The 144,179-nt window shown below is 38.2% G+C and overlaps 3 protein-coding genes across 6 annotated transcripts in view; 2 read left to right on the top strand and 1 right to left on the bottom strand.

Moving 5' to 3' along the window:
• The window catches only part of N4BP2L1 (NEDD4 binding protein 2 like 1), a 120,310-nt gene extending 91,690 nt beyond the window's left edge, over positions 1 to 28,620 (top strand). The window contains exons 2-8 of one of the 4 annotated variants that reach the window (XM_069080337.1): positions 646 to 900; positions 5,078 to 5,188; positions 5,940 to 6,031; positions 22,897 to 23,024; positions 23,334 to 23,422; positions 25,676 to 25,752; positions 27,009 to 28,620. In XM_069080337.1, the coding sequence (XP_068936438.1) occupies positions 646 to 900; positions 5,078 to 5,188; positions 5,940 to 6,031; positions 22,897 to 23,024; positions 23,334 to 23,422; positions 25,676 to 25,752; positions 27,009 to 27,264 (1,008 nt within the window). In that variant the 3' untranslated portion in view covers positions 27,265 to 28,620. Of the gene's footprint in view, positions 1 to 606; positions 901 to 5,077; positions 5,189 to 5,939; positions 6,032 to 22,896; positions 23,025 to 23,333; positions 23,423 to 25,675; positions 25,753 to 27,008 lie in introns of those variants that run through there. The other 3 variants (XM_069080338.1, XM_069080339.1, XM_069080340.1) reach the window with 3 other exon arrangements.
• Positions 28,621 to 41,241: 12,621 nt separating this feature from the next.
• Positions 41,242 to 132,558, bottom strand: BRCA2 (BRCA2 DNA repair associated). The gene is made up of 26 exons (XM_069080508.1): positions 131,608 to 132,558; positions 129,745 to 129,996; positions 114,952 to 115,066; positions 112,435 to 112,484; positions 112,296 to 112,336; positions 111,827 to 111,938; positions 109,425 to 109,474; positions 103,007 to 103,121; positions 100,334 to 101,440; positions 92,924 to 97,825; positions 77,648 to 77,743; positions 75,800 to 75,869; positions 74,017 to 74,450; positions 73,353 to 73,534; positions 69,772 to 69,959; positions 60,609 to 60,779; positions 59,736 to 60,093; positions 59,070 to 59,225; positions 57,966 to 58,110; positions 53,702 to 53,823; positions 51,106 to 51,304; positions 50,715 to 50,878; positions 50,479 to 50,617; positions 48,633 to 48,877; positions 47,370 to 47,510; positions 41,242 to 42,066 (listed from the first exon to the last, which is right to left on the bottom strand). The coding sequence occupies exons 1-26, from the start codon at positions 131,672 to 131,674 to the stop codon at positions 41,653 to 41,655; spliced, it is 10,035 nt and encodes a 3,344-aa protein (XP_068936609.1). The 5' UTR covers positions 131,675 to 132,558; the 3' UTR covers positions 41,242 to 41,652.
• Positions 132,559 to 136,247: 3,689 nt separating this feature from the next.
• ZAR1L (zygote arrest 1 like) overlaps positions 136,248 to 144,179 on the top strand; it is a 17,703-nt gene continuing 9,771 nt past the window's right edge. The window contains exons 1-2 of the mRNA XM_069080518.1: positions 136,248 to 136,262; positions 142,104 to 142,766. Coding sequence (XP_068936619.1) covers positions 142,119 to 142,766 — 648 coding nt within the window. The 5' untranslated portion in view covers positions 136,248 to 136,262; positions 142,104 to 142,118. The remainder of the gene's footprint in view (positions 136,263 to 142,103; positions 142,767 to 144,179) is intronic.

The following is a 144,179-nucleotide window of genomic DNA, read 5'->3' as shown; positions in this document are numbered from 1 at the left end:
TGGTTTAGCCGGTAAAATAGCGAATTCCCTTTTGCAGAATGACCTAATGACACCCAGGAGGCAGCTTAGCTATTGATGTAGGGGGTAGGGGAGGTTGTGGTATATTTTTCTGAGAGGTATCCCCACCTTATTCTGTTAAGCATTTGGGACATTCACTTACAGGGTCAGAACCAGATTGGGTTTAGAAGAAGTAGATTTGAGTCAGGAAAATCTAGATTAAACTCCACCTCAGACTCTGGGCAAGTCCTTTTAACTTTTCTGAGCCTCATTTTCCTCATCTATAAAATAGGAATAAAAATAACCCTTCCATCCCTCCTCTCTAGCTGTGCATCAAGAAAGCATTCAATCGATACCGGTAGGACTAAACGTCAGGGGAAAAAAAGAAAGGCCAAAGACAGTCCCTGCCCTCAAGGAGATTACAGTCTGTCTGCGGGATGAGGGGCCCAGGGTGTCCGTGGGAGGTAATCGAGGGAGCCGCTAAGTGTAAAGCGCCCCAGCCCAGGGGGGCTCCGAGGCACGCGCGCCGACCTCGGCGGGGGGGTCCTTTTTTCGGGGGCTGGGGGGGGGGGGGGGGGAGGAGGAGGAGCCGGGGCTGCAGCGCCCGCCCCCCGTCACATGGCCGAGAAGCCACAACAACAACAGCAGCAGCAGCGGCGGCCGCGGCGGCAGCAGCAACATCGGGCCCGCGGGGAGCGCGTCTCAGGAACAGGGGGCCCCCAAGGGCCCCATCTCCCCCCTCCCCATGGAGGAGAGTTTCCTTCACTCCTTCAGCAGCTTGAGCCTGCAGCCGCCGCCGCCCCCGCCGCCCCCGCGCCGCAGACCCCAGCGCCGGGGCAGCTTCAGGAAGCACCTCTACCTCCTGCGCGGCCTCCCGGGCTCGGGGAAGAGCACGCTGGCCAGGTAACGGGAGCTGCGGGGCCTGGCGAGCGGAGCGCCCCCGACCCCTCACGAGCCCCCTGTCACGCCGTCGCGCGCCCCCGCACCTCCGCTCGCGCGCGGGAGCTGGGGAGGGGGGCGTACTACGACGGCTGCGGGCCCGGCCCCCGCCTCACTTCCTGAGCTTCCCCCCGAAGCTGGGGGGCGGGGGCGCGGGGGACTGGTAAGGGGGGAGCCGGGGCTGCAGTTGCGCGCTCTTTTCCGAGCGTCCCGCGGGGGGGCGGGTCGGGGAGGAGGCCCAAGTGGGAGCGGGGGAAGGAGGAGGAAGATCACCCGCTGAGCGGGCACTGGGACGGAGCCTCCGGAGATGCCATGGGTGAGGGCAGGTGGATGTGGGATCACCGAAACGACGGTGGCCTTCCCTTCAGCGGCCCGCAGGTTTTCGGGCCAAGCCCCGCCGGGAAGGGGCGGCCAGTCAGCCGGGGTCCGAGGGGCTGCCCGGAGGCGCGCGTGAGCGCCGCAGCCCCAGGTGCTCCGCAGACGCGGCAGAAGTAGTCACGAAGTACCCACTGTGTGCCGTGGGGCCCGTGCTTGCCCCGAGGCGGTCACATAGCTTTTCTGGAGCCTGTTTTCTCATCTGCACAAGGGGGATAAGAACACTTGCACTGCCGACTTTTGCAGGGCTGCAGTGAGGACTGAATAATAATAATAATAATAAAAGTGCCAGAAAACACTTAGTGGAATTATTCTTTCTAAATCTGGTGACCCCTTACCCACACAAGGAGGCAAGCAGAAGTAGAAGCTGAGCGGAATTCTGGAGCTCACGGGTTTCCTTCCTTCCTCATCGCTCGGCTCTGTCCAGGGTCACCAGGAGTGACCAAATCCACCACCGGCCTCTCAAAACCCCTGTTTTTCCACTTGACCTTTGCAGCCTTTGATCCTGTTGCAAACACGAAGACCTTGATACCCCTTTCCTGGGCTTTCTCTTCCCTGTTATCTTATGATTCTTTTCCTATTTCCTGTGCCTCCGAGAAGGAGTCGAGGAATGCATCTCCTTCCCTTGTTCCCCTTTTTGCCCCACAAGGGCTCTTTCTGCATTCTCCTGGCAACTTCATCCTCTCTCAAGAATTATCACCTCTAAGCAAACGACTGGCAAGGCTCCATCCTCAGATCCTCATCTTAGCCCTCAGCTCTGGTCCTCATTTCTAATTGATTGCCAGTCTTCCACCTGGATGCCCCCCCTTCCCATACCTTCCCTTCCTTTTATATTTCCAGTTACTTGCCAGCTCTCTCCATCCATCTGGCACCTCAAAATCAACATATCCAGTACAGAACTTTAAAAAATCACGTCCTGACTTCCCCATTCCTGTTAATTACACAACCGATTTCCTCCTAATTACCCAGTCCTGAAATCTTGGAATCATTGTTGCCCCTTGCCCCCTCTTTTACATTGTGTCCAGTCAGTCATATCCAGTTGTTTCTGCTCTCCCACTCACAATATCCTTTTCCACTCCTACTGACCCCACTGCAGTTTAGGCATTTTATCTCCTTGTTTTTTATTTTACATTCTGTGCCCCCATACCAGGAGGCATGCCAAAAAAAAAAAAAAAGCAGATGTGCAGAAATTTTAAGTTTACTAATTTCCTTACTCATCTCTTTACTAAAACCACTCTTTCCAAGGTTACTAGTGACCAAATTTACTGGCCTCTTACAGTTCCCTCTTTCTTCCACTGCCAGAGTAATCCCTTAGGTGAACAGGGTCTGTCATGGCTCTCATTGGTTCTGCATTGCCCACTTAAATAAGTATGAACTCAACAGCCAGTGGATCCCCACTCAGACCCCAGTCTACCTTATCAGCCTTGTTTCACCCTTCTTTTCAGTCTATGTGCTCCAGCCACACCATACTACTTTCTCTCCTCTCATCCTCTGGCCCAAGTCCCATGTCCCTCCAAGAATATTCCCTTGATCACTTTTAAGAAAAGTAATTCTTCCCTCCCTGAATCTTAGACCTCTGTTTAACTTCTACCATGCCCTCTATGATTTCTGTACATGTCTCAATCCTACATTAGATTGTAATCCTTTTGAGGGCAAGAACCTGTGTGTGTGTGTGTGTGTGTGTGTGTGTGTTTGGGTCTTCTGCACCTAATTTAGCACCCTCTTGCACATAGAATATTCTAATAAACATTTGTTGAATATAAAGAGAAGACACTTATGAATGGAGTCCACTTCTACATTTATGTTTAGCTAGATAATAGTACAGGCCAGTACTGAATCTTGGTGAATAGAACAGTGTCATGGAGATTAAGCATCTGATGTCCTTTGGGCATCAGTGAACAGGAACTAGTTTGGGACTAAAACTGGATGGTGCCAATTTTTATTAAAATTTTTGGTTCCCCTAGAAGCCTTTAAAACAAAACATTATATTTTAACAGACCTAATGGTACTGGTGATTCAAATGTGGTCATTATGGCTTTATCCCAAGTACACTGGTCAGTTGGTTCTCTCTTGGCTGAGTGACCAACTGTGTGACTTTGAACATGTTTCTTCATTTGTAAAATGAGGGGTTTGTATTCAATGTTTTATCTATCCAGACTTTTCTGGCTCTAAATTTCCATTTTCTAAGAGACTGTGGTTCTGACAGTTTCTATAGGGGTGAGGGATTAGTCAGCTTCATTGTTACTTGGGATAAAGCTCAATTTGCCTAGGGTTGCAGAAAGAGGGCTAGGGGGCTCTTTTTGCACTTTGATGGCCTGGAGGAGCACCCTGGATTGTTTTCAGTCCTTATGAAATGTGGATTGGGGGAAGTAAGGGGAAAGAATCCCTTCTGAATTAGGCTCAAAGAATTTTAGTTGTGGAAATGGATCTCTAGCACAATATTTTTTTTTTCAACTCCCAACTATTTCATTTTACAAGACTGAGGCCCAGCTTTGATTTCTTATCCAAAGTCACAGCTAATTAGTGGCATAGCACAACAGGTACTAGAATGCAGTGTTCTTATTCATCAGAGGACATCTAATCCAACTCCCGTTTTACAGATCAGGAAACTGAGGTTTAGGGAATGTGTGCCTAAGAGCATATGAAGTGGCAGAGGTAAGATCTGAACCCAGGTCCTCTGGCTCCAGAGCTAGTACTTTTTCCATTGAGCCAAAAATTATTTACACCCCTCTGCCTCTTGGTGTATATAAGCCTAGAAGTAGGAAACTCTAGGAGCTATATATTTCAATAGAAAAGGCAGCTCAGCTAGAGAGAACTGGACACAAGATAATGCCTTGTGTTCATTCTTCTAGGTAGAATTGTAGGGGAAATCACTTTTTCCAAATTTGGTCATGTTTCGTTTCCCAGATCAGGGTAGTTATTTCTTCCTGGTGAGACTGGGAATGGAAACAAATTCTGGGACAGGAAAGAATACTGAGAAAGGAAGGGATCAGGACCAGGTCAGGTTCTCACCTTTTTTTTTTTTTTTTTTTTTAAGCAATCAGGGTTAAGTAACCTGCTCAAGGTTACACGGCCAGTTATTATTTCTGGGTGTGGTGCTGAGCATCTGAGCCTGGATTTGATACAGGTCATCCGGACACTGGAGCTGGCGCTCTTACTCGCTGAGCCACCTGGCCACCCCTAAGCAATTGGGGTTAAGTAACTTGCTTAAGGTTACATGGCCAGGTGTTTCTGGGTGGGTGCTAAGTGTCTGAGCCCGGGATTCGATCTCCAGGTCTTCTCAACACTGGAGCAGGTGCTCTTACTCGCTGTGCTACCTGGCCGCCCCTCTCACCTTTTTTTTTACACTACATTTTTATAGTCTGAAATGATTGAAAAATGGGGAAGACTTCTGTTTAAATTCTAGGGATGTTAAGTCAATTCGAGTAGAAACTTGTCAGAGAGAACATTGAAAATTCTTCCCATGGATTGAAAAGTATAAGTAACTCAGCCAGGGAGAGATTTTTAGAGAGGTATTGACAGGTCAGGAATGCTGCTGAAGGAAAAGGGAGGCCTGTGCTTAAATTTTGGGGTTATCTGCAACATGAAGTTGTGAAGATTACCTTCCCGAGATTTCAGCATCCATGGGGGGATACACTTGGAGTTTTTCCAATTGGTGAGAAAGAAAGTATGTAAAGCACTTTGCAAACCTTAAAGCTCTGTGTAAATGCTAGCTATTATGATGATAATTATTGTTATTCTTAATTCTCTTTTACAAACCTTTAAGTCTTTGTGCTGGAGCAGAAAGAAGGCTGGGCTTGGAGTCTGCACTCAGAGCTGGCTGAAGATAGTCCCCTGTGTTCTCCTGCCTAAAAGGAGGCCCTCCCTTAGAGCAGAGGTATCTAACATACAGCCCTACAACCATCCTGAGCTCTGCCTGAAACAGATTAAAACATAATTGGGAAATTCTTAACAAAATAAATATGTAATGAGTCACAGATCATATTATTGCATTTTGAAACGAAGTCAGTATGTGGCCTGCAGGGATACTTGTATGCAGTTTAGTGGCTTTCCTGTTTGAGTTTGATACCTCTGTCTTAGATTGTAGTTTTTGGATTTTTTTTCCCTCCTTACCACCCTTTAATCCCCTCTCAGGATCAGGAAATTTGTTTTGCTTGTCATTTCCCTCCCATGTATTTTTCTACACCAAACTCTGTGTGTGTGTGTGTCTGTCTGTTTGTGTCTGTCTCTGTATTTAATCTTCCTTTGTCCCTTTCTGATATGAATGAGTTTCATTTAATGCCTATTTCCCCCAGACCTCTCTGTCTATTCTCACTCCCCAGTGATGAGAAATAGAAAGTCCCCCATACCTCTTGTTTCTTCCTCCTTGCTACACTAATATATTTCTCCTTTTATGTTCCCTTCTTTTTTCTCTGTTTAAACATTCAAGCCAATCATTCCTCCCTAACCCTAGGACCTCTGTTTTTCTCATTTAACTCCATCAATAGCCTTTGAAAACATTAAGGTTTTGAAGGGACACATGCTTCTTCTCCTATTAGAATGTTAGCACGATATCATCATACATTTTCCAACTGCTCAAATAAATTTATCTTTCTGGGTTTCTCTGGACTCTTGTGTTTATATTTCAGAGTTTCTTCTCGACTCTGGTGTGGTCATCAGAAATACTTGAAAGTCTTCTATTCCATTTTTTCCCCTATAGGATTGTATTCAGCTGTGCAGGGTAAGTTTATTCTTGGTTGTAAGCCTATCTCTTTTGTCCTTTTGGAATATTGTATTTGAGATCTCTCATGTTTAGTAGACACTGCCAGGCCTTGTGTGATCTTGACTGTAGTTCTTGGTACTTGAACCACTTTATTTTGGAAATTGCAGCATTTATTTTTTTGACAGGGGATCTATGGATTTTGGTTATGACATTCCTGAGACTTTTACTTTTGGGATTCCTTTTGGGAGTTGATTGGTAGATTCTTTCATTGTTCTGCCCTCTGGTTCTAATAGAACTGGGCAGTTTTAACTTATGATTTTTTGTAATATAGAGTTCAGATTTTTGAAAAATCATGGCATTCAGGGATTCTGATTCTTAAATTATCTCTCCAGGTGTTCTTTCTTGCATTTTCTTCTATTTTTTAATCTTTTGATCTTGTTTTAATATTTCTTGTTATCTCATGGACTCATTGATATCTGTTCTATTCTGGTTTTCAGGAATTCCATTTCTTAGGTAAAGTTCACCATTTTTTCTTTTAAGTTACTGATTTTTTAAGTTCTTTCCTCTAGAAATTTTATTTCATTTATTTCTTGATATTCATGTACTTCTTATGAAAAATCCATTTTTTTCCATTTGAATCTATGCCTGCAGTTTTATCAAGTTAGATTTGCAATGGTGTTTATATTGATTGTTATATATTTTTGAAAATATTAATTTCTCCAATCTTCAGCCAGATTGGGGCTTTGAATAGTGCCGGGGCAGAGCTTTACTTTCTGCTTCAGTTTTGGGTTGGGGTGGTTTGTCCTGCTTGATTTTGACTTGGGTGTCCTGGGTTTTTGTGCTGACCTATACCTCCAGGAATTTAGTAACATTTCTACCTATCCCCTACCTCCTGGAGGTTCAAAGCATGGGAACTTGAGAGCCTTTCCCGGCATCTCAGAACCCCTGGACTTAGAACTGGTCTTTTTTTTGTAGTTCTGGGATGGAAGAAAGCTTTTTTTTTTTTTTTAAATAATTTCTCATTGGATTTCTTGATAATTATTCAGTCTGATTTGAAATTGCTAGAATAGGTATATGGGAGCTGCATGGTTGGCCTCTCTTCCTCTCCACCCCTTCCCTTTAGGCGGCTGTTCTTGCCATGGAAGGTAATTTCAATGGTTCATAGAACTTATGAGTCTGGAGCTGGGAGGGACTTTTAGAACCTCATAGCTTCATTTTACAGCTGGGGAAACTGAGGCCCAGACAGGTTAAGCAAGTTGTCACAGTTCACACAGGTTGGAAGCAACAGGAAACCCAGTTTCCCTGACATGAGTCAGAGCTTCTCTTAGGGGGAGGAAACAGATAAGGATTTTTGGAAACATTACAAGCCAGCCAGAGAGACAGGACATAATTGTGATGGGGTCACTTCAATTTTCCAGGACTTTCTGGGGTACTTTTTTCTTTCTCAATTTCTCTGTCTCTTTCTCTCCTCAGCTTTTATTTTGCTATTTTTTTGTTTCTGTCAAGGAGCATAATCTTTGGACCGTGAAGGATAGAAGTGGCTAATAGAGAAGTCAAATGATATATAAGTGAGGACATAATAAGAACACTCATGCCCTTGATGAGCTTATGTTACCTGGTCCACATGAACTCCATTCCAGGGGACTGAAAGAAGTTGATGGATGTAATTGCTGAGACACTATCAGTGAAGGTTGAAAAAATGTGGAAAATGGGAGAGGTACTGCAGGCTGAGGAAGGATACGTGTCTCTGAACATGGAGTCTACAAACCATAGGCCAGTGAGCTTGATTTTGATTCCTGGCAAAACTGTTGTGAGGCTCACATGAGAGCACGTATTTGAAAGAAAGAGCTTTGTAATGTGCTATATAAAGTCATCCACTGGAGAAGGAAATGGCAGACCACTCTCCTATCTTTGCAAAGAAAACCCCATGGGCAGTATGGTCCATGGGTTCATGAAGAGTTGGACACGATTGAACTACCTAACATATAAAGTCATGGGTTTGTTAGTGTTGTTATTAATCAACAAATACTCATTGTGCCCACCCATATGTGATCCTGGCAGTGGAGTGAGTCTGCTTTTCAGTGATCAGCATAGCTAAGTTTGGAGGAGCTTATCACCAGTAGGCTAGACCCTTGGTGGTGAATTCTTAAGCCATGGCAACCAGTGCAACAACAACAACAAAAATACAAAATGGTCTTCGATCCTGTGTGGCCCCCTCCACTTTCTGCAGTGATGATGGCAGAGGTAAAGGAGGCTGAGGATGCTAAGAATTGCTTCATTTTTAGATTGTCTTTAAACTTTAAATTAGATACTTGTTCTTTAAATGTGTTGCCTTGGGACTGTTAGACTGTAAGCCCTTTGAGGGTAGGCACTGACCTCCCTAGGCCTTAGTTTCCTCATCTGTAAAATAAGGGGGTTAATTAGATGGTTTCTCAGGTCCTTACCATCTCTAGATATAGGATCCCCGCATCCTAAACAGGATAGGTGATTAACAAGTCAAAACAACAAATATTATTAAGTAGTTACTATGACCCTGTGCTAAGTGATGGGGATACTTGCTACACTAATAAATTTCCCCTTTTATGTTCCCTTCTTTGCCTAAGGTAAAAGACGGTTTCTGATTTCAAAATGCTCACGGTATAATGGGGAGACAACATACAAACAACTGTGTAAACATCACAAAAATTATATTGAGAATCATATATTAGGAAATTTTACATAGAATATATTATATTAGAAAATGATTCACTAATACTGGAATCATTTCTGAATCAACTGCCTGTATAGTTAGACCAACTGTCTTGTTACAGCAAAGATAAAAATTTGTACAGAGCTAAGAGAAAGAATAAATATGAGAAAACAGTATGATACCTAATTTTTAAAACTCCAGCTTGACCTCTTTAGACAAGTTACTGGTAATCAAAAATTGGGATATGAGTGGAAGGAAGGAATAGACATTTGGGAAAATGCTTTCCTATAGAAGTTTAGTCATTTAAATAGCTATAATGAAGAGACCAAAAGTGCCTAAAAATGCTTTAGTTGGCAGATACTAAGTAGAGATCTATGGTAGCTAAGGCAAATACTGATTTTGTATATAAACTTGTTTGTGAAATCTTAGGGAGGATAGCAAAGGGTTATGAGCAGCATCACCTTGTACAACCAGTTTAGAGAGAGCTTACAAAGAGACCCAACTGGAGAAAATCATCCTGAGGGCATTTAAGCGTGACTCTGGAAGGAGGATAACAAAAGAAAAAGAAAGCTCTGCAAAGATTGTCAGTTTTTAATTTTTTTGTTTGTTTTTCTGAACTTGATAAATGCCAACAAATGTGAACATAATGCAAAGAACAGAAAAAAAAAAACTATTGTATATGAAACCACAAATCTCATTTTGCATGACTGGGTTTTGGGGGGGTATGTTGTTTTTGTGCTAACATTTTCTTTGCAAATTCTTTTGACCATCGATGACAATGGAGCTGGAACCAACATATTTGGATTCTAACACTATGTTTTTGGATGAACTTAGAGAGAAGGTAGAAATAGTACTAAAAAGCAAAGACAGTTAAAGCGGCTAGATTGGACCAAACGTACCTAGAGAAGATTGTGTTAGGCTCTGAGGACCAAATTTACAAGATGTAGAAAGGAAGAAAATATAAAAATTTTGGAATTTATTTATGCCACACACAAAAAAAAGACGACTAAGAGAACTACTATCAACCCGAAGGCTATTTTCCCACTAGAAGGAAATAAGTAGACTTCTATAATTGATATTCGATGTAGAGCACATCTATGCCATTATTTAGTTGACTGAAAGAAGACAAAATCTCACTATGCTTTCTGTTTTGTGTTTATTTAAAAAAAAACCCAAACCTTTAATACAGCAAAATTCTGTCTTAAAGACTCTTTTCTAATAAGTTATGTCCCATGCATACATCAAGATTATGCAAGATTCCTTGAAAGATACAATCAATAGAAAGGACATTTTTTTATGATTAATATCAGATGAAGTACATAAAACAAGGAGACATTTTCTCAAAAAAAAAAAGGTATGTGGCATTTTCATGGATATCCAACACAGATTTCAAGTTGAAGAAAAATTCCTTACAGAAGTCCCTCAAGATTCTCCTGTTCATGAATGATTGCATCAGACCTCAGGATGCTTCTACTACAGAGACTCTTGGATGAGATCCATAACCAAATCCATGCAAAACATCCCAAGTAGATTAAGGAATGTCTCTTTGCCAGATAGTACAAAGATTGTGTATGTGTATCTAGATCTATCTATCCTTTTTGACTGTCTGTCTATCTGTCTGTCTAATCTGTCTTTGACAGACTGCATTTAGACCTGAGGTTGGCCTGACATTAAATAGCAGAGTGAACTAGATTGCCTTTGGGAATGCAGAGCTCCCAGAATGACCGTAAAATTCTCTCTGAAACAAAGGCCCATCTTTTTAATACCAGTATTCTGTTGTTGGTGTTATATGGCTGCAAATCATGGAATTCTACAATCTCTAAAGAATTTAAAATGAGTATCTCAGAGGGCAATGTCAGCAGTGCAGTACACAATAAATAAGTGACTGAAGAAGAACCCACGTAAAGGATGGCTTGTCATCAAATTATTTAGAAAAAAGATGGGGCTGGTCATAAGATGAGAAAGCTCATGTTCTCCACTGGTAACTTTGTGATATCAAGAGAAAAAAAAGAAAGCTTTCAGCAATTTGGATGAATCTCCTGTGATGAACTTGGGGGACAGGGAGACGATTTACATAGGATGAACAGGCATGGATGAGTTGTTTTCTGCATCATTAGAGGAAAAATCCATATTGATGACTTCAGAGAACCATTTATAGTATTTGAATATTATTAAAGAATGGTTAGTGAACATCTAGAAAGGAAGGTACAGTTACAAAAACCAGTAAAGGCTTATTCAAGAATAAGTCACACAAGACTGATATTTCCTTTTTCTTTTCAATGTTACTAGAGTGCTAGACCAGTAAAGTACTATAGATTTAGTTTACCTAGATTTTTAGCAGAGCATTTGACAAAGTCTCTCATGTTATTCTGGTGGACAATGTGGAAATAAGTGGGTTAGAGTATACAGTTAAGTGGATTCACAAATGGTTGAATGCTGGAAGCCAGAGTGTTCATAAATGATTAGATATCTTCTTGGTTGCATTCTCCTAGAATGTCTCTGGGATCTGTGTTGGCCTTGCACTAACATTTTTGTTAGTGATTCAGATAAGAATAGGTGCATAGCATGCTCAGTAGATTTGCAGGTGATACAGTGCTAGGAAGGATAGCTAATACATAGGATGACATTCAGAATCCCAAAAGATAGACAGGCTTGAACATTGGGCCAAATCTAAGGGGCTGAAATTCAGTGGGGATAAAGGTAAAGCCTTATGTGCCTTGTGTAAGAAAATTAACTTTACTGGTTCAGAATGGGGAAGGCATTGTTTCAGCAATATTCTTAAAAAAGAACTAGGGTTTTAGGGGACCTCAAATTTAATAGTGAAAAGTGTGATATGGTAGCCAAAAAACTTTTCTAATATTTGACCACATTAGAAGAAGCATAATGTCCAAGATGGAAGGAGTTCAATATACTGCTCTAATCAGACTACATCTGGACTCTTCTGTTTAATTCTAATTGTTACATTTTACTTTGATAAACTGGACACCATCCGAAACAATAATGTCAAACTAAAATAGAAATTGGGCCACTAATCTACTAAGTCCTTCAGGCCACTATCAACTTAAACATGTTAAATTATTTATGTTTTATTGTATTTTTATTTATTTTTAAAAAATATTTCTCAATTATATCTTATTCTGGTTAGGGCCACATGAACTGCATCTTTGATACCTCTTATCTAAAGGTAGACATTTGGGAAGGACCTTGAGATCATGTCATACAAGAATCTTTTGAAGGAATTAAGGAATTTTTAGCCTACAAAAGACTTAGGAAAAACATAATATTTGTTGACATAAAGTCTAATAAAGACATGACAGCCCTGTAAATGCTTATGGATATCTAGATTTGTTCTGCTTGATCCCAGAGATTAGAACTAGGAGCAATGTGGGGAAGTTGCAGAGGCAGATTTCAGCTTGAGAGAATCATAAACTTCCTATTAGAGCTTTCTCAAAGTGGAATATGGACTATCTTGGGAGATTGAAGATTTCTACCTTACTAGAAGTTTTAAAGCTAGAGCTAGATGATTGCTTCTTGGACATATGGTTGGAGGAGTTCTTGTTTGGGTACAGGTCTTTGGAATAAGGGTCCCTTCCATGAACCAATGACTATTTTTATTGCATTATAGTCTATAAAGGATGTATTTACTATTTCTGCCTTTTACAGGTTTGCAAAATCTCTGTGGCCTAATACATGGCCAGTTTTTGTACAGTTCCATATAGTGCTGAGATATATGTATGTTATTTTGCAATTCCTTTTAGAAGATGCCTTAAGTCTTTTAGCTTTTGTTTTGCCAGCAATATGTTCATGTTTATTTAACTTTCTGTTAGACTTAGCCATGACTGAGAGAGGGATATTGAAATCTCCTGTCACTATTGTGTTTCTGTTTGTATATTCTTGTAGTCCAGTTGATGTCTCCTTTATAAGTTTACGTTCTAAGGCATTTTGAGTGTATAATTTTAATATTGATATTGATTTATTGCCTATAGTTCCTTTCAGCATAAAGTAGTTTTCTTATTTGTCACTTTTTATTTTTTGAATATTTGTTTTTGCTTTGTCAGATAGCATGATAGTAACTCCTACGTTTTTGGATTCACTTAAATTTTTTTTCCCAGCTCTTCAGTTCTGTTCTTTGTGTGTCTTTGTTTTTTAAATATGTCTCTTAAAAGCAACATATTGTGGAGTTTTATTTTCTTAACCAATCTGTCACTGTTTTTCATTTTATTGTATTATTTAATCCATTCACATTTAAAATTATGTTAGGTTTATATTTTCCTCCATTTGTCTCTAATGTTGTTTTTTCCCCCAAGCTATGATTTTTCCCCTTCTGCTGTAAACACTATATTATGTCTATTTAGTTGCTCTAGTTTAAATCATTTTTGAAGTACCCACATTCCTACTGGCTCCCTTTTTCCTCACCTCCCTGGTCCCCCTATTTGCTACCCCATTGTCTTTGGTATTTTGTTATAGTTCTTTTTTTTTTCCTGCTTTTATCTGGTTATTTTATTCTTAACCTTTTTTCCCTGTCAGTCAAGAACCCCCCACCCCCACCCGCTTCTTGAACTCTTCCTATTCTGTCAGTTTTTAAATTTCATTTTCTGCCCCCCCCTTTCTAGAGAGGATTTCTTTCCCTCCACCTCACTTTCTATCCTCCCTTTTCTGTCTACTCTAGACCCTCATTCTCCTGGTTCACAGCCCCTAAACTTATCTAGCTCCCATAGGCTTCATGGAGAAGGTGGTACTTGTTCTGGATCTCGAAGGAAATGAGATTCTAAGAGGAGGTGAGGAGGAAGTGCATCCCAGGCATGGGGGACAGCCAGTGCAAAGAGATGGGAAGTGGATTGCTGGATATGAGGAACAGTGAGAAGGTGAGTGTGATCTGTCTGATACTGGAGAGTAATCTGTAATATGGTTAGAAAGGTTGGTCAGTTGGTGAAAAGCTTTAAATGCAGAGGACTTTACCTTCCCTTCTAGAGGATACATTGGAGTTTGAGTAGGGAGTGAGATGCTTAAGGAAATTTGCTTTAGTATTGTATGGAGGATTGTATTGGAGTAGGGCAAGACTTGAGACAGAGACCATTTAGTCAAGTCAGCAAACATTTATTAAATGCATCTTATGTGCCAGGCATTGTGCTAAGCACTAGGGGTACAAAAAAAGGCAAAAGATAGGCCCTCACCTCAAAGAGCTCCCAAATAATTTACTATTTATTTGCATGTGGAAGGACTTGTTGGTAGTTCTACACTGGCCCCACTCATGAAGTTTACAGTGGAAGGCAGCAAATCACGTACTCTAGGGAAAACATAAAGATAAGTAGGTTAAGTGCTGTGGGGATGCTGAGAGACAGACAGCCCAATTAGGGTTTTAATATTGGACAGCTAGCTAACTTTTAGCTTGGTGACTGGACTAGACAAGCTAGATGAAAGGGCTTCCAGATTCCTTTCATGCCCCTGCTCTGCTCTCACCAACTTCCTGTTTATTTTTCATTCATTCCTCCTACCTTAGGCTTTGTGTGTCAGTCTGTGATGCTACCAAGATGTGTTTTGGTTAATAAGTATATTTCTGTCAGGGTGGGGCTTCATCCTGAGCTCCATTGGCATCTGTTACTCACCCTTGAATTTTGGGTGGTTTAGTTATCTTGCCTTCTCATTTCTTCCCTTCCTCCTCCTCTTCTCTTCCTCTTGCTTAAAGATCTTTGAATAATGGTAGGCTGTTTTGATGTATAGAGTACTAGTAAATTGTCAGCATTGAAGGCACGTGGTAAGACTCTTGTCACTGAACAATAGGAAAATTAATCTATGTAATCTGCTGCCATAAGGCCCAGTAGTAAGATAAAATTTAACCACTCCTGAGAATATATTAAGATTCCCTCAGAGATGTTCAGTTCTATCTTAATAGACAGATGCTGTAGCAAACATCCAACTCCCACGTGTTGTCCCAACTGGAGATTTAATTCAGTACTTCAGTCCCCCTCCTGTGATTTCAGTGAGACTTTCTTACAGGATTCAGGCATCTACCTCTTGCATTGTCTCTTTCTCTTCATTCCCATTGCCACCACTTTGATAGAGTTTTGCTTGGGCTGTCGCAGTTGCCTCCAATCTGTTCTTCACATTGGTGCCAGATTAATAATAAATCCATAATATTTAGAATTTGAAGAGAACAGAATTAAACTAATCCAACTCCCTCATACAAATGAGGAAACTGAGGTGAAGCAGCTTGCCCAGGATCAGAGCACTATTGTTCTGGGACCCTGCACAAGTCGCTTAACCTCTGTTTGCTTCAGTTTCCTCATCTCTAAAATGGGGATCATAGTAGCACCTCCATCCCAGGTTTGTTAGGACCAAAAGAGATAATAATTATAAAATGCTTAGCACAATGTCTGGCATATAGTAAGCACTATATAAATGTTAACTATTATTAACATAGGTATGTTCACATCCCCTCCTCAAACCCCTACAATGACTGGTATCTCTTAAAGTCCCAACTCCTTAGCCTTGTACTCAGGACCCCCCCACAATCTGTTGTTGTGCTATTTTTCTAGATGTACCTAGTATTTCTCTCACTTAGACCTGGTAGGAAAAGACAAAGACTGCAGTGGTGATACATGTGGGTGTTTTGGTATACAGAGAACTTATTTGTGATTCAAAGGAAAATCCTGGCTTGATTGGCCTGGTGGGGTTGGGAGGGGAATACCTCTGTAAGTGAAGCAGGGCTGAGAGGAGGCTAGCCTCCCATCCTCCATTCTCTTCCTTATTGCCTAGTCCTTGCAGGAAGATCCTGCACCATCCCAGGGATGAAGGGAGGGTGTGTGTTGGGGATGGAGGAGGAATTGCACCTAGAGGAAGCTGATCCTATGACTAAGTGGAGTTAAAATTCACTGCACTTACATAACCTATAGTATCTCTACATTACTTTCCCTACTTTTGGGCAAAAGTCTATCATTTTAGGGACAGCCTGAACTTTTTGTCAGTAGATATAATTATAATGAATTCTTTAGTGACTAGTTTAAGAAAAAAAAAGATTTTTACATTTAATAATTCACTTACACTCAGCTTTATTTTCTCCTTTCTCCTTCTGTCCTTTGAGAGGGGAAGTCACATTAATGATGACAGTCACTTCTTTCTCTGCCTCCGTTGATCTCTTCCCAGAAGCTGGAAGTCTGCCCACCTGGCTGGTCTGGACCAGCTCATTTTCTAATGCTTTGTTCATCTCTGGTAAACACTGTGTAAAAACATCATTAGCCTTTATCCTGCCTTCCTTCTTTTCTGTTTGGTTCCCAGTAGAAAGAGCCCTTTTCTTCAGGAGCCATCAGTGAGCCTCATCACCTGAGCAGAAGAAGGCGTGAGATCCAGCTGTGGTTTCACGTGATGAAGAGTTTGTGCACTCCCTGCATGGCTTGCTTTTCTCAATTAGCTATTTTAAACACTCCCCTCTCTTCCCCCATGGGTCACAGAAAAACAAATAGACTGGGCTGGCTCTGTAGTGCTCAATGCCAAACCTGCTTCTGTGTTTGGGAGACTTCTTAACTGTGTGTGAGTGTGTATATGTGTGTGTGTGTGTATATATATACACACACACACATACACATACACACATCTGCGTGTGTGTCTTACCTGATTGGGAATCTCTGTTTTTTCTTGTTTTTGCTTTGCTTTCAATTTGGCCACCTTTAAAGGGCCACTACACAGCAAATGGAGCAGTGAAAATACTTCTGTTTTATATAATTTTTTTTTCTGTTACTCTAGGTGTATTTGCAAGTAGACGATAACTAGATCATGTGGTAAACAGAATTTCCCCAAATTTAATGCATGTTTTGAAATGTAAAGCCTGCCTGAATAAAGGCTATTTATTAAACACTGATGGATAGGAAAAGCTCAAATTTGTATATATATAAATACATATATTGTGCAAAGAGAATTCAGCATTTTACTGTTACTGACTTTTGTTATGATAGCACCTAATCTTAATAAAGCTGAAAATAAAAAGCCTTATACTTCCATTTTTTGGACACAATATGCTTAATTTGAGCTTTATTCTTAAATTTACATATTATGTTACCTTAGGGTGACAGTGTTCTATTAATAGGCAATATTTAACCAAGCTAGGCAGCTGTAATAGATACCTCCTATTATCTTATAGTTTATAGTCTACCAAAACTTGTCAAGTTAAGAAAACGGCATACTCCTTAACAAATAAATATATTGCAGTAGACACTGCAGTTTTAGAAAGAGCCAGTTTGAAAAATTTCAGATCAAGTCTACCCAATCATAGTTTTTATTAGGTTGTATCAACATTGTACAAATGAAAAATAGACTTCCCTTAGCAAAATTTAGTAGCTAGGGCAGGCCTTAGGGTCTAATTTTATCTGGAATCAGCATACTTACCCCCATCTTAGCTAGGTGGCAGAAGTCAAGAAGACCTGAGTTCAAATCCAGCCTCAGATACTCTCTAGCTATGTGAACCTGGGCAAGTCACTTATTTGCCTGTTTCCTCAGCTATAAAATGGGAATAATACATCTACCTCCCAGGTTTGTTAGGAGGATCAAATGAGATAATATCTGTGAGGCACTAAGCATGGTTCTGGCATACAGTTACCTATATAAATGTTAACCACAATTAATGATCTCATTTAGTTTGGTATAGTAGTCATAGTGTACTATAGTGAGGAATTCTGACGTACTCTTGGAGAAGGTGTGAGCAGGGTGATCTGGCTTGCTTAAAAGTCTGAGTTGGTCCATTGTAGACATGACAGACACATGCACTCTACACTTCATACATGTAGCATCACAGAAGCAGGGAAACTTAAAGGTCATCTGGCCCAGCCTCAACATTTTATAGAGGAGGAAGCTAAGACCTTGGGAGGTAAGGAACACAACCAGCTAGAGGCAGAAAAGCTAGTGTTCCTTAAATAGGGTGGCTTTTGTCAGCAAGATGAGCCAGATTATTTTTAGTTTTAACTTTTAATGGATCTCATTTTTATCCTTTTGTTTAAATCTGACTAGATTGGGGGTGGGGTGGGCAGAGGGTGTCCAGAAAAATACTGGGGCAACTTTAAATTAATCTGTATTTACTAATGTCTTTATTCGTCTTGCTGACTACTCTCTTGTGAATCACAAGTTCATGAGAGATATTTACATTTAAACCAGTTCTAAAGTTGCTTTGAGTATCCAGATCACTTGGGATCAGGAACAAGGAGTTTAAGTACGAAATGCCTTGTCCCTTGGAACGTAGATCCGGAGCTGGAAGAGACAAAAGTCATCTACTTTAACTTCCAGATGAGGTTGTAGAGATCCCAGGCTATGGAGGGGAAGGGGGATGAGAATTGTTTGCCCAAGATCAGATAGATACATAAGTGAGAGAGCCAAAATTTGAACCTGTGTTCTCTGACTTTGTCAACAATCATTTATGAAGGATGTGCCAGACACTGGGCATACTAATAACAAAGGATGAAGCAAGCCTTACTAAGAGCTTACAGGTTAATAGACTCCAGAGGCAATGGTGTGTTTTGTTTTGTTTTTTTAAACCAAATTGCTTATGTTATCTTAGTTGTTTAATGATGATGTGTGAAATTTGGGGTATTTTGCACTTCTCTCTCCAGCCTTAGTCTCTACTTTCCACTATGACTCATCAGTTCTCTATGGTACAATGAAGAGAAGCTTTAGAGCCCGGCAACAATCTTTTTTCAGATTCCACTTTTGCAGTGACTTTGGGCAAGTCTCCTGCTCCAAGATGAGAGGGTTGGATTAGATGGCTCAGGAGGCTTCTGCCAGCTCCAAGATCTTGGTTTGCTCCTCTGGCCCCAGTCTCAATATCCTCCCCCTCCCACCCAACTCTCCTTCCCTTCACTGCTGCCTTGACCTGTTCAGCCTCATTCTCAGTCCTGTCCTTAAGAAGTTATGATGAAACAAAGATCCCCATGAGCAGTGACCAAACAGATGAGAACCTAATGAGGTAAAGGTTTTACAGGGCTCTGGGAAGAAATGAGTCTGAGAAACTTGAAATCAAATTTATGCCAATGATTCTGCTCAAAGGAACGAGAAAGAGGTTAGTGTACAGGTTATTGTTTTGGCCCGCATTGGTGAAAGAGCCCTAAGCTTAGAATCAAAAGACCTGGGTTCATATCAGCTTCAGTTTCTTCACATGTAAAATGATTGGGTTGAAGAAGATGATTTCTAGGTCTCTCCCACACACCTCTAAAACTCTCCTATTTTCTTGCATAAATATATACACTTATATTGTCTTCATTTTCCCTAACATGCTACTCCCCTTGAATATTTCCAGATTCAATGGGAACCAATCAATTTTTGAAGGAATGGTACTACCCGTGTTTCCCCAATAATAAGACCTATCCCCAAAATAAGCCCTCCCCTTACTGTGTAAGATTCCTCTAAAATAAGCCTTCCCCCGAAAATAAGCCCTATTGAGATTGCTACTATAGTGAAGGTGATCCCCTGCGCTACACGCTACATTACGATACCCTCTGTATGCACCGTTCCCCCCCGCCGCGCTCCGAGCTGAATCCAATCAGAGCTGCAGCAGTGAGCGTGTCATCCTGTTCTTCCCCAGTGATTTGCTTATTGAATAAAGGTACATTTTTTTGTTCACATTTACCTGTTTATTAAAATTGCTGTCAATGTTCATTAAAATAAGCCCTCCCCTGAAAATAAGCTCTCTGGTGTTTTTCTATCCAAAAAAAAATAATAAGACAGTGTCTTATTATTGGGGAAACACGGTAAAGGCAGGCCACACAATAGATCAGTTAATAAATAAACATGTATTAAGTGCCTACCATGTACCAGGCACTGAGTTAAGAAGGCCACCAACAAAGAAGGGTCCAGGAACTAAAGGTTCGCAGATACTTTGTAACTTGAGTCCGTTGTCTTTGTAGATAATAGAGAACATTCTCTCTCTGATCATTCATACAGATAAAATGTAAGTTAATAGGTCAGCCAAACTACATAAAGTTGTACAAGCAGATCTTTTATTCTCATCATAGAAATTTCTCTCTAAGAACAGTAGTTTTTTTCAAGAAATGAACTGGGCCACAAATCAAACAGAAATGTGCTTCGAACAGCCTTTTCCTGGGGGACCTTTCCTCTTTCCTTTTCCCCAGAGACAACAGAAGAGTTCATAAAGAATAAGAGCTCACCTATTTATAGAGATACATAGTTTACAAAGCACTTCCCTCACGAGTCTGTCAGGTGCCTATATTATTATTAACCCCATTAAAAAAACTAAAACAGGGGCGGCCAGGTGGCTCAGCGAGTAAGAGCACCAGCTCCAGTGTTGGGATGACCTGGATCAAATCCAGGCTCAGATACTCAGCACCACACCCAGAAATAACTGGCCGTGTAACCTTGAGCAAGTTACTTAACCCTGATTGCTTAAAAAAAAAAAAAAACTAAAACAGACTTAGGGAAAATCATGATTTGCCCAAAGTCACTTAGCTATTCAGTGGCAGCATTTGAACCCAGGTCCTTGACCAAGACAAGTGCTGTTAGTATGTATACCTGAAAAGAGCGAGGGCCAAAGTGAGTATTTTCATGAACAGAAAGTTAAGCTGTTAAGGACTGGTAAAAACAAAATCTGAGAATGAGCGATAAGCTCAATGATGAGAAAAACAGTCCAGATTAATCAACAGTTAGAGATGTCTAAGACATTTCAAAATTTAAACATTTTAAAGTTAGTTTTTAATGTTCTATTTATGCCTTTTTTTTTACACAAGTTGTTTCTCTGTACTCCCTCTAGTAACAAAAAGAACAGTTAAGTCAAACTAAAGACTAACTGCTTATACAGCCTTCCACACCCAGAGCCTCCCACCTTTCTAAGGGAAGGGAAGTGTGTTTTACCATCTGTTCACCAAAGATAACTTTTTAAAGATTCAGTAGCAAGTCAATGGTACTGATCCTACAGATCTCAGATCCAGGACTAAAAAGCAAATATGGTCATTGCCTGCCAAGGATGCTTCAAAAGTACATAGATAGGTAATAATTTAACAAATTATAGAATGAATAGATTGATCCATGAAGTCAATATGCCATTTACTACTGTGACACCACTGAATTTGATCTTTAGGCATAGGCAGCTTACTAATCGAGACTTAGAGACTTAGGAAATAAGCTTAGTTCCAAATTAAGGTTTTTTTTTTTTTTTAAGAATAAATCTCACGAACTCTGAAAAGGAGTCTAGAATAATTGTCAACAGTGGGAGACAGTTTGCTAATAGTTCAGGCTTACATTAAGTAAAATAATATTAAAATAGAAAGCAGAAGAACAAAGCCTAGTTTCAGCAACTCTCCTTGATGCATCTTCCCTTCCCTCTCACCCCCTCTTTAGTTTCAAAGAGTTCAGCTATGTGCTTGAGCTTCCTGGAGGGAAAGTCCTTGTAAAAAGGGCACAGGCTGCTTGCTGGCATTTCTCTCCTCATGTCCCATCCTCATTTGAGTTGTAGTAAGAGAAAAGTCTAAATATTTGTGGCACAGTCTGGAAGAACACATCAGTTTTCTTCAAGCAATTCGGTATATTTTCTCTTGCCACGTACAGGATCTCAAATAGTAATGTTCTCTTTCCTGCTTGTGTCTTAATTGGTCAGACAGGACAGAGCAGTCATGAGGAGCCCAGACTGAGGGGTGGGACTGTTCTGCTTCTGTGTGGCTTCCAGGCTTGTGTGCCACATGCCTTGTATCTCACTTGGCTTGTACTTTTTTGGGGCATGGGTCCAGTGTGTTATTCTAAATACGGCCAGCCCAAGGCTCTTGGTTGCAGATTTTCTAAGATGTAGGAAGTACACAGGTATTTCCAGTGGAAAATTCTGTACTTTAAAATACAGAAACTTTCTGTACTCCTTCCTTCCAGTAAGTGGGAGCAGTTAAGTGCTACATAGAATGAATTTAAAGAGAGATCTAGAAAAGCAACGTACCACAGTGGATAAGTGTTCCCAGAACTGCTAGCTATGTGATAGTGGGTGAGTCACTTAACCCTTGAATTTCAATTTCCCCACCCATAAAATAGGAATGAGAATTGTAGTTTCTATGCTCACAAAGTTGTGAGGCCTGTAGAAAATGTCTGTCAAACACTTCACAAACCTTAAATCACCCCATGACCAGTAGCTATTATGAATAAGCCAGTGTAGCTTTGAGAGGAGGGACAGAGAAAGGTGAGAGTGTGCCTGCCTCCTCTCCATCAGTGCTATACTCAATGGCTGTCAGGTCCATCACCCTGAGATCCTTGGGGCTACTGCTTGTCCACTAGCCAGCCACAGTGCCTGAAATTCCCCCATTACTCACACCATTCACCTTAAATTATTCTGTGCTATGGGCTGCATTATTATAGCATATTGAAAAGAGAGCTGCTGGACTTGGGTTTGAATTCTGATTTTGGGATCCTGGGCAAAGTCACTTTTAACTTCTTGGAACCTATTTCCTTGTCTGTACGATAGGGATAATGCTGCTTACAAATATCCACAGAATTACTGTGAGGAAAGATAGCCTTTTGTGAACCTTAACCCCTATATAAATTGCAGGGGTGAGGCATTACCTCATTATTAACATTAATACCTCAGCATGAAAGAATTGATCAGAGTAGCCCCAGGAGAGAGCAGGTCTCTTAAGAAGATGGGAGACAGGGAAGGTAAGTAAGTATTGATTGGGAATGGGGGAAGAGGGAGGTAAGGGTATGAAAAACAAATGATGCAGAGTCTGGGGCATATCCTAAGAAGGAAGATCCAAAGGAGAGCCATGGTGGAAGAAGGCTCTTAGGCAGATGAGGGTCAAGCAAGATACTGAGTGTCTTGTGGGGCAAGGAGAGGGGAGTGGTAGGAATCAACATACTAAAAAGAGAATGACCCAAAGAGGACTTTTCTTGACTCATAGCTTTGCTTAGGGCTAGCCTGACCTGCCCCAAGCAGCAGAAGGCTTCTGCCCTGGCTCTGTTACAAGGCCTGACAAGGCATATCCCAGGAACCCTCACCCTTTCTTGCCTCATTCTGGGATGCCAGGGACTTCTCCATTTAAACTAAATTTTAATCATTTAAAAACCTGAGGACTTCAGTCCTGTTATAGAATCATACTCTCCTATAATGTTCAGAAGTTGGAAGGGGACTTTAAGGGGCCATAAAGACCGCTACTTCCCCAGAGGGAAACTCATCCTATTGTGACTGTCTAGAATGAAAAGCAACACATGTACTCCCATTATTTTCCAGAAAACTGAAGCATGACTTTCCCAGGGCCCTGATCTTCAGCACGGATGATTTTTTCTTCAAGGAAGATGGTACTTATGAGTTCAACCCTGATGTTCTGGAGGAAGCTCATGACTGGAACCAGAAAAGAGGTGATGAAAGCCTTCCAAGGCTCCTGGGAGGTCCCCAAGTGTTTTGCATGCTGGGAAGAGTGCAGGGCAACAGGAGGAACATGTTCTAAGGAAGGGCAGAAGCTCCATTCACTATTTCCCCAAATGGCTCATCTGAGCCAACTTGTTTCTGTGGCCTCTAGGAAGAAGGGATCTCTAATACAGACCAAGGCTAGAAGCTGTGTAATGACAACGTCCAAGAGTAAACAAAAATGAACCCTGTGGATTTCACTCCCCCCTTCCACTGTTTGTTGCATGTTGTTTACTGTTGTGTAACATGTTGTGTTGCAGCAAGGAAAGCAATGAGGAATGGCATATCCCCAATTATTATTGATAATACCAACCTTCACGCCTGGGAGATGAAGCCCTATGCAGTCATGGTAGGAAGAAGTATCATTCTGAATTTTCAGTTATAGACATTGGTGGGAAAGTGGAAACATTCATTCTTTTCCTCTCTTCTTGATCTTCCGCTTCCATTTATTGACAGTAATGGTCCATCTCCTTCCTGGGAGCAAAGGGGCTGAGGCTTCACTCTACCACTCGCCTTGGCTGTTCTGTGGCTAAAGTTTTCCAAAAATGACACCTCCCTGATGTTACTCTGACCTTAGGAGATGACAATATGACAATTTGCAAATCCTTCCTTGTTCCTGCTCTAGGTCCTTGGCAGATTATCTGTTTGGGGCCAGTATCTTTGGAGGGCACTGAGGTTCTCCCAGAAACAGAGGTGGCTGGGTCAGATGGCTTAAAGGAGAGTTGTCTGTTAATGGTCTCTCTCATATTTCAATATTTAACAAGCCAATTTAATTCTTTAGTAAGCCAGGGCTTTGGGTCCTATGAATGACTGACTGCTTCTTTGCAAGCCCTAACTCCACGGAATTTTTGAGTCTTAAAATTAAGCTGGGACAAACATATTGTTATGTGTATATATGCATTTTGTAAACACACACAAATGCCTATAATTCAGTTCTCAGATATCCATATTAAGTATGGTGGGAAAGACTAACTTGAATAATTCCCAAATAATTTTTCTTTGACTCTGGAATGATTTTTTTTTTGGCTCATAGATTATCAGCCTAATTACATCTTTATACTGATACTAAAACAAGTTTTTTTCCTTTTCCCCCACACATCTACTGATAGTGGGGGAAGGCATTCAGAAAAGTTCATGGGGTACCAGGGAGAGGACAGACTGGCATATAACATTTGCTGCCAGTGTTCTCCACATGGGTAATCATTCATCGACTGTCTCCAAAAATGGGCTCATGCTGACCCATCTGATTACATAATTGATTCCCATCAGAAACATAAAACTCATCTACATCATTATTATTGTGTTGTTGTTTTTTTTTTTTTTTGGCAAAGCATTAGACCTAGGCCTGCTTGTTCCTTGCTTTCTTCTCTCATTGTTTTTCATGGGTTCAGGTTATACTGTTTGGTGGTTGGTGAGGGAGGGTAGTTTGTACTGGCTAGTTCTAGGATGAAGGAAGAATGAGCAAGGTATATAGGGCACATGGGGAAAAGCAGAACTCAGAATTAAGAATCAAGGAAGAACAAAGAAATGACTTTAGTGGAAGGAGTTTAATTGGTCTAATTTTTAAGCTTTCTGGATATGTTTGATTTTTTTTCCTTAGGGTTTATTCAGTGTTTATTCATGAATTTACAAGAATTAGGTGCTTTTAAGAGTATTTTATTTCAATAACCCAACAGTTAGGGAGAAAAAGATTACATTTGAGGAAGAGGAAAATGAAAATTTGTTGCTTTTATTAAATATTACACAAGGCCTAGAAGACAGGGAGGAAAGTAGACAAGACATAACACATGAGTGTGTATATGTGGACCTGTATGTTTGAAGGAATAAAGAAAATGTCTTGATTGAGGGAAAGGGGAAAAAGTTGCTCATGTTCCATTGTCTTGAATGGCAGGAGAGTTACTTCTAGGGAAGAATGTCCAGGTAGGTTAAGTGGAAATTACAGTACTGTTTTTTGGTAAATTTTGTTCCCAGATTGGGAATAGGATAACCTTTAGGCAGATCCTCTGAATTCATTCACTCCACTGAGGGTGGAAGCCTGGATATCTTTCTTGATTATCATTTCATAACTATCTAATAGAAAACTAAAATTGGTACTTTGTACTCAGATGTTATAGAAGAGTTTTTGTGTTTTCCCTAAACTTTGGAAAAGCCATAAAATCTCAACGATCAGAAACACCTAACATTCTCACTTCCTAACAGAATATCGTGCTAGGTTAAATTAGAGAAGTGAATTTAGAGATCATTTAGTAATTCCTGATGTTTTTAGACAGGACTACATTTGTCAAAATGAACCCAAAGAGAGCAGGTTTACATTTTCTCATTAAACATCTCCAGATAGGACTTCATGGTCTTTCTTCATAACATTTCTCTGAAATCACCTCTCAGCACCAATAAAACTTAAAAAAAAAATTAAAGTACTATGAATTAAAGGTACTATGGATTAAAGTCATTAGCTAAATAAAAAACATGACCAAGGTTGTGAATTACCAGCAACACAGAAGATTTTAAGAAAAGATACAGAATAAAGGTTAAATGGCAGAATAATTAATATTAAACACATGCCTCTGTCCTCAGTGGTTTTTGCATTTTCTTTTTAAATCAGGCACTTGAAAATAATTATGAAGTTATATTCCGAGAACCTGACACTTGTTGGAAGTTCAATGTTCCAGAGTTAGCAAGGTATTGGTCTCTTTCTTTAGTACTTCTTTTCATGTATATATCTTGCAGCTTTCACATATTTCAGAATGAACACAAGACTGTTTTCAGGCCACAAGTGATCCTTCTTGGAAGTGGCTCTCAAATGACAAGTGTTAGATTTTTCAGCCTGCTTTTAAAAACAATATTCGTGGTTAAGCTTTCCACTTTGTCTAGAACTGGGTACCTCAGCAAGGTCTTAATTCCTTTGATAAGAGTACTAATTTCATAGGTTTGTCATTGTGTACTGAAAGGTTTTACTTAAACTTGCTAAAGAACTAGAAAAAACCAGATGCCCATTGATTGGGGATTGGCTAAATAAATTGTAGTGGTGAATATAATGTTGTATTATTGCACTACAAGAAATGAGGTATATGGAGGGCATAGAGAGTCATGGGAAGACTTATGAATTGACAGAATCAGGGAACCCAAAATGGGAAAACACAATATATAAGTGGAAAGCACAAAAATAATTGGAATGGAGTGCTGTGGAATCTCATGACCAAGTTTAGCTCTGAAGAGATATGAGAACGCACCTCTCTCCATTCTTTGAAGAGGTGAGGGATTGTAGATGGTGAATGTAGCATATGCCGTCAATCAGTTGAAGTTTTAGATAGTTTTGTTGAATTGTATTCTCTCCCCCCACCCCCACCCCGTTCTTTGATTTTAGGAAAGGCTATCTGAGTGAGTTGGGGGGAAGGACATACTTGAAAACAAAAGTCATATAAAAATCAGTAACAAACTGAAAAAAAATCTTGCTAAAAAGGGGGTGTCAACTGAAGAAAATACAAAAGTGGGCCATTTTAATGTAGTGTTCTGGATGTGGGATTATACATTTATTACAGTTGAATTTAGTGTTTTAAAATATCCCTTAGGTTTAAAAAAGATACTTTTAGATGCCAACCTGGTACTAACTCCCATGGTAGGACTCCATCATACATGTTAATTTACTCTGATTATTATGTGAAGTGCCTGATGATTGTCCTTGGGTTTGAGAAGAGTTTTCACGTTGGTTCAGGTATCTGGTGCACTTTTTGTTCTTGCTTCCTTGCTTTGCTCATATGCTGGTGTGCACAGCAAGAGGAAGACAGGGTTCCATGGTAACTTAAGGGTCAGATTTCACATTTTCCCACTTAAGCTGTGGGGATAGGAATTGTGCAATGAATCTTCATGCTTTTTAGCATAAGAAAATGGTTTTGACATATTGCTGTAATTAAAATATTTCCATTTTTTCCATGCAGAAGAAACACACATGGGGTCCCAAAAGAAAAAATACATCGAATGAAAGAACAGTATGAGCATGATGTGACCTTTCACAGTGTACTTCATTCTGAAAAACCAAGCCGACTGAGCAGAAGCCAGGACAGGCACATGCCGCCTTTCAACAGTGCAGGATACTGGAATACCTACTCAGGGTTTCCAAACCGGAGAGCTCCCGGGGGCTTCTCAAATGACAGCTACTTTAACAGAAGGGGGGGTTACCATAATGGATATTAAGAGTTCTATATTTTGTCTTTACAGCTGTTTTAAATTTTCCTAAATCAGTTTTTACTTCAAATTTTTGTATTTTATTATCTGTTCAGTTTGTCAGAGTTCTAATGTAATTCCGAGGTAAATAAGTGAACTGGTGAAGTCTTTGTGCCTAAGTCATCATTATCACTAAAAGGAATTTATTAAGTGGCCATATGTGCTAAGGGTCTGTGCATAGTTGACTAAACAGGTACAGTCCCTTCCTCTGAGAATGAAATTGCTGTTGATGATGATAAGTATCTGCTCAGGTACAGGGGACATGTGGCCATGTGATAGAATAATATTGCACCAGTTCATAAAGTGTTTCTATTATACATATTTAAGCTTTAGTGTAACTGATTTTCTCTGTAATAGATAGGGATTTATTTTTTCACTTGATGTACTTGACCCTAGGACACTCATGCATGTCTTGTGTTGTGCAGTGGGGAGTCTCTGTCTCATTTTAGATTGTCCCATTGCATATCCTATTTTGGTTAAGATATCTGTACTAGGGAATGTATGAGTTGTGACCAAAAGGGGGATATTTTTGCTTTCTAAACAAATGTAGCGGAATTTATATATCCAAACAAATGTTCTTCTCTTGAAAGTAGTCACCTTAATGAGGAAGCCCAATCCGGGATTGCTGTCGTTGTCCACAATGTTTTGGAAAGGAAACCAATCACATTAAATAATGAAATCACAGTTATACCCCCTTTTTGATCACCCACTTCAGTCATTTGTTTCCAAGAGCTTTAGACCATACTCTACTGTAGCTAAGTCCACTTTTTAAAAAGATATTTAGATTTGTGTAGGAGCATTGTTTCTGGTTTGCCAGAAATAGACCAAATTTTGAGGAACTCAGTTAAGCGTCAGTCATAAATCAGGTGGCTGAAAGCCATAATATGAAGACTAACAGCATCATTAAATATGGTAGCAGTGAGACCATGCCCAATGTGCAAGAGGAGGGTCTCTTGGGAATGTCCTTTTCTCCAATTAGAACACGGGAAAGCATCTGTTAACAAGTACTGTATCCTTAGTGCAAATTAATTAGAAGGTTTTTTCCCCTTGTTACCTTTTCACTTAAGACAGTGATAAACCAACAGCACGTGTAGCTTTCCATTTGCTCTTGGCTAATGTAGCATTGTTCTCTATAGGCTCTATTTTCTAGTGTTTTGTAATCTCTCATTTTTAAAGTGTTTCAAACAATGGTGCTTTAAGTCATTCTTTAATGTATGTTGTATTTATATGAATTTAACAAAGCAAATACTGAATGTAAACTATGTTTTCTGGATATGACATTCTATTTTCTTACATGCTACCAATATACATTAGTACTTCAGAACACTCATGATTTTCTATTTCCTTCACTGCTAAAATGAAACAGATGAAACAGTCCTCATGAGTTGCTGTGGCAAAAAGCAAAACAACTCCCCCCCCCCCAACCCCCTAAATGTCATTGTTGGACCAGCCCTGTTGATGAGTCTCTCTAAAATCAGCTAGGTTGACCTTGAGGTGAAAGACATATAGTCTGTTGCCAGGCCCAGATTATGACTAGAAGGCCACTTTAATATGTTAGGAATTAAATGCTGTAAATACAATTCTTATTCTAGGTCATAAAATTTCATTACTTTATCTTTTTAGCCCTCCTGCAACTTGAGGCAGGACAGTAAACAAATGAAAGTAACATTTATCTGCTGTATAAAGTTTTCCCTGGTAATTTACCTAGATCATTTTGAAAGACTGAGATATTATTTAACATTCCATAATCTGGCAACATTTGAATTTCATTTTATTGCAGGTATCTTAATGCCTGCTACCAGCAAAAAGATGTGTATATATGCATAAATAAATATATGTATATGTGTATACATATATATACACAAACACATATACATATGAATATACATTTAAACAAACTTTTCTAAGTTGATATTTCTTTTTAACAGAAAGATCCCATAGACTTTACTAGATATTGCTGCTAAAGTCTGAGCTAAAGGATAACAGTGTTAAATTTAAAGTGTCATAATTCTTACTAAGCTTTAAAACTACCTACCACTCAGTCAAAAAACGTCTTACTATGTGCCAGGTATAGTACTAAGCACTAGTGATGAGACACAATTTTGTGGAAGTCCCTGCCCTCAAGGAGCCTGTATATAAATGGGGAGTACAATCATATAGAAAAGTGTGTACCTAATGTAGACAAGACAGTTTGGGAGGAATCCATTGGGAGCACGAGGGACCAGAAAGGGCTTCAAAGAGAACATAGCACTCACTCTGAGTGTGAGGAAAAACGGGGATTCTGCCGAGGATGGGATGGGGGCATCATTTTAGCCATGAGAGAGAGAGAATAAAAATAAGGAGAGAGGAGATGTGGTGTGCCTAGTATGATTGAACTGCAGCATTCAGGAGAGAAGCAGTATACAAGGACTCACTTCCTTTCCAATAGGCGACTGGAAATAGAGAGCTGGTGGCCTAAAACTGGATATAAAGTTCAGGGATCCGTTTACACAGAGATAGCAATACAAGGAATGGGAACTGATTTAGAGAACCAGCAAGAGGGTACAAAGGAAAACGGGCAGGACAGAGTCTCAGGATGTGCCCATAGCTAGTCAACATAATACGGATGATGAATCAACAAGGAAAACTGAGGAGCAATTGGAAAGTTAAAAAACCAGGAGAGGAGAGATTAGGGAGAGTGCAGTCAGTAGTCTAGTACCAAGGGCTGCTGAGATGTCATGGCCTGTTTCTAACCCCGCCCCCACAGCCATCCTAGCTGGGATCAACCCTCGAGGAGATCTGCCCCTTATGTCACTGCCACCATGAAATGCTAACTGCCACAATGGGCAGGTCAACCTATGGGCCCTGGAAATACAGCACTGCAGATCCTGGTCCTAGAAGACATCATAGAAGGGGGTCACACACATGGGAATGTGATGTGGGATCTTTCTGGCAGGGCTATAGCCCTGTGCAGCTACTAAAGACCTGGAAAAGAAAATTCTTACCTTTAATATCCTTCATACTCAAATGTTTCAACATGGCTTTGTCAAAGGAAATTACATCAGAAGATGTGTCATTACCACCTGCTTGGCAGCTGTATCCTAGAAACCACTGAGCCTTGCCATCTGACTTGGAACTGAAACCTCGTATGTGTTGTCTCCCATTAGAATGTAAACCTAAGAGCTGAGATTATCATGCTTTTCCCTCTGTATCCCCAGAAGTAAGCACAGTGTTTTGTTAAGCATTAATACATGATTTTTCATAAATACTTTCTCATTTATAAATTCAATTAGGTAAAAGGTTTGCAATAATTAAATTTGGCAATCAAGAAATAATTAGTAACTGGAAGAGAGCAGTTGCATTTGAGATCCAAAGCCTAACTGCAAGGGCTTAGAAGTGGTGACACCAAGTGTAGACAATTTTTTCAAGGCCTTTGGCTGAGAATGAGAGGAGGGATATAGGATGGTTAGTGGAGATCCATCAATAAGTATTAAGCACCTTTATGTGTTAGGTATTGTTCTAGGTGCCAGGGATAAAAATAAAGTGAAGGAAACAATCCCTACTTGAGAGTTTTTTTTAAGAATGGAGGTGATGGGCATTTTTGTAGGCAGCAGGAAAGAGACCAATATTCCCCAATATTCCTGAAGGGAAAGACACCATACGCTTTATTTGCTGCGCAACAAGTCCTGGACAGATTTCTATTAAAAACCCTAGAGATGTCACTACAGAACTGATTCCTCAGGGATTTTTAGACACCTGCCAACACCTCCAATGTCCAGTGGCCTCTTTAAGAATAGTTCTCTGGGGAGAGAAAGTGATGACTAGTCTTAGACAAAGTTTTAAAGTGTTTGAGCGCTTGTTCTCACTCTTCCCCATCCCTACTACCCAGCAGTCCTGTGACTATCTAAAGTCACAGTGGTACCCACTTCCCCTTCCAATCATCTTAAACCTTACTCCCCGCCACACATTTAGGATCCAGTGACACTGGCCTCCTGGCTGTTCCTCTTCTGACATCAAATGTTTTCAGTTTCCTGTGCCTAGAATACTCTCCCTTCTCATTTCCACTTCCTGGCTTCCGTGGTTTCCTTCAGACCTCAGTCCTGCCTTCTGCAAGAAGCCTTTCCTAGTCCTCCTTAATCTTAGTGCCTTGCCTTTGAAACTACCCTGGCTTGTCCTGTATCTATCTTGTTTGTACATAGGTTGTATGTTGTCTTCCCCATCAGAACATGAGCTCCTTGAATTCAGACACACAATTTGCCTTTCTTTGTATGCCTGGTGCGTATGGCACAGTGCCTGCTCAGTAACATTCCTGGTTCACCTCCTCTCAGACCACTCCTCAGGCTCCCTTGCTGAGTCCTCCTCCAGATCACTCCCTCTAACTTCAGGATTCAATCCTGGGCTCTCCTCTCTTCTCCCATGCAAGAAAATGGAACTGCTTCCATTTGAATTGTCTTAGGAGATTCTAAAGGTCACTTGGCAAGACAAGGTATGAGACACCGAGGTCCTTTCCTGAGCCGAACTGCCAGCCATTCAAACTCTACTGCAGAAAACTCAACTGTGATGGGCTGCCCGTGTTGTCTAATGCCAAACGTTAGCCTAAGAGACTTTTACTCACACGGTGGTCAAAAGAAGCAATACAAGGACACTCTCAATGTCTCTTTAAAGAATGAGAGACACTGGCACGGGACTGCCCAGCCTGGAGTGCCCACATCGAAGGCTCTACGAGCAAAGCAGAACTGAAGTAGCTCAAAAGAAACATGTCATCAGCAGATTTAGGGCCTTCTCCACTCCAATGCTCCTGTGGACTCTTTGTGCTGACCTATGGTAGAGCCTACTAGGCTTGTACTGGTTTGATCGGCCGGTGGAACACATTGTACTTTGACCCCAACATTGTGATGACATTGGTCCTCTTTACTTGGTGAGCTCACAAGCTCCTGTGAATTTAATTGCCATCTCTGTGCTGATGATTCTCAGCTCTATCTTCTCTGACCCAGACTCTCTGCTGACTTCCAGTCTCACATCTCCAACTGCCTTTCAATTTCAGACTTTAGAGCTGGATGTCCAGTTGATATCTTAAGCTCAGCATATCCAAAGTGAATTCATCTTTCCCATTCAACCTTCCTCCCTTCCAAGCTTCCTTATTTCTGTCAAGGGTGGCACCAATTTTCCCAGTCTCCCAGGCTCATGACCTAGGTGACCTCCTTACCTCCTCTCCAGCTAATCAGTATATCCAGTTGATTTGATTTCACCCTTTTAACATCTTTTGAACACAAAGATCCTCCTCTCCTCTCCCACTGCCATATCTCATCACCTATTTTTGTTGTTTAGTCGTTTTCAGTTGTGTTCAATTCTTCATGACCCTGGTCCTTGAAGGTTTGCTGTTTCCTTCTCCAGCACATTTTACAGCTGAGGAAACAGGCAAACAGGGTTAAATGACTTGCCCAGGGTAACACAACTAATGTCCGAGGATGGATTTGAACTCATGTCTTCCTGACTCTAGTCCCAACACTGTCTAGCTGCCCTCATCACCTCACCCCTGGACTATTTAAATAGCCTACTTGTGGGTCTGCCTGCCTCAAGTCGTCTCTCCCCACTCCAGTCCATCTTCCATTTATCTGCCAAAGCGATTTTCCTAAAGTTCAGGTCTGACCATGTCATTCCTCTAACTCAATAAACTCCAGTGGCTCCCTATTACCTTCAGGATCAGATGGAAAATCCTGGTTGCCATTCCAAGCCCTTCATAACCTAGCCCCTCCTATCTTTCCTGTCTTCTTACATGTACTCTTAGATTCAGGGACACTCCATCTCCCTCCTCTGCTCCAACTACTGCCCTCCCTGGCTTTCTTTAGTCCTAACTCAAATCCTACCTTCTACAAGAAGCCTTCCCAACTCTTAATTCTAGTGCCTTCCTTCTGTTGATTCTTTCCTATTTATCCGTACATAGCTCATTTGTACATATTTGATTTCTCTCCCCTATTAGATCGTAAGCTCCTTGAGGGCAGGGGCTGTCTTCTGCCTCTTTTTGTGTCCCCACTGTTCAGCAATGTAGGTGCTTAATAAATGCTTGACTAACAAATGCTAGCTGACTGTCCTTCCTCTTTAAGTGTTTCATGCATTATGACCCCCTCCCCGCCATTTCCTCAATGTATTTTTTTGCCAAGGTGTGAACGATGCTGGGCACTGAAACTTCCTGAGCATGTATGCTTATTAATTAACCCATACAAATGTCTAACTGGCACTGGGGGTTTGGATCCCAGCTCTGCCACTCACGACCTATGTGACTTTGGGTTAAGCTGCTTCAGTTCTTAAGCCCCTCACCTATGAAATTGGGGGGGCAGGGGAGATCTAGACTTGGTAGTTAGACTGCTTCTACTACCTCTAGATCTGTGATCCTGCAAAATGTTCTGGGGCAGGGAAGCCCTCAAATCACCCCTACTCAAAAGCTTCTGCAGTCGTGGCAGAGGTAAAACATCTGTGATTGAGGACAATGTTGTTTTTCCTCTCATTTCTAGGGTCACCCTTTTCCTGCTGGAAAGGGAGTGAGCCTTCCCTCCTTGTTGACCCTGTGTCCATCTCAACCTTGCCAACACCTGGCTTTGGGTGGGTCTGCCAGCCAATGGCTGCCCTAGGGCACTGACCTCCTCTGTCCCATACCAGAGAAAGGGCTGCCATGCAATTTCCCTTTTCTAAGATCCTTGTTGCCCTAATCTCAACCCTATCTACTACCCCTTTAAATGGTCATAAAAAAAAATAATTGATGTCTTTTTATTTACTTTTAATTTAACAACATTCAGTTCCACAATCTCTTAAGTTTCAAATTTTTCTCCCCCTTCCTCTCCTTCCCCTTCCTTCCATAGCAGCAAGTAATCAAATACAGATTCTACAAATACCTTCACATCTGAATGTTAGTCATGTTTAAAGGATTATAACCACTGGCTGAACAATGAAAAAGATGGGACAAAACAAAACACAAATGAGAGAGCAAATAGTTTGCTTCAATCTGCAGACTCTGGCTTTTTTCTCTGGATGTGGATATCCCTCTCCATCATGAGCCTTTTGGAGTTGTCTTCTAACCTTGCATTGCTGAGAGGAGCCCAGTCTATCAAAGTTAGTTGTCACACATATAATGTGTCTGTAATTGTGTGCAAAGTTCCCCTGATTCTGCTTTCCTCACTTAGCATCAGTCTAAGTTATGAAGTCCGTCTGCTCCTCATTTCTTATAGCACAAAAGTATTCCATTACATTCATATACCACAACTTGTTTAGCCATTCCCCAATTGATAGGCATCCCCTTGACTTCCAATTCTTTGTCACCATAAAAAGAGTTGCTATAAATATTTTTGTATATACGGATCTTTTCCCCACTTCTGTGATTTCTTTGGGATACAGCCCCAGAAGTGGTATTGCTAGGTCAAAGGATATGCACTTATTTATAGCCCTTTGGGCATAGTTCCAGATTGCTCTCAGAATGGCTGGATCAGTTCACAACTCCACCAACAACGCATTAGTGATCCAATTTTTCCACATCCTTTCCAGCATTTATCATTTTCCTGTTTTGTCATCTTAGCTAATCTGGATGGCGAGATGTGGTACCTCAAGAATTGTTTTTATTTGCATTTCTCTAATCAATAGTGATTTAAAGCATTTTTTCATATGCTTATGTCTTTAATTTCTTCCTCTGAAAACTGTCTGTCCATATCATTTGACCACTAAATGGTCATTTTTATAAGGTTAACTCGCTTTTACAGTAATAGCTTCCCCTTATGCACTGCTTTAATAATTTTTCTCACAACCTTGTGAAATAGGTGGTATATTATCCTAAACTGGGCCCTGCCTGAGGGCCACGTGGCTAGCAGGTGTCAGAGTCAGGACTGAAACACAGGGCCTGCTGACTGACTCTGGACCCAGCGCTCACTTATACACTTCTTGTCCATCCTCTTGACATTACTATAGTTATTTTTTAGACAGAGAGGGGTGCTCAACGATATTTTTAAACTATTGTTTCCACAATGTAACTATCAGGCTGCACAATAATTCTGCATACCACCAAATGTCAGGTGACTTTTGCAATAAATTTCATTTCATGGCTAACAACTTTTAAATGCTTTCAATGAACAATAGGGAGTAGCAGAATGTACCTTGATTCTCCTCCACCACCATAAATGCTAGATCCTTTGAAAATCTGCCACCTTCCCTAATGTACCAATTCCTCTTTTCTAAGAATCTATTGTTGCTTTGGGATCACTACCCTAGATTTTCTCTGGAAGGACGGTTTTTCCTGAAGCCCCTGGCAAACCTCAGATAACTGGGATGATCTTAACACTGTCTTTTTGTCTCCTAGCGCTTTCTTTTCTTTAGATTCAGTCCCCTTAGCAAGAACTACATTTTTTAAAGGTACTAAGTTGTAGCGGAAACAGGTTAAACTGAGACCCAGAAGATAAGGGTTTAAAACCAGGCCTCATCCAGCCATGAGTCTTTAGACAAGGTCATGGGTGGGGAACCTGCAACCTTAAGGCCGCATGTTGCCTCTTAGGTCCTTAGGCCTTTTGACTGAATCACAATTTTACAGAAATATTTTAATTTTTACTAATACATTTTTGTTCATCTTTGATATCTTTATTTTATTTTTAAAATGAAAGTGTTTAAAATACCAGAATAACATATTTCAATGAAATAATCCTCCCAGATTGACCAGCACATCCGTAAGAACATTAGTAAGCCATAATGGCCAAATTGATGACTGCTATGCTCATTATTTAGTTCTAACTTCCTCTGCCTGACACCACTGCCACATGAGGCCGATTGGCGATTTTGGCGAGAATTTATGGGCGGGGAGGTGTCAGGGCCAGTCTGTTATTAGCTTTGACAACGGTGCACTGTTTCTCTTTGAAGTGGAATTTGTGAATAGTTGCACAGTTCAACAGTATTTTTTAATTGTCTTCTTAACGGCCCATCATGACAAAGAAGACCAAGAGAATGCTGAAGGAAGAAAACAGATTTTTTAATGAGGGTTGGAATTGCAATATTATCATATTTCTGCTAAAGATAAGACAATTTGCTTGTTTTGTGATACTGCAACATCAACATTAAAGAAATTCAAAGCTTATCAGCATTATAACACTCATAAACACCACAAATGTTTTAGAGGGAGAGGTGAGAAAGGTTGTATTGCAGAAATTAAAGCAAAAGCAAAGATAATTCTTCCAAGCAGCAATAAGACCTGGAAATAATGCCACTGAAGCAACTTATAAAGTAGCTTATATACTCGGGGGAGAAAGGGAAGCTATTTAGTGATGTAGAAACTGTGAAAGAAAGCATCATCAAAGTTGTAGGATGCTTAAACCCTGATGTTTCAAAATGCAAACAAACCTCTTTTAAGAACCATAACTAATCGGGAGCATGAATCAGCCTTCAACTTAACCAAACGACTTCATGCAATACTTTGAAAGGAAATATACTCCTGACACGGTGCAGATTTTATACTTCATTTGGGTCATAACAGGAGATTTTCTTTGCTATGAGTTACTCACTTTGGGCACTCCTGTGAACAGAGACAGGGAAGAGATTAACTTCAACAACTTTCAAGATAAATTTCGTGAAGTTCAACTAAATTTGGTAAATTTAGTGAGTGTATTGTACAGATGGTGCACCTTCCATGATAGGAAAACATGAAGAGTTTATTGTGCAGATAAAAAAAAAAGTATTAACAGAACCTGATGCTCTCATTCCTTTTCATTACATGTTGCACCAGCAAAATCTCTGCGCTAAAGCTGAACAACGAGGTATTCAATGTGGATTTCCCATATCATTCTAAAGTGCACTGGCTATTACAGGGACAGGTGTTAGCCAAAACTTTATCTCAGTGAGAACAGATAGTTAAATTTTATGAAGAACAGAACTACAATTTGAATTATTGGAAGGATATTTTTATAGGAATGCTCCAATTTCTATGTGATATCATGTCAAACCAAAACAACTTGAATATTTCTTTGCAAGGTCTATATATGATATGTGGCAAAAAATCCAAGCATTTTGAAAAAAGACATTTTTTTTTCAAAAGGAAATTTTGGATGAGCATTTTTCCTAGTTAGCAAAGGTCACTGATGAACAGGATCATATGTGTGAATTATATGAAGAATTCTAGATCAACTAGAGAATAAATGAAAGATGCAATGACTTTGAGAATCATGACATCACGCTCAAATTTGCATTTCAGCCTCACCTAGTTGATAGCATCAAGGTACTTAAAGAATTACAGATGGAATTGATTGAAGTAGATGACATTTTAAAGTCATTGTTTGATGCTAAGAAAGATTCAACTGAAATATGAAAAATGCAGTTAGAATACCCTTCGACAAAATTAACATGCTTTCTTGCTTTTCAACCATTTACATATTGCTGTGGATCTACATTCTCCTTACTTAACCCAATCAAGATGCCCTTAAATTCACAAGTGACTGATAGCTATCTAGAGGATCAACTGAAACTCTGACCTCCATTGAAATGCTTTCCAACAAAAAGCAGACACAAAAGTCATTAAAGGTTAGTTAACTTTAAAATTAACAAATAGTTTTCATTATTTGAAATTAAGTACACAGTAGTTAGAGTTTTACAAAATAAGGCACATTTTTAAGTGTATCTAGTTGAAGTTTCTTGAATGTGGTCTTATTTGATTACAGCTAAATATTAATGTAGCCTTCTAACATGAAAAGGTTCCCCACCTCTGGACAGCTTAATTCAACTTTCTAGTTCTCAGTTGTCCTATCTCTAAAATGAGAATGACATACTACCTTGCCCCAAGGGTGTGAGGAAAGTACTCTGTAATCTTATGATACCACAAAAAAATTTGCATTATTCTATGAAATCTAGAAATAAACTAGGCCTAAAGTAAATCAGGCAATGAAAAATTTTTAAAAATGAAAATAAAATACATAAAACAAAGATGTTCAAAAGAAGTCATAGATTAGTAGCAATAGCAGAAAAGATCATAATAGTAATACTTTTTAAAGGCAAATTATTTTAATTTGAAGGCAATTAACCATGTTGATAAAGCACAACTGAAAACAATATGTATTCTGAATGAATGAGGAGAAAGTTGAATTTGGAGTCAGGAAGATCTGTTTGAATAGTACTTCTAACATTAACACTATGATCATGGGCAAGTCACTCAAACTTTATAATTCTGTTTCCCTAACTGTAAAATGGGGATTAAGATACTTGTATAGTCTACCAGGCTCATAAAAAGGCTCAAACGTGAGAATGTGTATAAATCACTTTACAAACAATAAAAGGATTTAGGGACTGGGCCTGTCATTTCATAGGTAAAAGGAAATCCTGAATGAGAAAATTCCCTCAAGCAATGCAGGCAAGGAGCTTCTCTTCCCCTTGGAGTGGTTAATTCTAGAGTGCTTTGAGGGGTAAAATTACTTGCCTAGAGTCACAAGACCTTGAGCAAGTGTCTGGAGTGGGACTTGAGCCCAGGTCTTTTTGGTTTCAAGGCTGGATCTCTATGTACCACCCCACATTGTCTCTCAAGTCTTAAAAGCACTATAAAATGCTAGTTATTGTTTTCTAAAATACCAAAATTAATCCAAGTATTTGGGTTTAGAATGTTTTCTTTACTTAATATTTTGAAGTATTATTTATAAGGAAGCCATGCTGTGAACACCTGGTTCAACACAAACTATAAAACCATAAACCTATCATATATATTCCTCCCACTACTTGCCCCCCTCCTTTCTTTTCTTAAAAAAAATTTTTTTTTTTTTGCTTTTTGGAGGGAAGGTAGGGCAATTGGGGTTAAGTGACTTGGCCAAGGTCACACGCTAGTTTTGTGGGTGTCTGAGCCTGGATTTGAACTCAGGTCCTCCTGACTCCAGGGCGGGTGCTCTGTCCCTTCTTTCTATGATGAATTTAGCCATAAGCCTAATCAGGGCTGCCCTTTAAATAAGCTGTCTTGGAATTTGGACTCCTTTGTGTGAGGAGATATTGGTTTAAGTTTTAAAGACTTTGCCCTCTAGGTCCTATGAAAACATCAAAGGTGAAATGAGTACAGTGGATGACAATGTGAAGAACCTGAAAAGCAAGATTTGCTGGAAAGAGGTAATATAGAGAATTAAGTTGTAAATAATCAAGATGATACCCAATCTAATGACCTCTTTTCCATGGTCATCCTCCTTGAGCTCTCTAAAGACTTTGACACTACTCATTGCCCACTTTCCTCTCTAAATTTTTACAATATTGCTCTCTCCTGGGTTTTTTCTTACCTGTCTGATGATCCTCAGTCTTCTTTGATGTAACTTCATCCAGGTAATGCCCACTAACTGTGGGTGTCCCCTGAGGCTCTGTCCTAGACCTTCTCTTCACTATAACAGGGACCCTTAACTTTATTTGTGTCACAGATCCCCCCCCCCCTTTTTTTTTTAAAGCAATCAGGGTTAAGTAACTTGCTCAAGGTTACATGCCTAGTTTTTGTGTTGTGTCTGGGGCTGGATTTGAACTTAGGACCTCCTGACTCCAGGGTCAGTGCTCTATTCACTTGTGCCACCTAGCCACCCCCCCCCCCCCCAACTTTTCCAAAGTGACTCCACTAGTCAATTTCCTGACCTAGTCCTTCCCATCCCCAAATGCCTATCAGCAATCTGGAACTGGATGCCATAGGCACCCTAAACATGTCCAAAACCAAGTTCATGGTCTTTCCCCGATCCTCCCTCTTCTGAACTTCCCCATTACTATTGTGTACCAACATCCTCTTCCAGTCAGTCATCCAGGAGCACAACCTAGTTGTCATCGACTCCTCCTTTACACTTAGCCCACACATCTAATCTGTTGTCAAATCTTGCCATTTCTACCGTCTTTTGTGTATGTCCCCTTCCCTCTACTCACACAGTTGCCGTCTTGTCCAGGCCCTTATCACATCAGGCCAACTGCAATAACCTTGGGGCTGGTCTCTTCACCGCAGCCCACCCTCCTTTCACTCAGCTGCCAAAGTATAAGCCAGGTCTAACCATGCCACCTTCCAGTCCCCACCCCACCTAATAAACGTCAGTGTATAGTATCTCTCGGATCAAATAGAAAATCTTTGGTTTTTCTCGTCTTTCACAAGCTGGCCCTTCCTACCTTCTTGTTATTTTTACACTTCACTTACCTCCCAGTACTCTGGCCTCCTTGCTTTTCCATGACCCTGATACCCTGCTCTGGGGCATTTTCACTGTCACCCATTCTCCTTTCTCATCTCTGCCTCTCATCTTTCCTGGTTTCCTTCAAATCTTTGCCGCTCCTCAAACATGATACTCTCCCAACTCTGTGCTTTTAGTGGTTTCTACCATGTCTGGAATACTCTCCCTTTTCATCTCCACTTCTTGGCTTTCCTCAAGACTCAAGTGATATCTGACATTCTGCAAGAAGTCTTCCTGCTAGTTACCTAACCTTTGAGATTACCTCCCATTTACTCTGTGTGTATCGCATATTATCTCCCCATTAGAATGTGAATTCCTTGAGGGTAAAAACCCTATTTTTGTCTTTATTTTTATCCTTGATGGTTACCATGGTGCTTGACACATAGTAAGGACTTATTGATAATGGTACTATTATTTTTTTAACTTCTGGTTTAGTAATATTTTTAAAAATACGAATTTTTAATTTAATCAACTCAGTATGTGCTATTGTCATCTTTGCAGACAGAATGCTGATGCATTTATTAATAAGGAAAACCCTGTTGTACCACTAGCATGCTTCAAAATTCAACAACTGCAACTAGTTGGTTTAAAAATAACTAGAATCTTCATTGTAGCAGAATGGATGAACGTGTCAAAGGAATGATTGCTAAGTAGCTAAGGCTTCTCAAAATGAATACTGGGAACTTATGTCATCATAGACTAAAAAATGGCCCTTACCTGTAAAAAGAGGTTCATTAAATAGGTCTTATACAATAGCACAATGTAAAATAAAAAGTATGGAAAATGTAAATAGTGAAAAAAATACAACCATTTTAATTTAAAGCATGTTTCCCCATTGAGTAAATATATACATCATTATGAATACTTACAGGATCTTGAAGACAAATTTTTTCTCCCATTCGATTTATTTAAAATGGAAAAAGAATACCTATGTACAAGTACAAACTATACAAGTCTTTACAAAATAGAATTGGAAATAAAAGATAATGTACTGTTTCCTGTCATCTTTGTTTTTGTCACCTTGAGTTTTTCTGATAAAACTGCGATTTCATTTTTGTCTTACTTAGTAATCTTAGTCTCTTCAACAGTGGTTTGAGAAATATCTCCCACTTCTATCATAGTTTTAGGACCCTAAACCATTGGGTTTTCTGCTGGTAGATCCATCAAAAGTATTTTTATTAATCAAGTTATTTACTTAATTTTATTCAGATAAATTAGACAAAAGGGCTTGTGTATTTATCAAAGCCAATTCTTCATCTGCAATCAAATCACTTTCCACCACACTTGTTCCACTTAATGCTTTTAATGGTGTCACTTGAGGAGAGTTCAGTGTATTTTTCTTCATGGGTTTCTTGTAGCTGTTGCCACAGCTCCGTGGTGGCTGAAATGCTTTCTGTGCAGCTGGAGAAACAAATGTACAGACTGGGCTAATTGGTGGAGGTAAAGGCAGTCTACTGAAGAAATCCAATGATCTTCTCTTCTTGCAGATTCTGGGGTCATCCATTTTTCTGTCTCCTTTATAATCTGATGTTGGGGTTATTTTGACTGAGCTGGTGGTGAGACCAGAATTCCCTTCAGGACAGTGATTACTTGGTTTGCTATGAGCAGTGGATTTCTAATAAAAGACAAAAATCCAACAAAGAAAGAATAACTCTAGATAAAATAAATATTTTAGTAGCATATGTCAGATTATTTAATAACAATAAATATTAAGTAATTTTTCTTCTTTCAGAAGGAATTATTTTAGAACAAAGGAATTTTAAGATAACAGAAAAAAAGACAAAGACAGACTGGGGAGAAAAAAGGTGAAAATTCACAGACTTAAATAAAGACAACAGACTAACAAAATAAAATAACAAACACAGGTATATTCAAACAACCATAATACTATATTGAATTTTAATTCTAGAAACAACTACCGCAATGTAAAATTCTAAATAAAAGTGTAGTATACACAGCAAGGGATGCTACTCTTAATAAAAAGATCAAGATGAAAAAGCCATTCCTTAAAATAACAGAGCTGAAAGGAACTTAAAATAGGAACCACCATACAAAGCATCAATTGACTCTATGATGCCCTTAATAAATGCTCACCACTCTGCCTCTGTTTGAGGACCTTTAGTGACAAGAAACCTCCCACTTTACTAGGCAGGCTCTTGGATATTAAGCTCTCTCTCTTTGTTATGAAGTTTTCATGTAATAAAAAAATCCATTGCTACTAACATCTATCTTCTAATTCTAGTTCTTTCAACTGGAGCCATGCAGAATTAATCTAAAAATCTGCTTACACATGGTAACTGTTCAACCATTTCAAGATAATTAGTATTTTCTTTTTCTCCACCCCACATCCCCTTAATATTTTATTCTTCAGGTTCATCCGTGGCTCCTTTAATGGAGTTACATATAGCATAGTGCCAATCTCTTCTCCAGCTTAGTAATAATCTTTGGAAAACAAACAAACCAACAAACCAACCCACTGAGAACCAAATACTTTATATGGGACCTAACCAGGGCAGAGAATAAAGGTTACTCACTATACTTCTATTAATGTAGCCCAAGACTGAACTGTTATCTTTGGTTATTATGACACAAAGTTGATGGTTAATGAATTCTGAGTCAAAAAAGATCTTTTTTTTTTTTTTTGCTTTTTGGAGGACAATTGGGGTTAAGTGACTTGCCCAAAGTCACACAGCTAGTTTTTGTGTTGTGTCTGAGGCTGGATTTGAACTCAGGTCCTCCTGACTCCAGGGCCGGTGCTCTATTCACTGCGCCACCTAGCCACCCTATCAAATAAGATCTTTAGATTGTTTTGACCTGAATTTATGTTTGACCACAACTTTCTCTTCCTGTCCTTGCACACTTAATTTTTCTGAACCTCTATGCAAGATCCATGTGTATAGACCCCCTTTAATCATTTGCAGTTTAACTTATAATTCTAGTCAAAATATTCTTGTATCCTCATTCATCATTGAAATCTGTCAAATATTAGCTACTGCTCCTAGCTTTACTTCATCTGCAAATCTGACAAGCATGTCAAATATAATCCACATGCCCAACAGAGCCCTGGGACACTCTCACTGGACACCTCCTCCTAGGTTTACATCAGTGCATTCAATGACATTCTTTGGGTATGGTTAATCAACCATTCAACAAACTTCTAAATCCATTTAAATGTGCTGATGTGTTTGTACCTCTTCATCCTGTCCCCAAGGATACCCTGACAGATTCTGTTCAATGCTTTGCTGACATGCAGGAATAATCATAGTGGTAAGAAAAGCCTAGAACTCTATAGCACTTTCAGATTTGTAAAGTACTTCAAAGAGCTTGATCTCCTTTAACCCTCATATGAAACTTGTACAGTTGGTACTATTATTATACCCACTTTCTAGAAGAGAAAACAGGCTGGGAGAGGTTAAGTGACTTGTGCAATAGCTACTGTCTGAGGCGCGATCTGAACTAGGTACTCCTGCTTTCAAGGCCAGCAGTCTGCCCACTACACCACCTGGCATTTCCCTGACTGAGCAGTATAGAAACTGTGTTAAAAAATAATTTCAGTGATTCTAAGGTTGTAACATATCATCCCCCTGATGAAATATAAGCTCCTTGAGGGAAGGAGTGGTTTTGTTGTTGTCTTTTCTATCCCCAAGGCCCCAGGGCCTGGCAGAGTCCCTAGCACATTAAAAAGTGTTCAGGGGAGGAGCCAAGGTGGCAGAGTAAAAGGAGGAACTTGCTGAAGCTCCCACTTCAACCACCTCCAATACCTGTAAAAAAAATGATTCTAAACAAATTTTAGAGCTACAGAACCCACAAAGTGACAGAGAGGAACAAATTTCTGATGAAGGCAGCCTGGCAGGCTGACAGGAAGGGTCCACTGCACCAGGCTGGGAACAGAGCGCAGTCCCCTGCGATCCCAGATCCAGGGCGGCCCCAACCACCCAGAGCAGACTTCAAGAAAGTGAATCACCAGCAGCCGTGGCAGTTTCCAGACTTCTCAACCCATAAACACCAAAGAGAAAGTAAAAGGTCAGTAGGGAACTCTGTTGGAACTGAGTGAGAGAGGAGTGTGGTCTGGCTCCTGCCCCTGGGGTGACAGGTGGAGGAGCTGTAGTGGCTGCAACTGCTGGCATGTAGCTGCCTCCGGAGCTCCTGGCCTACAGATTGTAGGGGGACCAAGTGACCATTCAGAGGGTAATCACTCTTGCTTTGACCTGTTTGGATCTGGGTCACAGTCTTGGGTGGTAGTCCTGGGGTGAAGAACACTAGTGTGCCAGAACTTGTGGTGGTTGGAGAGAGGGTTTCCTCCTCATAGCTCTGACAACAATTTTGACATTTGCGAAAACCCCAGCAATTTGGGACACAGCTCTCTCCACTCTGGAAGCAGAGCTCTACTGTGGCAAAGAGCTCAAAAGTCACATAATTGACTGGCAGGATGAGCAAGTTGAGAACCATAGAATCTTTTTGTGGGGACAAAAAGGATGAAAACATGGAATCAGAAGAAAACAAAGTCAAAACTCCCGCATAAAAAGCTTCCAAGAAAAACATGAAATGGTGACAGGCCATGGAGGAGTTCAGGAAGGATATTGAAAATCAAGTAAGAGAAGTGGAGGAAAAATTGGAAAGAGAAATGAGAATGATGAAAGAAAATCATGGAAAGCAAGTTAACAGCTTGACTGAAGAAAATAACACCTTAAAAAATAGACTAACTTAAATGGCAAAAGAGGCCCAAAAAGCCAATGAGAACAATGCCTTAAAAAGTCGAATTGCCCAGATGGAAAAGGAATTTCAAAAACTCACTGAAGAAAATAATTCCTTCAAAATTAGATTGGAGCAAATGGAAGCTAATGACTTTATGAGAAATCAAGATACTATAAAACAGATCCAAACAAATGAAAAAATAGAAGGCAATGTGAAATATCTCACTGGAAAAACCACTGACCTGGAAAATAGATCCAGGAGAGATAATTAAAAAATCACTGGACTACCAAGATCAAAAAAAGAACCTAGAAATCATCCTTCAAGAAATTCTCAAGGAAAATTGCCCTGATATTTTAGAACCACAGGGCAAAATAGAAATTGAAAGAATTCACTGATTACCTCTTGAAAAAGATTCCAAAAAGAAAACTCCCAGGAATATTATAGCCAAATTCCAGAGTTCCCAGGTCAAGGAGAAAATATTACAAGCAGTTAGGAAGAAACAATTTGAGTATTGTGGAAACAAAATCAGGATAACACAGGATCTGGCAGCTTCTACACTGAGGGATCGAAGGGCCTGGAATATGATACTCTGGAGGGCAGAGGAGCTGGGATTAAAACCAAGAATCAACTACCCAGCAAAACTGAGCATCATGTCTCAGGGGAAAATATGGTCATTCAGTGGAATAGAGGACTTTCAAGCATTCTTAATGAAAAAACCAGAGTTGAATAGAAAATATGACATTCAGATACAAGAAGCACGAGAAGGTAAACAAGGAAAAGAAATCATAAGGAACTTATCAGAGTTGAACTATTTATATTCCTACATGGAAAAACGATAATTGTAACTTATGAAACTTTTCTCAGTATGAGGATAGTTGAAGGGAATATATATATATATATATATATATGTATACATATATACATATGTATATATAGGAGGGTTTATATGTGTAGAAATATATATGTGAGTGTGTATATATGTGTGTACATGTATACATAGACAGAGGGCACAGGATCAGTTGAATATGAAGGAATTGATATCTAAAAAATAAAGAGGTCAGAAAGGAATATATTGGGAGGAGAAAGGGAGAGATAGAATAGGGTAAATTATCTCATATAAAAGAGGCAAGAGAAAACTGTTACAATGGAGGGGAAGAGCAGGTAGGTGAGAGGGAATGGGTCAACCTTACTCTCACTGAATTTAGCTTAAGGAGGGAATAATATACACACTCAACTGGGTAGCTTACCCTACAGGAAAGTAGGGGGTAAGGGGACAAAATGGGGGATGATAGAAGGGAGGGAAGACTGGGGGAAGAGGGTAGTTAGAAGCAAACACTTTGAAAAAGGACAGTGTCGGGGCAGCTAGGTTGTGCAGTGAATAGAGCACTGGCCCTGGAGTCAGGAGGACCTGAGGTCCAATCCGGCCTCAGACACTTAACACAAAAACTAGCCATGTGACCATGGATAAGTCACTTAACCCCAACTGCCCTCCGAAAAAAAAGAAAAGAAAAAGGACAGGGTTAAAGGAGAAAATAGAAGGATAAGATAAGAAGGAAATATAGTTAGTCTTTTACAATATAACTATTATGGAAACATTTTGCATAACTATACATGTACAACCTATACTGAATTGTATGTCCTCCTAGTGGGGGTGGGTGAGGAGGGAAGAAGGGTAAGAATCTGGAAATCAAGGTTTTAAAAACAAATGTTTAGAAAAAATTGTTTTTTTACCTGCAAAAGGGAAATAAGATATACAGGCAAAGGGGTATAAAAATCCATCTTGCCCTACTAGGAAGTTAGGGGGGAATGGGGAGGTTATAAGAGAGAACAGACTCAGGGCAGGGGTACTCAGTAGGCTGTCTATCTTGAGGTGGGGGATAGGGGAAAGACGGAGAAAATTTGTAACTCAAAATCTCATGGAAATGAATGCTGAGAACTAAAGATAAATAAATAAATGGAAAGCCTTCTCTCCCTGCAAGTGTTCAACTACTAAGCTGAATCCTGGAATGAGAAACTCAGTTTACAAAGCTATACTTCAAAAATGTTTTTGTGGTTGTTTTGTTGCTAAACAGTAAACACCCCACATTCTAGATTTCCTTTGCCTGATACTGTATATGACTAGCATCTGTAATTCTTCCTTAAATGATACCGAAATAAATGTTTGCATCTATTATTAAACATCACATGGTCACTTTATACATACTCTTAGTCACATCAACTTACCACATGGCCCAGGTCAAGTTTTGCTTGAGGAGAAGGTGAGTCTAAATTATATTCTCTGACTGCATTTGGTTGTTTAGAATTATATGTGTTAAGCAGATGAGTAAGTTTATTTTCTGCATCACTGCAAAACAGGTCAATATTCTAAAATGACAAAATTTTTAGAACTTTGTGAAATGGAAACCACAACAACAGATTTATAAATTTAGAGTTGGACAGAGTCTTAAGGGGTGATTGATCTAAGCCCAACCTCTTCACAATCCATGTTTCAAGGTGTGTTAGGAACTGGAATTACAGAATGAGGTGAGAAAGCAGGGCCTGGGGAAACAATGACAGCCCTAAAAACACTAAAACATACATTTAACAGGGTCTGCCCCCACCACAGGTCAATGTTGGTAGACCTGGAGCCCAGTCAGGTTATCCACACAAACAAAAGAAATGTGGGAGGGAAAGAGACAGACAAAAATTCACTCATTATTCTTGCAACTAAATGGTAGGGGCCCACCTTCCTTCATTTAGATAATACAAAAAAACATGACAGACTTTGGCAAAATGTACCCCTACTCTACTAGTACAGGTTATGGTGAGAATCATTTTCCTATAAAGAACTATATATATCAAAATATTTGGGCAAACAGCATAAAATATTGGAGGTGAATCTTAAACATAAACATACAGTTTATACGTAGTTTTTGACAACTCATAGCTAACTTACACAGTAGGCACCACAGTGATTTGTTGTTGCTATGCAGTTTCAGTTGTAGTTACTCTTTGTAACCCTATTTTGGATTTTCTTGACAAAAATAGTGGAGAGGTTGGCCATTTCCTTCTCCAGCTCATTTTACAGATGGGGAAACTGAGGTAAACAGGATCAAGACATTTGCCCAGGGTCACAAGAGTTTATTAAGTTTCTGAGCCTGGATTTGAACTCAGTTCCTCCTGACTCCAGGGCCAGTGTTCTATCCACTAAACCACAGCTGCCATCACAGTGATGGTTGAATTGAATTGAATACCAAATGGCTCTTTAGTTTATGAATTATTCTGAATTTCTGATGTTTAGCCTAGTTTCTTCACTGGTTTTCATCTCCTGTCTTCCTTCCTATGCTTTCCCTTAACTAAGTCAATCAACACAAAGGCCACTTCTTTCCTCCTTAGCCCTGTTTCATGCCTGATTGATCCTGAACAACTAATTTTCATAAAAAAAAAATAGTCTCTTGCTATTTTTGCTACTTTAAGACCTATGGTTATGATGAGAAGCAGTTTTACCTCAACAGAACTTTTCAACTTGTTGAATGTCTCTTGCAAATGACTTTCCTTTGGACTGGCAGAAAAAAAAGAAAATTCTCCAGCAAATAAGGTGGGAATTCCAGGTCTGTACTCTGCTCTCCACTGAAGGTTGCTTGCAGCTATCAATGTATGCAGTTTAATAACATCTTCATTAAGGTCAATCCAAAACTTTACTGCTAATAAATTATAATGTTCATCTGACAAGTACACCAAAGGTGCAACACCTGCAATTTTTTTTTAAAGAAAGAACAAATTCAGAAATGCAGCAAATACGAATGTGCTCACTCATTTTTAGCATATCCCAATGATAAAAACAAAACTAAAGCAAATTAATTGAAAAATCTCAAGAGTTTCTTAAATGATCTATCCTCAATGAGTGACTAATAATTCCACATCAGTCAAGGTCAGAGACACTGTGACTATATTAATAATAATGGCACTAATATTTTATAGCACAAGCCACTAACTACATCTCATTTGATTCTCACAGTACTTCTTAAATGAGTGCTATTAATATCCCATTTTATAGATTAGTTAAGTGACTTGTCCAGGGTCACACAGCTGGTGTTTAAGGCAGGATTCTAACACAGGTCTTCCTGGCTCTAAGTCCAGGGCATGATTTACTACCCCCCCTTGCTTAAGGATGGGATTAAACAATCATGTAGTTGTATTATCAGCCCCATTTGGACATGTGGTATCCAAATGAAATGGGAAGCAATGGGAAGAGATAAAGAAAATCATTAAGACTAAATTACTTCAGTGAATGAGATACAGTTTGAAGGGGTTCCTGTTGCATAAATGACAAAATGTCTTAAAAATCAAGAAGAAATTACTTGCCTTGGTATGGATAAGATTTTGGCCTAGGCAAGTTATTAATTTTTAAAATAAAAGAATTAAGGGATGGCTAGGTGGCGCAGTGAATAGAGCATCAGCCCTGGAGTCAAGGGAACCCGAGCTCAAATCTGACCTCAGACATGTAACACAAAACTAGCCATGTGACCATGGGCAAATCACTTAACCCCATTTGTCCTATGTTTCCCCCTCCAAAAAAAAAAAAAGAATTAAGGACTACACATAAAGTTAGCTTGCCACGTTAAAATCTACACTTGAAAATTATTATTTTTAAATGTTCTAATGAGAAGACACTCTATTTGGAATCAGTCAGGAGTTTCCTGGGTCTGAATCCCACTTCTGCCACTTGGAAGGAGAAGTGTAAAATCATAAACAAATTACAATCTCTCTGAGACTAAACTTTATCTTTAAAAAGTAAAATTGCTTGTAGTAACAATCTTTTAGAAGGATTATGGGAAACCAAACAAAGTAAGAGAAGCAGAGAACTCTGTACATCTTAAAGTAGTACTAACGGATTATTTTTCTTATTAATATTGGCTTCACAGGCTACTCAGTTTAGTATAATACTGAAGCCTGCAATATATACTAAAAGGTTCCTTTGATCCTTTATAATTCATTTTGCCGTTGTTCTGTTGTTTGAGTCATGTCTGACTATTCATGACCCCATCTGAGGTTTTCTTGGCAAAGATCCTAGAGTGGTTTGCTATTTCCTTCTCTGGCTTATTTTATAGATGAGGGACTGAGTTAAACAGGGTTAACTGACTTGCCCCAGAGTCACACCACTAGGAAGTATCTGAGGCAGAATTTGAACCCATGAAGATGAGTCTTCCTGATTTCAAGCCCAGTGCTCTATCCACTGTATCACCTTCTATAATTAATAGTAAAATAAATACAAAATTACTACCACTACCTAGTAGGGATGAAATTTAGAACACACAAATAAAAATGCCCCATTTAATTCCATGAAGAATACCTGGTTTTTTGGTGATAAAAACCACAAACCCTACCACGTCTACTTCAGCACAAGGGGGCTGAAACGATGGATCCAATAACTTGATAAATGGTAGTGCTTCCCTTGGTTGATAAACTTGGAAGAGAGTTTCTTGAGAGACCTATAAAAAACATTTTTTAAACATTCAGCTTCCATAGGTTTCATAAAACTAGTGTAAATTTATTGGTATTGTAAAATGAGAGTTAAAAGTTTTATACCGGCAGCTGCTGATACTTAGTTTTCTTTGTTGTTGTTAATCGGATACGAGCTCTATCAGATTTGCTTTTACATGGTGATGATGCTAGATGGTAGATTTTGTATCGATTTCCCTCCTTTAGCAGGGAGTATATATCTGATAATGGACGCCAGATGCTCAATATAGCTATTTAAAAATAACATTTAAGTCAATAACTGAATTATATAAGCTAACTTTTAAAAAAGATAATGAAGTTTAAAAGAGAATTGGTTTAAGTTTTCATTAATAATTATATAAGCAATACAATTCACACATTAAATTTTCCATCTTGCATTTGTAATTATTTAACCATAAAAGTTATTATACAGTTTAAAGAAACTAATGAAAAACACTTGCATGTTCTCAATACTGACCTGAATCTTCCTGTTTCTCATAGCTAACGACTCGTAACTTCCAAACCACAGTCACATCTCTTTTGAACAATCCTTGTTCCTCCAGTTCAGCAGCTGCTACGGCCTTTCTGAATTCTGACTGGAGGTGTGCCTGCTGTTTATCATTCAACATCTGCCTGTGATTATTCAAAGCACTTAACTGCTCTCTGCTGAAACAGCCCTGTGACCACAAAGAAAACTTCTTGTGTATGTACACATTTTAAAATGTTAATCAAGAAAATAGTTAGAATAATTTTTAAAAACCTGTCTTTTGCAGCCAGTAGAGAAGACACTGGTTAGAGATTAAAATGTGCTGAAAATACTTAAATAGATATTCTTTATAAAATAGGTAAATCCTGAAGGTGAGATCACTACATGATAAAATATGAAAACATAGGGGTGGCAGGTGGCACACTGAATAGAGCACTGGCCCTGGAGTCAGGAGGACCTGAGTCCAAATCCGGCCTCAGACATTTAACACAAAAACTAGCCGTGTGATCTTGGGCAAGTCATTTAACCCCAATTGCCCTGCCCTCCCCCCTCCAAAAAAGAAAAAAAAAAGAATATGACAACATAATTATTTGGGAAATTAATATCCTTTGAAGCCACAAACTGTTATATTCTCTCAGTGCCTAAGCAATGTCCTAATTATTATTTGGAACCTGGCACAGGTAAAAGTGATTTGTAATTTGCAAAGCCTGGATTTGAATCCTGCCTCTAAGACTTAGTAGCTGTGATTTGTAAGCAAATCACAAACTCACAGAGCCTCAATTTTCTTACTTGTAAAGGGAGGATAGTACCTATACTAACAATCTCACAGGTCAAACAAGATAATGTATATAATTTACCTAACCCGCTTTGTAAACCCAAGTGTTTTGTAAATGTTACCTATTCTTATGTTAACTTCTCAAGAATGGTTCCATACACTGATGCTTTCTACCCTCTCCCAACACTGCTTGTCTGAAGTGGACTGCAATAACTATCATGTGGGAAATCACAATAGCACCCTACCTAATACAAGACAAAATTTTGCCTGAAACTTTAGCCAAGACTCCTGACAGGCTTCCAAACACTGATTTAAATACATTGCAGCAATAATTTCTTAAACCTTTTCTTAAACCCTGAATTTACTGGGAGACAGTATCAGACAGCTAACTTACTAGTCTCCTCTACTACAACTGTAATTTATTAGGGAATAGGGTAACTTAACATTCAATATGTCACAAAGTTCTTTCTAATTAAAGAGAAAATTCCTATTTTCAGACAGATTACTTCTTAAATGAGGAAATTTCTGAAATTGCATTTTTGGTGCTTTTCCCTCCCCAGAATCAGGACATCACTAAAAAAATAGTAATCTTTTACGTACAGGTTATTCTACAGACAGGGAATGTATTGTTCCCATCAATCGCTAATTTTATAACCATTATATTACTGTGAAACTTCTTTAGCCGTTTTCAGTAGCTCAAGTAGGAGTGGCGGAGGAAGGTAACACCGATAATCCAGGGCTGAGGTTTGGCAAGATATGAGTGGCAACAGGACAACAAGACAAGGAATCCGAGAGCAGAGGACAGTATAGAGTTGAAATATTTATTAGACTGAGATTTGAGAAGGAGGTTAAATGTAGTCAGGGCAGGGGTAATCTTGAGTAAATGCTGAAGGGTGATATCAATAACCATGAAGAATGGGTTTAGGAGAGTACTGTAGGGAGAGGAAGCGTAGGAAGTTATGGGTTGGATGAGGGAAATGATTCAGTTTCTTTTGAGGTGGGGGGGGGGGTTAAGTGACTTGCCCAAGGTCACAAGGCTAGCTTTTGTGTTAAGTGTCTGAGGCCGTATTTGAACTCAGGTCCTCGTGACTCCAGGGCTGGTGCTCTATTCAATGCGCCACCTAGCCACCCTTATGATTCAGTTTCTAATTAGGAAAGTTGAACAACACTGGGTAATGTTCAGATCTTGTGTGTGACCATCTCAATTTGTGGATAAAGTAGAGCAAAGCAATAGGCCATAGGATTCAAGAAGGCTGAAGAAATGGGGTGCCTAAAGGGTTTGAGGTAGAATCTTTGTAAATATTAAGGTACAAAGTAAACATTAGTACAAAGGCAAGAGTTAGAGGAAAGGAAAATGGTGATGCAGGTGTTCCTTGAGAAAAAAGAATGACATGAGGGTAAGTATACTACAGTCACCGCTATTTGGATTGGATGGAAAATTTTGACTGAGTTGAGGTCAAAAGAAGAAAGATGAATAAGATCTATAAGGAAAACCTAAAGCAAATGAAATTAAGGGAAGATTTATGTATAAAGTATCTTTAGGGTTGCTATCTAGGAGAATGGCAATCAATAGTTCTCATCAGCCAGCTATCCTTCTACCTTTAATCCTTGGCAGCCAGGCCCTGAAATTTAGCTTCTTACTGTTATCTAATTCAAGAAATTACATCATCTTTCTTAGACTCCCTAGGGGGTACCATATATTCAATTACTATTTTAATGCATGAAGGAATGGAGTTGATGCAGTTTTCTAAAGTACCCAATGTTCCCATCTTAGATGCTAGAGTAATTGAGCTTATCACCTAAATCACTCACCTCGATGTAAGCTGGATCTGGTGCATTCTTAACTGCTTCATAAAGGTCTGCACCATCCTGCAAAGCACGAACCTGATGTCTTGTTAAAATGCGTGACAGCCCACGCTGTTTTGCACTGCTTTCTTTTAAAAAAGATAAATAAAATTTAAATGTCAGTTATGTACATACATTTATTAACAACTTTTAAAAATAAATTGTAAACTAGTGAACCAAGTGACATAATGAACACTCTAAAAATTATATATACAAAAACACAAAAGTAATTCTATATTAAGATGACAACTACTCTAATAAAACTACACTGGTCATTTCATTCTTTTGATAGTAATATATTTACAATAAAATAAGAAGGAAAGAATTTGCTTATGTAAACGTACTCAAAATAACAATGATTTAAGGACATGTTTTAAACCAATGATATTCCTGTTATTTTCTCTAAGATATACATATTAGAATTATAAGAAAAGGTGATGTGCAAGTATTATCTCATTTGATTCTCACAACTCTGGGATGTAGGTACTAATATTGTCCCCATTTAACAGTTGAGGAAACTGAGGCTAAGTGGCTTGCCCCAGGTCACACAGCTAGGTAAGTGTATGAGGCCAAATTCAAACTCATGTCTTCTCGACTCCAGGTCTAGCACCCTATCTACTGTGCCACCAGGTGCCTCTAAAAAACAGGAAAAAGAATCAATAACACTAAAAAGTTAAAAAATTAAAAAAAAATTAATAGGATCATGAAATTAGAACTAGGTAAGACTTCCTCATTTTTGCAGATGACACACTGAGGCCCAGAAATAACAAGTGACTTGCCTATAATCACAAGGAAGTGGCAGAGTCAGGATCTGAATTCAAATCTTCTAACTCCAAATTTAACACTCTTCATCTTTTTTTAAAAATAGTATTTTATTTTTCCGCCAATTACAGGCAAAATTAAAAGTTTTTTTTAAATTTTGAGTTCCAAATTCTCTCCTTCCCTCCCCTCTCTGAGATAAGTAGTATGATGTAGGTTATACATGCACAGTTATGTAAAACATATTTCCTACTATTCCATCTTCTAGATATCACTGAAACCTGGATCCCCAATGATAACATGGCCTCCTGGGCCACTTTTTTTTCCCATACTGGCTGCACCTTTCCCTCATTCCCCTCAGCTCTCTGGTAGAGACGGAGTTCATCCCCATTGCCACTTTTAGGTTCCTTCCCTATCTCTATCACTCAGTAACTTCTCATTTGAGGTTCATGTAAATCCCTATCTACTACCCAACCAAACCTGGTAGCTAGACCTCAAGGTTACTCTCCTTTCTTTTTCAATAAGCTTGGCACATGCCTCACAACCCCCCCCCCCCATGCCTTCATATTCAGGAACTTCAGCATACATACTGACTCTGCCTCAAACATCCCAATCACTTACCTCCTCCTCACCTCAGGCACACACAAGGATGTTCATACCCTTGATCTTGCCATCACACCATTGTGTATCACCTCCATGTTAAAAAATTCCCTGCCTCTCTTATCCTGACCATAATCTATTGGCTTTCTACCTCTCCCTCTGCCTTCACTTAAACCCTATTCTTTATCCACACAATGATCTTCAATCCCTTCTCTCAGGCCATTCATGTCCCCTGCACTAGTCACTCTCACTAGGTCTACTACAACTTTGTTACATAACCTCAACTGTGCTCTCACTGCTACTAGGCAATTCCACCATACCTCTTTTTAAAATCACTATCCCACTCTCCACAAAGGCTCTTCCAAACCTTTTCATCCTTCCTGAAACCTCCTACAATTTCTTCTTCCCCCACCCTCAGCTGAGAGCCTTGCCTCTGAAGGGGCAAGGGGCCCTCTGTGAGGAATAAGATTATACAAACCAAAGCCCCAACTCAATATGACCTTTCTATTACACCTGAGCTGTTTGGGCACAGAGGATCTTGAGAACGTGAGGGCTGCTCCTCTCCTGGGACCCTGGCCCTGTCCTTGAGAAGAGATATGATAACTGCCCAACTCCTGGAACTAGCCATTCCAAGGAAACATCACTCTTGCGGGGGGGGGGGGGGGCGCCTTGGAGGGATTGGCTTCTGTCCCAGGCCCCACACAAGATACAATGCTTACTAAAAAACACCTGGCAGTATGCCCTCTTTGTTCTCAGCACTACTTAAACTGTAAGATTCAGACCCCAAATTGGAATCTCACCCATGGAGGAAACATCCTGCCTGGGACTCTCCCATGCGGGACCCTGATGGCTGTATCCGCGATACCCCAGCTTGTGTGGTCAGGTGTTGGTGCTTCCCCGTGACGGTGATGATTGTAAATATGTATATACACACACATATATATTAATCATAGTTGCTCTTATTCTGCTATCTTTAAGCCTTTTACTCTGTTATCTCTGGTTTCCTTCCCATTCACCTATATTCTAAATAAACTGTATTATATTGGATCTTTTGAAGTGCTGAGTTGTTCCATTCACATGAATCCTGAACCTCCTTAATCAGACAGCCTCATATTTTATAGGAAAGATTGAGGCCATATGCCATGAGCTTTCTCTTTTCCCCTTTTCCTCATCTCTTCTCAGGTACCTTCTGCCACCATTTCCTCCTTCACCCCTGTCTCATATGAAGATGTAGCCTTACTGCTTACTAAGGCTAACCTCTTCGCCTGAACAAATGATTCCATCCCATCTCCTTCACTCACTCTGTCATCTCCACTTTCACTTCAATCTCTCCCTGTCTACTGGCTCATTCTCTACTGACTACAAATATGCCCATGTCTCCTTCACCTTCAAAAAACCTTCACTTGGTCTTTCCATCCCTGATAATTACTGTGCTATATCTTTGCTGCCCTTGTAGATACACCATCCACAATAGATGCCCTACCTTCTTTCTTTTCACTCTCTTCTTAACCCCTTACAAACTGGCTTCCAACTTCATCATTCTACCAAAACCATTTTCTCCAAAGTTATCAATGATTTTAATTGCCAAACCCAATGGCTTTTTCTCTGTCCTCTTTTTCTTAATCTCTGAAATCTTTTGACATTATTGATAATCTTCTCTTTTGGAACACCACTCTGACCTTGTTCTTTAACTACTGCAGCACCTAGCTACCTTCAAGGAGCCAGGCTATGAAGGACTTTAAAAGACGAAGAGATGACTTTTTTGTATGTGATATTCATATAAATCAAAAGCAAGCAACCTTAGGCACACCCTTGTAGGTGAGAGGAATTGATTAGGAAAGGCTTGAGACAGTATCTGAGCAGAGCTCTCAGGAAAGCTAAAGCATCTAGGAAGCATAGCTGAAGAAACAGTGCAACCTGGGGACAGTCTATACAAAGGTCCAGAGACAGAAAATGAAATATCATATACAAGATAAACCAATGTAAGTACAGGCAAAACAATGTGACTGAGAAATAGTATGAGAAGGAGGCTCCTGTCAAATGAGTCTGGAAAGGCCAGCTGGAGTCAGGGTAGGAAGGGTTTTTTTTTTTTTTTAAGCAATCGGGGTTAAGTAACTTGCTCAAGGTTACATGGCCAATTATTTCGGGGTGTGGTGCTAAGTATCAGAGCCTGGATTCGATCCCAGGTCATCCCGACTCTGGGGCCGGTGCTCTTACTTGTTGTGCTACCTGGCTGCCCCTGGGAAGGGTTTTAATATAAAAAAGAGGAGATTCTATCAGATCCTAGAAGTCAGAGGCAGCCACTAGAGTTTTCTAAACAAGGGAGTGACGTGTCACATCTGTGCTTTAAGGACATCATTCTGGCAATTAGTATTTTCACAAATACGACAATTTTGAACTAGCTCGCTGAAAGTTTTACACAGCTAAAGAAGAAGGGAAAACTAACTAGAATATTAAGTATAAATGGGGCAGCTAGATGGAGCACTGGATAGAGCACTGCCCCTAGAGTCAGAAAGACCTGAGCTCAAATCTGACCACAGGCACTTCCTAGCTGTGTGACCCTGAGCAAGTCACTTAACCCTGTATGAATCAACTTCCTCATCTGTAAAATGAGCTGGAGAGGGAAATGGCAAATTACTCTAGTATCTTTGTCAAGAAAACCCCAAATGGGGTCATGCCCAAATTGGAGATGACTGAAAACAACCAAACACTAACAAGCATAAATATATTGACCAATTCCAAGTTGGTGGAAAAATGTATAAACCCTTCCAACAACAAAAAGAGAAATTGTCCAATTATAAATGTTAAAATTTTAAACTTCCAATAATTAATATATTTATATCAGTAAATAAAATTTTGAAATAATCTTTACCTTCATGTTTTTCAAATTCTGCTTGTACTTTTGTAAGTAAGGCTTCCAATTTTTTTTGACGACATTCTGCATGTTTTAAAGCTTCCTTTTCTTCTGCTCGTTCATTACGAAATATATATGATCCAGATACCGTTTTCTCCATCCACTGGAATGTTTTACATAAAATATCTACATTTAATTTTAAAAATCCAGCTTCTATACATTGTCATATTCCTTTTTTTTTTGGAGGGCAACTGGGGTTAAGTGACTTGCCCAAGGTCACACAGCTAGTTTTTGTGGTAAGTGGCTGAGGCCGGATTTGAACTCAGGTCCTCCTGCCTCCAGGGCCAGTACACCACCTAGCTGCCCCTTATTCTGTCATATTTCTAAGAAAGGTTAAAAGTTATCAGGTAGGGCAGTCTGGAAATGGCAAGAGACTTTTGTTTAACGAAGATGTATAAATATACAGTTGTTCCTCATTATTTGGGAATTCCATACTTGTGGAATTGCCTACTTGGTAAAATTTATTTGTATCCCCAAATTGCTGTGCTTTTGCAGATGTGAACAGAGAAAGGAAAAATTTGAGTCTCCTGACGTGCAATGTTCCCATCAGAGATCAAACAAGGTAACACTCCACATCCTTGTTTCAGTTTTCATACTATAAATAAGAACTCTTTTCAAGGTCTATTAAGTGCCATGTTTTTTCACATCTTTTTTTTTTTTTGCTGGTTGATTTTGCTGCTTAAAATGATCCCCCAAAATAGTGCTAAAGTACTGTCTAGTATTACCTAGCACAAGAAGGATCAGATGTGCCTTACAGAGAAAACATGTGAGTTAGGTAAGCTTTGTTCAGGCATGAGCTATGGTGCTGTCAGCCATAAGTTCAATATTAATGAATCAACAAAACAATCCAGAAAAATTAAGAGGAAATTCACTGATCTGTCAGTGAGGCTACTCCAGAAAGTGCTGAAGGGAATGTTGTAACCAAAGACTCACAAGGAACCTAACCGTATTTCCCTGAGAAGCAATGGTTTGGTATTTGCTAATTCAGTGGTCATAGTAACTTTATAGACCATAATTTCCATGAATGTTGAGACTTACCTGCATTTGTATCAAGTGTCATACCTGGGTAGGATAAACTCTTTGAATAACTATATCCACACAGCCAACATTTCCGCCTTCAGTGAAGAGCGATGATAAGGGCAGTGGAAAAGGTCTGGGATCTGAAAAGAAGCCCAGTTTGGCATGCCAACAAGCAGGTCGAGTGCTGTTAGCTGAAAGCTGAATAAATTAAATGGGAATAAATTAAACATTCTCAAAACAAAAGAAAAAAATAGATTATAATTTTTTTCTTCTTTTTTTGCTTATTTATACTCGATTTTTCAAAACAGATGTTACACTTGTGTTAAGTTTATCTAATCAGAAGTGCAAAAGGGCTGCTCCATCATGGCCTACTAGAGTAGAGGCCATACTGAGGTAGGACAACATACTGATAAGATGGCAGTGAGGGGAGGGTTGAACTAGAGCATTTATACAAAATTTGTAATTGCTTTAGTTGTTACAAATGAATTATAAATGCTGATAGTTGGGATAGGAAATATTTTTTATTTTCCCAAAAGCTTTAAAAAGAATGTTAAATTAGAAGCTAATTTTCCACTCAGCTTATCAAACAAAACATATACTTCTGGGTAGGCTTTCACTAAATAAAATTTATCAACATTAGAATTAAAAGCTCAATAATACAGAACTCTTTAAAGTTTTAAAAATAAAAAAGAATAAGATTTTCTTTACCTTTAACATAAGAGATGCTGGAGCTTCAAGAGGTGTACATGCCTCCTGAGAGCCTATCAGTTCTGCTCCATGGGTTATAATCTTCTGGCCAACAGTCAATTTACCCCCGCGTAAGAGAGCTAAGAGGGGAGTGTCTAACAGTGCCTTGATTGCATACCATCCATCTGTAACTTCTATAACTGCTGATTCTTTTTTGATGTCCACATTATTGTTTTTACTGTTGGCAATTGTAGACGTATTTGTACCTGATGAAATTATTTCAGAAACACAAAGCACCAGTGTTTTTGCAGCTGTTTCATCTCTTTCTATTATCTTTTTAATAGCTGATCTTCTGCTCTTATCAATTTCTATGTCATATCTAAAAAGACACAATATTAAAAAGTACAACTTTTATATTTGGTGAACTAGAAAGTCATAGGGGAAAAATAATCACCCTGCAATGAAGAACTAAAACATACCCTACAGAAACACTGCCAGGAATGATAAATTTAGCCTTTATTCTAATTCATATATTAACCATTTAAATATAAGTCATTTAATTACTTATAATTACTTAAATATAAGTAAAAATCATACAAATAAACAGTCCTGCTACTATATAGTTACCAGCATTAGAAAATTATTTGTTAGATTGGCCATTCATATTCTTCTGGAATTTCAAAAGGACGGGGTCTTACAATAACTTTGAATTTTGCATCAGGTGATGACTGTCATCGCTGGTAAAAATGACAATGATGGGCAGTGACTCTCATTGGCAGGAAGAGGATGAGCTGTAATGATATCCAATCTATGTACCAATGAAAATCTAAGTGCTGCCTTCTCAGATCCAGACTGTCGATCTCTCTATCATCAACACTACTGCTTTATATTTACCTATATTTCAGTTGCAGAAGCACCCATTCTGGAGTTAAGCACCTACTAGCAAATTCCTTAGGAAAGGTAAATTCCATAGCTGCCAGTTTCCATATAATCCATCTATAGTGGTTATACACCCAGGTTTTAGTAATGAGTTTTGGATCAACACCAGGAGTATCACATAGAGCCCTGCATGTAAAATGAATTAAAAAACAAAAAGAAATAATGATTTACCTGTACTAAAAACACAATGCAAAACAAAAAAAATACTATTGTATATTTGTAATATATAAAATAAATAATTTAAATTCAGAAAATTTTTTTAGCACCAAAATACTGGGCTAATCACAATTTTATTTAAGTAATATAACTACTTTGAGTAATATTCTTCTTGTTGAAACTTTGGAAGTATGAAACAGCTGTAATGAAGACAATAGGCCCTGGTCATGGAGAAAACAGGATACCCAGTGGATACCATGAGGCTCTGGGAGTCATAGTTTTGAAGCCAGGTAAAAAGGAGGTTGGGCCAAGAAAGGTGGAGGTGAGAACTGACTTAATAAGGAACTATGACTGGCCCAGAGTATAAAAACCACTAAGAAAAGTGGTGTAACAATCTCCACTTAAGACAAACCCAGTTAATGAACAGAAAATGTGTGGGCTCCAGTGATTGTATGACACTGTCAGGGACTCAGGGATTTCAAGAAGGTCCAATGTAGGGGCTTACTATCAATGGCTGTGTCAGCATTTATAATTTGTTTTCCTGTGGGGAAAAATTAATACAAAGATAAGGAAATAGACAGAGCTCTGTACTTGAGAGTCAGGAAGACATGAGTTCAAATCGTGCCTCAGATACTTCCCAGCTCTGTGACCCTGAGCAAGTCACTGAACCTCTCTCAACCTTAGCTTCCCCATTTGTAGGAAAACAGCATCTACCTCTCAGTGTTACTGAAAAGAAAAATGAGTTGATACATATAAAATGCTTTGTAAATCTTAAATCTTAGATTCATTTTCTAGAGAGCTGTATGTCAAAACAAAGGTATTTCTCTTAAAAGCTGGGATTTTTTTTTAAAAGTAAAGATGCTCTTTAAAAAAATCTTGAACAAAAATGAACTGTTTTTTGGATTTAAATGCAAATTCATTAACTATGAAGAAATCAAATAACTTTTAGGTTCTTTCTAAAAAAAATAAAGTAACATTTTTCAGAGTTAAATTTTAAAGATCTTACTGTTAAAGGATTACTTAGAAATTTTTGCTTAACAAAAATATACAATTAGAGTGACATGTTGGTACTTAATTATGACAATAAGGAATAATGAGGAAATATTTGTAGAACTTAATATTTCTATATTAAAATTTAGTTTAAAAATGGAATAAAACTGAAAATATTCTAGAACCCCGAACAAACAGAAATTCTACAAAACTATGCAAAGGCTAAGAAATATGGTCCTGTAAAATATACATCCTATCTCTTGTCAACTATCAGGTGGAGGGTACACAGAGATGCAGAAAATAATAAAAAATGAACACAGGAGAAAATATCCCATTCTTCAGAGAAGTACAAAGAAGACATAACTTGCTGCCACTTAGCTTCTCCTGCAGTTCATTTCATAATATTATTGAATTTTAAAAGTCAGAACACTATGCATATGCCAGAGGAGACCTCCATTTAAGCCATAAGGCTTCTACGATAAATGAAGTAACACTAGCTGAATGAGAACAGAATCATCACAATCAACAGAAGTCTTTCAAACAAAATTTATAATTTATTTCAAGATGGTCTAAAAGGATTTTTTTTACTTAAGCATTATTAATAGCTTTTATAACTGCGACAATAAATTAAAATACATTCAGGATATATCAGCTAGTTTCAAACTTTCTTAAAAACGTTATTTTATCTATGAAGTTTACATAAGGAAAATAACGACCAATTTACACAAATGCAGAATTCAATTAATTAAACAAACTTAAGCATCACTGTTTTCTGAGAGAAATTATCTTCTATTACATTAACCAATTATAAAATTAGGATTGAGGTTTTTCCCTTTATTTCCTTATTCAGGGACCAGCTCCTATAGATCAGTAAGTCAGTCTCCGAAGAAAATGATTTACAAATGAGATTGCCTAAATCCTCCCTGTACATTCTCTGCAATTTTGGGTGGTACTCCACCCAACTAGAAGACCTTACAAAAAGAATCTAATCTAGGTGAATACTTGCCCTTAGGAAGTAAGTCTATGTTCTTGTAGCCCCCCACTGGAGTTTAGGTTTACCCGGTTTATGAAGGAGAAAACCAAGCAGAAGGTCTGGGTAGAGATGGATTCCTTTGTCAAGATTGCTGGGGGCAGCTGAGTCCACCTCCTCATTAATTGTTCAACAAACAGGGCTCATTTTCATCTCTCAGGGGCACTTTCCAAAGGTATTTAAGCACTCAAGGATCTCCATGGTTTTGTTACTTTGGTTACTGAGACAAATGACCACCAATTTATTCTTAATTTCCTAGCCTGATTAATAAATTGATTATTAATTGCCCAGAAACTTGTCTATCAGGCTTTTCATTCCCTCCCTAAGCCAAATTCAATGAGAATAAGGTTGACCCATTCCCTTTTGCCTTCCTGTTCTTCTCTTCCATTGTAAACATTTTCCTTTACTTCTTCTATGAGATAGTTTACCCCATTCTGTCTCTTCCCATCTCCTCTCATTATATTGCTCTCTCACCTCTTAATTTCACCTTTTAAGTATCATCCCTTCTTATTAAATTGGTCCTGTGCCCTCTATCTATGTATACCTGTACACATAAATACACACACTCACATATGTATTCATATGCCCATATACCCTCTTTTACAGATATATATGTATGTATATATATATGTGTGTGTGTGTGTGTGTATACACACACACATTTCTATTCCCTTCAACTATTCTCATACTGAGAAAAGTTTCATAAGTTACAATAATCGGTTTTCCATGTAGGAGTATAAATAGTTCAACTCTGATAAGTTCCTTATGATTTCTTTTCCCTGTTTACCTTCTCATGCTTCTTGTATCTGAATGTCAAATTTTCTATTCAACTGTTTTTTTCATCAAGAATGCTTGAAAGTCCTCTATTTCATTGAATGACCACATTTTCCCCTGAAATATGATAACTCAGTTTTTCTGGGTAGGTGATTCTTGGTTTTAGTACCAGCTCTTTTGACCTCCGGAATAACATATCCCAAGCCCTTCGATCCCTCGGTGTAGAAGCTGCCAGATCCTGTGTTATCCTGATTGTGTTTCCACAATATTCAAACCATTTCTTCCTGGCTGCTTATAATATTTTCTCCTTGATCTGGGAAGTCTGGAACCAGGATCTTTTTCAGGGGGTGATGGGTGGATTCTTTCAACCTCTTATTTTGCCATCTGGCTGTAAAACATCAGGGCAATTTTCCTTGAGAATTTCTTGAAGGATGATTTCTAGGTTCTTTCCCCCCCCCCCCCCCCAAATAAAATGCTTTATTAACTTCTGGTTTACATCATTCATTTCCTCCAGATTTTGAGTTACAAATTTTCTCCCTGTTTTTCCCCTACCCACTGCCCCAAAATGGCGATCCCACTGGATATCCCCTCCTCCAATCTGCTCTCTCCAATATCTTCTCCCAAACCCCATTCGACTTTCTAGTAGGGTATGGTGGACCTCTATGCCCCAGTGCCTGGATATCTTATTTCCCAGTTACATATAAAATAATATTAATAATAGTATATATATTTAATAATTTGATTTTAAAACTTTGAATTCCAGATTCATTCCCTTCCTCCCTTGTCACCCACCCTTACTGGCAAGATAAGCAATTCAGTATAGGTTGTATATGTGTAGCTATGCAAAACATTTCCACAGTGGATATATCGTAAAAGACTGACTATATTTCCCTCCCTCCTATCCCACCTCCCATTTGTTCTATCCTCTACTTTGATCCTGTCCCTTTTCAAAAATGGGTGCTTCCAACTCCCCCCCCCCAGCCTGTCCTCCCTTCCATCATCCCCCTTCTCATCCCCTTCCTCCCTACTCTCCTGTAGGGTGAAATACCCTATTTAGTGTGTATGTCATTCTTTCCCTAAGCCAAATTCAATGAGAATAAGGTTGACCAATTCCCTTTTGCCTTCCTGTTCTTCCTTCCATTGTAACCACTTTCCCTTACCTCTTCTGTATGAGATATAGATATTCTGTCTCTCCCTATCTCCTCTCATTATATTCTTCTCTCACCTCCTAATTTCACCTGATACTCAGTTTTGCTGGGTAGGTGATACTTGGTTTTAATCCCAGCTCCTTTGACCTCTGGAATATCATATTCCAAGCCCTTCGATCCCTCAGTGTAGAGACTGCCAGATGCTGGGTTATCCTGATTGTGTTTCCACAATATTCAAATTGTTTCTTCCTGGCTGCTTGTAATATTCTCTCCTTGATCTGGAAATTCTGAAATCTGGCTATCATATTCTTAGGAGTTTTCTTTTTGGGATCTTTTTCAGGAGGTGATGGGTGGATTCTTTCAACCTCTATTTTGCCCTCTGGTTCTAAAACATCAGGGCAATTTTCCTTGAGAATTTCTTGAAGGATATTTCTAGGTTTTTTTTTTGATCATGGCTTTCAGGTAGTCCAATAATTTTTAAATTATCTCTCCTGGATCTATTTTCCAGGTCAGTGGTTTTCCCAATGAGATATTTCACATTGCCTTCTATTCTTTCATTTGTTTGGATCTGTTTAAGAGTATCTTGATTTCTCACAGCTTCCATTTGCTTTAGTCTAATTCTGAAGGAATGATTCTCCTCAGTGAGCTTTTGAGATTCTTTTTCCATCTGGCAAATTTGGCTTTTTAAGGCATTTATTCTCCTCATTGCCTTTTTGAGCCTTTTTCGCCATTTGAGTTAGTCTATTTTTTAAGGTGTTATTTTCTTCAGTTATGTTGTTGACTATCATTTCATAATTTTCTTGCATTGTTCTCATTTCTCTTCCCAATTTTTCCTCCATTTCTCTTACTTGATTTTCAAAATCCTTCCTGAACTCTTCCATGGCCTGTGACCATTTCATATTTTTCTTGGAAGCTTTTGATGCAGGAGTTCTGACTTTGTTGTCTTCCTCCTGTTTCATGCTTTGATCCTTTCTGTCCCCAAAATGATGTGTCAAGTTGGATTGCTTTGCTTCCTTTGCCTGCTCATGTTGCCACTAAATTACTTGACTTTTGAGCTTTTTGCCACAGTAGGACTCTGCTACCAGACAGGGGAGCTTTGTCCCAATTGCTGGGGTTTTCACAGCTGCTGAAGGTATTAGTTGAGTGCCCTCTCTGAGCCTCCACATGCTCTGGCAAGCTGGTCACACACCCCAGGACCTCCACCCTAGACTGCAATCCAGATCCAAGCAGGTTAAAGCAAGATCAATTATCCCTCAGGCTGGTTGCTTGGTCCCCCTACAATATGCAGACCTGGAGCTGAAGGTGCCACATGGCGGCGGCTGCTGTGGCGCCTCAGCAGCTTCTCCCTCCAGGGGATAAAGGCTCGACTGCACTCCCAAACTACCTATCCCAAAGTCCACACTGCACTGACCTCTCACTTTGTCCTTAGCATCTATATGTTGATAATTCTGAAAACTGCCACAGCTGCTAGTCATCTGAAGTCCCGCCAGCTGGAGGTTGGTCAGGCCACCCTGAGGCTAAAACCTCAGGCTTGAGTGGGGCTGGGCTTGGCTCCTATATTGCTTCACTGGCCACTTCCTGACAGCCTGCTGGACTGTCCTCAGCAGGAGGTTAGCTTCTCTGTGTCATTTTGTGGGTTCTGTAGCTACAAAGTTTCTTCAGTCACCTTTTACATGAATTGGAGGAGGTGGAAGCTGGAGCCGCGTGAAGTCCTGTTTCTACTCTGCCATCTTGACTCCACCCGACAGTAGTTTTAAAAATTTCTCTCTAAGTCATCTTTTAAATGGGGAATAAGATCTTAAAAGTTTTTTCATGCCTTTGGTATTTTTTCCTCCTTCAGATATCTTGAGAATCAAACCCTCAATACCCTCAAACACCTCCAGCATAGACTTCCTTCTTTGTATTGCTGATCAAACCCAGTTACTTTTCCATTGTTTTCCTCAGTACCTTTTCTACTTCCTTTAGAAGCACTTCAAAAATATTAGACTTAAAATATGGTTTCTACACTGTCACCAGTTGTAAAGAGCCTATTTTGCAGATCTTTTCCATATTTTATCTGTTTTCCTTATTTATTTGTATCATCCTTAAATTTCCTTAGGATGACTACTTTTTGGTCTTTGTTAACAGTCTTTAAACTGGTTTTATTTTTCCTTCTACTCTTTATTCTGAGAGGTGATAGTGTTTATAACTCTCTACAGTGGTTACAACTGTAATTACAGCTGCTCCAGAACATGTTACAAATAAATTTATATTCTAAATTGGTATTGCCATTGAGTGCCACCTCTCTGGCAACTCTGGCAAGTGCCCAATGAGGAAGTTTTATAGGGACTCTTTTGATTTCCTCTTTATGGCAAGTAACTGATGCCTGTTAATTTCTATACAAAATTTTCAGTCAGTGTTGATATACTTTTCTCCATCCATTTCTCATTTTTCAGCATTCATTATTTCTTTAAAAGGTCAGACTGGACCTGTTGTTTTAACTGCATATTTTTTCTTATTTTCATTTTTTCCTAGCTTTTCATTAAAATAGTTAATTAAAAATGACATCCACGTTAATGACAAGTTCTTTCTTTCTTTTTATTTTTTTGCTTTTTGGAGGGGGGAGGGCAATTGGGGTTAAGTGACTTGCCCAAGGTCACATGGCTAGAAAGTGTTAAGTGTTTGAGGTCGCATTTGAACTCAGGTCCTTCTGACTCCAGGGCTGGTGCTCTATTTACCAAAACCTAGCCGCCCTGACAAGTTATTTCTTGTGTATTAAAAAAAAATCAATTTCATATTTTGTGATGTTATTTATCATATCATGGGCATTTCTTGAGGAAAAGTATCTATGATGGACAGGTGGAAGTTTCTATGTAGTGTATGAATCTTTAGTTATTCTTGTTTCTTACTTCTAAACTGTATTTTTCAATACAAAAAGCTGCAAATTATTTTCATGGTGCCCTTTTTGCAGTGTTGGATAATCAAGTCCTGTGATGGTGTTTCTTAAACTCTGCTGGCACCTTGACCTGCTTCTCCAAAGAGAACCTGTGAGTCATCCTCCCATTTAACAACTTACTTTTGTCTTCTGCTTCATTTATTATGAGAATGCCAAGATTGATATGATTCAGTTACTCCAGTATTATGTCCATTTGATGGTCACTGGAGAAACATTTCACATTTTGAAAACCAACTGCTGAGTTCATGTTGATAGAAGGTCTAAAAACCATGCAACTCTGAGCCCCCATATCATCTACTCTGCCACTCTGCCTTAAGGCATCACTACAGAAGATGAAAGTGGCCACAGGGCATTTTTTAATTTTCTCTGTGTCATGGGTTGCCATGGCCAAAAAGCTAATCACCAAGTAGTTGGCCCACTAGTGATAAGATGAGCTTCTCTGAGTTTAGCTAAGCTGGTCCTTGGAAAACCTATCTGTTCCCAGGACCATATTTGAAACCTTTCCTGCACAGCAGAAATTACCAAAGCAAGTGCTTTAATGGCATACTTTTTGAGAAGTTTGTACCACCTTCATGCCATGATGAGGCACTGGGGTAGTATTTTGTGGAAACTTGTTACTAGTCGTTTATTTTAAAAACTATGTTGACATCTTGCTTGGATTTTAATAGCTCCAAATAGTATCCCAAATGTTGGCAGAGTATATACATATAATTATCTATTTCAAGTATTTTTTTTTTGCTTTTTTGGAGGGCAATTGGGGTTAAGTGACTTGCCCAAGGTCACACGGCTAGTTTTTGTGTTAAATGTCCGAGGCTGGATTTGAACTCAGGTCCTCCTGACCCCAGGGCTGGTGCTCTATTTTTTTACTGTGCCACCTAGCCGCCCCTCAAGTATTAATGAATAAAGAATAAACTGATATTAGACTATACAGACAATAAGTATGCTGTACATAAAAACCAAACTCTATTAAACATGTGACTATATGCTATACAAAAATATATATACCAATTTGGATCCTACTTTAAGAAAATCTAACACAGGAAAATACACTTATTAAATTCATTAAGTAGCAGGGGATTAGTAAAAAAAACAAACAATAAAACCTTAAGATTTTTAACTGTACAATTCCTGTAAACATTAAGTGTACCTGTACTTTTAAAATTATTTAATGCATGAAAAAATTTGATTGATAGTCAATTTTCAAGTTTTGTTTGTTTTTTTTGGGTCAAGCCTATGATTCATTGGTATAAGGATTTCAGGGAGGAAACTCACTATTAATGCTGACCAGCACCTGCTCTATGACTTATAATCTTAGAAAGTTACTAGGGGCCCTAACAGGCTAAATGTAATTCTTCAGCAGTATGACTAACTGGAGAGCTGGAGGAGAAGACTGATAGTCATTGATTGAAGAGAGATGTAGAGAAATGTAGACTATGATGACAGATCCAGAGTTGGAAGGGACCTTAAAAGCCTTCTGATCCAACCCTCTCAATTTACAGACAAGAAACCTGAGGACCAGAGCAGTTTAAGAAAGTTGTGTGCTAGGTCCTGAAGTATAAAATTTAATTAAAACTCAATCCTTGCTTTCATAGAGCTAAGTCTACAAGACACATAAACATTAAAAACTATATCAAGAGATGATGTAATAGGAAAAATATTTTATATTATATTATAAATATTATGCAATAGATAATATATCATATATAATATCAATATTATATATAATCATTTAAAAATGCAAGAAATAAAATTGTGACAGTATAAATTCGGCCATCCATCTCAACCTTAAACTAGAAAGCATAATGAATTTTGTATATGATTTTCTAAGTGCTGTCATGTCTCTGGTCCTTAGTGTGAAACAGGGGTAACAATATATCTAGGGTCTACCTTACAAGGTTATAAGGCTCAAATGTAACAATATATGAACATTTTGGAAACTTTAAAGCTCTATATAAATAGCAGTTACTAAATAAGTAACAGAACCAGAATTCAAACCCAGGTCTTCTGACTCCAAATTTAACACTCTTAAGATACCAAACTGCCTTTTGCATGGTTAACACAAAACCCTCTACAAAATTGGAATACCTGTAAAATTCTTCTTTTCCAAGCTTTCCTTCATCTGTAGGTATGAGCCATCCACCATCAGCCAACTGTATTCCTTTTCCATCCAACAAATACTCCTTACTAAAGTAATCTTGACTGTGAAATTCGAAAGATTCTGCGTTTTTGCTATTAATTCTCAGGCACTGTTTAGAAACCCCATACATATACAACTGTTAAGAAAAAAAAGGGCAGTGAATGACATTAGTATATAGAATATTAAAAAATTATAAGACTATAAAATTATAGAAAACAAAAACTGAATTTACAATAAATATCAAGTGTAAAACCTTCATTCATTAGAAAGAGGTATATATAATGATCATAGAAACACTAAAAGAAGACTCTGACTCACAAATAATCTACATACGCAAAAAACTGTATTCAGTGTCCCATTGATTTCATTGTGCTGGTATCATTGGTTTAATTTCCATGGGAATTACAGCTTAAAAAAACAAAACAAACAAAAAATTCAAAGTAAAGCTTTTTGAGAGTCTGTGACTTTACAAATGGAAGAAGGGAGGAAGCTGTTAAAAAGTAAGAACAGATTAGGAGGTCTAAACCGAGAGGTTCGGCTTGAACATAAACATGAAATACTTCACTAAAAGCATGGTATCGTCTAAATTTTTTCACTTGATTTTGTTCCACCAGACTGTATTAAAGATTTATTTGAGCTTACAAGCATCTTCTTTAGTTATCAGTTATCCATATGCACCGAAGCATGGTTCCATTAGATTGCTAAGACCCTGATGAACACAGCTATACTAAAAGTATAGAATTTTGACTAGGATCCTGTCAGTTCTGCCTCTGCCTTAGCTCTTATTTCTCCCTTCTTTTTATTCTTAAAACAACATCTCTCCAATTGATAAATGGTCAAAGGACATGAACAGGCAGTTTTCAGAGGAAGATATTAAAGATATCTGTAAGCATATGAAAAAATGCTCTAAATCACTATCGATCAGAGAAATGCAAATCAAAACAGCTGTGAGGGGGTGGCAGTAGATGGGGCACCGTGAATAGAGCACCGGCTGTAGAGTCAGGAGGACCTGAGTTCAAATCCAGACTCAGACACTTAACACTGACTAGCCGTGTGACCTTAGGCAAGTTGCTTAACCCCAACTGCCCTGCCCACCCCCTTCCAAAAAACAAACAAACAAACCCCCTTCCCTCCAAAAAGAAACAAAAAACCAACTCTGAGGTACCACATCTCACTGGTCAGATTGGCTAACATGACAAAACAGGAAAATGATAAATGCTGGAGAAGATGTGGAAAATTACAACACTAATGCATTGCTTGTGGAGTTGTGAACTGATCCAACCATTCTGGAGAACAATTTGGAACTATGCCCAAAGGGCTATAAAAATGTACATACCCTTTGACCCAGCAATATCACTTCTAGGGCTGTATCCCAAAGAGATCATACAAGTGGAAAAAGAACCTATATGTACAAAAATAATTATAGCAGCTCTTTTTGTGGTGACAAAGAATTGGAAATCAAGGGGATAACCATCAATTAGAGAATGGCTAAATGAGCTGTGGTATATTAATGTAATGAAATACTATTGTGCTTTAAGAAATGAGGAGCAAACAGACACAATTATAGACACATTGTATCTGTGATGACTGACTTGGATAGACTGGGCTCCCTCCCCTCAGCAGTGTAAGGCTGTAAGACAACTCCAAAAGATTCATGATGGAAAAGACTATCCACATCCAGAGAAAGAACTATGGAGTCTGAATGCAGATTGAAGCAAACTATTTTCTCTCTTATTCGTTTTGTTTGTTTTTGTTTCCTTTTCCTTGTTATTCATTCCATTGGTTATAAGTCTTCTTTACAACCTGACTAATGTTTAATGTGAAGGTTTATGTTGAACCTACATCAGATTGCATGCTGCCATGGCGGGGAGAGAGGGGGAGAAAATCTGGAACTCAAAAACTTGTGGAACTGAATGTTGTAAAGTAATAGAAAATAAATAAAAAAAACCACAACAACACAACAAAAACCTCAACATTCTTATGATGAACTTTCTGGATGACTGCAATACCCTTATTCTTGATTTCTTTCTCCTTTTCCAATCCATACTTCACATACACAAAAATAGGTTTTTACTGGCAAGCCTAACAGTCTAACCACTATTTAAAACATTGTTTCTAATGAAAAATTCATGAAATTACAAACAAACAACCTTCAAGTGAACCTTTGGAATCCAAAATGTTTGGCAATTGGTGCATGCTTATATCCTTAGTACTGAGTCCTCAGTGATCATATAGTCCAACCCACGCTTCAAAAGAATCCCAAGTCTACGGGACACCTGGGTTCCAGTCTCTGCTTGAAGATTTCCAAGTAACAGGGGTTGGGGGGGGGGGGGAATCACCTGTCCAAGCAAATCTTTCCACTGTTGAGGAATTCTAATTTTTAGGAAGTTCTTGCTAGCCAAAATTTGCTTTTTTACAACTTCTATCCATTGCAGCATCTGGTTGTTTGCTGGGGTTAAACTGAATAAATCCAATCCCTTCTCTATGTGATAGCCTTTCAAATACTTTAAGACAACTATCAGGTCCCTAGTGAGTCTTCCCTCTTTTTCTTCAAATCTTCTTCAAATTAAATGCCCAGTTCCTTCAACCCATGATCATGTGGCATGTACTTAAGGCCCTTTACCATTCTGGTTGCTTATCCCTTCGATACCCTCGAGCTTATCAATGTCTAGAGGCAGAGGACAGCAGAAATACTACTCCTGGAAACTTTGTCTCTCTTTAAAGCAGCCCAAGGTTACATTAACTTTTTTTTAGCTAATATATCACATTGCTGACTCATATTAAACTTACAGTCCACTGAAATCTCTGTATCTTTTTCAGAATTACTATATTACCATCTTTCATTCTGTATTTACGAAACTTACTTTTTATACCTAAGTTAAAGACTTTCCATTTATCCCTACTGAACTTCATCTTGTTAGATTTAACTCAACACTCTACCCTCCCAAGATCTTCTGGATCCCAAGTCCATCTTCCAATGAGTTAACTGTCCTTCTCAGCTCAAAGTCATCTGCAAATCTGATGAGCATGTTACCTATGTTTTTTAAGTCAGTGACAAAAATGTTAAAGAATACAGGATCTCTCTATAGACCTCCTGTCATTATGAATGAATGAACCATTCAACCACACTAAACCATTAACAGCTACTTTCTGTAGGAGTCTTGCCATCCAAGAAGTTCTGAATTCCTCTGTTTGTATTACTGCCTAGTCGACATCTCTCTTCAACTATTTGCAGATTTTGATTTGAGGTAATATTCCTATTATACACATTTAAAAGTGATCATAGAAGTAATCACATAAGGTAATAAAAGAACTAGAAACAGGATCCTTAGACTTCCAACTTCCATTTCCTTATTTCAAACTTAATTCTGTTTCTTCACAACTTCAGTTACATTTATATCACAGTTTGTCTAGGTGATTTCCAAATTAATACAAATAAATCTTTAATGACAATTTCACTTATCAGTGTCCTTTAAAATAATTTGCTGATAATCATGTGAAACTATTAGCAATTCAGACAAAAATATACCTGTTTACTGGAATAAGTAGTGGGAACTCTGCCTTCCACTGCTACTTTGAGAGATATTCTAGAAACAGTAGATGTTTTTTTAAGATAGAGACTGCCTGCCTGTGGATGAATCTGTTGTGTCTGTTTCTTTTTAATTCTCATATCTTGCATCTCTCTGGCATTCTGAAGATTTCCAATCATCTCTATTAAGAGAAAAACATCAGGAAAAAACGATCTAAAATGATTTTCCAATTATAAAACAATCTGAAATTTTCATTTATATTAATATCATATTTTAATATCTTCTTAAACAACAAGAATATCTTTATTAAACTTGAGCATCTAAAATCCTTAACATTTGGAATGGATGAGAAAAGTTCAAATAAGTAATCTCTAAAAGGAAAATTTTTGTATTTCAATTCAGAAAGAAAATTAGTAGATTGGTGAGTAATATATATAAGTAAAAAAGTTTCAGTTGAAGCATTCCATCTTGATGTTTTAAGAATTGAAATTTAAAAATATTTAATATTTAAAAATTACTGAAACCAACTCCATATCCATAATAATATTTAAACAGTGGAGAAAGCACAGAACTCCATCATTCACTGTTTGAAATGGAAAACATCAGATCACATTTAGAAGAATATCTAATTAAAAAGCAAAAACAAAACCACATACACAATACCTCGGTTTGAGTCTCCATACTTTTCAAAAACATCAGTTGCTGCTTGATTGGAGTTATCTTTGTCAGTGAGATAATTTTCATTATTTTCACTATCTCTAGTATTATGTTCCTCTACATATTTTTGCTTCTCATTTTCTTGTGTGTGCTCCTTTACCTTCAACTTAGGTCTCTTATTGACATACTGCTCATCCATTAAAGAGTTTGATTTCGTTTTGAAAGGTGGAACAAAGACTTTGGCAGGCTTGCCTATAACAGTCATGGGTTTCATTTTTCCATTATCTGTAGAGGAAACTTTATATAATGGACTTCCCCAAAGTGACTTATAGCTTGAATTTTCCAAAGTCTGGTGTTTTAAAATGGGAGATTTTGATATAAATCCTTGATCAGGTGCAGTAAAATTGGGATGCCACATTTCTTGCCGTTCCTTAGTTGTGCTACACAGAGAGAAAATATTTTTGTTTTATTAATTTTTACAATTTTGTTACCTTTTATTTTTTACAGTAGTAATTTCCTGCAGGGAATTCAAGTCAAGATGGTTGCCTGAAAAAGGAGGTAGAATGCCCCCTTTAAAATGTTGAATTTAATATACATTTAATAAATATTTGTTGAAGACAACTGAAGTTGAACTGAATATGCAGCAGAATGAGGTTTAGTCTAAGGAAATTATCTGATTAGTGTAGATAATTTTCCATTGTATACATATGACATTTTAAGATCTAATATTCTTTTCTAGAAAACCATGTGTTCTTTTCCTTTTCAAATTCACAACCTCTTGACAAAAATAAGTGAAAATAAAGTTTTCTGGGTTTTTCATATATAACTTGTATAAAATTATCTCTAATAAATAAAGCAGATCCCAAATCTATTCAATGATTCAACTAGCTTTGGACAAATCATAACCTTTATAAGCCTCAGTTTTCTCATCTGTTAAATGGGCAGAAAACTGGTCCCTAAAAACTATGTAATGATATGGTCATAACTTTTTCACACTTTCTCTGCAAATATATTATAATTTGTGAACTGAACATTTCTCCCAGGCTTACTCTAAATATATCTCCACATTAAATCCTAACATTAAATTTCTGACTGGAGAACACATAGCTTTCTTGTTATAATTAATAGTAAATAGATAGAATTTACATAGTATTTATTATATGCCAGGCACTATATTAAGCTCTTTACTAATATGATCTCATTTGATCTTCATAACAACTCTTCAAGGTAGGTGCTATTATTATTTCCATTTTACAGATGAGGAAATTGAAGCAAACAGGTTATATAACTTGTCCCAAGGTCACACAGTAAGTGCTTGAGGCCAAATTTGAACTCAAGTCTTCTAGATTCCAGGCCTAGTACTCCATTCACTGTGCTATCTAGCTGCCTTTGCATTCCCTTTTGGCAATGTTGTATCATTTTAATAATAAAAGGAACAGAACATTTCCAGAAAAAATTAGAAATAATACAATATTCTTTCCCCACACCTGTTAATGGGAGCAGGAGCATGAATAAAGTACAATATATTATTTCCTTTCTTTTTGAAAGAAAAAAGAAATATAGATGGACATTAGGGGGAAGGGGGATATGACCAAAGCAAGAATATTTTTTGCTTGACTATTTGTGTCTGTAACATAAGCTCTGTTTTTCTTGCTTTTTCAAAGGGAGATAAGGAGGGGAAGAGAAATTGGGAGAAAGAGAATACAGATATGAAAATTAAATAAAAATTTATTAGAACATTAAAAAAAAATTACCTGATTATTTTTTTCATTTAAGAAAGACTTCTTACCTAAAGGGATCACAAATAACTGGCTTTAAGGGAATATGGTGCATAAACATTCGCCTATCTTTCATTGTGCCTAAAAGAAAAGTATTAAAGTATATTAATGAAAACCAAATGGCTAATTTTACTGCCAGTTTATTTCTTTATTTATAACTTTTACCATTAGTGCTTACTCAAAAGAAACACTTATGCTAGGTTTCCTACCAATAGTGCTGACAATATAATGTTGACTCACAATGGCCAGAAAAATTTTGGCTTCACAAAATTGTTTGAATTGCTTAGCATATAACACATATTTGTCAGGTAGTATCAATATTTAATTAATTTACATTAATTTTCTCAGTATCGACAGTCTAAATTTCAAATGGTTTAGTCAATTAACCAACCAATTAAAGATCATAGCTTTTAAAGACTGAATTTAAATTTCAGTCTTGTAACTGTTTTGAAGTTATAGACTTCTTTTTGAATTAGTTTTATATCTTTTAAATTAAAAAAAAATCAATAAATACAAGGTGTTTAATAATACTGGACAATAACACTGGAAGTTAAACATTGATATGAATGTTGTGCTCTACCTCCCCACCCCACACAAGTGCATTTTAAGAACTGGCACACATTTCAACTTGATGATAATCCTTAAAAACATTCTTGAAACTGCTGCTCTGTATAGCTTTCAAAGTCTTGATCATACTCTTATATATCCTAAATGGTAGTAAACTTCTAGTGTTTGAGCACAGATTGGATCTTTGAAAACTGACAGTAGGAACCAATTCTATAGACTAAGGATTTTAGTTAAATTGGCTTTGCCATTTATTATCTGTGTGACTTTAGGCAACTCACTTAACCTCTTTGGGTCTCAGTTTTCCTTATTATAAAGAGCTCTAAATCTTTACTTTAAAAAAATGTTCATTTTTAAGAAAATTATCATAATTTTAAAAAGTTACCTATAAAATTATGAAATATGGTTTGGACTAAAAACTGCCTCTGAAGGCAGTACAATAAGAGCAGTTTCAAAAACCTTTTAAGTAATGACAAAACTGGGATAAGCACGTAGCTTTTCTAGGCAAGTGCTTTGAAAGATAATAATTATCTAGATGCACAATTTCTGGTAATTTTTCAAGAATCTTATTACTTTGGGGTCACACCTAATAGTGACTTATAAGAGTGGTAATTAGCTATTCTGGTAGCCTGGGAGAGGTAGGGGGAAGGAAAAACCTGTGATCTCAGTAAACCCCAAAGACCACTGCTGAGGAATGCATCAACTGGTGGGGGTGGAGGGGAGACAGAAATGGGGAACCCTTTTCACAGTGTGGCCTATGCCCTGCTAGTATATCCAACAATGCCTAGATATCCCAACTCTTGGCAGGAAGTAAAGATGGGAAGGAAGGTGGCAAGCAGAAGGGAATGGGGGGGGGGGGTCAGTCGTCTTCTTCAATTTGAATATGTTATACAAACATGAACACTGAGCAACAGCCTGGTTACCAGGCACCAGGATGGGGCAGAATGGTGAGAGGCCTCACCAGATGGGTGGTAGCCTCAACCCAAGCAAAAGAGTAGGGGTGGGGGTAGGCGTGGTCTGGGAGTTCAAGAAACCCAGGCATGGCAAGGAAGAGCAGAGGTGTCCCTTGTACATGTGTCCTGAGGAAAAACCTTAGTCACTTCATCTTTATACCTTTTGCACTTACTATGTACTGAGCACTGTGCATACTTCAAACAACAAAAGGAACAAAAACTGTTTTATAATTGTAGCATTTTAAAAGAATCTTCATCAAAAAAATTTATATACCAACCTTAAAAAAGCTATATGATGATACCTACATAGCAAAACAGACAAAAAAATAAGAAGGTTTTTACCATCTGGACTGCTTTTTGAAGGTTTTAAAGATTTTTCTTGATTTTCCACCACTCTGTCAAATTCATGTAGCAATTTTCTTTTAATTGGGGGTTCTCCTAAAATAAAACAAATGTGTTTTAAAAAACTGAATATATTACCTGCTCTATCTTGAAATTATAAACCACCTATCTTTAAAATAAACTACTTTGAAAGTGCCTAGGATAGTAAGCATTATAAATTACATCATACAAAGTTGTCCCTTTTCTAGTGGAAATAATTTTCCAATGCCAAATTCATCTAGCACTATTTCTGACTATATAAAATAAGAAATCTTCCTCCAAACCAGCTCCACTTGATGCTCTATGCTGGAGTGGAAGTCACCTGAAGATCGTAAAATCTATTTAAGTACAGAGTAATTTTTGGCATGTCCTACTCCACAATAGAAAGACTTTGAGTACAGGATTATGTCTGAGGATCACCCCAACTAAGTCTGGAAAAGTTCACCAATCATTAGAAAGTTGATCATAGGATGATAACATTTTTATCTCCTGCTGTTTATGAAGGCTGAAGCATAAAGATGCTTAGCTATGTGTACACAAAAAAACCCGATCCTTAAAAGTATTATGTATAACCAGAGGTTCCCAAACTTATTTGGCCTACCAGCCCCTTTTCAAAAAAAAAAAATCTATCTATCTATTAATCAATCTCTCTCTCTCTTATTCAGCACCCCCTGGAAATCTTTCTTTAACCTTTTTACAATTAAAAAAAAATCTGTTATTTAAAAAAAATATAACTTGTTGTAAATTTGTGTTTTCCTGCATTGAAATTTTGATGACACAACACTGAGTCACAAAACTGTATGGTATTGTATTGTAAACAAGTCATTACATGCACATATTCCTGCTGATGCATGCTGGACTTCCTGACAACGTGCCACAGGCTCGCCTGCCAACACTTGATTATTAAGACCTGATGGTGGACTTGATCATTGATCAATAATAATTTGCATTTTGTGTGTTTATTTGGAAATAATGTAATCACTACAACTATAACTCCATTATACAATAGATGAAGCATGTGTGAATGATTTTTCAAAATTCTCTTCTTTCCTTATGCTTCCACTGTCTCCTTATTTTTATTCAATGCCTCCTAATCACACCCAACACTACTACTGTCCCCTGCCCGGAGGATCATTCCAGAGCTCCCCAGCTGGCAGTATCATCCACTTTGGGAGCTTCTGTGTATAAGAAAAAGCAGATTAAAGAGGGAGACAGATAACAAGCACATGTGTGTGAATGCATGTGAGTATCTGCATTATAAACATAAATATGCACAAAGTAATCCTATACAAGGTAGTTTGGGAAGATCCGCCAATATGTTAGAGGCTTTGCTAATATACTTTTTGACACTATACCATCCACTCAGACTATACATTTTATCCTCCTTAGATAAGATCAACCTAATACCTTCTCTGCTCATATATCTATTTGATGAGATCTCTTATGCTGCTTTAACATAAATGTGATTAAGACAAACTCTGGAAATAAAAGTGGATGCATAATAATTGAGGAATGGCTAAATAGCCTATGGTATGTGAATTAAAGCAAAGTCAAATAAATAGAACCAGATAAACAATACACACAACAAAAATGTAAAAGAAAACATTAAAAGGAGGTAGAATTCAAATTATTACAATGCCATGTCATGGTTTCAGAGAACAGGAGATAACCACATTTCTCTCCTCTTGGCAGAAAGGTAAGGGAGAACATAATGCTGTATAAGACTATGCTATTAAGAGTTTTTTTTGTCAATTAGATTTCACTCTTTGCTGTATGTGTCTGTTGGGGGGGGGTGAACATTTGTAAATAAGAGGTATAATAAGAAGCATCAATAAAATTTCAAAAATGACACAGTCATGTCACCTGTATCCATTGCATCCTCTGGTTTATTCACAACTGTGATTCCTCAGAGAATACAGTGTTACATCATTCACAACCATATAGTATTAACAGGAAAAGATATTCATATTGAAAAGATGTTTGCCCTGGGGAGGAGCTTGAGAACCATTAAAAGCCTGTAAAACTTCCTTAATGCAACCTAGCTCACTCTCTTCCTCCTATTCAATTCTGGATTCACTTTACTGTCAATTGGCAGTGGACATACCAAATAATGTAGCTGTTTATCCATTCAGCTGCATAACAGTCTAGGAATTTTTTCATATATTTTGTTTCAATCAATCAACCAATAACCATCAATAAGTACCTACTATGTATCAGGAACTGTGCTAGGTGTTGAGGATACAAAGACAAAAAATGAAACTGTCTCTGGGATGAAGGTATTTCTGTTCTATGGGGAGAAACAGTATAAAACACAAGGTAGTCAGGAAGAGAGGACATGAGAAGCTAGGAGTAGGGTGGGGAATGGTTCAATGAAGTACAAAAAGGATTCTTGGGGGATTTCATGAAGCAGAGAAGAGAGTGCATCCTAGGCTTGTGGCAACGCAAGGAAATAGCTGATGGAGTACTGTGCATAAGGAAAAGAACGAAGACTAGGTTAGCTGAACTGTAGTTTTTGAAAGGGGTAATATATAAAGAGACTGGAAAAACAGCTTGGAGCTGAGTTGCAAATAGCTTTAAAAACCAAACAGAAAAACTCTTTTTAACTCTGAGGCAATAAGAAGTCACTAGAGATAACTGAATAGGGTAGTAACAAGATCAAATCTGTGCTTAAGGAAAATCACTTTGGCAGCTGTCTGGCTTGTGACAGGGAGACCATTTAGGAGGCTACTGAAATAGGCCAGGTGGAAGGTAATGAGAACCTGAGCTAAGGTGGTGATTGAGTAGAGAAAGAGGTCAGATGCTGAAGATGTGAAGGTAGAAAGACCAAGATTTGGTAAATGACTGGATTATCTTGGGTGAAGGAGTGAGGAGTCGAGGACAGTGCCAAACCCTGAAAAGCTGGAAGAATGGTAATGTCCTCAACAAAATTAAAGACATTCCATAAATGGAAGAGGAAAAAGAACTTGCGTTCTAACAACGAAAGTCTTTTCAATAATCTTGGGTCTCTCTGAGAAGAACCTCCAATGTTCTAGTACTGACAGATTTAATTTGCCATTCAGAAACATGTGCGTACGACCTCATTATCTGGGTCAGACATACTTTATGAGTGAATGAACACCTCAGATAAGCATATATTTCTGTTATGCCTCATTTGACACTAATACACTAAACAGAGATCTCTGTGGTTACATAAGCATGAGGGACTCATTGTGGGCAGAAGCTTTCTCTGATCCAGTCAACGACTTTTTGCTAATCCCAAAACACATTTAGTCTTCTCTATCTATACCTTTTCATTGTGAAGATAAAATCTGCTATAGATAACCATTTGCAAAACTTTGCTGTTCCTCTTTTGTCTTTTCAAGTAGAACCCTGACATACAGGTAGATCATAAATAAAGATGAAAAAGCAGATATGTGATTGGTAGTTATTTATGTTCTGATTGCCTATTCTAGGATTTTAGACAGTCTATGTTTTCCCTCCATTCTCTTGGCATCTCTCTCTCTCCTTCCCCTAAAACTATCCCTTATCTTTACTGAGACCTCCAGTCCATCTAGCCACTGCTGTTCTAGTACTAATTTCTTTCCACTGAAATCTTGACCCTATAGTTAACCAGTTTGATTTTACAGTGTCCTCTATTTTTGTTTGTTGTTCTACTGTGAATCATATCCTTACATTGTGAGTGCTCTGCCCAAATGAATATACATTTTTATTGTTTCTACTTCCCAAGGTATTTTAGGATTTGGGGATTTTTTTTTTCCCTACTTATCTATTTTATCAGTTTGAAAAACTCTTTTGTCTCATGTAGTTTTCATTTATGGTTTCTTGAAATACCACTCTGAAAAAACAGGCTTTGATAAAGCCCACTGGGATTCAAATGGAGCTATGTGAATATGCCTTTAAACCCAACTTACTCTGGCTCTCACTGACTGGCCAATAGCAGGCCCCAATAATAGCTCAAGCCTCACTTGGTCATTGTTTTGGCTCTGACGGCTCAGAGTAAGTGTAAATGGAAATTGTTTCTGTTCTGGCCAGAAAGTCTGAGGGTCTTTTTCTCCTTGACCAATTCTTTTTTGAAGGCTAACTACTGAATGGATCTTGTCTCAGACAGACCTGGGGAAGATCTTAGTTTAAAAAGGCCAAGGTCTCCCACTGCATCCTGGGACATCACAAGTCTTCCTGACCTAGGTCTTGCCACTGGACTCCAATGACTATGGTGGATAAGAGTGGGGCTGATGACTTTTGCATAGCTCTGCCTCACTTAAATCCAACTCACTTGCAAGTCAAGACATCACCCTCTTGATGTCCTTAGTCTTTTTTGAGAACAAAGGATGTACAACAACAATTGTGACTCATGTATTGCCAGACCGAGGTTAACACCCCAATAATACCACACAGCTTCTTTGTTTCTTCTCATATGCTGCTAAAGTTACATAATTATGACAACTGGATCCAATACAAATTTCCTACCTAATTTTAGCTGGGCTTCATTGTAGTATGGCAATCCTTTCACTCTTCTCTGTCTTGCTTCAATTGTGCGGCTGTCTGCTCCAAACCTTTTCTTTTCAAGTCCCATACACTACTGGCTCCTACTTCCCTCTCAGCAAAGTACCCTGGCCCCAACGTCACTAAGGAAAGAGACGCCATAAATCTTCTCTTTCCCTGAATTCTACACCCCCGAATGCCCTGACAATAACCCCCACCCCTTTGCTCCAGTCTCTGGCAAACAAGTGGCTCTTTTCCATGTGTTTTTGATCCCACAGCTTCCACTATCCTTCATAAAGTTGCCCTATTGATCATCTCTCTTCCTTCTAATATCATCATTTTCCCTTCAAAGAGATACCAAAACAATCTTTGAAAGATGTATCCATGAAGATATCACTCCTCTGATCAAGAAGCTTCAGTGTCTTTCAACTGCCTGTAAGTTCACATATAAATTCTTTCACTGGGGATTAAAGCCCTTCAGTCTAATTCCAATATGCGTTTTGAGACTTACTTTATATTATTCCTTCCCCCTCATATTTTCTATTCTGGCTAAGCTGGCCTACAAGGTACTGTGCCTCAAAAAGGATATTCCATCTCCTGCCCCCATACCTTACACAGAACAAACCCCACACCAGGAATATAATTCCTTCTCACCTCTCCAGCTTAGAACTTAGGCTGGACTTTCTTCAAGTTTCAGTTGCTGCCCCACATTTCCTGAAATGTTTTTGTAGTTATTGATTTGTGTATAGGCTGTATTTTCTCAAGAGAACCATCAAACTTCTTGACAGCAATTTCTACTCTTGTATCTCCAACACCAGGTATAGGATCTTACATGAAGTGCTTAATAAATTTCATTCAATTGAATCAAACCTGACTTGTTGAATTGAATCATCCTTCTGAGCTACCTCAGAAAAATGATTTTTCAATGCTTTAAAAATTATTTTCTCCAAGATAAGTTTCCTAGGTGAAAATTATCTCATTTGGCCAGGCTCTCTGACTTTGACTTTCTATGTGCTATTTCTATTTCTTTGTATACAGCTAGACTAGTTAGGGTTTTTAAATATCTTAAGAGTATCTCCTAATTTTTGGAAAACAATACATATATAATGAATAAGCCATTACTGTATATAACAGTTGAAAACAGAGTAAAATCAAGGGGCCACTGAACCAAAGGAAAAATAAATTAGGTAAAATGAAATTAATTCCTTTATCTACTTGAGAAATATACAAAGTTCAGGTCTTACTTTTTAAATTACGGGCAGGGAACAAAAACAAATTAAATAAGTACAACAAACAAAATTATACTTAGGTCTATATTATATTAAGCTAAAGGAAACATATCCAGGGCAAAAAAGGACAAGAGGGAAATAAAATGAGAAGGAATGAGAAAACAAGATACAAGGAATAGGAAAAAAAGGTCCTTAACTACACTGTTTCTAAGTCCCTAAATCCCAACCTGTCTAGAAGAATTCTGTTGATACTTGGAAACTGAACCCTTTCTCACCCAAATACTTGCTCTGAAACCTCTACAGACTGGCCTTTTGCTTAGTTAAAGTAGCTCTGAAATTTTTCTCTCTACCCCTTTTCTTTTTCTGAATGTATCTAAATAGCATCTGGTTTTAGAGTATCTTGAAAGGAGGGCACCAATTCACTTCTGGTCTACTTGTTTTCTAGTTTATACATGATTGGTTACATGCGATTAGTGTGCCCAAGAATCTCTCCTGGACCCTCTTCTTCTATACTATTTCACTTGGTAATCTCACCACCTCCCATAGATTAAATTATCATACCTAGGCAGATGAGACTCAAATCTATTTACTTCTCCTTACATTTCACCTGACCTCCAGAGACTTTTCAAACAGGATGTCCGATAAACATCCTAAACTTGACATGTCTAAAACTCTATCCATTATCTTTCTCCATAAGCCCTCTCCTCTTCCTAAGGGTACCACCACCCTCCTAACCACCCTAGACTCACAATGTAGGTGAAGTTTTTGAATCCATACTCTCTCTCCCCCATTAGACTGTTAGTTTTTTGAGATCAAGAGTAATATTTTATCTTTCTTTGTATCCCTAGAGTTGGCACAGAGTTGGCACTTAATAAACGCTTCTTTTTACTTAACCTCTTTACATTTTTGAAAAGTGTCTTTTCCCATTCAATGGTTAAAAAAAATTTTTCAAGGTAATTATGCAGCTTCTGTTTTCAAATATCTAATATTTTCAATATTTAATGCCTTGCTTTATGCATACCCAATCAAATAATTTTTGAAACAAGTCTTTTTTTGGGTTAACTTTTTAAGCGGGCAGGTAGGTGGCACAGTAGATAAAGCAGTGGGCCCGTCAGGAAGACTCATATTCTTGAGTTCAAATGTGGCCACAGACACTAGCTGTGTGACTCTGAGCAAATCATTTATCCCTTTGCCTCAGTTTCCTCATCTGAGCTAGAGAAGGAAATGGCAAACCACTCCAGCATTTTTGCCAAGAAAACCCCAAATGGATCCCAAAAAGCTGGATACAAGTGAAACAACAACAAAACATTTTAAGGCAGAAACAGGAGTTCTGCGTGGCTTCAGCTTCCACCTCCTCCAATTCATGTAAAAAATGATTCTAGACAAACTACAGAACTACAGAGCTATAGAATCCACAAAATGACAGAGAGAAGCTAACTTCCCACTGAAGACAGCCCAGCAGGCCAACAGAAGGGGCCAGCACAGTGCTCTGGGAGCTGAGCCCAGCTCAGCCCCACAGAGGCCAACGTTTTAGCCTCAGGGTGGCCTGACCAGCTACCAACTGGAGGGACTTCAGACCACCAGCAGCTGTGTCAGTTTCCAGAATTATCAACCCATAGATGCCAAAGACAAAGTGAGAGGTCAGTGTAGACTTTGGGGGAAGAGAGAGTTCGGGAGTACAGTCTGGCCTTTGCCCCAGGGGAGAGAAACAGCTGAGGCTCTACGGCTGTGCTGCTTCAGAGCTCCTGGCCTGCAGAGTGTAGGGGGACCAAGAGACCAGTCTGAGGGGTAATAACTCTTGCTCTAAAGTGCTTGGATTTGAATTATGGTCTAGGGTGGAGGTCCTGGGGTATTTGCCAGAGTGTGTTGAGGCTTCAGAGAGGGCACCCAACTAATACCTCAAGCAGCTGTGAAAACCCCAGCAATTGGGACAAAGCACCTCTTTCTGGTAGCAGGGTTCTACTATGGCAAAAGGCTCTAAAGTCAAGTAATTGAGTGGCAACATGAGCAAGCAAAGGAAGCAAAGCAAACAGAGCAATCCAACATTAGCCTCTTATTTTGGGGACAAAAAGGATCAAAGCATGGAACAGGAGGAAGACAACAAAGTCATAACTCCTGCATCAAAAGCTTCCAAGAAAAATATGAGCTGGTTACAGGCCATAGAGGACCTTAAGAAGGATTTTGAAAACTAAATAAAAGAAGTGGAGGAAAAATTGGGAAGAGAAATGAGAACAATGCAAGAAAATTATGAAATGAGAGTCAACAACCTGACTGAAGAAAATAACACCTTAAAAAATAGACTAACTCAGATGGCAAAAGAGGCTCAAAAAAGCAATGAGGAGAAGAATGCCTTAAAAAGCTGAATTTTCCAGATGGAAAAAGAATCTCAAAAGCCCACTGAAGAGAATCATTCCTTCAGAATTAGACTGGAGCAAATGGAAGCTAGTGACTTTATGAGAAATCAAGATACTATTAAAGATATCCAAAAAATTAAAGAATAGAAGGCAATGTAAAATATCTCACTGGGAAAACCACTGACCTAGAAAATAGATCCAGGAGAGATAATTTAAAAATTAATGGACTACCTGAAAGCCATGATCAAAAAAAGAACCTAGAAATCATCCTTCAAGAAATTCTCAAGGAAAATTGCCCTGATGTTTTAGAACCAGAGGGCAAAATAGAGGTTGAAAGAATCCACCCATCACCTCCTGGAAAAGATCTGAAAAAGAAAACTCCTAGGAATATTATAGCCAGGTTTGGAATTTCTAGATCAAGGAGAAAATATTACAAGCAGCCAGGAAGAACAATTTGAATATTGTGGAAATACAATCAGTATAATACAGGATCTGGCAGCTTCCACACTGAGGGATCGAAGGGCTTGGAATATGATATTCTGGAGGTCAAAGGAGATGGGATTAAAACCAAGAATCATCTACCCAGCAAAACTGAGTATCATGTTTCAGGGGAAAATATGGTCATTCAGTGGAATAGAGGACTTTCAAGCATTTTTTTAAAGCAACTGGGGTTAAGTAACTTGCTCAAAGTTACATGGCCAGTTATTTTGTGTGGGTGTTAAGTATCTGAGGCCAGAACAGATCCCGGGTCTCCCAATTCCGGGGCCGGCGCTCTTACTCATTGTGCCACCTGGCCGCCCCTACTTTCAAGATAATTGTAACTTATGAAACTTATCAGTATGAGAATAGTTGAAGGGAATAGAAATGTATACATATATATGTTTATATAGGAGGGTATATGGAAATATGAATTCATATATGAGTGCGTGTATATATGTGTACTGGTATATATAGATAGAGGGCGCAGGACCAATTTAATAGGAAGGGATGATACTTAAAAGGTGAAATTAAGAGGTGAGAGAGCAATATAATGAGAGGAGATGGGGAGAGACAGAATGGGGTAAATTATCTCATATAGAAGAGGTAAGGGAAAATGTTTACAGGGGAAGAACAGGAAGGCAAAAGGGAATGGGTCAACCTTATTCTCACTGAATTTGGCTTAGGGAGGGAATGACATACATACTAAATAGGGTATCTCACCCTACAGGAGAGTAGGGGGGAAGGGGTTGAGAGAGGGGATGATGGAAGGGAGGGCAGGGTGGAGGGGAAGCAAGTTGGAAGCACCCACTTTTGAAAAGGGACAGGATCAAAGTAGAGAATAGAACAAGTGGGAGGTGGGATAGGAGGGAGGGAAATATAGTCAATCTTTCACAATATATCCACTATGGAAATGTTTTGCTTAGCTACACATGTACAACCTATATTGAGCTGCTTATCTTCCCAGTAAGGGTGGGTGACAAAGGAGGAAGGGAAAGAATCTGGAATTCAAAGTTTTAAAATCAAATGTTTAAACACACACACACACATACATATATACTATTATTACTATTACTTTACATGCAACTGGGAAATAAGATATACAGGCACTGGGGCATAGAGATCCACTGTGCCCTCCTGGAAAGTCGGAGAGAGGATGGCGGAAGATATGGGAGAGAGCAGATTGGGGGAGGGGATATTCAGTGGGATCGCTATTTTGGGGTGGTGAGTAGGGTTAAAATGGGGAGAAAATTTGTAACTCAAAATCTTGTGGAAATGAATGATGTAAACTAAAAAATAAATAAGAGAAGAAAAAAACATTTTAAAACACTCCTTTTCCTGCTGAATTACTTGTACTATGAACATTATCACATAGGGCCCACAAAAGAAAGGGTCGAATTTAAAGAGTAACACATCCTCATCTTTAAGATTTAAAAGTCATGTTCTGTTTTGTAATTACAGGAATGAATAAATTTATAATGGAGAAAAGGACACTCAAACACAGGATTTAAGATGCTTACAAAAATTAAACAATTAACAAATTAACTAATTAAAATAGGAAAATTAAGGATGGAAACAAAATAGAGACCACCCAAAAGAAACACATGGAATATATTTTATGAAATACCCAAGATGAACTAATTAATATAACTGGGCATTAAATTTGGTTTTAAATTATTGCTTTTTTGATTTACATATTTTTATCATATAATATTAAGAAGAAAACACAGCAATTGCTTAGCAGGAATTTTTTTTTCCTGTGGCTAAATTCAATAAGTAATTATTGCATGAGCTCTGATATGAGGCACTTTAACATACTGAGGAGGGTTGTCAACTGTTGTTATGCCAAAGACAAAGACCTGTTATTCCCTAAATCAGAATTTAAAAATGTGTTGTTTATAGGGGCAACTAAGTGGCACAGTGAATAGAGCACCAGCCCTGGAGTCAGGAGGACCCGAGTTCAAATCCAGCCTCAGACACTTTACACTTACTGGTCGTGTGCCCTTGGGCAAGTCACTTAACCTCAATTGCCCTGCCTTTCCCCCTCCAAAAAGCCCCCCCCCCCAAAAAGTGTTGTTTATAAGAAATAGCCTTGAAGCAGAAAGACACAGAATTAAAACAAGGGGTTGTAATAGAATCTATTATGCTGTAGATGAAGTAAAAAAGGCAGGGATAGTAATCAGGATCTCAAAACAACAGATGAAAAAGAGAAAAAGGCATCATAGACAATGAATTATCTAAACATGTATGTGCCAAATGTGTTAGCATCTAAATTCCTAAAGGAAAACTTAAATGAATTATAGGAAAAAAACATATAATAAATGATAAAAGTAGGGGAGTTTAATTTATCTCTCACAGACCTATGTTAATCTAGCCAAAAAATAACAAAAGATAGATGAAAAATCTGAACAGAATTTTAGAAAACTTTTATGATAGCCTCCTGGGGAATAAAGAATAGGAAAAGAAAATAATATACCTATTGTTTTAGCTGTATGTAGCAAGTTCACAAAAATTGACCAAATATTAGGGCACAAAAACCTCACAAATCAAGTGGGTTTCTTACATGGATCTCTAAGGTCAAGGAAATAATACTGAATAGAAACTCAATGAAAGCATTTTTGTGGTGACTGACTTAACGTAGTCCAAGTATTTTCTTCTGATTTACTAAGCTGCTAATTCAAGACCTGACTGATACCACGTCTTCCGTCAGTCTCCTCTCCTCTCTGATGGGAGAGCTGGAGGGTGGAACTCCTCCTGATGCCTTCCTTTATAGGAGGCAGAAAATGGACTTTTCATATTTACGCCACTCTGTATCTACTGCTCTACCTGGTTTCAATTCCACAGAACAAGATGACCCCGTCCCCTGCCTTCCTATCTCCTTTTGTGTATTGTCTCTCCCCACACCTCTCCCATTAGATTGTAGGTTGCTGGGACAGTCTTTCTTTTCATTAATTATATCCCCAATGCTTAGCATAGCAGCTGGCACATAGTAGGCATTCAATAAATGTTTACTGGATTGATCCGAATTAATATTTAAAAAATTTATTAAAAACCCAGTATGTGCAAGGCATTGTACCTGATGCTGGAGATATAAAAAAAGCACACATATAAGTACAAAATATGCACAGAAGATATAAGTAAATCTGAAGATGGGGAGAGCATAGGCTAATAATTAGATGGATGTTTTGAAATAAACTATGAGCAGAGATGAGGAAGGAAATGAATTCCAAACTTGAAGAACATGGACAAAGGCATATCAAAAGAAAATGGAACTCTGTATGGGGAACAGCTAGTGAACTGGTTTAACAAATACCAGTTATTTGGTATAGGAAGATAGCATAGGAAGGGAAATAATATGAAATAAGACCAGGAAGGCAGGTTATAAACTTTGAAGAAATAAGTTTGTGGGAAAAGATGTTTTATTTTGTACATATTGAGTTGGTGATACCTGTGGGGAATCATGAGCATAAGAGGTAACTAAAAACATGGAAGCTGGGACCAGACAGAGGAGTGGTCTTACTCTCTTGTGGGGGAAAACTTATCTCTTGTTTGTCTCCAGAGTGCAGAGCTAGGAGCAATGGATGGAAGCTGCAAAGAGGCAAATATAGAGCTGAGGTCAAGAAAAACCTCCTATCACTCAGAGTTGTCTGCAAGGAATGAGGTGCAACTGCCTCAGGAAGTGGTGTGTTCCCCCTCTTTCATGGGTCTTCAAACAGAGTTTAGATGACCACTTGCTGGGTATGTTATGTTGGAGATTCCTTCTGTTTGTGGGTTGAGTTCCTGAGATCTTTCTATTCTCAAATTTGGTTGTGAAAAAAACTTTAGGTAGTACCCACCAATTGTGAGCAGCAATAGGATGATGAGAAAGACCTTTTCTTCTCAGAAAGGGTCAAACAAAGTGAAGGATCAGGATTGCAGCAATACTTGAAACCAAGGGAGAACAGACTACCTTGTCCCAGAGGAGGGGACAGCAAAAGCTCCGCTGCCTTGGAATCATCCTTGACTCTTGATTCTGCCTTAACTGCATATCTAGTATTTTGCCAAGTCTTGCTCATCCATTTACCTCACTAATTCTTTCCTTAAAAGACCCAGAAAGATCTCATAAGGAGTTAGAATAAGAAGCACATGAAACTTAAAAACAAAAAACTAGGCCTCAATCCCAGAAAGTTTCATGTATTATTTTTGACCAAGACTGTATTTTAAAATTAAGATTACTTTTAAAAAGTCATGGGGGAGGGGGAGGTATCTAGGTTTAAAAAGAGATCCTCTGGACCACATGTAGAGAAAACCCTAAGAGAACCTTGGAGGTATATGAAAAGTCAAGTACTTAGAAAAATATTTATCAATTGTAATTAACAAGTTACTATATTAAATTAATCACTATAGTGTGATAAAAAACAACTATCGTACTTTATCAGTTACCAGTGTATATATACTATATACTGTCTTAGGCACTATGCTAAGTAAGCTCCAGTTAGGTTGGGGAATAGGGGTGGGAGTAAGAACAACACAGAAAAACAAAAATAAGGTTTTTTTGAGAGGTAATGGGGGTTAAGTGACTTGCTCAGGATCACACAGCCAGTAAATATCAAGTGTCTGAGGTATGACTTGAACTCAGGTTTCCTTGACTCCAGGGCCAGTGCTCTATTCACTGTGCTACCTAAGCTGCCCCTAAAAATACGTTTTTAAAAAGAATTAAGAGCATTTCAGATAAAGAAAAAAGGCAGGAGAATGGAAAGGAAAGAAAGATATTAGAGATAATGTTTTGCTTTTCTTATGTTTGAGGAAAGGAAGGAAAAAACCTGGTACTTTAACAAAATGAACAATAATGTAATAAAGAGCAATAGGAGAAGACAAAATAAAGAAGTGATGGGATGTAAGTGGACTGAAATGTAAATGGATTATAAAATGAAAAAAGGTAAGGGAATGACTTTATTTTTTTTTTTTAAGCAATCGGGGTTAAGTAACTTGCTCAAGGTTACACAGCCAGGTGTTTCTGGGTGGGTGCTAAGTGTCTGAGCCCGGGATTCGATCTCCAGGTCATCCCAACACTGGGGCCCGTGCTCTTACTCGCTGAACCACCTGGCCGCCCCTAGGGAATGACTTTAAAGCAAAATCCGATAACATGTTGTTTGTAGGAAATATATCTAATCCCCAAAGATATAATAAACATATTTAAATTGAAAAGACAAACCAAAGTTTATCATACTATAACCACCTGGCTTTGCTATGATAGCTAACAAAGCTAAATTCAAACGGGATGGCATTAAGAGCTAAAAATAAGGAAATAAAATATATCACAAATAAAAAGAGCATATTAATTTTTGAATATATAAGTGCCATATAGTGTATCTCACATCCTTCATAGCAACATTTTTCTAATTGAATATGAAATAGCTAGTAAATTAATAATAGCTTTCAGCAACCCAATTTATCAAAATATGACAAATTTATTTTAAAAAGTAAATTTAAAAGTTACAGATGGAAGTTATAAAGTAGATTTAATACACACATATGTGTATGTGTTCATGTGTGTATATGTATATATATGTGTGTATACACACACACACACACACACACACACACACTCACAGCCTCTACTAAGGTCTTACCCTGAAGCCTTATCATAGGTTTCCTGAAGGTTATGACAGCACTTGCAAATTGGAAGATACTACACTAAGCCAGAAGGGCTCCCTGTTGAAATTTGCCATTCAAGAATTAGCCTAGAGGCAGCTAGGTGGCATAGTGAATGGAGAACCAGCCCTGGAACCAGGACTTGAGTTCAAACCTGACCTCAGACACTTGATACTTAACTAGCTTTGTGACCTTGGGCAAGTCTCTTAACGCCAACTGCCTTCCCTCCTCAAAAAAAAAAAAAAAAAAAAAAGAATGATACTAGTTAAGCAACAAAGTGACTGGAAAATAATAAATTTTTTGACAATGAAACTCTTCATTATGTTATAGGATTACAAATCATGTCAAAAGAGATAATAGTCACATTAATTATAACAGATTTTTGAGGCATTAAAGTATAAAGGGAACTAGAAGTCAAGAATTTATATTCCCCCACCCCCTGCCCAATCCACATTAGTTGTATTCTCAATCACAGAGAAATCATAGGTAAATTTGGAAAGGCAAAAGTTGTAAACACTATATTTATGGATTAAAACAAGAAGTAACTGCAGGATGTGAACTGAACTATTGGAGAACATTCCTATTAATGAATCTTTGATTCACTGTGTAACATGATGTGATGTAATGTGATTCACTTAAATTATTTACATTTTCTACTAAAATCAAAATGTAAATGGTTCAGAGTTCATAGTTTTAAGATTTTGTTCCCCATTTTATTGTTTTCACTTTTCTAAAGGAAAATGTTATAGGCTGGTGAAATTAACCTGATTGCTCTCTATCTATGTATAGAAAATGTTATCAAATAGCCCTGTAATATTCATGTAGTATTACACTGTAAATACAGTTATTTGGTGTTATTATAAACTATTGTAAAAATATCTAAATATAGATAACTCCCATTAGGATTTACTATTTCATGGACTCAGAATGAGTCAAATTATGTTGCCTCAAACATAAACTACATATATCTAATGCAGTTTGGTTAGATCAATAATTTCATAAAAAGATTCATTCTATTTAATTACTAAATTGTACACTGAAAAAAAATTTAAGAGACCTACCATGCGAGGCACGTTTTTCCATTCTTCTTTTCCCAAATCTTGAATTTAGCTGCATGCACTCTTTGTTTTTATAAGTAAAAAAGGACTGTTTGGCATCATGAGGCAATTCAGATTCTGTGAGTTCATTATCTTGCATAAAAGCTTTGGCAATTTCCATTGCTTCTCTTTCAAGAGAATTTTCTGGGGCTTTGGAGTCAAGAGAATAAACTTGAAGGCTTCTTTTGACAGGAAGATCATCTAAAATTTCATCACCTTCCATGTTTACATTCTTAAGGCCAACTTGTTTTTTCAAAAATGAACTATCTTTAGCAGGAGTCAGTTTGGTTTCTAAAGGTGCCTGCATCTCATCTTGCTTAAATTGATCACAATTAACTTTAGTAGTGCTACTATTTTCTGAAGAATTTATTTTAACATAATTATTTGAGAAGTTAAGCTCTTTATTACAAGTTTCTTCATTTTTGGAATTTGCAATATGTTTTGGGTTTTTACCACCATCAATACAAAGAATAGAAGACAGAGTTTTTGGCGTGACATTTTGTGCAGAATCAGGTAAATGCTCAATACAACATTCACTTTTCATTAAATCAAATTCTGCTAACATACCTTTAGCTTTCTTCAATGCATTTTCAGAGATTAAAACCTGTTTTCCACTTGCTGTACTAAATCCACAGTTACTATGTAAATTTAGCATATTACTTAAATAGTCTTTCTTTTCTGATAGTAAGGTAGTTTTTGCATGTAACATGGCACTTTCTTCTATTAATGTTACTGGATGGCTTTCACTATCTTTAAAGGATGTCATGGAAAGTAATTGCTCAGAATTATTTCCTATTTCTGAAAAAACTTGTCTGGCTTTCCTTAATGAATTATCTGATACTTGTACAGGTTTGCCATTTGCTGTACAAAAAATCCCAACAGAAGACCTACACTCGGGCAGTTTTCCCAGAGTAGATTTATACAAATCAGAAGTTTTAGAATTTATTTGACAATGTGACAGTTCAGAGTCCATGTCTAATCCAGTATTTGTTGACATATTTTCAAGTTGTGCTCGTTCACTGTATTTTTTATTTGAAATGGAAATATCAGCTGTGGACATATTCTTTTTCTTGCCATCAAAAGATTTAAGAGAAATGTCCTCTTTGTTTTCCAACGTCTTAGAAAAATCTTTTACAATTTCCGTTTCATCATTTTCTGATTTGGTCTCAATGTTTGGTTTGAGGAACTTCGCACAATCATTTGTAAACAACTCTCTAGCTTTTTGTATTGCTTCATTTGAAACAGAAACTGTCTTGCCACTTGCTGTAGTAAATGCAGGTGGCTTTGCTTTAAGACATGACATTCCTTTATCAGATAAATGTTCTGGGAAGAAATCTGCATTACCTGAGTGATGAAAATCAGATCTTTTTGTGTCATGTTTCAAATTATGTTTAATGTTTGACACATTATTATTTAAATTATTTGAATCTTGCTTATCAGAGATACAATTTTTGTCTTCAACTGATGATGTATTATTTGAAGTATTTAAAGGCACAAGCTTCTCCATGTGGACATCAGAGTCTGCTTTTAAATACATGGTCCCATCAACATAAGAGACATTTTCTCCTAAATCTTCAAAATCTCTCTCTCTGATCCATTTTCTCGCTGCCAATAATGAAGTCTCACTTACAAAAATGCTTTTACCATGTCCGGTGTAAAATCCCAAACCTGAAATTTCAACAGGCAAATCAGTAGACTGTTTTGTATCAGACAATATACAATTTATTTTATTTTCAGATAGTTTTTCTTCAAATAAAACACTATGTGAAGGTTCATTAGAGGGAGCACTATCAGTTATTTTAGGTAGACCTGCAGTTGTGACAGAAACAAGGACTTTTTCACCATCAGCTTGATAACTCTGCATTTCTTCCCACACTTGGGCATTATTTAACCCAACCATCTCATAAGCTTGTCCCTGTTTTTCATTAACTTTTTCTCTTTCCTTAAAAAGTTCTGTCTCAAGATTCTTAATGTTAGTAATGTCATTTTCTAAATTTTCCTCAACAAAAAAGTGCTTTACTTTGGACAAAGATTCCTTTGAAATTATAACTTTTTTTCCACTAGCAGTATGAAAACCCACCATACTGTGTTCTTGACTTTTTTTGTTTTTAATTTTTGGTCCCTGTTGGATAGATATCAACTGATTTTTAGTAGCACCAAGAGCCATTTCTTCTGTTTCACTTTCAACTAAGTTTTTTCCCTCTTTCCCTGAAGGTCCCATTGGTTTATTACAAGCAACATTTGACATTTTCAAAATCAAAGGAAATGAAAAATTATTTAATTCTTTTACTGAGCATTCTTCAGCAAACAGATGTGCAACTTTATTGAAAGATTCCTTGGAGACTATAATATTTCTACCACTTGCAGTCTGAAAGTGCTGTAGGTCATAGGAATTTTCATTTTCTCTTATTTTTTGCTCCTTTTGATTAGAAACCAACTGCTCCACTTGGCTTATATTCAAGGTAAACATTTCTTCATCTTTAACAGCTTCTCCCAAGCAAGTTAAATCTAACAGTTCTTCCTTAATTTGATAATTTTCTTGTTTCATAAATTGATTAGACATTTTCAGATTTATATTTTCCTGATCAATCAATGACAAGCCATTTATTTCTCTTTGACAGTTATTACTTGATTTAGGTACAACAGATCCTTTTAATTTACTATTATTTTTATATGAACTAATAGATAATGGACAACTATTTTTATTTTCTGGGTTTCTGCTGCAATTTAAAATGTTTTCTTCAACAAGAATGCCAGTCTCAATGTTGTTTTGTGGTTTGTGTACACATTTAGCATCTTTCCCTTTAAAACCTTCATTACTGGTATTATACCTTGCAATCTTGAATGTAGGAACATCAGACTTTTGATTTCCATCTAAAGAACCATTCCTAAAATTCTGCAGAGGCATTTCCTCACCAATCTCCTCGATATCACTGAACAATTTCATTGCTTTTTGTAAAGCTTCATTGGAAACATTCATCTTTCTTCCAAGGGCAGAGCAAAAGCCTTTAAATTCTACTTCATTTTTAGTAAAACTATCAGTAAAGGTGACTTCTCCAGAGTTACTTTTTGGTAAACCAACAGTTTTTTGCTTTATATTAATTACCTCTTCAGAGTTCATAATTAAATCGACTTGTTCAGGAGCTCTGTTATTATCTCTCTCACTTTTAGCTCCAAAATAACCATCTAATTCAACAGTGTTCTGGACCTCAGAAGCATTTAAGTTGCCTAACTCATCTGCTGCTTCATTGGTGGATATTTCAAGTCCCTGTACTGTAGGATTTTGTTTTCTAAACTGTGTAAATTCAAACTGGCTTCCTGTTTCTTCTAATATCGTGGAAAGCTCTGTAATTTCTGCTTTTTGGCTAGCTGTAAAACTATGGCTAAGATCAGGATTTTTTTTTGGTGACAAATCTTCCAGAGTTACATCAGTATCTTTCTTGTTAATAACAAATGTGTTACTTTGTACATCCTTAGATACAGTGGAGCTCGCTTCTGAATTCCAAGCTGGAAAAGAATTCTTGATATCTAAATCAGTCTTGATATTTTCTGCTGCTACTAAAGTTGACGCATTCACAATTTCTACAGAAGAGTAACTGTTACAGTGCTGTTGAATATCTCTGAAGAAAAGTTTCCCCTTCTTAATGTTGCATTCAGAGAGTATTATCTCCTTATTGGAAGCTGTTTTGAATCCACTACCAAAATTTTTATTTGAATCAGGATTGAAATTTCCCGTCCACTTTCCCAAATAATTATCTTCATTTTTCTTTGATTTCACATCAGTATCAATAGTGCTTTTTGAATAAAAATTTTTACATAGTGGTGTACATTCATAAGCAAATTTTGGAGCCTGGTTTTTATTCTGGCTGTTCCCTGAAAATTCAGGAACCACTTCTGATAAAAAAAAATCTTCTGTGCACAACTCTTGAACTGTGTGTTTAAAATCTATTTCTGTAGAGTTCTCAGGAGTAGACTCTCCTAAATAACAGAAATTAGTCTCAAAGAGTTCCCCACAACTGTCCATAATCTGTACATTCTTTTTCTCTACTGTTTGAAAAAGGAAATTATCTTTATTCAAAGACAAATGTTTCTCAGGGTATGGTTTGAGAGCTGTTTTTTCTGTAATTAAAATAGTTTTTTCCTGGTCTCCTAGGTTTATAAAGAGGTCAGTATTTTTGTTGACATATGCCCCTAAAGAAACTGATACTTCTTTGCATTTTTCAGATGACATTTGTTGAGCTTCTCCTGAAATTTCATTTAAAACTTCAGTTTTTTGATTCTTCTTAAAGTGGCTATTAGTAAAGCTCTCTGCTGGTTCAGAACTAAATTTGTTTGTGATAAAAGATAAATCAGAGTTTCTCCTAAATCTTAGTTTTTGTTTCATTTTGTATAAAGGTTCCTTTTCTCCACAAATCATAATAGAAAATTCTGGCGAATTGTGAGAAAGTTGAGCTGAAGTATTAATAATGGAACTAATGGGGTCATTTAAAGTTCTATTTTTTGTTGGAAAATGAATATTTTGTCCAATATTGCCCAATTCTATTTCTGTATCTTTTCTTGGTAGGAGGCATGCTGCAGCCAAGACGTGTTCTTTTATACTTGAAACTCCTGGATTTTTTGAAGCATTACTGTAGCCTCTGTTTTGAGACTGTGATTGACTACCAACGTCTGTTACAGTTGACTCTAGATCGCCTCTATTTATCTTGACTTCTTTAAAATCTATATCCTGAGGTATTACTTCATTCTGAGAACTGCTTTCATTAAAACATTCTTCTAGTGTTGTTTCGTCACAGCCAATTAAGGAGACAGTCTGTTTTTCAGGATTAAATTGTAAACATTTTCTTTCGACAGAGGAATCCAAAACATCTAAGAACAACAACAAAAGAGAAGAGTCCAATTTAGAAGCAGTGCTATAATAAACTGGGAAGATAATTTTCACTAGGTTAAAAAAAGTCAGCTTCTAAGAAAATGATTACATGATGAGCTAAAGGTCAGTTTCACTAATTTAACTAATTTAGCTAAAACCTCCAAAGTTGAACCATTCTCTAGAAAAATGAAAATAAAGTAGTATGTTTTACAAAGGCAGCATAAGCTGCACTAAGACTTTTGAGACACCCTATATTTGAGAGGCAGCATGAAGTAATGGACAGCAAACTGGCATTAGAACCAGAAGACCTGGGTTAGATTCTTGACCTTGACACATACTCATTGTGGGACCCTGGGAAAGTCACTTAATCTCTTGGCATTCTGACTAAGAAACTAACATTTAAATAGACCCTCAAAGTTTACAAAGTGCTTTATGAATATTATCTTCTTTGATCCTCACAACAACCCCTGGGAGTATGGTGATATTTACAGATGTGATAACTGATGTAGGAAGAGGTTAAGTTAGCGACTAAGGCCATATTTGAACATAGGTCTTCCTGATTCTGGGCCCAGTACCCTATCCAATGGTAACTTACATTATTATAATTTCTTCATCTGAGAAATCCCCATACCAATGAAATCACAGGTCCAGTGCCTCTCTATTTTACAATATGTAGTTAGTTTATTTATATCTATAGTACTTTAAGACATTCCTCATACAAGCTTAAAAGATAGTCGCTTTAACTGACCATTAATTTGTGCATTAACACAATATCAAGTAAAAGGTTAGAAACTTTAAGAAATTTTCCCCCTTACACTTTTTGGTCTAGATGATTTCTAAGGTCTTAATTTTTTAGCCTTAACATTTTTCTAAATTGTACCATCTACAAATACAGACTCATGTGACTTTAAATGTAAACTGTTATAAAGATCATCAAAACAGAACAGTTTTGTTTGGTTTTAAAGGCCATCATTCTGAATTTGAATAGCTAATAATGGAAACTGATTCAAAGTCTAGCAAATGTTCAATGAGCAAAAAATTAGTAGATCTAAGACGATAGTAAAGTTCTTAAACTAATGATAGACATAACTGATGATCATAATATTTCTTTTCCTTTCTTTTTTTTTTTGCTTTTTGGAGGGCAATTGGGGTTGTGACTTGCCCAAGGTCATACGGCTAGGTTTTGTGTTAAGTGTCTGACGCCAGATTTGAATTCAGGTCCTCCTGACTCCAGGGCCGGTGCTCTATTCACTGTGCCACCTAGCCACCCCTGATCCTAATATTTCTTAAGCCCTAACTTCTCTTTAGGAGTTCCAGGGCTAATGAGTATTACTGGAGAAATTAAGAAAATAGTTTTGACTTTATGCACTATAACCTTATGTTACATAAACCTAGCTGTGCCTCACTGCTACTTGACTACAATGCTATTCTACCTTTATCTTATTCTCAAGTATACCATATACCTTTTCTCTTTTCTTCTATTCTCTGATTACTTCACTGAAAACAATGAAGGTTCTCAGCATCACTATCTACTGTCTCCTTCCTTCTGATCACAGAAGATGAAGTATCCCTAATCCTAACAGTCTTCCCTCGGGCTTTTTACTCCGTTAAACTACTGTCCCACAAGTCCCCTCCCATTTCTAAATTAGGGGGTCAGGGGAGGGGGGAGAAGGAAGAAGAGAACAACAACAAAATTCTACTCAGGATGCCTCCACGTCATTACTCTCTCTCTTCTCAATATCCTGCAGTCAAACTCTCTTCCCTATCATTCCACTGAAACTGCTCTTTAAAAAGTTAATACCAATGATTACCTAACTGCAAATCAAATGGTTTTTATTTCTTGCCCTCTCTGAAGCTTTTGAAATTGCCAACCATTCATATTTTTACATACCTTTCTCACTGCTCTTCAAATAGTTTATACAATCAAAAAACAATTTGTGTATACACAACTGGTCATTTCATCTATGTCTATATACACATATAATAACCATTGTTACTGTCATCTTTGAAAATAAAAGAGCAAAAATTGAAAAAGTACTTTCTCCATTTAGGGCTGAGCTTGTATGAAACATGACTGATACGTTGCTAAATTTTATTAAGTGTTTCCCATGAGAAAAGCAATTGCACAGGTGCATAATTATGTTTCTGAAAAATCTACACAACAAAATTTAACACATTTCATATAAAGCTTATACTGTAAATGTAATAGCAAGGATATGGTTTTTATTTAAGGTCTTAATGTTTATGAAATTCTTACTCTGACTCAGGACATCCATGTATCTAAACACAGAAGTCTAATTAATTACTAGTCAAAAAAATCAAAACAATTATGTAATTATAAATCGTCTGAACTTAGATAAAGCATAAAAGAGATGTTAAATTGATATCAATGTTATTTCTGTTTAATTATTATTTTATTCACAGGAGTTGATACACCTAATACTCTATGCTTAAATCATGATAGGAAGAAATTCATAACACATACTCAGTTGTAACAATATAAGTACCTGAAATAGCATTTGTGAATTTAGGATGTACTTCAGAAGAATTCGATTCTAAATGGGATGATGCAGAACAGTTCTTTGATCCTATTTCTTGAGCTTTTTGTATTTTTTCTCCTTCATAAGATGAATCATCATTCACAACATAAATAAACTTTTTTGTCTTCTTTTTTAAATGAGATAATATACCTGTACTGAACAAAGGTGATGAGCTACACTTGGTAATTGTTGGGTAGTTTCCTTTACCACCTGTATTTGGAGATAAGGAATCATGCTCTCCAGGACAAACAATATCATTTACAGAAGACTTGGGATTTTCCAGTTTATTTCCAAGAACTTTAGATTCTGTTGTAATGTTTGTGCTGATTGTGCTACAGGAAGAACCATCCATGTTGATGGTTTCTTCAGTTTGTCCCATCTTGAACATGGAACTTTTTCTATCTTGGGATAAAGAATTCTGTGGAGAAATTTCAGGAGATGTCTGATTTAATAACAGAACAGTTTCTTTCTGAGGTGTGGTAATTTTCTTTTCATCCTGCTTATATACTGATATTTCCACATTTTTAAAAGTAGTAAAGTTGGAACATTCATTGTCTGAATTTTCTGATCTTTCTCCTGTATTTTGGTCACAAAAAGAAATATGTGGCAGTGGGGTTTTCTCAATCTGTGTTACATCTAAACCAGAAAGGTTTAGTTGAGACCACTGAGTTACTGAGGATGGTACATTATCCTTCAACAATTCTTCATTAACATTCTCAATGGGCTTCTGAATTTCATTTTCTGGTATGTGTGAAATGGATGGATAGCAATATTCTAGTTCAGTTTCAGATGTACTTAAACACTTATCCTTCTTATTTAATTTTTCAGTCTCTTCACATTCATTAGTTTTTATTTTAAAATATTTTTTCCTCGTCTTATCAAGTTTTACTTTTTGTAGACTTCCCATTTTATAACCAAGGAAACTGAATGAAGCATCATCTTCTACAGGTATATCAATGACTGGATCACATACTTCATCTTCCATAACATTTGGCATATTTCTCAACATCTTTCCACCATTGTCTTCAAAGTTATTTCCATCACCAAATGAAGCATCTATCATCTTTCCCAATTCTGTTAAATTAAAAACACTCCATTATGAAAATCATTTAAAAGCATCATTCAATTCATATTAAATTGCACAAAATTAATACGTATTTTGTTATTCCAAAATATCCATGTATTTTTACACATATAATCAGCTGAATAGAAAGGAGAGAGAGATATCTCCATTCAAATTATATTAATGTAATAAAATGCTAAATATTTTCCAATATAGTTAACAATTCTAATTTTTATTTGTCTTTGTCCTAGATTTTAAGGTTCAATTACTACTGTTTCATATTTTCATGTTTCTCATGTTTTCAGCAACAGGGCTGAAAAATTCAATTCAACAACTTAAGTGCCTATGTGCTAAGCACTCAGGATACAAAGAAAAAAACAAAGTCATCCTCGAGAAGGTCATTTTGGCATTATTTATATAATATCTGTCTCATCAAATTCAGTAAATACTTATGAAGTATCTAAAGATTCGACCTTATTCAGTACCTAAGGAATACTCATATTTTTAATCTCCAAACTACTTAAGATATTGTTTATTCTTATGTGCTGAGTGCTTTCTATTCTTCTGAGAAAGGCAGCAGGTGTAGTGGGGTGAGGAATGGGCTTTGCAGTCAAGAGAGACTTTATGTTCATAAGCAAGTAACTTACCCTCTCTGAGTCACAACTGTCTCATTTGTACAATGAGGTATGAAAAAGCACCTGACAGGGTTGTCATGAAGACCAAATGAAGTAACTGTGCAAAGCACTTCACAAATCTTAAAACTCAATAAAAATGCAGGGTGTCCCAAAAGTCAACATTAAACTTTATTAATAAAGTTTTAAACAGCACTAAGACTTTTGGAATAGCCTGTATAAATGTGAGGCATAGATTATCCTTGTACCAATGACACTCAAATCAAATAATCTTTTTTCCTCCAGTATGTACTCTTTATTCACTCCCCAAATAAAATTATTAAACTGAGGGAATTTTAAGATAAATCTAGATACTTACTTTAGAAAAAAACAAAACTATAGCCTACTATTGGGGAATGAATTAAGATTATTTATTATATTTATATATATATGTATATATATATATAAATATATATTTAGAATCTAGATTCTTTTCTTTTCTTTTTTTTAAGCAACTGGGGTTAAGTAACTTGCTAAAGGTTACACGGCCAGTTATTTCTGAGTGTGGTGCTAAGTATCAGAGGCCAGATTCGATCCCAGGTCATCCCGACTCTGGGACTGGTGCTCTTACTCACTGAGCCATGTGGCTGCCCCTTAGATTATTTTCTAGAGACAAAAAAGCTGGGTTTCAGTCCCAGGGGATACTTTCTGGCTGTGTGACCTTGGGCAAATCTCTTTACCTTCAGGAGCTTTGGCTTATTATCCAAGTGTAAAATGGAAGTAAGAACACTCTCACTAATTATATCATAAGGAGGTTGTGAAAATAGGGATTTGTGTAATAGTGGACTTTATGACAGGAATGGCCTTACAGGTTTTTTTCCTTTTTCACTTGAGTGTCAAGGAAAGCATCTAACTGGAGAGAAACGGTAACAAGACAAAACAAATCAGTAAAACACAGATTCTTACCCTGGCTAGTAACATATTCTTCTGCATGTGTGTTTTCAACGTTTGGTACAGAAGAGGTGGTCCTATCAAGTCTCTTAGGACTTTCACCATGCTGAGATAAAGACTTTTGCAACATCTGCAAAAATTAAAATACTAATAAAGAAATTCTGAAGTCTTACATTCTTATATGTATTAAACACCTAAATTTTAAGAAGTCAGTGACATAACATTCTTCTAAAAGTAGTCTCATAAATTACTTCATAGAAATTTTAAATTAATTATTTACTAGGGTATATGGGACTGCAGATGAAGAAAAACACTACAGAGAGTGGGAAAGAGTGGGAAAAGCAGAATAGAAAGATAGTAAGGCTATGGTATAAGACAGATTCAGATGAGAAGCAAGGTTATGAAAGTCCTGAGACCTGGAATCTAGAAAAGCAGAATTCCAGTTTAGAATAAGCATAAACCAAGAACTGTCAAGAACTAAGGATAAATCCCATAGTAGTGAGCAACAATGTAGCCAAGAAGAATAAGGTCCCAACAGAAGTTTATAGCCCTAACTTCAGCGGTCCCTCCCACAAAGACTACGAATACTGTCTGAGGCTATAAAAAACAAGTCTTAGCTTTTAATAATTCTAAACACAAAACTATACCATGTCTGCTAGTTTACCAAATATATTTCACTTAAGGAGTAAAGATTACTTTACTCATTAAGATTAAATTTATATACTCTGTCAATAAATGCCAAGCAAAAAAGGTGCTACTGAACAAAAAATTACTGTTAAGAATGAAAACAGGGGAGAGTTCTATGGAATTTATACTTGAATGTGTTATCTGGTAATTTCTCCCACTTAATAATCATTTGAGAGGCAGTGTGACATAGTGGACAGAGAATCCTGGAATCAGGAACACTTGGGGTTTGAGTCCTGTCTCTGACAGACTGGTCCTGGGGTCCTGGATAAGCTGTTCACCCTTTCCATCTCTAATACTCTACACTGCAGAACAAGTGACAATATTCATTGGTGAAGGGAATTTTTTCATGAGGAGTTCCCAGTACCAATGAAATCACAAGGACAGGACAATAATCACATAGAAATAATTTAAATTAAATTTCGTTAATAAGGTATCATTTTCTGTTCCAAATCTTGGCTACAGACTGCAATGAATCAGCTAATGTGAGTATCCAAAGTGAGAGAGCATATGTGATAATTCTGCTGTAATCTTCCCCAATTATGCTATATCTAAGATTATGTCCTGTTCTGGGTACATTTCAACATTAATGAGCTTGAGAACATACAAGAGACTGCCAACAGGATGATGAAAGGCTTTGAAACCATCACATAAGACCAATGAAAGGAATTAGGGAATAGTAATAGTAATAATTAAATTTATATACTCTGATAAATAGAAATATATATACTCTGATATATATGTAAATGATATGTATATCATTTATATAGCATTTTATAGTTTGAAAAGCACTTTACAAATGTTATCTTATTAAGAACCCCTTGGAAGTCAGGACTATTGTTAACCCTATTTTACAGATGAGGAAATTGAGGCAGACAAAGGTTAAGTGACTTGCTCTGTTTGCTAAGTATCTGAGGTAGGATTTGAACTCAGATCTTCCTGCCTCCAGGCCCAGTGATCTTTTCCTAAGCCACCTAGCTGCCTGAGGGGGTAGAGAGATCATTCTCTTCTGTTACTAGCTAGACCCCTCCCCATTTTGTTCCCCCAAATTTAGAAGTCAAAAGTATAGAAACCTGGGTTGGCTGTATAAATATAGTACTAATTACAACTCTATTAACTGTTTATCATTTATGCATTACTATAATAATGATTATATCATTAAGTACACTGTAGATTAACTTTGAATATGTACACAACTTACTGGATAAAGAAAGCTGTTTGGGAAAAAACAATAAATTATTAACTGCCTAGGTGATTTCAAGTGAAGTCCCAATTCCTAATCCATGTCTTCTCTAGGAAGATTCAGAGTAGAAGATTGCTTGCATTAACAAGAGTTAATTAAGCATCTACTATATTCCAAGCACTGTGCTTGGTGCTAAAGACACAAAACCCATAAAATGGGGAATCTTATCCCAAAAGTTGCTCATTAGGCAGCTAAGTGGCATAAATAAGAGTGTGCTAGACTTGAAATAAGAAAGACCAGACTTCAAATCCTGTCTAAGACAATTATTAGCTATGTAATCCTGGGCAAGTGTGATAGTAATGGCAATTAAAGATTCCCCTGTATTGGCTTGGTTTTCAAACTGATTGTGTTAAAACCCAGAGCTTGTTAATCCCACCTGTGGGATGGACTTGTTGATGTGAAAAGAGAGTCTTGAACTGGGAGGAGCTGGTGACGTAGATTTGGAGAGACAAGAGGGAGGCAGAAGATCTTTTTGGAAGCAGCACCCACGTGGAGGCAGAGAGAGAGACTGAGAGGATTGTTGAGTGCCGCTTTGAATCACCCTGGACTTTTGAGACCTGACCCCTGAGCTGCCAAGGACTGAGGAGACATGGCTGTTTTGCTGGTACTTTGTCTGTCTGTTTTGATGTTGTTTTGCCAGATTTGTCCACTGGTGAAAGACTGTCCTGTTGAAGAAGTCCTGGAACCTGGCTTTTGGTTAAGAAGCCCTGAGACTGTCCTGCAGACAGAGAGTGAATACTGTCCACTGGTGAAGGACAGTGCTGTTGTTGCAGGGGTCTGGAGACTGTCCTGCAGACAGAGTGAATACTGTCCACTGGTGAAGGACAGTGCTGTTGTTGCAGGGGTCTGGGAACCCTTCTGTTGGTTCAGAAGCCCTGAAGAAGGATTTTCTTGTTGTATGTTTAAAGAAATCCTGGGAGAGGGTTTTGCTCCCAGTTCAGGACTCTCTTTTCACATCAACAAGTCCATCTCACAGGTGGGATTAACAAGCTCTGGGTTTTAACACAATCAGTTTGAAAACCAAGCCAATACAGGGGAATCTTTAATTGCCATTACTATCACAGCAAGTCACTTAAACTGCTTGACTCAGTTTTCCCTATCTATAAAATGGGGATAAAAATAGCATCTGCTTCCCAGGGTTGTTATAGGAATAAAATGACGCAGTGAGTAGAGCACTGGCCCTGGAGTCAGTAGGACCTGGGTTTGTATCCAGCCTCAGACATATGACACAAAAATAAACTAGCCATGTGACATTGGGCAAGTCACATAACCCTAATTGCCCTATCCTCCCCCCTCCAAAAAAGCAAAAAATAAAATAAAATTTAAAAAAGGATAAAATGAAATAATATTGTAAGCACTTGGAAAATTTTAAAGCACTCCATAAATACTATTAATATTCCTATTATTAATACTATTTGTATTACTATTATTATTAATATCACTATTCCATAAAAGTTTCCTAGCAGAACAGCCGGGGATGGAATTGCTGTCTCCTGATGGCAAGCCTGGTGCCAGGCAAACATGTCTTTGACATGAGTAGTACCAGAGGATAAATTTATGCCTATTGGTTTCCATCCCTATGGTGACTACATGTCCTGTAAGATAATCTTGATTTCAGTGTTTTAAAAGCACATTATTTTAATAAGGCTTTACAAAAAACCCATTATTCCATATCTGCTTTAGAAAGGACGATCAGTCCTAAAGCTCAACCTACTATACAATGCAAGAAGTCCTTTTCCATTCACCCAAACAGTGCTTAGGCAACACCAGTATTTAAAGTTCTCTGCTCAAACATTTAAAAATATTTGGGCCAATTAATAATAAACTTTTATTCCCCTGACCTCAAAAAGCATTTGGCTCAAACTATTCTTTTCTATCATTTTATGTATCACTTTAAATTCCATTGGTCATTTGGGACTTCCAACATGATGGCAAAGGAAAAAAGTGAATGTCAGTCTAATTCCCAGGTTCACCAACTCAAATTGAAAAAAAAAAAAAGCCAAAGTGACAAAAATTACAAGGGAGAAAAGGAAAACTTCCCCACAAGATAATTCCTATTAAAAAAAACAACCAAACAAAAAAACCAGAAAGTTATATTATTGCCTAGCTGTCCCCTGACAAGTATACTAGGGCAGCTGTTTTATGGAGCCCTCAATCTTCAGACAAAAAAGGCCCAGGCAATCTCTAACTGCTCTGAAGTTTCTTCTTGTTTATGGATCCAGTCAGAGCCCCAATATCTCTTCTCCCTTTAATGGGGGAAAAATATGGGACTTGCCAAGCCCTGGCAATGAAGAAAGCAATCCTGACTACTGACCACGGTTGAAGCCTAAATGGGAGATTTAATGAACATGGCAACTGAGAGAAAGGAAACCCAACCCTGAAGTATGTATGCTATAGAGTGACACAGTAAGAAGGGAATTAGAAGTCAACACTCAATAAATATGTAGAATTCACTGTAAAAAGCCTGAAACATCAGTACACAGGCACTATGTGTAATCAGCATATTGCTTATAACCTAACATTGCTTTCCATTGTAGTAAAACTTCTATACACTTTACACAGTTAATCATGTTCTTACAGGATGGACAAAGTAGGGAGGCAGCATAGCACAAGAGAAATAAAAGAGAGACTATATATCAGGCACACAAGTCTTCTAAAATGAAAACAACTAATCTGGATAAGAGCAAGGCAAAAAGGAAACAAAAATAACCCTTTTTTAAGCAGGTCATATAATGGCTTAATTAGAAAACCCGAGAAGTTTAACTATAAAATTAGCTGAAATAATGACAACAAAATAAAATCCATATAAATCATCAGCATTTTCATATTAGTAACAAAACCCAGCAGGAAGAGATAAAAGAGAAATCTTTCTTAAAATAACTAGAGTACATAAAATACTTGGGAGCCTACCTATGAAGACACAGGAATTATATAAATACAAGTACAAAACATTCTTTTTAGTAATAGAGAAACCTAAATAATTGGAGACATATTAATTGCTCGTGGGTAGGTTGATCTATTACACTAAGAAATACTGCCTAAATTAATTTACTTATTCAGTGATATGCCAACCAAATTACCAAAGGATTATTTTGTAGAACTAGAAAAAAATAACAAAATACATCTGGAGAAATAATAAGTGAAAATCAAAAGGGAAATTTAAAAAATAAAAGGGAGAGGAGAGGCCCAGCCTAACCACATCTCAATCTATACTACAGAGCCATCATGTTGGGTATACTGGGTATACCAAAATGATTTGGTAATGGTTAAGAAATAGAGATCAATTAAAATGACACAGAATGTTATATAACATACATGAGTAAAAGAACAAAGTAGGCAAATATATGATAAATGTGGGAACCATAGATGTTGAGTGAAGAGTCCACTATAGAAAGGGGAAAATTTCATGACCAAACAAGACAAAATGAGGTTCAGAGGAGAAAAAATGGATAATTTCAATCACATAAAAATGAAAAGATTCTGTACAAACAAAACCAATGAAGTTAAAATTATAAGAGAAGCAGTTAAATGGGAAAAAAAACCACTTTGTAACAAATTTCTCTAATAAAGGTCTCACTTCTAAATATATAGGGAACTGATTAAAATTTATAAAAATAAGAGCCATTCCCCAATTGATAAGTGGTCAAAAGATATGCTGTTTTGATTGACTGCACATTTGGTATGAGTTTTTTTTTCTCTTTTTTATTGGGGGGGGGGGGAAAGGATAGAAAGTAATATTTTTGTTAATTAAAAATTATTTTAGTAAATAACTTAATATTTTTTAAAGTTACTATTTATGAAACTGTCCAGGAAGCCATTTGGCTGGGGGCTATACTTTGCAGCATGCATATTAATTAAAAAAAAAATCTAAACTGACAGAGAGAGGGGCGGCCAGGTAGCTCAGCGAGTAAGAGCACCGGCTCCAGTGTCGGGATGACCTGGATCAAATCCGGGCTCAGATACTCAGCACCACACCCAGAAATAACTGGCCGTGTAACCTTGAGCAAGTTACTTAACCCCAATTGCTTTAAAAAAAAAATAAAAAAAAATAAACTGACAGAGAGGTGATGGACACAGGATACAGAAAGGGACATTTATCTTTAGGACATGGCCAATGAAGTTTTGCTTGACTGACTATTTGTTGTAAGAGTTTCATTTTAATTTTCTTTCTTACATGAGGGCAGGGGAGAAAGAAGTGAAAGCAAGATTTTTGTTCACTGGAAAAAAATTACTTTAATGAATAAAAGGCATTAATTTTTTTAAAGCTACCATTTATGAAAATGGTCAGGAACCTATTTGGCGACGGGTTGTATTTTGAAACATAACTAAAATTTTGTTCATTTGAATTTCTTTTGTTTACATAATTCTACTAGATTGAGAATTTAAATTTTTTCAATTCAATGGCTATTGGTGACTCCATCATAATTTAATTACTGAAGATATAAATGTACTATACAAGCAGTACAAAGGAAAACAGTATACCACAAATTTGTAAAATATACTTACAATTGCAGTGTCATTAGGAATCCTAGCTCCAGAAGTCTGACCATCCCTGACTGAAAGAAAAACATTAAATTTTATATAAGAGGGGTGGCTAGGTGGCGCAGTGAATAGAGCACTGGCCCTGGAGTCAGGAGTACCTGAGTTCAAATCCGACCCCAGACACTTAACACAAAAACTAGTTGTGTGACCTTGGCCAGGTCACTTAACCCCAACTGCCCTCCAAAAAGCAAAAATAAAAATTTTATATAAGACTGTTAATAGTCAGAAAAGGTAATGTGGACAATTGTCCTCATGGCGTAATAAACAAACATTTGTCTGGTAGGCAGTGAGAGAGAGAGAAGCAATTCTGAAAGAAACTCGATTTATATTTCTTGGTTGCTGTGCTCCTGGGTCACAGATGTGCCCTATTTAACCTACCACAAATCAAAAGTGCCTCATACCAGCAAGTGGCCATTCAACTCAACTCTTCTCCCACTCCACACATGCCAAACCTTTTCAGTTCTCTTCAAGTGCTCAACTACACCTTGATCTCACACATACATGAGCCTTCTATTCCCTAAGAATGAGACTCCAAATTCTTAGCAACATCATCCACTGGAATGTGGTGCAGAGGGAACAAAGCACTGAGTCTGGAGTCAGGAAACTCTTGGTTCAAATCTAGCTTCAGACACTTCAGACATTTCATCATAGCTGTAGAATCCTGGGCAAGTCACTTAACCCCTTAACTCCTGTTTGCCTCATTCACCTACCTCCCAGGATTGTTATAAGGATCAAATTAGATAATAATTATAAAGTACTTACTATAGTGCCTAGAACATAATAGATGCTATGTAAATGTTAGCTATCATCACCCATTCTCTCTTCTTACCTATCACAAAAAATAAAATTTCCCTATTAGGAACTAAAAGCAATTTTCTAGTAGCCATACCCACTTCTCTGATTGATCCTCCTCCTCCTCTTCAAACACTTCATATTTATACAATGCTTTACAGTTTATCAAGTGTTTTACAAACAATCTATCACTTGATCTTTTATTCAACCTCTTTTTGGCTACTGCTCCTTCCTATCTACTTTTAAATCATGGTAAAATCTCCCCAATCCTAGCAATAGGTTTCCCTTGATCCTAATATCCCAAACAGTCATAGTTCCATTTCCTTTTTCTCCTACACTGTTAAACTACTTGAAGATGTTTTCTATACCCTGCAACTCCAATAAATTAAATCTCTTGGGGTGGCGAGGTGGCACAGTGAATAGAGCACCAGCCTTGGAGTCAGGAGGATCTAAGTTCAAATCTGGCCTCAGACATTTAGCACTCACTAGCCGTGTGACCTTGGGCAAGTCACTTAACTCCAGTTGCCCTACCTTTCCCCCCTCCATGAAGTAAGGCCACCCCCCCCCCAAAAAAAACCCCCAAAAACCAATCTCTTCTCAATCTCTTAAAATTTCACTTCAATCCCCTCTACTCTCCTTGGCTTCTGCAATTCACTCTCCTCCTAACCATTCTAGTTGCTTCTACCAAAGTCACCACAGAGCTCCTAATATCAAAGCCAGTGAACGGTCTTTTGGTTTAGACTCAGCCTCCTTGACTTTCCTTCCCAAAGCTTTCGACCCTGATGAGCAACGCAACCACTTCCACTAGATATTTTCCATCCTTTGGTTTTAGACATACCACATATCTCAAGATTCTGTTTCGGAATCCTCTGAGAGCTTTTCATACTCTGCCCCAAATTCCTGTCTTTTGTTGCCTTCTCCCTCTGCACTCTCTACCCTCACCATCTCACTGTTCCCCACAGCTTCAACTATTCTCTGTGAGAAGGCTTCCAAATTTAGCCTTCTAGGCTTGACCTTTCTACTGAGGTCCACACTGGAATTTTCATATATCTAACCATCATATACTAACCATTCTCATATACTGACCATTTATACCCAGATGTCTCACCAACACCTCAAATTAAGTTTACTCTCTTTCCTCCTAAACCCCTTTCTGACTTCACTATTCTGTCAACAATCTGCTCTGACTCTGCCCCTTTTCAAATCTTTAGGCCTTTACAATTTGTTTTATTCTAGTAGGAAGATATTGCCTTCAAACATCTAAATAATTCACATATATCAGATCACATCCTTTGAGGCTCGCGGGGTAAGAAATAAATATCCAAATTTAGAGCCTATTTGAGAGTCAAAATAATGTTCTTCATGCAGTTAACATCATATATAGCATTCCCCAAAACCCCCAGAAGCAGCTTCAGAGAAATAGCCTGCTGAAGGAAGCCCAGAGAACTAGGTTACATTCACTAGCTCCACCACTTAGACAGAACATTACTGTTTTTAATTTTTTTTTTGAGGGGGCAGCATTACTTTGTACTTGTTCTGTTTTTCACCATACAATACATTTTGGATAACATTACCAATTAGCACAGTTGAACTGAGGGTGGGAGGAGTGGCCAGAGAGCTAGACCAAGACATATCTGGATCCACCTCTGCTCCTAGACTTTCAGAAATGTGTTTCGGTGTATTAACCTAAAAGGAGAAAAAAAGATGATACACGTATATTTATAAACACATATATGCACATGTGCATACATATTTAAATACACACACATATACGTGTGTGTGTGTGTATGTAACAGCCTCTTGTGAAAAAAATGAGCTTCAGCCCTGAAAGGTTCTATATGACACAATCTTGGTATCTTCCAGATACACAATTTTAAGATGAGATACATATTTGCCTTATTAACAAATGGTAATTAATTTAAAGAAATGCAATGAAGATTAAAAATATCTGCATGGAGAATCTTGGAAAATACAAATTATTGCCAAATACAATACAATAAATTGCCAAATACTCATATTATTAACAATTAAAATAATACTTACCTTCATTAGTTTAGGGGTATAAAACAAGTTTCCATATGCCACTAAAAAATGGAGGAAAACGTTATTAAGCCACCAGATATTTTAACAAATATAAAAATGTGCTTAAAAAAAAACATACAAACAATTAGGCTATTCATACCAGGTTTTTCCCTCCGTGGAGTTCTGTATGGGCCTTGTAAAACCACTGGACTAAAAATATAAAACCACTCAGATTATTCAATAGACAACTAGAAAGAAACTGCATTGTATAATATTTAAATTACAACAAAATTATAACATAGTACCTAACAATCTAAATTTTTAAGATTTAAGAAGCCTAGGTATAACAGCTATCAAATCTACAGTATTGAAAAATAGAAATAAACTGTACTCAACAAATTATAGAATTGGCCATTTCCAAATACAAAGTCTCCATCCATACGCTGAGTCTATTACCTCTCCATCTGGAGGTGTTAGCATCTGTCATCATGAACCTTCTGAAACTGTGGTTGGTCACTCTGTTCTGTGTCCCTAAGGCTTTCAAAGTAATTTGTTTTAGAAGTGGCTAGGTGGTGCAGTGAATAAATAGAACACCAGCCCCGGGGTCAGGAAGACCTGAGTTCAAATATGACCTCAGACACTTAACACAAAAAAAACTAGCTGTGTGACCTTGGGCAAGTCACTTAACCCCAACTGCTCTACCTTCTCCCTCCAAAAACTTAAAAAAAAAAAGTAATTTGTCTTAACGACATTGTTGTGATAATATGGAATTGATCATTAGTGTATGGTAATTGAGTCTTAATAAGATTTCCACTCTATGTCACTGGATTTGATCAACTGATTATGTATTGGTTGGGTTCCCTCACTGACTGAGTCTGCGCTCTTTAAGCCTCTAACTTTAGGTACCTTCTTACACCTTTGTGGCTTGCCATCCACATCCTGTAAGCTGCCTGACAACATTTGCAAGAGGAAAACAATTTTAGGTGCCTCATTTTTCTCAGTGCTTTCTAACCACAAAGGTTCTAAACCCATCCCTAAATACTAGCACGTAAAATACAAGCCTCCTGTCCTTTTCCCCTGCCCCCCAATCCCAAAATTGCCAACATGAGACCTTTCAAAGGATGCAAGTTAGGGCATGTTATACTACCTGGTGAGGAACATCATGATATGTAAGAAGGCATCTACCAATCAGAAGTGAAATTAAAAATAGTAACTGTGTAAATACTCTAAAAGTGATGATCTACCTATCAGTTCTATCCCTGATTACTGAGGAGCCTTGGATTCCATTTATAGGCAACTGCTAGCCTTGCTAATAAACTGATCATGTTCAGAACTTTGTGCCTCAGTTTCTCTTTATCACAGATTTTTATCATGACAAGTATATAACCTGTATTCCCGTTTCTGTTCATTTCACTCTGCTGCAATTTTATACAAGTTTTTCCAGGTTTCTCTAAAACTGTCCCTTTCATTTTTTTTTTTTTGCTTTTTGAAAGGCAGAAGGCAGGGCCATTGGGGTTACATGACTTGTCCAAGGTCACACAGCTAGTAAGTGTTAAGTGTCTGAGACCAGATTTGAACTCAGGTCCTCCTGACTCCAGGGCCTGTACTCTATTCACTGCATACCTAGCTGCCACTCCCTTCATCATTTCTTGTAGCAAAAGAGTATTACATTACACATATATTCCATAACTTGTTCAGCCATTCCCCAATCGATTGAGGCAACACAAAAAGAGGTGCTATAAATATTTTTGCATATGGGTCTTTTGTCTTTGATTTCTTTGGGGTACAAGAAAGGGGTGATGGTAAATGTTTTAACAACTGAATTTCCAAAAACGGTCAGCACATTTTAAAGTTTTTTAATCTGCATGATTAACATTTTCTCCATCACTTTCTTAAATCTAAACAATCAACAAAACAATAAATCAAGCACTGATGTGTGGTATTTGCTCATTTCCAAGGATAAATGCTCACACCAAAAATTTAACAAGCTGCTGTCACAAGCCAGTACAAGATTAATGTTATCACTGGGTCTGTACTATTGATATAGTATATTGATATTATATACTATACCATTGATAGTATACAATGAATAGAGTGTTCATATCTTTTGAATGTTTATCAGTTGGTGAATGGCTAATTCTTACAAATATGAATTAGTTCCCTATAGGTTTTAAAATGAGACCTTTATCAAGGAAATTTGCTACAAAGATTTTTCCCCCTTTGTTTCTTTTCTAATTTTAACTGCATTGGTTTTGTTTGCTTAAAATATTTTTAATTTCATGTAATCAAAATCGTCCATTTTGCTTCTTTTGAACCTCTATCTCATTTTTAGTCATGAAAGACCTTACAGTAATTTCTTCCTGGTCCCTCTCATCTGCTTAAGTGTCACCCTATATGTCTAAAACAGAGCTTGATTTGCTTTAAATTTGGTGTCAATTGTTGCTCTATATATAGTTTCTGCCAGACTCTTTTCCAATTTTCCCAAATATTTTTTATCAAATAGTAAGTTCTTGTCCCAATAGCTGTGATCTTTGGGTTCACAGAACATTATTCTTCAATAATATAACTTTAGCACTCTGTATGCTGGTTAAAATGTTACTGAGACAATCATGTAAAAAAACCAAAGCAAATCAAATGCAAGAAAGCATTTCATTTCATATTCATAGCTTCATCATACCTTTCACTGAGACAAGCGCTGAGAGGTGGGCTGGTGACATCATTTGCTTGACCTAATTTGGTCTTCATTATGCAATGACTTTTCCTAAATTCTTTATCAACTGCATTATCCTTACCTGCAACATAACAAAATAATTACAATTAGCACTGTTAAGGACTATTAATGTTTCCTCTCTAGAAGTCTTTAAAATTAGGAGAGATTCTCATTTATCTGGAGTGGTTCAACTGGCACAAAGGCAGAGGAATAGAATAATGACAATTTCTGAAGGTTACTTCAGGCTTCTTGACAATCTGAATAAAATCTGGCAGACATTACCCACAATTAGTTTCCTTGCAAGGTTTGTGAATTGACTTGATCAGGGGATTAGAAAGACTATTTTGGCAGCGTGTGAAGGATGGAATGGAAAGGAAGACAGGTGTCAAAGAGATCATTCAGGAAGTGCTTACACAATAGTCCAAACAATTATGTAGTCCATATAATGAGGGCCTGCACTACTAGAATGATAGCAGGCATGGAAAGGTGAGGACTGATGAAGTATATTAAAGAAAGAAACATTGAAGGACTTAACTACTAAATGGATATGAAGGAGAGGGAAGGAGAGAGGAGTAAAAAATGACTTAAGTTACAAGACTAGGTCATTAGAAGCTTAGAGGTACCAAAACCACGAAAGTTAAATGTGAGAAGTTTTAGAGGGAAAGATGAGGAGTTTAAGTTTTAAGAGACCAAATAAGCCAGGCACTGACTGGGTTAAGTGCTGGGGATACAAAGGCAAAACCAAAATAGTTTCTCTCCTTAAGGGGTTTACATTCTCCTGGAAGGAAACAACATGCACATACTTAGGTATTTTACAAACTAAGTTTTGAGGGGAGGATGATGGGAGAAGAGATAAGGAAAGGCTTTGGCAGCAGGTGGTGCTTGAGCTGCATGTTGAGGAGCCCAGGGATCCTGAGAGGCAAAGGTAGAGTGAGAACATGCTCCAGACATGTGGAATAGCCAATGCAAAGGCACTGAGAAGAAATACAGCATCACATGGGAGGTACAGCAAGTGGCTTAGTATGGCTAGACCAGAGAACTAATGGAAGGAAGGAATATGTAGAAGACTGGAAGGGAAGGACCCAGGTTGTGGAGAGCTTTAGGAGTCAAACAGAAAATTGTGCATTTGATCCCAGAGGTCACATGGAGCCAATGGAGCAGACAGTGAAGAAGAGGTGGGGCAGTAGCAGAAGTGAAATTTGGAAAAATCACTTTGTCAGCTATATGGAAGAACTGGAGCCAAATGGGATATAAGACAAGGAGAGTAATAGTCAGCTCTGCTATATAATGTAACCTATACATTCCTAAAAATCATCATGCTATGCAAAAATGCAATAAAAACTTAAGGGAAAAATGGAGTTAGGAGCGTAACACTCAAATACTTCATCAGTGACCCATTTAAAGAAAAAAAAAGATAGGAATGTAAATAGCACTTGTTTCTGTTTTGATCAGAAACCCTGAGCATCCTTCCCTCCCATATTTACCTTTTTTTTTTTCTTTTGGACTAGGTAAAGAGGTCATTCTCTGCCTCATTTCTTTCGTTGCCTAGTCATTGAATGGGAGCTGCCTCAGTCAAACTGAGCCCTGTTAAAGACCTTAGCTTAAAAAGGCCCAGGTCTCCCATTGCATCCAGGGTCATTTCCAGTCATACTGATCTATATCTCACCATCAGACTCAGATGGCTCCAGAGTAAGTCTGGTGGCTTTGTACAGCCCTCCCTCACTTAAAGCCAATTCATGGATGTGTCATGGCAATCACCTCTTTAATGGCAGTCCTCTTTGAAAATGAAGGACAAATAACAACCCCAAATTCCCCTCCAAACCACTTTAAAATAACATCTCAAACTGAATTCTGGAGTTGGCAAAGCCAACAAAAGGTCAGTGTGAGCCATTCTTCCAGTCTAACACAGAAGATGAGAAAGAGAGAGACACAGAGTGGAGACTGGCCTTGAGCCCACATGGATGAAACACCAGAGGTGGGGCTAGACAGTGGTAACAGAAGCAGCAGCTGCTTCAGAAACTCCCAAGCAAGACACAGGAAGGGAATGTGACAACTGGTAAGAAAGAGATTACAGGGGACCTCTGTGTTAGCACTGGGTTCAGGGCCAGGAGCTATTTGACAACTCTGCTGCCTATACCCATTTCAGGGTTATAGTTCAAGGGCAGAGTGGTGCACTTGTAGTCAAAAGGGAGAAGTCCTGAGGGGCAGTATCATTTCCAGTGATCAAGGACCCTGAGGAACTGTATAAATTGTACTCCCAAAGAATCACAAGCCCTTCCTGGCTCAGGACCAGAGTGTAGACCAAGAGAATGGTGACCACACCTCTTCCCAGATCACACCACTTTGGAAGCCCTGAAAACTTCCAAATCCCCAGAAGCAGTCCTCAAAAAAGCAGTACAAATAAAAGCCTGAAGCTTGAGATAGTGCCCCTCCCTCAACTATGCCAGGAAGAGAGCCCAACATTAACATAAAGTTCCAACTAAAGAAATAGGATGGAAAAATGAGCAAATAATGTCATTAACAACAACATCTGACCATCAAAAGCTACTGTGGTGACAAGGAAGATCAAGACACAAACTCAGAAGAAGACTCTGAAGCCAAAACTGCTATAAACAAGGCCTCAAAGAAAAATGTGAATTGGGCTTTTGCCTAACAAGAATTCCTAGAAGAGCTAAAAAAAGAATTTCCAAAATGAAATAAGGTTGCCAGAGTAAAAATTCTGTAAAGAAATGAAAGCATAGGAAGAAAATTATGAAAAAAACAATAGCTTGGTAAAAGAGGCACAAAAAAATACTGAAGAAAAATAAAACCTTAAAAAAAAAACAGAATTAGTCATATGGAAAAAGCTGTACAAAAGCTCACTGAAGAAAATATATCTTAAAAATTAAAACTGGGTAATTTGAGGATAATGATTCCAAGAGACTTCAAGAAAGAATCAAAGTCACAAGAATGAAAAAAAAAATAGAAGAAAATGTGCAATCTCTCACAGGACAAACAATTGACCTGGAAAGTAAAATGAGAAGGGATAATTTAAGAATTACTGGATTACCTGAAAGCCATGATCCAAGAAAGAGCTTAGATATCATATTTCAAGAAATTATCAAAGAAAATTTCTCTGATATCCTAGAGCCAGAGGGTCAAATAAAAACTGAAAGAATCCACTGGTCACCTCCTGAAAGACATGCCCAGAATATTATAGCCAAATTCCAGAGCTCCCAAGTCAAACACACAAAAACAAACCATTCAGATACCATTGTGCCACAGTCAGGATCACACAAGATTTAGCAGCTATAACATTAAAGGTGGGGAGGGCTTAGAATATGATATTACAGAAAGCAAAAGAGTTGAGATCACAAGCAAGAATAACCTAGTCAACTGAGTCAAATGCTTCAAAGGAAAAAAATGGACATTTAATAAAACAAAGGACTTTCAAGCATTCCTGATGGAAAGACCAGAGCTCAATAGAAAATTTGACTTTCAAATACAAGATTCAAGAGAAATATAAAAAGTTAAACATGAAAGAGAACTCACATGGAATTCAAAGTTATAAATTGCTTACCATTCTATATGGAAAGATGATACAAGTGTCTCCAAAGAACTTTGCCATTATTATAGCAATCAGAAAGCTTCTACGTAGAAAGAGGGTAAGGAAATGAGTGCATTATGTTAGGATGACTTAAAAAATATGGATAGGAGAGAAAAAAAATGCCCTGGGAAAAGGGGGAATGGAGAGGGAGAATGAGGAAAATTATCTCACATAAAAGAGGTACTCAAGGAAGAACTTTTATAATGGATTGGAAAATGGAGGAGGAGGGCAACATTTGAACCTCACTTATATCTAAATTGGTCCAAAGACCAATAGGTAAAGAAGGAGTCTTATCAAACTCCTTTTATGACACAAATATGGTTTTGCTACTTAAACCAGGGAAAGCAAAAACAGAATGCAAAAATGTTAATAAAACACTAAGCAAGGAGATTACAGCAATTTATCACAAAGATCATACACTATGACCAGGTGGGATTATACCAGGTTCAATATTAGGAAAATTATTAGCATAACTGACTATATCAATAATAAAAATCATGTGATTATATTAATAGTTACAGAAAAAGTCTTTGATAAAATACAATAGCCATTCTTACTAAAAACATTAGAAAGAATAGGAATTGATGGAACTTTTCTTAAAATGCTAAACACTATCTACCTAAAACCAAGAGCAAGCATTATTTGAAACCTCCCCAGTAAGATCAGAAGCAAAGAGAAGATGTCCATTATCACCACTTTTATTGTCCTAGAAATGTTAGCTATAGCAATAAGACAAGAAAAAGATATTGAAGGAATTAGAATAGGCAATGAGGAAACAAAAAGTATTATTCTATGCAGATAATATGATAGCATACTTTTAGAACCAACTAAAAACTAGTGGAAACAATTAACAACTTCAGCAAAGTTGCAGGATATAAAAGAAACCCACATAAATTATCAGCATTTCTATATACTACCAACAAAACCCAGCAGCAAGAGATAAAGTAAAATCCCATTTAACATAACTGCAGATAATGTAAAATACTTGGGACTCTACCCACCAAGCCAAATCTGGGAACTATAGGAAAACTATTAGAAAACACTTTTCACACAAATAAAGACAGATCTAAAACAACTGGAAAAATATTAGCTGCTCATGGGTAGGCTGGGCCAATATAATAAAAATGATAACGCTACCTAGGTTAATGTATCTATTCAGTGCCATCCCAATCAAACTAAAGAATTATTTTAAAGAGCTAGAAAAAAATAGTAACAAAATTCATCTGAAAGAATAAAAGGTCAAGAATATCAGGGGAACCAATGGAAAAAAATGGTTTTTTTTCTAGCAGTTACAGATTTCAAACTATATTACAAAGCAGTAATCATGAAAACAATCTAGTACTAAGAAATAGGGTGGTAGATGAGTAAAATAGATTAGGTACATAATACACAGTAGTAAATGATCATAGTAATCTAGTGCTTGATAAACCCAAAGATGTAAATTTTGGTGACAAAAACTCACTACTTGACAAAAAACTTGCTGGAAAGGCTGGAAAGCAGTTTGGCAGATACTAGAAGGTATAGACCAGCATCTCACACCATATACCAAGACAAGGTCAAAATGGCCAAATGATTTAAACATAAAGGGTGATATCATAAGTAAATTCGGAGAGAATGGAAAAATGGACCTGTCAGATCTATGGCTAAGAGAAGAGTTTATGATAAAATAAGAGACAGAGAGGATTACAGAAAGTAAAAGAAAATTCTGATTAAGTGAAATTAAAAAGCTTTTGCAAAAATGAAATTAATTATAAGGAAAATAAGAAAATGGGGAAAAAATTTTACAAGTTTCTCTGGCAAAAGCTTTATTTCTCAAATATATAGAGAACTGAGCCAAATTTATAAAAATAAGAGCCATTCCCCAGTTGATAAATGATCAAAGGATATGAATAGGCAGTTTAAAAAAGAAATCAAAGCTATTAATATTCACATGAAAAAAATACTCTATATGACTGATAACAGAAATACAAATTAAAAGAACCCTGAGATAATACAACCTCATACCTATCAAACTGGTAACATGACAAAAAAGGAAAATGATGAATGTTGGACAGAATGTGCAAAAAATTGGGACATTAAATGCATTGTGGGGGGAGTTGTGAATTAGTCCAACCATTCCGGACAACAATTTGGAACTTGGCCCAAGGAGCTATAAAACTGCATACTCTGACCCATACTAGGTCTGTATCCCAAAGAGATAAGAGAAAAGGGGAAAGGACTATTTGTACAAAAATATTTATAGCAGTTCAGTATCAAAAAGAAGGGCCCGATATACACTAAAATAGAGGTACATCTTTTGTAGGAGCAAAGAACTGAAAATGAAGTAGATGCTCTTTGAAGCAGAAATAGCTAAAAGTCAGTCAGTTAAAAAGGATTTATTAAGTGCCTTTTATGTGTCCCAAGCAGTGGGAATATAAAGAAAGGTAAAAGATAGTTCCTCCTCTCAACTCAAAATTACAGTCTAATGGAGGAGAATATGCAAATAACAATGTTCAAACAAAATATATGAAGGATAAATTGGAGCTAATCAACAAAGAAAATGCACTAGCATTAAAGAGGTACTGGAATATAACAGAATGCTATTATGCTGAAAGAAGTGATAAAAAGAATGAATATAGAGAAACACTAGAAGACATATAAACAGATTCAAACTGAAATGAGCACAACCAGGAAAATAATATACACAATATCAATGATAATTCAATTGACAATGAAAACTCAAAATACAAAGAATAAGCTTGTCCTCAAAGTGATATCAGAAAGCACCTCCCCCTCTTTTTCAGACAAGAAGGACTACAACTGTGAAACATGGCAGATAATATAAGCCTTTTTTGAAGTATTAGCTAATTTTGCCAAACTTCCCCCTCCCCTCCTTTTAAGGGCTGTCTCTCTGTGAGAGGGAGAAGGAAAGAATAAATTAGGAAATGTAGGTGAGATAAATAAAATTTACATTTTAAAAAGTAGGTTTATGAAGCTCATTCCTTTGTCAAAGAAATTATGCTAACAAACAATAGCCTCAATGCTGTACCTGTATTTATCAATGTAAAAGAGACCTAGAGGACATACTCCTGCATCGTTGGTAAATTCTCTGAGGGGAATTTATAAGAGGACAAAAAAATAAGAAATGCATCCATGAGAAGTCATGAATAGGTTATGACTATTTCATTTTCATATTTGTATAACAATGTGTGTTTAGGGGATAAAAAATTCATTTATATGTCTCCCACAACAAAAAGGAAACTCTTTCCAGTGGGTAAGGAGAGCACTATTTTTGTGTTTGTATCCCCGGAACTTTGCACATAGTAGGTTCATCTAATGGAAGTGTTTGCCTTTCCAAATTACAGCTTAGATTATTCCCACAACCCACTGCCTTCGTTCCTTCTTATGAGTTTAACAAAGCTGGGGAAATCCTGAATCTCACACTGACTGGGTCCACTACAAGTCTGTTACATGATCTCGGATGGACCCTCACGATGGCAAGGCAATTCTTTTACACAACCCAACACTATCACAGGGGCTTCTCCAAGTCTTTTCCCACCATTTAAACTAAGAACCTTGCTTCATAGCCACTAAAAAAAATCTGAGGTTATTTAGCAAAAGCTCTTTCTTTTCCTGTGTTCCTCATCTCAGATGTCTTTTTCTTCTTGCCAAGTTCATCTTTATTTTGTCTAAGTAGTGAAGCCCTGAATAGTGATTTTTAATTATAAAACTAGACAATGAATGCTCCAAGTACAACAAATGATGAAAAACAGATCAAGCAAAATCTCAGCTTGATATGTTGATTAAGATTAAGTGGGTTACTCAAGGAAATAGATATGAAAATCATTAAGCATTTCTAGTACTAATGTGTTTAATATTTTAAAATGGTGTTAAATTTGGGGAAAAAACTTAAAATGTATTTGTCTTATCAATAAGGAATGTGTTTAATAAATATGTGCACATGCCTACTAAGGCAGACAAAAAGTAATTTTTAGTGTTAGTAAATTCCTTTAGAAGTCATCCCATCCAAAATTTCCTAAAGTCACCCACATAGTAGGCAGATTCATTACTCAGGAAAACTGACCACGATTGTCCCTCTAATAACTGCAATATGAGTGAACTTAGACCTTCAAATTAACACTGTTCAGGTACTAAGGAAAACACTTGGTACAAATTAAAATGCAAAAAAGTCTAAGATGTTAGAAAATTGTGATTGTAAATTACAAAGTTTTTACAAACTGGAGGCTTCATACCCTTGAGTATGCCAATGTCTCATTTTGATGAACATGAATTTTCTATGCATTCAACAAGAGAAGTGTTGACACCACAGGCAACAATTGACCAGAGTCCTTTATACTTTGTGAATTAGTGAAGCCAACTCAATCATCTTATCACATCTCTCAGGGAAGTCACAGATATTGTCACTCAAATCATTTGAGTTGTTAAAAAATAAATTATAAAAAACATTTTTGTAAATGAGTAAGTTTGGAGTATAGGTTGGACTAAATGGTCATTGTAATGTAGCATAGGTGCTCTCCATTTTATTCAGTGACAAATTAAGAACAGAGAAGATAAAAATAGGACATCATTCAAAATACAGCATTTACTAAGTGTGATTAAATAATCTCCAAGTACTACCCCACCCAGGACCTTACATTCATTCAATCAATTACAAAAGTCCCTGTTCTAAATACTACTCCACCCCTAGGCTGTACCTTCATTCAGTCCATCACAAAGCCCCTCTTCTCAAATGGAGATTAGTTTCCAGTCATAAGTAAAGTACATTCATCTGTTCAATCATAGAACACAAAAAGGTCAAAGAGTTCCCCACCCCTGGATCACAATTGAATCTACCCCAGAGTTACAACAAGTTTAAGCACAGCACTTAATACCCAAATGGAGGTCTTTTCTTCATCTTGACAAGAGGCAAGTTCTCAGCAATCTTTGTTCCTGGGGAGACAAAGCTTGTCAGTCTCTTCATTAATTCATCCTCTGTCTGCAGAACAGTCCTAGGACACCTGAAAACATTAGTAAAATCCACTCCCAGGATTTCTGTAAACATACAACAAGAAAATCCTTCTTCAGGGCTTCTGAACCAACAGAAAGGTTCCCAGACCCCTGCAACAACAGCACTGTCCTTCACCAGTGGACAGTATTCACTCTCTGTCTGCAGGACAGTCTCAGGAGCTCTGAACCAACAGCCAGGTTCCAGGACTTCTTCAACAACAGGACTGTCTTTCACCAGTGGACAAATCTGGCAAAACAACATCAAAACAGACAAAGTACCAGCAAAACAGCCATGTCTCCTCAGTCCTTGGCAGCTCCGGGGGCAGGTCTCAAAAGTCCAGGGCAATTCAAAGTGGCCCTCAGCAATCCTCTCAGTCTCTCTCTGCCTCCAAAGGTGCTGCTTCCAAAAAGTTCTTCTGCCTCTCTCTTGTGTCTCTCCAAATCTACATCACCAGCTCCTCCCAGCTCAGCACTCTCTTTTCAAGTCAACAAGTCCATCCCACAAGTGGAATTAACAAGCTCTGGGTTTTAACACAATCAATTTGAAAACCAAGCCAATACAGGGGGATCTTTATATTCCATTACTATCACAGTCATTCAACTAACTCCCTTCTAATATGAAATCCTGTGATTTTTGTGAAAATACAAATTGGGATACTTCATATACTTTACAATTCTGACTGCCAAAATTTTATCAGAACAATTTTTGTTTTTGTTTTAAATGATAGTTGGGTTTTTGTCATTGCTGTTCTTTTTTCTTTTTCTTTTTGGAGGGAAGGTAGGGTAATTGGGGTTAAGTGACTTGCCCAAGGTCACACGGCTAGTTTTTGTGTTAAGTGTCTGAGGCCGGATTTGAATTCAGGTCCTCCTGCCTCCAGGGCCAGTGCTCTATTCACTGTGCCACCTAGCCACCCCCATTGCTGTTATTTCCCTAATGGTAAGCCTGAATAAGAAATTTAAGGTAAGATAGTCAAGCTTGATATTAGGGGCTGAAGACTTGTTGATATCTTATGCATATATATATATATATAATAGGCTTACAGTTATTTAATAATTTACTTTTTATATTACTTTGACATATTATAAAAGCATAATAAGAAATAATTATGTAGTTAGAAAAAAGCATTATTTTAGTCCAAGATAGGCAGTACATTCATAATATTTTTTTACAAAATAGATGTCAACTTGTTCTTTAAGAATACTAGCAAAAATATAACATAGTTCATTTTTCAAAAATATTTTAAAATTATTGCTTTCTGGGTAAAATCATTGTACAAACAAAATATGCAGTCTACTGAATGATTGCTGTAAAGAATCCATGTACAGAGAATAATACAGATATGCACCTGTTACAAATATGCTACAGTTTTCATTCTTACTAGTTGAACACAGCATCTCAAAGCATCCAAGAAGTTTCACACACAATCCATTTAAGTTATTTTTGGCAAAAAGCTCTGGCACATCAGAAAAGAACCACATCCAGTTGAAGTTTTGCAGATTTATGACATGCAACATCACTGAGTTGTCAAGTAGATTTTTTAGTTAAAATGCATGTATTCTTTTGTTATCTCCTGTAACATATCAGAGTCTTCTGTAGCTTTGACAGCTGTTTTCTTTGAGGTTTCCTGGATTTCTCCACCCATTACAAACTCATCAAGGATAAAATATGCCTTTTCAAAATTAAAAATAATACCCAGCTCATAGATGTTTCCAAAAATACTTGTCCAGTAATTCCACATACTGATGTCACATAAATCTCTAGAGTCAATAGTTCATTGTATTGATTTTCTATTGTACAGCAAAAATAAAAGCTAGTTTTAGATCCTTCCAGTCACCAAAACTGCTTGCCTTTAATCATGAGACAGTATCATTTGCATGATTTCTCAGGTAATCTTTTTTCTCTTTATCAGGGAGTGTGCTATACGAACGTTAATTTCCCTTGTCGACTGAAGAGCAACATGAAATGGATCATGTTGGCAGAGGCCAAGGCTGTCGCCCATATCCCTGTGGGGTTTGGCCACCAAAATGCCAGACATGATGGGACGGAAGGGGGACAGGTTGATGACTGCCATCCCTCCCTCCTGGAGTCCCAGGCTGCCGAGGTGACAGGTGAAGACTTCTTAGACCTTAGTTGCTTCTCCCATCTCAGATGCTTTCTGACACTATCTCCTCCACCTATTTCCCAAGATGAGGTAGCCTTTCTCCTTGTCAACATAAACCCCTCTCTCTCTATGCACCATTGACTCCATTCCATACCATCTTCTCTAGCAGAGTATTCCCTCTAACATCCTCACTCTCTCACCAATCTTCAATCAATTTTTATTGACTGGCTACTTCCTTCCTGCCTGCAAACATGTCCATGGCTCCCCCATCTTCAAAAAACTCACTTGATCCAATCCTTCTCCCTAGCTATCATCCTGTATCACTTCCTTCCCTTTTATGACTAAACTCTCAGAGAAGGCTGTTTATAGTAGGTGCCTCCACCTCCTTTCTGCTCATTCTCTTCTTAACTCTCTACCATCTGACTTCTGACTTCATTCAAATGATGCTCTCTCCAAAATTACTAATGATTTATTAACTGCCAAATCGAACGGCCCTTTCTCACTCCTCATCCTTGACTATTCTTCAGTCAATGGACAATGTCAATCACACTCTTCCCCTCAATATTCTCTTTTCCCTAGTTTCTGTGACCCTATTCTCCCCTACTTCTCCTACCTGTCTAACCACTCCAGTCTCCTTTGTTAAAGCTTCATTCATGCCATGCCTCCTAATGCATTGTGGGCATCCTCTATAAGGTTCTGTTCTGGCCCCTTTTCTCCCTTTATACTATTAGTGCTTGGTGATCTCATCAGCACCCATGTTTTTAAATTATCATCTCTATGCAAATGACTCTCAGATTTATTGTCCAGTATTAACCTCTCTCCCAACCTTCATTCTTCTTATCTCCAACTGCCTTTCAGACATCTCACACTGGATGGCCTATAAACATCTTAAGCTCCAAAATGGAACTCATTTTTCCTTCCTAAACCCTTCCCTCTTCCTAACTTCCTTATTACTTTTGTAGGTACAATCATCCTTTCAGTCACCCAGGCTCACAACCTGGATGTTATCTTCCTCTCTCACCAATCTTCCCATATCTAATCAGTAGTCAAGTCTTATCACTTCTACTTTCACAACATCTCTAGTGTATGCCCTTTTTTCTCCCCTCTGACACTGCCACTACCCTGGTGCAGGTCCTCACCACCCCCTATCTAAAGTCCTAGAGTAGGGAACCTATAGCTTTGAGGTCACATGTGGCCCTCTTGGTCCTCAAGTGTGGCTCTTTGAGTGAATCCAGATTTGCTCTGTGAAGTCTGGATTCAGTTAAAGAGCCACACTTGAGGATCTAGATGGCCACATGTGGCCTTGAGGTGGCAGGTTCCCCACCCCTGATTTAAACTACTGTAATAGCCTACTGATGGTCTACCTGCCTCGAGTTTCTCCCCAATTCAATCCATCTTTCATTCAGCTGTCAAACTGATTTTCCTAAAAGTCTTACCATATCACCCCCATATTCATTAAACTCTAGTGACTTCCTATTATCTCCTGATGAAAATATATAAAATTCTTTTTGGCTTCCAAAGTCCTACATAATCAGGGCCATGCCTAGTTTTACAGAGCAATCCAGGAAAATGGCCTCCTTGCTATTCCTCAAACATTCTCATTGCCAGGATCTGAGCGTTTTCACTGGCTGTCCCTGGAATGCTCTTCCTTGTCACCTCTGCCTCCTAGCTTCCTTCAAGTTTCAGCAAAAGTTCCATTTTGTACAACAAATATTTCCCTAAAGGTTCCTGAAGTGAGGAAGACCTATGTCCAAATCCAGCCTCAGACTATTAAAAACTGTGCAGTTCACTTAACCTCTGCTTGCCTAAGTTTCCTCCTCTGTAAAACAGGGATAATACTAGCACCTATCTCTCAGGATTGTTGTGAGGATCAAATGAGGATATTCGTAAAAAGGGCTTAGCAAAGTACCTGGCACCAAAGAGATGCTATATTACCTTTTTCCCTTTCATTCTTTCCCTGCCCTCCTCCCCAAGTTCTTCCTTTACCCTCCAAATTCATCTACAATTCTTCCTGTATATATTTTGTTTACATACAATTATTTGCATGCTGTCTCCATTGGGCTGAGTTCCTCCATAGCAGGAACTGTTTTTGTCTTTTGCCTTTGTGTCCCCAGCACTTAGTATGGGACCTGGCACACATTTGGGACTTAAATGCTAACATGTCCCAATGCTCTGTACTTCCCATAAACTGTTGGCTCCCTAAGTACATAGGCTATTTTCATATTTTGTGAAACCAGTAATATCTACTATAAGGCAATACATCCAGCCAGTTTTCCGAATTACAGAATTTTAAGAGCTGGAAGGGATCTCACAAGACATCTAGTACAACCCAAAACTGGACAAGTGGTCATCTAGTCTTTGTTTGAAAACCTCCCCTGAGGAGGAGACTTACTACCTCTTATTCCACTTGGGGAGAGAGCTATAATTGTTGAGATCTTAGAAGAGGCCTAAATTTGCCTCATTCCAACTTTCACCCATGACTGCTAGTTCTGCTTTCTGAGTTAAAATAGAAGAACAAAATCCCTGAGTTTATCTTTCCAGGCTTAACATCCCTAGTTCCTTAACCTGATTCTCAAAGAGCATGTACTCGAGGTAATGCACCATCCTGGATTCCATCCTTCAGACTACAGCTAAGTGTTTTTTCTAAAGTGTGATGCTCAGAATGGAATGTAATAAAATCAACAAACATTTAGTGCGTACAACATGCCAGACATCAAGGATATGAGGACAAAGATACAATCCCTACTTATGTGGAATTTCCAACCTAAGGGAAAGACAAGTACCAATGTGTATGTGTATGTGTGTGTGTTTATACACACAAATTTATATGTATGCATATATACATATGTATGTATACACACAACAAAAAGTGAATGAATGCAAATGTATACAAAGTAATACAAGGTAGCTTGGGAGGAAGGGCACTAGCATTTGAGGGGATCAAGAAAGACCCTGCAAAAGATGGTGCTTGAGCTGCATCGTATAGAAAGAGCAGGGCTCTATGAGAAGGGAAGGAGAGACTACATTCCAAGTATGTGGGATAGCTAGTGCAAAGGCACAGAGATGGGAGATGGAATGTTCCGAGGGAGGATGAGAGAAGGCTAGTTCTGGCTAGATCACAGAGCCTGGGAAATGAAACAATATCCAACAAGAATGAGAAGTTAGGCCATGATCCTAGAAGCAACAGGAAGCCAATGAACTTAAATGAGTAGGAGAGTCACACGTCACAGACCGATTTGTGATTAATGAAAATTACCTTGCCAGAGAGACTAAAAGTCACTGCTGCAATAATCTAGGCTAGAGGTTATGAGGACCTGAACTAAGGTGGTAACCGTGTGCATTGTGTGAAGCTGTCAGTGGCAAAAGATGTTCAAAAAAGGAAGCAATCGATATCCAATGTAGTTGTGAAGTTAGGGTATGGTGAAGAGCTTTGAAAGCTAAGCAGGAGGGCTTATAACTGATCCTAAAGACAATAGGAAGCCACATAAGTTAACTGAGTAGGGGAGTCACACATCAGGGATAGACCTGTGCAAAAGATGGAAAGGTAGCACAATATTATAGCAATACTCTAGATGTGGTCTAAACATAAGAAAATAATACAGTTACTGTCAAAAGCTATTCCTCTCTTGATGCATCCCAAGGTCATGTTCCCTTTTTTTGGATGCCATATTATACTGCAGACTCAGGATGAGTTTTTACTCCACTAAAATCCCTAGATTTTTTCCATATAAACTGCTGTCTCACCACATCTCCAGACATCTTATATTTGTGAAGTTGATATTCTGAATCCAAAAGTATTAATACTTTAATTCCTCTATATTAAATTCCATATTACTGGTTTAATCCAATATTCTAGCCTATTAGGATCATTTAGGATCTGCCTCATCATCCTCCCTTTTCAGCATCTCTCCTAGCTTAGTGTTATCTGGAAAGCTGATAAGGGAATCATCTATGCCTTTATCAAAGGCACTGATAAAAATATTCATATATATGTAAATCAAAACAAACTCCAACTTTTAATATAGAAAAAAAATCCACCCTTGTGAATAAATTTCAAGAATCTATATTCAAACAAAAGTTACTTACCTATGTCTAATTTGCAATGATTAGGTCCTCTCAAAGGAGGAGAATACAAGGAAAAATTGACATTCTGTTCTTTGAAGATTAATGGTGTTGATGCCAGCTGATTATAAGTGAAAAGTTTCCGCTGAGGTGTTTTAAAAGAATTCAACTCCATAATTTCAGCTTTATTTCCACAGTCTTCTAAAGTTTCATAATTATAGGGTGGAACTTCTGAAGTAAGTTCTTCAAACCAGTTAAGGCTTATTGGCCCTAAGTCTGTGGAAAAAAAAAAAACCACAACCTAAAATACCTTACACCTTAAGCTTTAATCAATGTCATCCAAATGTTCAGGGACATAGATTCATTATATAAAATTTTATGGCTTTGGTAAACGAAAAAATGGTAAAAATTAAATCAAATTGTTTTTAGTTTGCTAATTTGCTTAGCATTAAGTCAAGCTGTCATAGGCATCTATGTTCATTGGATTAGAAACAATATTGGAGGAATGAGCATGGGGGTACAAGCAGGAAATTGCCTAGGACAGTTAATAAACAGGTACAAGCATGTCTATTGATCTGTGGTAGAAAAACGCATCACTTCATAATTTAACTTCAACTTTTTCCCTCCAATACTCCTTCCCCCACTATTCTCATTTCTATACTACCAAGTGATTGCCCTCTTAATTCCAGTGCCTTCCACCTATTAATTATTTCCTATTTATCCTATACATGGTTTGCTCCGTATATGTTTATATGTTGTCTCCCCAGTAGATGGCAAGCTCCTTGAAGATAGGGCCTGTGTTTTGCTTCCTTAGGTATCCCCAGTGCTCAACACATATACACAATAAATGTTTACTGACTGGCTGGTTCATTATGTATAAAAACTGGTACTATTTAATTCTGAATTATTTTCACCTTGATCTGCAAGTCAGACGTGCCTGAACAACAAAAAGATGCTTATTATAATATATAATATATATAATGCTTGTTGTAAGAGAAAAAATCATTAGAAAGTTACAATAGAATTATATTAAGCTATTGTGAAATGTATATTACTTCTTTAATATAACCTAAGGGTCTTCTCTTTAATGTTTAAGTGAAAGGTTTCAGGTAGGTGACTTTTACCACATATTTTACTGACCTCTAGATTACAAACATTACATGATAGCCATTAATTAGCTAGTGCAAGTTTGTACAAGTGACGTGAAGATAGCACTTTAGAGTACCAGGCACATAAGAGGCGCTAAATAAATATTTACTGAATTGAATTTTCAATCATCAATTGTTCTAAGCCTGACATACACTTGCACAATCCACTCACAAGTAACACACTACAGTAATTAATAAGTGTCCATTAAAGTTACTTCTTAGAAAGTTAAAATATTTGTTAACACACCTTCTAGCAAATAAAGAGGGGCAAGAAACACTGGTTTCTCCTAAAGACATACAAATTACCACTAATTATCTCCTAAAGACACAGAAATTATCTGTAAGTTGTCTAGCAAATAAAGCTTCTAGTTGTACCTTAAAACTGTTATCCAAGGAAGCTGCCAGGCTTACCGATCTGCAGGTGCTCAGTACTCATCCCTGAGTGGCATTTCTCACTAGAAAGGTCCATATGTAGTATTTTGACTACAAAAATCACTGTTTATGGGCACGCCGGGCACACTGCTACGGGAAAGGGATAGAAACATAAAGGCGTGCCCCGTCCTCCACAGTCCCAAAGCGGAGAGGAAGACTTATAGGAGAGTGGTGGCCAGGGAGTGCTACTGGTATGGCTAAGTTAATGAAAACAATTATTAATTTAAAAAAGCATGGGGGAGGGGGCCTGGAACTGTTGAATAACGTTTCTGATGTGAAGTCTGGCCAATGAAGTAACCCGTCCTACCTGATTCACTGCACCGTGTCTTAAAAACTTCAAAGAAAGTTGTTTTTCCCTGGTGTCCAGCTGGCATTTTCTTGCCCCCAGGTACCACTTGTCTGTTAAAGTCTGCAAAGTGGAGGGGGGTGGGAAACAGTGACTGGAGAAATGAACGGGAGGATATCAGTGAACGTTAGCACCAAAGAGAGCTGCAGCCGTGCCCTGGGCCAAGCCTCCCATTTTACGAATAGGTAAACTGAGGCCTTGGAAGGTTCAATACGAATCCTGTCCCTTCCGAATTTCAATCCTTAGGTCAGCGGTGCTGGGGAAGACCAGGAAAGAACAGACGCCGGACGGGCCAAGACCTTGGTCACCACCTACCCCAGCCCTCAAGTAGGCACTAACTGGCTCGGGGGTTGCTGCCCTGCAGGAAGGCAAAACCAAGACCTCCCGGCGTGGCCGGACGGGGGCTGGGTACGCAAGCGCACACGCGCCGCAGACCTCAGGTTCCGATGACTAATCCCGTTTCCACACAATCTCAGCGAATTTTCAGGTTCTCGCGCCTAAAGGTACCCAAACCGGCACGTGACCACGAGACGCAGAGCGTGGCTTCCGGAAGCGCGATTCGGCACGGCTTTGGCTCCACCCATCGCCCCCAGTCAGGCCTCCTCCGAATTGAAAGACAAGTCGAAGGGATTGGACCGTGACGGGGGTGGACTTGACCCCTCACCCCGCCCGCCTCTCCCGAGGAGGACCCAAGAGTGTTTGCTTTGCGCATGAGCGTGCACTCCTCACTTCCCCCCCCCCCCCACCTCGCGCCAGGACGCCCAGCAACGAAGAGCGGAGGGCGGGGCCAGGCGAGAGGCGTAACCGCGCTCTTTGAGTCCTGGGCGGGTGAGCGTGGCCACAGGAGGGCGTGGCGAATCTCTCCTCGCTCCGGGCTCTGGGAGAGGTCTGGTGCTCTTTCGCTACCGGATGGGGTAGGGGCGATTGTGTTCCCTCTTCAGTCCAATGATATTTAGAGCCTAACTTTGCTAAGGAAGTTAGGTGGCATAGTACCTGGATTCCGAAATATCTGAGTTCGGATCCCTCCTCTAGCTCTGTGACCTTGGGCAAGCCGCTTACCCCTTTGCTGCCTCGGTTACCTCATCTGTAAAATACGGATACAATGTAGTTAAGGATAAAATGAGTTAGAATATGTGCTTTGCAAACTTTAGAGTGCTGTATAAATGCTAGCTATACATTATACTGGGAGGGCATACTACAGGCGCACAGAGGAGTATAAAGGTGATTATTGGAGGACTAGGGAGAAGGACTCCAGGGTCTCAGACCAGATTTAACCTGCATTGAGGACAGGCATTTATTTTTTATTCGAGTCTTCCTCTCTAATGCCACTGTGCTTTGCACTTAGTGAATGCTCGATAAATGTTTATTGAATTTGAATTATTCCCACTATTGTTTCCTATCGCAAACTTTAGCCTCCATAAAACTTTAGCACTGCACACTGAAGATAGCATGGACTCTGGGCTTAGACCTCATCCCTCCTTGCCCCAGTTTCCACACTCTAAAAAAAGAAATCCAGGTTTTTTGTTTTCTCCTATTTGTATCACAGCACCCCAATTCTCCCGGTTGCACAAGCTAAAAGTCATTGGGTTATCTTTGTAATGGACCGTATCTAGACAATTAAAAGAACTCTCAAGGAAAGGGATAGACAGCATGTAAACAGCTACGTACAAGCAACGAGATATAGACAGGATAAATTGGGGGAATATCAGAGGGAGGGTACTGTAGATTCTGCCCTTTGGATGAAGGAACCAAGAAGCCTTTTAACCTATGCCCGTTGTGTATCAAACTGCCTAAATGCAAAAGCAGACAATCCCTGCCTTCAAGGAGTTTACTTCTGAAATACAAGTAAACAACACATAGAGGGCAGTTGCAGCCATGGAGGGACGAATTGGTTCAGAAGTTTACAGAGATGAAACATGGGGCATAGAGCGACATAGAAATAACATATTTTTCATGTACAAGGTCAGAGTTTAAATATGTTCTAGACTGAAGAGGGCTAGGGGAAGGTGCAGTTTGAAAGGGTACCTGGGGCAAGGCGAGACAGTTGGTGGAAATGGTGGGAAGTGAATTTCAATTCTATTATATTATTGCCATTGCCCTTCTTTCATTCCTGTTGCTATCCTGTCAAATCAGATCCCATTTGATCATTGATACAGAATTGGAAATGTCTTCATCATCCCCACTTTACAGAGGAGGCTAAAGAGGGTTAAATGATCTTTCCCAGATCCCACCATGTAGCCATATTCTGAGATGTGCTTAGAGTGCAGGTTCTAGTCTTCTTTCTAGACTATGGTTCCTCCTCAGTTGTCTTAGCCACACTAGTGGTAGCATCATTATCTTTTGACTGGACTGTTGCAATATCCTCCTAACTTGTTTTCCCTGCTTTTAGTTCTTGCCTTTTCATTCCAATAATGGGTTGGATTAGATGGCCTCTGAGGTCCATTCCAGCTCTCTCTCTTTGATCTATGATTTATGCCCATAGAAAACTCTGGGCCTACAGTTCAAATTCTGCCTCAGATGCTTAGCTAGTTCTGTGATCATGGGAAAGCCATTTAAACTCACTCTACCTCAGTTTGCTCTGGTGTAAAATGGAGATGATTATAGCATCTACCTCAAAGGGTTGTTGTGAGGATCAAATGAAACAGCATCTATAAAGTACCCAGCATAGACTAGGCTTTACCTTGTACTCTTCTCCTTCCTCTGATCTACCCAATGTTCTGATGCCAGATTAATCTTTCTAAAGCATTATTCTGATTAGATCAGCATTTAGCATTGTACCTGACTGTCACTAGTCTTACCAAACAACTCCAATGGTTCCTCAATGTCAATATAATAATATTGTTATAATAAAGCCTTATTATTTAGAGCACTCTACAATCCTACCTTTCCAACTTTATTTCCCACTACTCCCTTGTTGAAAGTACAACCTGGTCAGGTTTTGATGGTTCAGGGTCAGTGTAAATAGCAATTGTTTCTATTTTGGCCATAAACCCTGAGGGTCTTCTCCTCCCAGAGTGACTTTTTTTGTGTGTGTGAAGGCAAATGAGGCCATCTTTTGCCCCATTTTTTACCTAGCCTTAATCATTTAGTGGGTGTTGCCTCAGATAAGCTGAGACATGGGAAAAACCTTAGCTTAAAAAGACCAAAGTCTCCCACAGCATCTGGGTCCACCCCCAGTTGTCCTGTGTGTTGCCACTGGACTCCTATGACTCTGGAGGAGAGAGTGGGACTGATGACTTTGCACAGCCCTGCTTCACTTAAATCCAATTTACTTACAAGTCATGGCATCACCCTCCTGATGTCATTGGTCCTCTTTGGAGGAACAGCAACAACCATAGTTTCAGACTAGTAAACTCAGATCTAAAGCTCCGGAGTCCTTATCAATGTGTTTATTTTTTCTCTAGTAGGTCAAAGGTTTTTGTGAGCTCAAATGGGATAGTAGGTATAAAGTACTTTGCAAAACCTTAAAGCTTATATAAATGCTAGTCGTCGTTATTATTAATTTGCCTGCGTCACTGTGTGGGATACAGAGACCCTAACCCAAATTGACTACTCGGAGACCTCAAAGTGAAGATAAAAAGTTTATTAGAATCTCGGAGAAGTGGGGGTCCAGTCGCTGGAACAATGCCCAGGAGAGGAGGCCGCCATACAGAAGCTAAAGCTGGGTTAAATAAGAAAAGGGTTACAAACATTAACATAATTATTACTAATGAGGCTCTAATCTTGTTGGATAATATACATAATACATGAAGTTCATTACAGCAGGCACAGTAACAATCTTAGAATACTGAACCCCCTTCAGTCTTACCCTAGACACATTCTTATGGGGACTTGAGTACTCCAAGGCTACTGTCTGTTCCTCGATTGGTCAAATCCACCTGCTGCTGCCAGCTCCTTTCCATTCTTCATTATTTTTAGTATTATCTAGGAGTTTTAGTCTGAGAACCAGGGACTGAGCTTCTTTCCCCTTTTTACTACCTGTTCCTTCTAATCAGCAGTCTTGTTCAGCAATTCTTGCAGTTCTATAGAAACTTAACTTTTTTATGGTAAGCTGGGTGAAAAGGGCTGACTAGAATAGAGCAACTATAAAGAAAGATTTCTAAAGTTTCAAAGTCACATAATTTCTAGAAAAATGGAAACTTAGGCCTAAGGCCTAAGATAGTCTCTGAGAAACCACACTTTTACCTGTCCCATACAGTGTTAGCCTCCAGTCAGGTGAGGACCTCATTCCTAGAGACTTCTGCTGTATTCCTGCTGAGCTTAACCAGTGTTTACAGAGCAATACTGCAATGTGTTGATAGTTAAAGGAGAAGATCCATGTACACATACACACTTTTAAGTTTAATCTGCATCATTAACACTTTCATTAGTCTAGACAATGAACAAAACCATAACTTAAGCCCTGATTTGTGATTTTTGAGAGGTAATTGCTCACAATGAAAATTAACAAGCCAGTTAGAGCTGGCTCCAGAATATTACTGGTTAGAAGACATAATTAGTTCAAAGTAAGGACATTTAATGAAATAACAAAGTAGAAAGATTTGGAATAGCTCATTTCCTTTATAAAGATTGGGAACACTCTCCAATGAAAATATTTACCATCAGTTGGGAAGCAAGCATTCATAGTGATCATGTGTGGAGGGGCCTTTTACAGTCTTTGTTGGACTCATGGTGTTGAGGTTTAAGGTTTAGGGGGTGCTCAAGACCCCAAAATATCAACATGCTGGGTCCTGCTGAATGAATTCGACTCGTCTTCTCTCAGCCAAAGAAAAGCAAAGTTCATTAAAAATTCGCCCTAATGGGTAGATTCTTAAGAAGTCTTGGTATCTGTGACACTTGTACTGGACAAGTGGGCCAGAATCATCTGACACAGAGTGAATTTGTGCTACATCATTCTCTGTCGTTCTCATGGAGGCAAAATGGATCTTATATACAGGAAGGCTGTGAGAGGAACCTAGGGGTAGTCTAGAGGAGGAGTTTAGGGAGGGTCTTTAGGAGGAGTCAAATGAGGTCAGACTCTGGTAATGAGAGTTTAAGGGTGGGCGGCTACCAGGAAATGAGAGGGACAGATTTGGGTATAGATATTTTGAGAGGATCAAGAATGGGAAGTTGCTGGACAAATGAGGGCTAGGCTAGTAACAAAGATTTGGGCCTAGCCACAGTGAAAGGCTTATGGCCTTAGTGCCTCACCAAATGAGAAGATTCAAGGAGAGTTCAAGAGGGTTCCCAGAGCCTGTACCTCATCAGTACAAGGCAATTGCATAGAATAAGAGTGTCCTACAGGAGAAAGTATGCTGGGTTTGTAGTTTGAGAACTTGACTTTTTGATGTTGACCTTGCAACTTACTGGCTATGTGACCCACAGGTAAATCACTTGGAGTCAGGAAGACCTGCATTCAAATCCAACTTCAGACACTTACTATCCATGTCACCTTAGGCAAGTCATTTAACTTCTATTTACTTCAGTTTTTTCAACCATAAAATGAGGATAAACCAGTAACTACCTTGCAGGATTGTAAATGACCAGAAGACTACAGATTGTGCAGGCCTGATATTGGGTATCACACACTTACCTGCTGGTGCTCTGCCCAAAGGGAATATAAATTTTAATCTTTGAAACTTTTTTTTATTTTTATTTTTTAATCTTAAAGACCAGCCTTAACCCCAAATCAGTTTGGTCTCAGATTACTTAGTGACTGTTTGGGCCCTGATTGGCCCAGAATGAATATAAATAACAATTGTTGTTGTTTTGGCCAGAAACCCTTAAGGGTCTTCCCCTCCTGGATCTATTTTTTTTTTTTTTAAAGAGGCCATTTTTAAAAAACCTTATTTTTATTAAGCCTTAAATGATGAGGTATGGGCTCTGGGAGCCCCACTTGAGCTCTCCTTGAGTCCTTGAAGTACAGGCTCTGGGAACCTCCCTTGGACTCTTGATTGAATCATCCCATTTGATGAGGCAGGTCTGATGCTAGACTTCCCACCCTTGAACTGTCTTAGCCCACCGTGGTCTGTAGCCTCCAGCACTTCCCACCCTTAATCACTTATTGACCTCATTAACTCCTCCTGAAGACCCTCCCCAGACTCCTCCTCTAGACCACCCCTAGATTCCTCCCACAACCTTCTGTATATAAGACCCCATCTCATGCCATGTGGAGAGCTCCATGGAAGAGTGAGAGCACCATAGAATGACCCAGCACAGACTTACTCTGTGTCTAATGCAAGCAAACTTTTAATAAATTTTACTTTTCTTTGGCTGAGAAGACTCAGTCAAATTCATTTGGCAGGACCCTGCGTGTTGGTATTTTTGGGTCTCCAGAGCAAACCTAACCCTCTTAGTGGGTGACCTTCTCATAATCACTGAATGGGAGCTGCCTCAGTCAAAGAGACCTGTTGAAGACCTTAACTTGAAAAGGTGAAGTCTCCCATTGCATCCTGGGCCATCTCCAGTTGTCCTGATCCATATTTGCCCATTTGACCCAGATGGCTCTGGAGGAGAAAGTGAGGCTGATGATGAAGAGGTTAAGGGTAGGGGTGCTTGAGACCCCAAAATACCAACACACTGGGTCCTGCTGAATGAATTCGACTGAAGTCTTTCTCAGCAAAAGAAAAGCAAAGTTTATTAAAAGTTTGCTTGTACTGGACACAGAGTAAGTCTGTGACAGAAAATTTTATGGTGCTCTCACACCACATGGTGTGAGATGGGGTCTTAAATACAGAAGGTTGTGGGAAGAATCTAGGGGTGGTCAAGAGGAGGAGTTTGGGGAGGGTCTTTAGAAGGAGTTAATGAGGTAAATGAGTGATTAAGGGTGGGAAGTTGCTGGAGACCACAGACAATGGTGGGCTAGATCAGTTCAAGGGTGCATTGATATTTTGATAGGCTCAAGGGTGGGAAGTAGATGGACAATGGAGGCCTAGGCTAATAACTGAGGTTTGGGGCCAGCCACAATGTACGCTTATGGCCTCATGCAAATGCCTCATCAAATGGGATGATTTAATCAGAGTTCAAGGGGAGTTCTCAGAGTCTACACCTCATCAGTGAGGTTGCCTAGCCCTCCCTCACTTAAATCCAGTTCACTTGCATGGCATGGCATCACCTCCCTGATGTCATGGTCCTCTTTGAGAATGAAAGATAAATAGTGAGGCTTTGAGAAGAGAAAGGATGGGGGATATGGGGAAATTTAGGTGATATAAAAACCAAAGACATTCATAAAAATCCATTATTTTTCAAAGTAAATAATTTGCAGTATAAATTTATTCTTCTGTTTTTGTGTACTTCTTAACAGATGGAATCCAATTTTAATTTCCTAATTGTGATATTTTAGCTGTGTTTTTGCATAATTGTGAGAAACAGCAAGAGGTCCCGTTTGGATGGATCATACAAAGGGAGTAAACTATTAAAGTTTAAAGACTTCTGGAAATTCCAGTAGACTAAGACTGGATAGATAGATATGGGCTAATTTGTGAAAGGATTTAAATGCCAAACAAAGGGTTTTATGTTTAATCTTGGATCAAAATTACTTCTTTAACCACCCATTTATTTTGTATTTATCTATACATATTTGTTTACCTATTGCCTCTCCCATTAGATTGTGAGTTCCCTTACAATTGGAACTGTTTTTGCTTTTCTTTGTACTCTTAGTACTTTTTTTTTTTAAAGCAATCGGGGTTAAGTAACTTGCTCAAGGTTACACTGCCAGTTATTTCTGGGTGTGGTGCTGAGTATCTGAGCCCAAGATTCGATCCAGGTCATCCCTTGATCCAGGTCATCCTGACACTGGAGCCAGTGCTCTTAGCTCTTACTCGCTGAGCCACCTGGCCACTCCTACTTTTAGTACTTTTTAGTACTCTTTGTACTTTTAGTGAGGAGAACATAGTAGGTATTTAATAATGCTTCTTTTTTTTTTTTTTAAGCAATTGGGGCTAAGTAACTTGCCCAAGGTTACACAGCCAGTTATTTCTGGGTGTGGTGCTAAGTATCTGAGCCTCGGATTCAATCCCAGGTCATCCTCATCCCGACTCACTGAGCCACCTGGCCGCCCCTAATAATGCTTCTTGATTTGACTTAATAGGAAATGTATTGAGGAGGAGAGTGACATGGTCAGACCAGCATTTTATTAAAATCATTTTGATGGATGAGTGATAGACTTGAGACAGAGATCTATTAGGAGACTATTGTAATAATCCAGTGGAGGGATGAAAATAATAGCTAATATTTACATAGCACTTTAAGGTTTACAAAGCACTTTACATAATTTATATGTAAACCCCAGTGAGAAAGGTGCAATTCTTATTCCCATTTTGTATATAAGGAAAGTGGTATGTTCTTCCTTCACTACTCCTACCAGTTTGACCTCATTGTTGTCCCCCTGAGAAACCTGGATTGTTTACCAGCTCCCTACCAGGAAACTGAATCATTTCCATTTCAATTGTTTTAGGAAGATTCTGAAGATCACCAGCCAGGATAAGATGCCAGACTCTGAGGTCCTTTCTCAAACTAAACTGCCTAGCATTCAAACTCTACTGCAGAGACCACAACTCTGATGGACTGGCCACGTTATTTGAGTGCCAAACATATCCTTGCCAAAAATACTATTTTTATGAGAATTCACACAGGGTTGGGTTGACAGGGATGAGGGGGTGGAAATATATTATATATCGGAAATAAACAATAAACACTTGATCATTTACTCTCTTGTAGTCAGAGTCCTATTTTCTCCTGGCATTGGCATGGAGTTCTTAAAGAACCTGTGACCTAGAAACCTAGGCCAATGGCTTCTGGTTCTGGTAGATCCTAACAAATTGAAAGTCAAGTACTAGGCTGGCAGCAAGTGACATGGCTGTTTCTTGAGGACCAGCCTAGCTGAATTTGGAAAAGCTCATGGCCAGATTGGTCACAGGATGATGAACTTTTTCACCACAACAACTGTCAAAGATTTTATTGAATCTTTGAGGGGTTGCTATTTAAGATGATAGACATTGGGCTGCCCCCATGCCTGGAACATTCTCCCTCCTTATGTCTGCTTCCTGGCTTCCCTGGCATCCTCCAAATCTCAACTAGAATTCCATTTTCTACAAGAGGCCTTTTCTAGACCTCCTTAATCTTAGTGCCTTCCTTCTGAGATTATCCTCTATTTATCCTGTATATATTTTGTTTGTACATAATTCTTCATATGTTGTATCTTTTTTTTTTGTCTTTTTGGAGGGGGGAAGGCAGGGCAATTGGGGTTAAGTGACTTGCTCAAGATCACACAACTAGTAATCGTTAAGTGTCGGAGGCTGAATTTGAACTCAGGTCCCCCTGACTCCAGGGCCAGTGCTGTATACACCTAGCTGCCCCTATATGTTGTGTCTTTCACTAGACTGAAGTTTTTGAGAGCAAGAACTGTAGTTTTTGTTTTAGTTTTTTGGCCTTTCTTCATATGCATAATGCTTAGCACAGCACTTAGCCTGTAACTGGTGCTTAACAAATGTTTGTTGACTGACTGACCTGAGGTGGTGTCCACATCAATGAGATAATAAATCTTTGAAGTACTTAAGTAGTGTTATTTAGTTATTTCATATAAATGAATCTTTCTAACTTAATTATAACAATCGCTGATATCTATACAGTGTTTTGAGGTGTGCAAAGAACTTTGTATATTATCTCATTTGATACAACAACTCTGGGAGATAGGTGTTTTTATTATCCCCATTTTACAGATTAGGAAACTGAGATTGAGAGAAGCTAAGTGATTTGTCACACAGCTAGTAAATGTCAGATATCTGACTTCATGCCTGGTGCTCTACCTAGCTGCCTATGTCTCATCTTCTGAAGATAGAAACTGCCTCATATAATTTTGTTATATCTACCACCCTCCTCATCCAAGGAGTTGCTAAGCTATAGTGCATACTTAGTCAATACTTGTTGACCTAGATAACTATTTGTTATCAAATATGTCTATGGATTTGTACTATGTACTTGTATATATAGCATGGATTATGTATCAAGTCTCAGTACAGATACAACTCATAGCTCATGAAAACAAAGATGAGTATTGAAATGACTAAAGTACAAAGGCGAGTTACACGACACAATTATCCTGATCCACAAGTGGATCAAATGGTGTAAGAAGAGAGACAGCAATAGTTGGGCTTGGAGGAAGGCACTGAAACAGGTAATTTAAGGGAATGGGGTGGAGAAAGATGGTGTTGGAAGTAAAATCCGGGCTAATCTGGAAGGGGATAGGGTGAATGGCATTGAGTGGTGGAGAACCAGGTGGCAATTAGCACAATGGGCATTTCCTAGTTTCCTCTTTCAATCAGGGGTAATGGGCAGCAGCTCCTGCCACAATCTTGAGATAAATGGAGGTGATGGGAATTTGAGGAGATGTGATTAGATGGAAGGTTTGGATGTGGTAGGAGGTGTGGAAGCACTGAAAACAAAGAAAAATAGCCCTAGACTTTGGATGCACTGCCCAGGGAGAGAGTGGGGTCATGGAGAGATTCGTTTGTTTCCCCTATAGCTTGTATCAGGGGTATGGAAACCCACTGGCCATGGGCAGGCCTGGCCTCCCCAACCAGAAGCATCCGGGGCCCTCAGCTTTCTTGGTGGGCCCCGGGCAGGTGCCGGCCAACCCTGGTGACTACTTGGACACTTACAAGAGGGCACAACTCAAGGCCATCCTGTCTCAGGTGAACCCCAACATGAGCCTGAGGCTGTGCAAAGCAAACACCAAAGATGTAGGAGTGCAGGTGAGCCTGCGGGTGGATAAGTTCATCCAGTGCTCCCTAGGGCCACAAACCCTGTACAGCAGCTCCCCCCATGAAGGCAGCAGCCCCTCTAGCTTCTCCACACGAGGCTTTTATTCTCCAGTGCTCGGTCGGGGGTTCCTGATTCGCTTTAGCAAACAAGAAGGCCAGGGGAAAGTAAAGGTGTCCTCAGAGGTGGTGGAATCCAGACCTCAGCAGCCTGTTGTGCCAGAGCCAGAAAGGACCAAGGAGGTGGAGGAACAGCCATCACAGCTGGAAGAGAAGTCCCAGGAGGAGCATGAATTGAGTGCTCCTCTGGAGCAGGAGACCCAGGATGGGGAGGCAGAGCATCAGGAGGAAGGAACCATTCTGCCCAGGAAGCCCACTTTCCAGGTGAGCCCCACCTTTGCTCATTTCTCCCCCTCCATTGTTCTTTGCCACTGAGTCCACCAGCTCCATCTCTGTGCAATTTCTAATGGTCTGTGAAAAACTGTGAGCAAATATCTTTCTTTTGTTTTAGGGAAAAGAGACGATAAGCATTTTTATATGATTTGGTCTGTATTCATGAATAGAAATCAGCTTTTCATCTAGTGACAAAAACTGAGTTTGCATCTTGCTTGGTTCCAGCACCCACTGTCTATGTGACAGGGTAACGGGCTGAGCTTACTCCTCTGGAAAAGCCCTTGGTGGTGGTGGCATAAAAAGGTTTGCTTATACTAGATAAGATGTTAAATTTTAGGGGATCTCTTAAGCTTCCTTTTTTCTATGCAGTCCCATGTCCACATTGTAAATGTAGTGGTGTGACTATCCTAGGCTTTTTTTTTTTCTCTTGGTAAATAGTATTTTATTTCTTCCAATTACATGTGAAGATAGTTTTCAACATTCATTTTTAATAAGATTTTGAGCTTCAATATTTTTTTCCTTCCCTCTCCTCCCCCTTTCCCAAGACAGCAAGCAATCTGATATAGGTTGTACATGTGCAGTCACGTGAACATATTTACACATCAGTCATGTGGAAGAAAAAAAACAGAACAAAAGGGAAAAGTCACAAAAAAACCCACAAAAAAGTGAAAATAGTATGCTTCAATTTGCAGTCAGACTCTAGTTTTTCTCTGGATGTGGATAGCATTTTCCATCATGAGTCTTTTGGAATTGTCTTAGATAATTGTTTGGCTGAGAAGAGCTAAGTCTGTCATAGTTGATTCTAGCACAATGTTGCTGTTGCTGTGTATAATGTTCTCCTGGTTTTGCTCACTTCACTTAGCATCAGTTCATATAAGTCTTTCCAGGTTTTTCTAAAATTTGCTTGCTCATTATTTCACTTCTTTTTTTTTTTGTCTCCCTCCCCCCAATAGTATTTTATTCTTTCCAATTACATTGTAAAAATAGTTTTCAACGTTTATTTTTTATAAGATTTTGGGTTCCAAATTTTTGAGTGACAAATTTTTTTTCTCCCTCCTGCCCCTCTCCCCTGCCCCAGATGGCAAACAATCTGATATAGGCTATATATGTGCGATAGTATAAACATATTTACACATCAGTCATGCTGTGGAAGAAGAATCAGAACAAAAGGGAAAGAGAGAAAGAAAGAGAAAGAAAAAACACAAAAAAGAAAATAGTGTGCTTTGATCTACATTCAGACTCCTTAGTTCTTTCTATGGAGGTGAATAGCATTTTCCATCATGAGTCTTTTGAGTTGTCTTAGATCATTGTATTGCTGAGGAGAACGAAGTCTATTTAAGTTGATCATCAAATGGTGTTGCTATTACTGTGTACAAAATTCTCTTGGTTCTGCTCACTGCACTT

Source organism: Petaurus breviceps, unplaced genomic scaffold, assembly GCF_028583685.1.
Source record: "Petaurus breviceps papuanus isolate PSGF00001 unplaced genomic scaffold, PetGlider_PUasm1.0 91133, whole genome shotgun sequence".
NCBI classification, from domain to species: Eukaryota; Metazoa; Chordata; class Mammalia; order Diprotodontia; family Petauridae; genus Petaurus; species Petaurus breviceps.
The sequence above is the reverse complement of the archived record's forward strand: the minus strand, read 5'-3'. Positions and strand labels throughout refer to the sequence as shown.

Bases quoted from the DNA above. Each gene is read 5' to 3' on its own strand.
- BRCA2 (XM_069080508.1), bottom strand. From the start codon at position 131,674: ATGCCAGCTGGACACCAGGGAAAAACAACTTTCTTTGAAGTTTTTAAG. The intron at 69,960-73,352 runs GTATATTTTTGT...TTTTCTTAACAG, and splicing joins CTACTTATTCCAGTAAACAG to TTGTATATGTATGGGGTTTC. The intron at 53,824-57,965 runs GTAAAGATTATT...CTTTTTTAAAAG, and splicing joins AGAATTTGAAAAACATGAAG to AAAGCAGTGCAAAACAGCGT.